At 40.3% G+C, this 143,485-nt stretch overlaps 7 protein-coding genes across 9 annotated transcripts; 3 read left to right on the forward strand and 4 right to left on the reverse strand.

Annotated features, from left to right (window-relative positions):
• The first annotated feature begins 24,793 nt into the window (after positions 1-24,793).
• On the forward strand, positions 24,794-33,621 carry LOC134618363 (amphoterin-induced protein 3-like). 2 transcript variants are annotated; one of them, XM_063463728.1, is made up of 2 exons: positions 24,794-25,264; positions 26,974-33,621. In XM_063463728.1, exon 2 carries the CDS (start codon positions 27,016-27,018, stop codon positions 28,375-28,377), a length of 1,362 nt encoding a protein of 453 aa, XP_063319798.1. In that variant the 5' UTR covers positions 24,794-25,264; positions 26,974-27,015; the 3' UTR covers positions 28,378-33,621. The 2 variants fall into 2 exon arrangements, with proteins under 2 accessions (XP_063319798.1, XP_063319799.1); XM_063463729.2 differs by having other exon boundaries at positions 27,072-33,621.
• A 4,052-nt stretch (positions 33,622-37,673) lies between these two features.
• On the reverse strand, positions 37,674-51,560 carry tasorb (transcription activation suppressor b). 2 transcript variants are annotated; one of them, XM_063463650.1, is made up of 23 exons: positions 51,158-51,560; positions 49,598-49,743; positions 49,383-49,475; positions 49,201-49,273; positions 48,807-48,898; positions 48,579-48,713; positions 48,228-48,352; positions 48,059-48,090; positions 47,588-47,693; positions 47,262-47,365; positions 46,912-47,021; positions 46,429-46,501; positions 46,235-46,309; positions 45,153-46,031; positions 44,470-44,780; positions 44,251-44,353; positions 43,200-44,152; positions 41,684-41,806; positions 40,647-40,806; positions 40,435-40,543; positions 40,148-40,326; positions 39,895-40,029; positions 37,674-39,631 (listed from the first exon to the last, which is right to left on the reverse strand). In XM_063463650.1, exons 1-23 carry the CDS (start codon positions 51,459-51,461, stop codon positions 38,394-38,396), a joined length of 5,658 nt encoding a protein of 1,885 aa, XP_063319720.1. In that variant the 5' UTR covers positions 51,462-51,560; the 3' UTR covers positions 37,674-38,393. The 2 variants fall into 2 exon arrangements, with proteins under 2 accessions (XP_063319720.1, XP_063319719.1); XM_063463649.1 differs by having other exon boundaries at positions 37,681-39,634.
• A 1,706-nt stretch (positions 51,561-53,266) lies between these two features.
• On the reverse strand, positions 53,267-56,439 carry asb14b (ankyrin repeat and SOCS box containing 14b). The gene is made up of 10 exons (XM_063464877.1): positions 56,333-56,439; positions 55,656-55,780; positions 55,504-55,556; positions 55,285-55,416; positions 55,039-55,197; positions 54,686-54,931; positions 54,430-54,598; positions 53,792-54,326; positions 53,519-53,672; positions 53,267-53,442 (listed from the first exon to the last, which is right to left on the reverse strand). Exons 2-10 carry the CDS (start codon positions 55,778-55,780, stop codon positions 53,267-53,269), a joined length of 1,749 nt encoding a protein of 582 aa, XP_063320947.1. The 5' UTR covers positions 56,333-56,439.
• A 987-nt stretch (positions 56,440-57,426) lies between these two features.
• dnah12 (dynein, axonemal, heavy chain 12) lies at positions 57,427-86,779 on the reverse strand. Its single transcript, XM_063464529.1, has 73 exons — positions 86,613-86,779; positions 86,388-86,475; positions 86,262-86,288; positions 85,973-86,162; positions 84,554-84,623; positions 84,290-84,448; positions 83,998-84,193; positions 83,623-83,811; positions 83,362-83,515; positions 83,183-83,274; positions 82,908-83,086; positions 82,595-82,730; positions 82,371-82,496; positions 82,143-82,277; positions 80,974-81,167; positions 80,651-80,894; positions 80,373-80,558; positions 80,079-80,279; positions 79,747-79,941; positions 79,539-79,660; positions 79,315-79,450; positions 79,083-79,229; positions 78,490-78,609; positions 78,189-78,345; positions 77,904-78,076; positions 77,639-77,791; positions 77,314-77,553; positions 76,920-77,165; positions 76,682-76,801; positions 76,475-76,584; positions 76,152-76,335; positions 75,908-76,048; positions 75,726-75,809; positions 71,820-72,008; positions 71,606-71,725; positions 71,269-71,457; positions 71,039-71,190; positions 70,755-70,893; positions 70,085-70,251; positions 69,700-69,955; positions 69,286-69,582; positions 68,966-69,144; positions 68,604-68,796; positions 68,309-68,470; positions 68,028-68,222; positions 67,654-67,787; positions 67,408-67,570; positions 67,229-67,309; positions 66,945-67,121; positions 66,724-66,855; positions 66,458-66,547; positions 66,236-66,376; positions 65,905-66,146; positions 65,011-65,158; positions 64,743-64,888; positions 64,435-64,649; positions 64,147-64,339; positions 63,866-64,058; positions 63,589-63,761; positions 63,312-63,452; positions 63,040-63,198; positions 62,662-62,957; positions 62,294-62,547; positions 62,062-62,202; positions 61,831-61,968; positions 61,516-61,749; positions 61,209-61,397; positions 59,172-59,275; positions 58,874-59,078; positions 58,624-58,761; positions 58,427-58,518; positions 58,002-58,069; positions 57,427-57,821 (listed from the first exon to the last, which is right to left on the reverse strand). Exons 1-73 carry the CDS (start codon positions 86,777-86,779, stop codon positions 57,628-57,630), a joined length of 11,880 nt encoding a protein of 3,959 aa, XP_063320599.1. The 3' UTR covers positions 57,427-57,627.
• Positions 86,780-87,859: 1,080 nt separating this feature from the next.
• Positions 87,860-90,768, forward strand: LOC134618591 (glucose-induced degradation protein 8-B homolog). Its single transcript, XM_063464057.1, has 5 exons — positions 87,860-87,960; positions 88,320-88,449; positions 88,618-88,814; positions 89,077-89,274; positions 89,716-90,768. The coding sequence occupies exons 2-5, from the start codon at positions 88,332-88,334 to the stop codon at positions 89,887-89,889; spliced, it is 687 nt and encodes a 228-aa protein (XP_063320127.1). The 5' UTR covers positions 87,860-87,960; positions 88,320-88,331; the 3' UTR covers positions 89,890-90,768.
• A 1,728-nt stretch (positions 90,769-92,496) lies between these two features.
• slc17a9b (solute carrier family 17 member 9b) lies at positions 92,497-106,424 on the forward strand. The gene is made up of 13 exons (XM_063463975.1): positions 92,497-93,203; positions 93,765-93,962; positions 94,479-94,618; positions 95,977-96,076; positions 96,356-96,486; positions 96,606-96,702; positions 97,417-97,513; positions 99,171-99,258; positions 99,363-99,397; positions 99,569-99,684; positions 101,649-101,704; positions 101,783-101,812; positions 102,196-106,424. The coding sequence occupies exons 1-13, from the start codon at positions 93,073-93,075 to the stop codon at positions 102,372-102,374; spliced, it is 1,398 nt and encodes a 465-aa protein (XP_063320045.1). The 5' UTR covers positions 92,497-93,072; the 3' UTR covers positions 102,375-106,424.
• Positions 106,425-130,666: 24,242 nt separating this feature from the next.
• bhlhe23 (basic helix-loop-helix family, member e23) lies at positions 130,667-132,461 on the reverse strand. The gene has a single exon (XM_063465283.1). The coding sequence runs from the start codon at positions 132,062-132,064 to the stop codon at positions 131,381-131,383; it is 684 nt and encodes a 227-aa protein (XP_063321353.1). The 5' UTR covers positions 132,065-132,461; the 3' UTR covers positions 130,667-131,380.
• Between the last annotated feature and the right edge of the window lie 11,024 nt (positions 132,462-143,485).

Here is a 143,485-nt window from a genome sequence, read left to right on the forward strand (position 1 = left end):
CACACAAACTTTATATTTTAAAAACTGTTGTTGTCATTAAAACCGTGTGAGTGGATTATATGCCCGTGCTTCTTGAATTAACTGCAGTGCTGTTTGTGTTGCAAAAAACATATTTCCTTCATCTTACTCAGCTCATTACCATATGGAGCTGCTAGCAAGGACTGCGGTGGAGGGCAGGCCTACTTATTTCAGATAAGTGCCCCTGCAGTCTTTACCACAATTGGAAGCGCATACACAAAAGGTACACACACACACGCACACACATTTTCAACAAGAGTTTGCAAGAGTGCTCGCTATTGTGCTATTCATCATGCACATGAATTAATCTCGCTCACTCATTAGGTGGAAATTAACGGTGTAACAAATTACTGCACGTGGATATCACATAAGGTGGAACTATAAATCACTGCCTATATGTATAAAAGCCACGCGTTTCAGTCGACACTAATGGTTGCTGCCTCATACACTTTTTGTCGCCTCCTTTTAGTTGGAGACTGTACACAATTAAAAGAAGTTCAAGTTAAACCATTCCCCACTTTGACCATGTGCAAGCCTGAGGAGTGTGCAGCCTGACCGTAATCCCCTGGGTTTATCTGTTCAGTGAGCTCAGTGCTTCACGGTCCCCAAGTATCCCTCCTGTCTCTCAGGCTCGGTCTGTCCCCCATGGCCCAGTGGTCCCATTGGAGCACTGTGGCTGGAACTTTGGGTCACAAAAGCTGCGTTATCCCAAGGGCAGTTCCACTGTTGGCACACTGGGTGCTTTTTTTTTGTAGCCATCACAGCTGATGTCTCACATGAGAGGAAAAGTGGTGGAGAGATGCATATATTTACACAAAGCTACGCACTGGTGACAATATGGAGATAAGAAGAGTCACGGTCAAGTCAGGGTCCCTATGTGGAGGTGACTGCTGTGCTCAAACATAGAGAAAGTATCAGCAAGCACAGTGTTTACAGAGTTTGGAGGGAGGAATAATTGTGTATTGTAGCATTTAATGGGTGCCCGACAGTGTCAAGTGAAAGCGAGTCCTGTCGGCACAGGGCACAGCACAATACCGACAGAGCAGAATGGGACTTCTTATGGTTGCTCGGGGATTGAATAAAGCTCAGTTCATTTGCTGCATATCACGTTTTGTTACATGGTTTCCGACAATTCCTCATATTTCATCCGTGCAGCTGGCAAAGGGCGTTTTATATCCTTCCTATTTCCCCCACCTTTCAGCTCGTTTTAAGCTCCTACATGTCATGGTGGTGCTTTTTCTCCTTTTGGAATTTCTCCCTTCTTGCTTTCAAGCTGAAAATCAAATCTATAAATCAAAAGCAATGGGAGAAAGACATCAGGACTGAAGGGCATTTAAATCCTTTCAGAGTTCCCAAAGCTTCAGAGAGTGAAATAAACAGGAAATTAAAATGAAGCTGGAAATGGTAGAAAACCCTCTTTTTAGGAGATTGAAACCAGGTGCATTTCTCAACACTTCCTTCTGGTATATATTAAGTACTGTTGGGAATGAAGCCTCCCCTCCCTTATTAAATTCATTACAAAAAGAAATGATTAAATTCTCGGAGAAATGCCAGACGCGTCAAAAAATTATAACTGATGCTTTTTGCTGAAAAAGATTTGAGGAGGTCACGAAAAACGCGGTCGTGCTTAATGTGCAAAAAAGCTGCCAGTTTCAAAGTTCTCTTAAATTACATCATGTCAGTTATCAGGTTGAACATAGCCTATAACCATGTCGGCTCACCTGGCTGTGTGTTTTATTGAAATATTGCTGCTGAACAAAGTTGTTGGCTGACCTTCAGAGTAAACCTCATTTGCATAAAAGCTTGTGATTAGACAAGGTGCAGCCACCACTGCAGAAACAAATTTGTTCACACTTGACAAGCACTGGCTGTGTTCATGACTGAGAGAGCAGGTGACCATAATTTACCACCCGTTGGCCAAACTTGTGCCAACAGGTGTCCACAGTCAAGCCTGTCAAGATCTGTGGCACTATGCACAGCAGTGCTTTAAGTTAAATGCTAGAGTAGATAAGGATTACATGTTTACTATGTTAGCTTAGCGGGTTAGCATGCGAGCATTTGCTAATTAGCGCTACACACCACACAACCAATAATGAGATAAGAATGGAGCTGATATTTTGGCATAAACATAAGCACAGAAAATACAGCACTGTGGTGCAGTGGTTAGCACTGTCAGCAACTAGGTCCTGGGTTTGAATCTACTAGCTGGCTGAGGCTCTTCTCTAGGGACTTGACATGCTCTCCTAACAACTGTGTGAATTCTCTCCAGGTACTCCAGCTTCTTACCACAGACCACAGAGGCAGTGTGTTAGGTTAGCAGGTGACTCTAAATTGGCCGGGAGTGCGAAAAGTTGTCCGTCTCTTTGCGTTAGACCTGCGACAGACTGGCAATCTGTCCAGGCTGTACCCCACCTCCTGACCTATGGCAGCTGGAATAGACTCCAGCACCTACCCTGACCCTGAATTAGATCAGCAGAATAAAATAAATGGATGGAAAACCACTGGAAATTTCACTTAACATTAAAGGTTTCTGCCAACATTTTACAAGCCCAGTGTCCACCTGGCCTGTAGGTTAATCCCCCACTGGGCATAAGCAGATGGGATGATTTTTTTCTTATTTTCTTCACAAAGCTACATCCACTAAACAAAAATAAAATAACACATAAAAACAACTAAAAAAACTTAACATAAGGAATAAAGCACTATTTACTTATGTATGTCTGCTGATTACAGATTAAGCTAGGCTAGATCGTTCTTTCTGAACATCATATTTGAGTCCATCTAACTGATGGTGACACTTCTATAGGCACTCTAATGATCAGATAACTATGAGACAACTATTAGCACAAAAGTCGACATCATAGTGAAGCTACGGGAAAAGAAAATTGTCATATTCACTCAAGTTCAACCATTGGGGTACATAAATATTTGGGCATAACTTCATAACAATTCAGATTAAAGATGTTGCAGTATTTCAGGCCTACTGGAATGAATAATACTGAATACTGCATACTAGGATCCCTAGAGCCATATGGCCATGAATAAAGTGTGCAGTTTAAAATTGTATCCAAGGAAGCCTTAACAGACCAATTAAGAGAAATATAATTCTGCTTTTCCTCCAGAAAGGATATTAGATGGAATACACTCAGACACTTACTAGGAACTGAGAATGACACAGTCAACATGACTCTAACTCCCGCTTCTGTGGAGACGAAACGCTATCACAAGCAAACATGATGACTCATGTAATTCCTGACAGCCTCTTTGCTGAATTTTAATTAAAGCTAAGCCTAATACCTACACACACGTCACACACGCTGTGATCACCTAAGTAACACTATTGATTAACATCCTTAAAATCTTTTCAGAAAATTGGTGTTATCGAACATTCATTTCAGGCAACTTTTCTCAATCAAAGAAAGGCCAGCAGTCCAGCTCTGCTCAAATACAAACAGATTTACTGCTCGCGGTGCATAGATCAATATTTTTTCTTCATTGTCTTGAGTTGACGTGTGAATGAGAAATCCAAAACTCAAACATAATCACATCAAAATGACTGCTGAAATGAAAAACGATACCTCTAGTTCTTTCTTTCATAGACTCCCATACAATAAATTGAACACCATCAAACCAAAGTTATAAATCATGGCACTCGGAGGTAAAGGCAGGACTGAAAGGCACGCTTTCCTTTTAAGTGGAGGCTTACGATTGAACCTCGGGCACTGGAGTCCATAAATCGCAGCATCAATTATTAACCCAAATCTGTTTTAATGTGCCAAAAGAAACCCCAACGGACAAGCTAATGCAACTAGCAGGAAACGAGGAGAACAGATAAAATGACCAGTGTGGCCAGAGTAGGCCTCTTTTTACGTCAGCGCTGATCTAGAGTGCAGGAAGGCATCAAACACAAAACCATCCAGTCAGACTTCGGGGGCCATCAGGAGCCATATTAGCAGCTAAGAATTCCACTCATTTGCAAGCGGAAATATGCTGTTAGATTGAGCCTTAAGGACATAATTGATAAAGGCCTCAGAGACATGGCAGTGCACAAGGGACCGGCAGAGTTGAGCGAAGCCACAACATCTTCAGCCTTCTCCCACGATGCTTTTAGAAAGCATGTTGAAGTTTACAAAGTGATACAGGCGATTTGGAAGTGCGTAGAAAGCCAACAGCCAATAATTAGTAGACAACCTCAGCAAGTGCACAGTGCCGCTGCAGGGATGTGTGTATATCACGATCACAGACTGAGACTAAAAGCAAACAAAAAATTCATTCCCTTCAGGGTCAGTGAATTTGTGTGCGGTTCATTTTGCGGTAAATGTTTTTTTTATTAACCTCTTCAAGTTGCTCACATATTATGCAGGAAGGACATTCTTGGCATGAAGGCTGCTCCGAGAGGAATTCAGGTAAACATCATTCATCATCATTCCTTATTAAATTTTGCTTATAAAACCCAATTACGAATAGGAAGGGGGTGGGAGGGGGACGTAGATAAAAGAAAAACAGGTTAGAGAGGGATATTTCAAGTTCGAAAAGAACAAATTGTACAAACTCAATAGTGGAATTTATTTCTTTCCCCTTTCTTACTTCAGGGATACCGTATAAATCAAGTTGAGGCATTGATGCCATTTTCCTTGCTTCCACTATTTATTATTTAATTATTCATCATGTTTTGAGGGGGGAAACGGCATGCTGATATGGGAGCGAGCCCTAATTTTGAAAAGCAGTACTTGCCAGCATTCAGCAGCAACCCAATTCCCTATGCTCTGTGTACATGATGCAAAACCTGTAACTGGTTTTGATTTTCATACATTAAAATACAGCCTGGGGCCAAACTATACCACTAGCCAGTCAGTTGGATGTGGTTGTTCTTACTTATTTAAGAAATGAGCTTTATTTCCATTCAGTGATCACTGGGGAGACTCTTCAGGATGCGCTCTGATCTCCTTCTTCATCTGACAGAGGGAGGGAGGGGAGTGTGTGAGATGGACACTGAAGCTGTCTTATTAGTGCTTAACTCTCCTGCTTAGGGCTCCAGATTGACATTATAAAAAAATAGAAAAGTATTCATGAAGGCTGCACCATAAACAGTGGCAGTGATAAATATCTGCTGTCAGTTGCAACATGACTCACTTGTCTGACTCTTAGCTTTACTGCACACAAAGGAGGCACGAGCAGAGCAACCATACACTGCTGTGAAATCTTTATCAGATTACAGATAATAGATGCACTCTATGAAATAGCTTATATTACCAGAGAGTGAGCTGAAGTGGAACACGGTTCTGCACCAAATAGTGAATAATGAGCATAATTTTACAAAATCACAAACAAACATTGATACAGGTAAAAGGCCATACACGACCTCATTACTCTTCCTATGAACGTGTCGTTTTGTGTGGATTTTAGTTGCTTTCTCCTTCCCCTGTGTTCACCACAGTTCTGCCTGTGCACCAGTTAGGGTGAGGTTCATTTTGGAGTACACTGAAGTGGATGGAGGATACAAGTCTAGTCCACAGCGAGACTGTAGGTGCAATATGGGGTCTGTTTATAATATGGCTGCTTTTTCAGAACAGGAGAGATCAGAATCATAATATCATATTATTATTGTTTCTATTGTTAATCGGGCTTATTTGACTTGACATCAGATGTGGGAAAGACTGGCTTTGTTTTTTAATTGAGTGGTTTTCCTTGAATTTATTTAGAAATGAGCAAAATAAATAAACCTCCAAATATAAGCTGACCTAAACCTGCCACAGTAACTTCACATTTTTACAGAACGGGAGGGGAAGCATTAAGAGAGTGTTACTTGCAAACTAGAACAGCATAATAATCATTTTTAACTTTATTATCTTGGAGTAATAATTGTTGGAAAGGCAAAATTGTGCTAGAAATGAAAATTTGATTCATTGCACAGCCTGTCATTATATCTATACCCTTTCTGTGAGCAAATCTTCATTAACACAAATATCTAATCAGCTAATCACATCTCAGGAACTCCATGCTTTTAGTTATGTAGATATGGTCAAGATAACCTGCTGAAGTTCAAACTGAGCATCAGAATGGGGAAGAAAGGTGACTTAAGATTATTTGAACATGGTACGCTTGATGATGTCAAAAGTGTTGACCTGAGTATTTGACTAACTGCTGATCTACTGGGATTTTCCCAAATAACCAACAACTAGGATTTACAGAGAATGGTCTACAACAGAGAAAATATCCAGTTAGCCGCAGGTGTCTGTGAGAAAATGCCTCACTGAGGTCAGAGGCCAGAGAATGTCCAGACTGCTTAAATGCACAACAGGTTGAATCAGAAGCAGAAGCAGATGGGCTACAGCAGCAGAAGACCACATCAAGTGCCATTCATGTCAGCTAAGGGCAGGAAACAAAGGCTAGGCTCACACAGGCTCACCAAAACTGGACAACAGATGAGTCAAATAATGATGCCAGGTCTGAAAAGTCTTCTGGTGCAGCATTCGATGGTAGGCCCAGAATTTGGCTTAAACAACACGAAAGCTTGAATCCATTACACCACCCAGCAAGAGGCTGGGTGGTGGTTTAATGGTGTGGGGATATTTTTGTGACACACTGTGGATAGGGGTGCAACGATACACAAACTTCACGGTTCGGTTCGATACTTTGGTGTCACGGTTCGATATTTTTTCGATACAAAAAAAATGTTCATGCTTTTTTAATTTGTAATTTATTAAAATTATAAATATATATTTTAACTCAAAAGTACAGTTTTTAAATTTAATGTTGCTGAAACGACAAAGTAATAAAAAAATTAATATCTGATCGAGAAATCCCTCATCTTTGGAAAAGAGAGTTTATTACAGAGAAATGGCTCTTTCCAAAATAAAAGCTATACTATAGCTTCTTCTGGGGTATATTCTCAGCAGCATATTAAACATATCAGGTCCCCATAATGAGAATCATGTGCTAACGGCTGTCTAAATGGGTAAAGTTTGTAGCATGCCTGCTTGTTATTTTTCTCTGCTTCCACTTGTCTTTGCACTAGGATGATGTCGGAGTAAATGTGCAGTCATATTCATTGTCTTCCCACTAGTGCTGTCTACGTTAATCTGAAATGACGTTAACGCCACAACACGGCAAATCTCCGTTAACGAGCTACCGCGGATCGCCCCGTGAGTGGGGCTGGACGGCGTCAACACGTTAACGAGCTAACTGCGCTAACGCACTAGTTCCCACCAATTGAGCATTGCGTGGCACATCCCACATACTGTTTTACTTTTGTCCATGACGCGCTTACCTTCAGGGTCATACTTCACATGAAGACCAAAATAATTCCAAAGGCCAGATCTGAATGAGGGTGGGGGAGGTTCAATTTGCCATGTTGCAACAAGTTTAGCTTCTGTCTTGCTAGCTTGCGCTGCGCTCAGTGGATCTGCGCTCGACAGTGCAGCCCAGGCGGAGTAGTCGAACGCAGATCCACTGAGCGCTCAACACAGACAGCATCGTCAGAAGAAAAGTTGATAAAATAAATTAAAAATTTTGTATTGTTCGATACACATGCGTACCGAACCGAAAGCACTGTATCGAACGGTTCAATATCGATACGAGTATCGTTGCACCCCTAACTGTGGACCCCTAAGCATAAACTGAGCATTTCTAAACACCATAGCCTATCTGAGTTTGTTGCGGGCCACGCCCATTACTTTAGAATCACGGTGTACTGCTTGTAGCAGAATAATGTCCCAAGCTCTAATCAGCTCAAAGTGGTTTCTTGAACATGACAATGAGTTTCCTGTACTCAAATAGCCTCCACGGTCACCAGATCTCAATCCACTAGAGCCTCCTTGGCATGTGGTGGAATGGGAGACTGTCATTATGAATGTGCAGCCAACAAATCTGCAGCAACTGTGTGATGCTATCATATCAATATGGACGAAAATCTCTGACGAATGTTTCCAGCACCTTGTTGAATCTGTGTGATTATCTATGCCAATTAAGCCATTTCCGAAGCCAAAAGGGTGTCCGGTGAAGGTGTAACTAACGAAGTGATCACGGTGTTTAGTTAAGCAGATTTGCATTTGTAAATCAAAAAGAAAAATAATATAACTGAGAAAATGAGTGGACAAATTATAGGATAGGATAACATTTGTTAGATTAAGCCTGGATGTCAAGTTTATAATCTCAAAAAAGTGTTTTTCTAAATGACCCGACAGTCCCTTTCCTCCCACAGCCTAAAGACATGCAAATGAAATCAGGGGGATTAATGACTCTAAATTACCCATAGGTTTAAGTGTGGCTTATTAAATGAGTCAGTGATCACTCTGAAATCTGTCCAGGTTGTTTTTCTTCCTTTACTCCAATGAATGGCGTAAAAGACTCCCCAGGCCCTGACTATAGAATGACAAGTTAGAGAAATTGAATTAATTTTGTGTAGTTTCACATCACAGTGCATATATTATGATATATTTACACTTGTAATTCATACGCAGCTTAAACCACAGTATTTTAATCACTAAAAACAGCCAAGCCCCTTACAGATCTCCGCTTTGGCAATGCTTACATCTATCTTGTGACGAATTTTTCCCCTTTCACTGCTGCCAGGATGAGTTCTGTTCAATCTAGATCAGTCAATAATGCTGTCTTTTGGGACACAAAGGACAAGAAATTCTTGCTAGCTTCCTAATGTCAATCCATGGGTTGTTAATCTTCAGGGTCACTGCAGTCAGTGCTCTAAGGCAGTGGTGATAAGGCACTAATATGTTCTTTAGGTCACAATCCACTTTTGTCTGCAGTCTTATTCGTTTGCTGACTACACACGAGTTTGTGGCCATAGGTAAGTGCATCAACATGACAAATGTAACAAAAAGGTATTTTCAGTGCAAGATAAACAATCCCTGCAGTTCACAGAACCAACAAATTAAGTTGCAGCAGAGAGTCATAGGTGCAATTTGGGCTGTGCACTAGTAGGAGATTAGATAAGAGCCAGTGCTTTGTGGCTTCTTGTTGAAACATCAGACCTAAACTATCTGGAATTTGTGCTAAATGAATCTGATAAAATTAACTGAGAGGCAGCAAAGGAAAGCATTGTTTTGCCCTGCAGGTGGGACTCTCCATAAAGATGTGACATCATGTGAAAATTATGACTAGGCATAACCCTGCAGCTGTCAGCTTTACACAAAACCATTGAGTTCAAGCAAGCATACATGTTTGAAACAGACTCAGAACAAGGAGGGACTCCTACAGAAATGACTACAGTACACAGTGTGCAATGCTTTCATGCAATAGTAGTGCCATTCATATTTCACATGTATATCATCAGATAATGCTAAAGAAATAAACAAGCAAACACAAAAAAAACATAAAAATGTTTTCTTTTGAGACACATTCACGTGAAAAAGAAAGCTTTAATGGGATTCTCTGTAATCTTAGTTTACTTAGTTTACAAAGTTGCATGTGAACAAACCCAGAGTCCTTTGGATATTTGAAACCAAAGCGGAGATGTGTGCCCGTGATGCACAGCGTCACATTTGGCAGAAACCAAGCACAGCATATCAGCACAAAAACTTACATACAGCCTATAATGCACGGTGGCGGAGAGGTGATGATTTAGGCTGGTTTTAAAGCCACAGGACGTGTGCACCTTGTAGTCATGGAATTGACCATGAACTATATATAACCATATATATAGAGCATTTTAGAGTCAACTCATCTGCAACAGGACGATGATCCCTAGCACGTCAGCACATCAGGATGGCTGAAAAAGAAAAAAATCTAATTGTAGCAATGGTCCAAAGGCCAGACCTTAACCTGACTGAAATACTTTGGCAGGACCTGAAGACAGCAGTGCATAAACAAAAGCCTGCAAACCCTTTAATAAACTAAAGCAACACTGTAAAGGAAAGTGAGCTATAACTGGTCCACAATGACGTGAGAGGTTGATAATGTCATACAGAAAATGACTACTTTACACTTTTGTTGCCAAAGGTAGTTCTAAAAGCTACTGAATACTTAGCATAATTTTTTATGACTTAATAGAGCTCTATTTTTTATGACTGTGCATCCAGCCTTTGTTTTTTTGATTCAAAAGTTGATATTTAGCGTTGCAAAATCTTAACACTAAAACACTATTGGGGGTGCACTGACATAAAAAAAAAGAAAGTAATCCACTTGGACTTTGGTTACTTAAACGGTTGGAGTACATGTAGACTCTTGTCTTTGCATTGGCAACCAACAACAGAATGTTTGGCACTCTTTGCTCATGGCTGAGAAATTTTAAGAGCAGAAGCAGCTCTAGCGAGGGAATAATGGTGGATTGTAAGGCAGCTGCTCTCCATTCGAAGGCGTGCCAATAACTAGCTGCTAATCAGGCTTGATACAGATGTGTTATGTGTTGATACAGATAAAATACAGGAGAAAGCCTGGACTACAATCAAGGCATTTAAGGCAGTTTCTGGGGGAGAGAAGTGGGTGTTTTTTTTTTACCTTTTTTCCACTTTGTAAATGCATGAAATCTAAACAATATATACGCAAAAGTAAAATTAAAAACCCCACAACTAATCTGGGCACTTTAACATAGCAGCACAGCTTTGGCTTACATTTATATGAATATGAAATATTAATGATTTTTTAGATTGACTAAACTTTTGAGGGGCACATTATAACCCTAACAGAAATAAAGAAACAGTCTCTGAGTTAACAGGCTGCAAAAACACTTTCTGTTTTAAATTACCTGCAAAGTCCAAAAATTTATGACCAACCAAAAAACACTTATAATTCCAGATAGGATGACGTACACTAGAGGACATTTAGCTTCAGACACCTGATGAATTATAAAGTGAGAAACTCATGAAAATGTACAGTATTAATGACTCACTGCTTTTCAGAGAAGCCATCAAGTCTTCAGTGCTACGGCTCATGACAAAATTACGAGTGGAAATTTACCAAAGACGTGTTGAGAGGCCGCTTCTTTTTCTTGAAAACCTGGCTTCAAAGAGGATTATCTGATGCTCTTTGGCAAAATATAAAGTAGCGCTATGATCAATGTGAGTTAATTAAATCTTTGTTTACTTGGGGCCATAAACATGATTAATCTATATTTTGTTTCGGAGAACATCCAGTGAGCTTTTATCCACAGGATACAGCTAAAGTTTCCCTCTGAGTAACCTAGATTGACTACCTCTCATAAATGCCAGACACACTGGGATTGAAGTAGGATTGGCAGCCTTTTAGAATTCCTTCATTTTCATTTCCCTGCACAGCAGCAACATGCAGAGCATATATACTGCCAAGAAGCCTTTGCAACAACAACAAAATATCTTAAGAATCCTCCAACCTGGATTCAAACACTTCCTCTATTTGAATGCTTCAAGCAGCAAGCATAATAGTCTTATAGCTTTTAAAAAGCTAATGTGGGCATGCTCACCCGTATGCAATAAGCCACTTTGTTTGTTGAAAACTCGCCAAGTGGCAAAAAAGCAGCTGCTATCTCTGCAGTCTCAAGGGGCTAGTTAATTTTAGAAAGATAATCTCCTGCAATATGCTGAGGGATTAAGACGTTAAAAGTCCCAACATGGAAAGACGATAAGGCTGTATAGTCATGGACTGTGAGAGTCATCCAGTGTATTTTAGGGAATAGAAAACTATGTTATCGTGCTAATCAGCATGCAGATCAGGAAAAACAAACACCAGTTGTTCAATTACATGTCTGTGTAATTTGCGACTACCCCTCTCTGTCTGTGAGTCACAAATGATGATGATGACGATGATGGCAGTTCATCTTTGGCTATTACTATTGTCTCCCAAGGCTGAACTGCAGTACTTTCTCAAGAGATTACCTGCAGGAGAGGAATGCTACACTAAAACAGGGGATGCACTCTCTTTGGCTTAATCAATGTCATTTGCATATTTAGAATAAAAACTAATCCTCATCAAAGTGAGGTTCTCCACCTGAGGCCCTTTCTTGTCCTTTCCAAGCAATCCTTCTCTTATTAAATGATCCCTTGACGATATTCACCTTGCCAGAGAGAACAAAGCACACTCACACAGTGTGCAGAGGGAGGGGATACTACAGGGATGTTTGGACTCAGTATGAAAGCATGATGTGATGCAGAGAATAAAGACCTGGGGTATGCTGAGATGAATGCTAGAGAGTGTAGTGCAGACGTGCTACAATGCTGTTTGGGTTTGGAAGTCAACCAAACAGTAAGTTCCAGGTGAATAACAATGTCTAGATTTGCAGGAATCAGGTTCAAAGACTGTGGGACTACAGCTAGCACAGCCAGGCCACCCACTTGCGTCTTGGGATGTGGCCAAGGTTTTTTTTTTTTCTTTTCTCCTTTCTTCAGAGCACAGCCAGGGGTGACATTCAGGCTTCCCCTGCTGCTTCTCAGCTGTGCTTGTAGGAAACGCGTCACACACAGGGCACAAATATGCAAGTAAATACACCTGAAGCAAACCTACAGATAGGAGAGCCATTCCTCCATCAGAGGGATTTGTGTCACATTAGAGGGATGCTGAGATGCTGAGCAAAAAAGAACTGGGTTTCAAAAGATCCCCTAAGGCCTCGTATTGAGGAGACAACCTCTTCCCTCTCAAGGGCTCCATTCTATATAAGATAAGCAAATTTACACTGGCAGACAAACGTGACTTTTTCCTGGTGCAGGAAGCGCTTAAGAGGAGGTATCATAGGTGGGCAAAGCTGATAAGACGACAGCTGGGATTGGAGAGCCTGGAAAACCAGCATGAAAAAGAGATGCCGAGAGGTTGGATTTCTCCAGGCCTTTTCATTTCAAAACATCCTTTATGTAAAGATCCATAAACCATCTGAGGTTTTAGGAGTCATAACCTGCCAGTCCACAGACTGATGCTCCTCTTCAAGCTTATTTCTTTATGGTAATATCCACCCCAGGGTGCTGTTTGGCTGGGGGGGGGGGGGTTCCTGGCTGAGGTTCATAAGATTCTCACCCTGTTTATTGGCTGTCAAATGGATTACAGACTCATTATCAACAGGCCTCTGCGTGGCCACAGAGGCCTGTCGTTTAAATCACATTTCCACTGTGTCAGCCACAACACTGAATTCCATGGCCGGGGAGTATCAAAGGGTATGCGTTTTTTTATTTGTGTGTATTTGTGTATGTGTGTGTGTACAAAACACAGTCTAAACAAAGTGGCTACACTAAAGGCATGGCTGATCCAGTTTAACACCATGTCTCACTTCTAAAGTTGGAGCAAAGTGACTAGCCACTGAGTTTACCACCCAGACTTTAATTTCAGGACCATGGCAGGGAATGACCCGTGAATCCACTGCAGCAGTATATTCAGGTTTATTTAAAAAGAAAAGGCTTTTAGGCCACCGCTTTTTCTACTTCGTTTTTCTTTTTGCTGCTCTGGCTGTGGTGTTGCACTAAACTTAGATACTCGTGTCTGCTGCAGCGTGCTGTGGTGAGGTTTGTTGGTGTGATGTAATGTGATGTGATGCTCTTTGAAGGTCTAGGGCTCAACGATGCCATATATGAGACAATTTAACATCTCTAGCCATTATGAATTTACCTGCAAAAGGTGATGGGAAAAGAAAGTAGTGTTATTCAGCTTGGAAATGACAGCATTGGCCAGAGTCTCTCTAAATCAGATTGATGATCCATTTTTCCTGCCCCGGGGCCACAGTAATGTAAGGGCCTGGGATCCACCGAGGCTGCAAAGAGACAGATGGGACCTTGTCTGCTATGACCTTGCTGAGCTAATATTTCTCCCAGGCCTTGTCTGTTGCCTCATCATTAAAGGTGCCATGGCTATTAACATTGGGAGAATACTTCAAAGATGCTGTTTACTTGGACAAGACACAAACCAGGTGAAGAAAATATCATCCGCAGAGTAACAAGGCAAAGAAGGATTGCTTGATACATGGCAAGTGTCGTGCATTGCTGTGCAGTATACCTATTTACACATAACTCATATGCAGTACATCGCAGCTGACAGTATTCCTGAATGGAGTAGTTGAGGAAAAACTTTAAAATATATTAATTATAAATTGTGATTTTTCTGGGAAAAATGTCTCTTATGTAAGAGAATTTTCCTAATCATTTCCAAATCTTGGGGTTGGAACAGCTGGCGCATAATTACTGAAAACAACTTTTAGAGCATTTAGAAGTTTGTAGACCCCATTCCTATTTTTCTCACCCAACATATTAAAAAAGGATAATAAGCAGAGTAGGAGACACCAGTTTAGTGAGACTTAACAATGCATATAAAACATAAATATATATATAAAAAAATGTTTTTATTTGTCCATGTGGCCAGAAGCAATATCATCGGTTGCAGGATTAATTGCTGTCCTCGTCCCTGAAGATATTTCTTATGACCTGGGTTATAATGATTGCCTTGAAGAGAAAAATTGGTATAATAATAATAATAATAACGAATTACTTATTTACATATTTATCACCTTTAACAATAAACAAAAAAAAAAAATAAAGACAAAATTCAGGAAAATTAAGGGCAAAGCAGAGCAACAGGAAGAGATAAAATGATTAAAAAAAATACAGCCAACAAGTTTTAAAATAAATAAAACAAATAACAGCAATAATACTAACAATAAAATGCAATAAACAACATAACTGTAAAAAGGCAATAAAAAAGCAATGTCACATCAAAGCAAATCTATAAAAAATGCCTCCCTGATAATATTTTTTGACAAATGTGTATTCACGCATCAATAGTAATGATCTACTTTAAAGGTGACTATCACAGTACAGGTTTTTTTTAATCGTACCTGAAACAAGTTGTGTATTATCGAAATTAAATGAAACTAATTCTTCTCAAAACTCAAATATCTCTACTCTATTCAAAACCTCAAAAAGCCACAGTGGTGGGGCCATTCATAAACACTTCCTTTCATTCCCATCCACTAATGAAACCAAAGACAGGACAAAACATGGCAGTCAGTGAATCCTGAATATGAAACTGCTACCAAAGCCAACCAAAAGCTGCACCAAGAATCATATAGGTAAATATATAGGTAAGTGTACTTTTTTGTTCTGGACTACCTGTATGCACATGGTTTTTTCAGTGTTGTTTATTGTGTCGGCACATCATTTATGAAGCTGCTATGTTGTAAAACTGCAGTTTTCATGTGTCTTTGACCACTGAAATAAAATTTATGGATTGCTCCATAAAGGAAAAGGGTGGAGTGCCCACTCCGGGTCGGGGATGAGTTCCTGCCCCAAGTGGAGGAGTTCAAGTAGCTCGGGGTCTTGTTCGCGAGTGATGGGAGAAGGGAGCCGGAGATCGACAGATGGATTGCACCGTTTATTCGTGGTGAAGAGAGAACTGAGTGTAAAAGCGAAGCTCTCAATTTACCGGTCGATCTACGTCCCTACCCTCACCTAAGGCCACGAGCTGTGGGTAGTGACCGAAAGAACGAGATCGCGGATACAAGCGGTGGAAATGAGCTTCCTCCGAAGGGTGGCTGGCCTCTCCCTTAGAGATAGGGTGAGAAGTTCAGCCATCTGGGAGGGGCTCAGAGTAGAGCCGCTGCTCCTCCACATCGAAAGGAGCCAGCTGAGGTGGTTCGGGCATCTGACAAGGATGCCTCCTGGGCGCCTCCTGGGTGAGGTGTTCCGGGCATGTCCCACCGGGAGGAGGCCCCAGGGCAGACCCAGGACACGCTGGAGAGATTATATCTCTCGGCTGGCCTGGGAACGCCTTGGTGTTCCCCCAGATAAGCTAGAGGAGGTGGCTGGGGAGAGGGAGGTCTGGGCTTCTCTGCTTAGGCTGCTGCCCCCGCAACCCGGCCCCGGATAAAGCGGAAGAAGATGGATGGATGGATGGATTGCTCCCCAATTGGGGTTTTTAATTATTGCCCAAATAAATGCCCAAAGGTATTTCCTAAATGGTTCCAGAGTGATAAGATCTGTTTCTAGATGGACATAATTCCATGTTTTTTAGGCTCTCTGTGACACGGGGGAACGCTAGCTGTGTTTCAACAATAATAATCACTCACACCTGTGAAAGAGTGTTTCTATGGTAACTATTAGTGAGACCTGGAAACAATAAAATCATTAGAGATGGCAAAACTCCCCTAAGAAAGCAACAAGGATGTTGTCTGTTGTTTCTTTTGCCACATGAACATTACAAATAGGCAGAATCTCTGCAATTCACTGAAATTTTATGTTATTGGACGTTTGTTGACCTTATTCATGAATTTTCCTGGTCAAGTTTTTTGTGACTGTTATACTTTTAAATTCGAGTGTCTGGAGATAAGGAATATGATGTGATTCCTAAGTCTCCCATGTTCTTTAGCTTAAAATACTGTCCTAACTGGTCTAAGAGTTCAAGTAAACTAACTTTTCTCAAGACTGTAAAGAACAAGAAAACTTTTAAATCCACGCAGACATATATCTGAAGTCTGACTTTTCATTAGAGCTAACCCATAGTCTATTATTTGTTTTCATTTTCATTTCACTTTCACCGACCATTAATCGCCAAGTCACATTCAGCCTCCTCATGGCAGCATGTAAGCTACATGCCCAACATAAAGTTTATTTTATCATGAATTAATTACAGAAAATGCCTCAGAAAAAAAAAATCTACTGACATTAGGAATAAATTGCAATGCCACAGTCAGACCAGGAAATATGGTCTAGGAAGCAATCCAGTGGGTCACTGTTACTCACCGCCAGCCAGTAAAAGAGAGAGATAAGGAAATAATCAAAACAGAGAGGCGAGGGACTACTTCAGCCAGACTGCACTGACAGATGGGTTCCTACTTTTATTCTTTGGTTACCCTCCTCTCTTATTTTATCCAAACCAACCAATGCGTGCTTGATATCTGCTGGCTTTTGCAGAATATTTTGCCTTTTATAACCTTTCAGCTACTTTAGAGCTTAGTACACAATAAAGCAAAAGAACACCCCGCAAGCCCAAACTCCCTTATCTCCAGTTTCTTATCTCTCATTAGCTTTGGCCTGTGATGAATTTTGGGGCTTTACAGGGGAGCGATTATCTATTGAAATATGGTTTCATTTTGGAAAGACTTTATCAGCAAAGCTATTTAAATGTTTATAATGAAGAACACTGTAAATCCCCCAAGTGCCCCCGTACAGCAGAGTATACACAACACAACAGTACGCAGCAGGTGGTAATCATTGTGTAATCACTCAAACAACAGTACACACTGAGGCCCCCGAGCCTCCAGCCACTCCCCGGGCAGCCCAGCCCCTGATATTTGCCGGGCGTGTGATTTGTTCTGGGATCTAAGCAATAAGTAAAGCTTCCTCGTGGCCTTGTAGCCAGATTGAATTGCAAAAACACGTTGCACCTGGTGCAGCAAGAATGGGAAAGAGAAGCAGCAGCACTGTCTGTATTCACTATCTGATGGCTGCAACCTTATTGAAAATCTGATAATGATATTTGGTGAGCTTAATGGTTTCCCTCTGCAGGCGACAATCAGTCTCACTCAATCCTGTTTTCTTACCCACCACTCCCCATCCCCCCTTCTCTTTTTCATCTTCTGCCTCACTTTCACAGCGTGCGGCTGACAGAGAGGCATGATATATGGCTGCATCTCTCCGTTTTAGAACCCACGGCAGCACATCATTTTTCCCATGCATTTTGTTTTTCAACTTGAATTAGTGTCTGCTTTAGTGAATAGTCAATGGGAATCACTGCAGGTGATCAACGCCAGTCTGTCCTCTCGTTATGTCTATTCTGTGGCTCCACTGTGCCTCTGATTCAGCTGCTGAACAGCATAACTGAAGCAGGTAAGGGCTCTTTGTCCAGCCCAAGGTCACTTCAGCCAGAAAGGTTGGTTGTTGTAGCACCTGCTTGAAAGAAATATAGTAAATGTATGATGCCAGTACAGGTTATATACTCCCCTCCACCCAACACCACCCAACATGAAGGCGTAATGACCCATTTGCCCACCGGCAACATTAAACTTTCATCAAATGCGTTCTAATGGAGTCATACATACTTTACCGAAAGACAGCAGGCTACATCCAGAGTCATATCTATCTGCTGCCGCGGCTCACTTTCGCAGCAGACGTTTTATTAACAGTTCCTCCAGAAGCACGAAGCCTGCATCACTTCCTCTGGAATACCTGAAGGCTTTCAAGCCACATTGGCATTTTCACTGTAACACATTTGCAATAATTAACAGAGCTAACTTTCTTATTGTGATTAATAATAGAGTAGAAGATACCATTATTGAGCCACACATTAAATTGCACTCATTAAATTGACTTCCCTGAATGTACCAACTCAGACTACTAAGCAGGACCATGGAAAGGTCAATGTGATCGTTATATAATTTAGCTGGAGAACAATTATGAAATGGTCTAATAAGAGTGATTTCTAATGAGCGATGTGAGCAATGTGAGAGTGACACCCCTTCATCGGTGCAGCTAATCTATCTCATTGTCAAAATGTGAACATCCATTTCAGGATTACTCTCCCTTTAGCTGTTTGTGGTACCTACACTGAGACTGCTAAAGCAACTCAATTATAGTTTTGTTTGTTTATACTAAGCCCAAATAGAGAATTTTTAATTCCATTGAATGCCATTTTATATTGCTTATTTCTTTACAGATTAACACTTTGGATTTTAAAATATGTGAGTGCTTAAAAAATTCTTGTTTATGCTTCTAGAAATTAACCAGTGGGTTCAAAAAACTATTTGGCTTGTAAAACCGTAGAAATAAGTGCCGTCAGGTGCTTTTGTCACTGGTGTGTAGATTTCTTTACAGAAGCCTGAAACCCTGTATAAACAGTCTAATAATCATCTAACATGCATATATTATGTGGGTTTTAAGAGCCATTTTCTGCATGATAAGTGCTTTTACTTCTCCTTCTGTGAGTATTTTTTGAAAACAAACCCCTAAAACAAGACAGACTCACATAACATATTCATTGTCTTTTCGCATCGTTTAAAAAAAAAAAGCAAAAAAAAAAAGCAATTAATTTCCATGCAAAATGCACAAAGTAACTCTGAATAAAAGAACCTTTCTAAAGTTTTGACACCTCATCTGCTTTGCTACAAATTAAGTCCAAATTCAGTATTTTCCTTCCTGTGCACGGAAATACTTCTGAACCAGGGCAAAGTTGGAAATGGTTCCAGAAGACCAACTATCTATTCTGCTAGCTTCAGCACTCAATAGCTCTGTGATTAAAGCCAGTCCATTTTATCGATTGAAGTGGAAGGAGAAAAAACCCCCAGAACCTTTCAACATTTCAGTCTCCACTTCTCCATCTGTAAAAGTGGTGGAAAACCTTGACCATGTCCAGGCAATTTGGGCGGAGAGGGCCTCTCCTGTTGCACTCAGTGACTCTGGCCATGCTCTGTTACCTCATCTCATCAGCTGGGAAAGTATTTGTGCTTGTAGCTCCAGAGAAGGCGGCCACGAGTTAAATTGAGTTACCTGTTCGGAGATGGTTTCATTTTCCACGGATGGCCCCGGAGAGCCTTGATGGAACTGCTAACTGCTCATCACCCTTCATGTCCCCCAGTGTCTGTCTGAGCAGAGAGCAGCGACATGGCGACATCAGCAGCGTGGCTCAGGTGGCACGGACAGCTGGCCGCAGGATCCATCACACTGGCTCAACTGTGGAGTGCAGTCAGATAAACCTGCTCCAAATAAACATTGCTGTTTCCATCTTTCGCTGACGTGAAGCAACATTCTACTTCTCCACTTGCCATCTCTTTTCTTAATAAGTGAACACAAGCTGCGGTCTGATGAAGCCCCGGCGTTTCTCAACTTCACTCATTCATTACAGAACAGAAGTGGTCATGCATGAGAACACACGCATACATGCAATCAGACATTTTAGATAAGTGGGCAGCGGATTCCCTCAGTAATGAGATAATGATTAATTCTATGGCTGTGATTTATATGAGAGGTCTATATTATGTAGGTTAATCCTTATTGATTTGGGTATAATGGATTTTCTAAGATATGTCAATCTCTCATAAGTGATATTGAAGGGTAAAAGGCTAGAGGCCTGACTCATGTCCTGTCTGTCTGGGTTGATAACCAAGGGGCTGGAGATGAAAGGCGGAGAGGAGAGGTGTAAAGAACTGATGTATGGAGATAAAAGTTGAGAGGATAAACGAAAGGCGAGAAATAAATGATGAGAGGGGATGAGGCAAGAAGCGAAGGAATGGAGCAGAAGGAAGGTTTGCCAGAAGAGCGGGGAGGAGGGGGGGAAAGCGGAGATATGGAAACCGAGGAGAGAAACAAGAGATGACAGAAACAGGAAAAAAGAAGGGGATGAGAGGATAACAGATAAAAGAGCAGGGGATGAGCAGAGAGCCAGCCACCCCACAGTCACGTCACACAATTTACCATGTTCTGGCCCATAATGTTTTATAGCACAATCATTGATAGCACAGTAGTCAGTAGCGATCTCATTTCACAACCCATATCCTTCAGTAATGTGAACACAAAGGGAGAAGCAGAGCTATTAGCAGTGTCCAGTAGTCATCCGCTGCTACTCATGCATAATTGGCTTTCATGGAAGGAAGCAAGAAAGGGTAAACAGCAAGCAATCATATTAACTCCTGCGAATCCTAATTGAAATCCGTTAACAATCAACAGAGATAATAGAGGCTGAGGAGACATGGGCAGTTCACACCCCGAGCCCTCTGTCTGCTCTTCATATACTGATACGCATCAAGACGTGCTATTATGATAATCGATAGTTATGCTTGTGCTCGACGGTCGTGTAAACACCAAACATCTGAGCATGAAAGCAGTGAGGTGAGATTTCACCTCAGTGAGGGATAATTTTTCAAATTAAAATTTGTTCTCTTTTCTGCCCGCCTTACGCTCTGAAAGATTCAAGCGGGTTTAAAAATCGAACAATGTCCAGAACTATCAGTGTTTTTGTTTTTTTAATGCAATCAACAAAATTACACTATTAAAACAAGATCAATATTAATTTCATAACTGTCTGTTAAATACGGAGCCAAAGCAGGCACACAGTAATTTAGCTTAGCATAAAAAAAGCGCTGGAAGCACTGGGAGCCAGCATGGCTAGATTACCACCTTGTTTTATCAAGTTATCCATCATGTGTTTAATATGTGCAGCTTGGATATGAAGTAAACAATATGCTAAATGAATCAAATGAGTGAGTTTCCACAGGGCAAGGCTAGTAATTTTTCACCATTAAACTAAGCTAACTGTTGCTGATTCAGGCAACATGCAAGAAATATACACAAGACAGTCACTATCCAGAATTGAACCAATACATAAAGACTGCTTTGACTGCATCATTATTAAAGTACTGTGTGTCTTCTAGAAAGTTTTATTCAGTGTTATCATGTAAATGCTACAAATTAATGCTTTCAATCATTGTTATTTATTTTGTAGAAGTGTTAATTCTAATAAGAAAACATAATAAAAATACTGTAACTGGAATGTTAAAGTCTTAAACCACTAGATGGGGTGCTTGTCTCTTCACAGTTACAGTCACTTTATGCAAGAGACTGGATGAATGGAGAAAATTTCAAAGTGGAGATAGTCATGTTGTGCCTAAGTATGCTGTGTTTGTGATTCAGATTATGCAACGTGAAACAAAAGGGGGGAAAAACACTCACCAGGTTGTGGGAGCTTTGAGTAAGACATTCTTGAATAATGCACTGCAATCACAGTGAACACAGAACATATGGAGCATCTGAGCAGCTCCTCGTGACAAGCAAACAATCTCATACTGCCTGCAACTCCTTTTCAGCAAAGAGCTCATCCAGACTGCAAATTCGCCCAGGGAGAGAAAAGAAATAAAATGCAACGCTCCAAATCGTTACCCAGGCACTGACTCATTTATATTTGAGAACCTGGCTGCCAGCCATGCTAACAAAAAGCTGTTGAAAGACACTGAACAAGGGTACACCTATTCAGGTTCAAAGGTTCACAACTGGCACATAGAGGTAGTGGGAAACCTTCATCTGCGGGACTTGGGAGGTCATGTCGGACTTTCCTCCACAATAATGTGAGAGTCAAACCTGCTCTTGTGTCTCAACCTAACCTGTCACAATGTCAGTCATTTATTCAGTGATTGACTCTCAGTTTGGCATTACTTATTTCACCTGATTTTCCTTCACTTTAGCTTGTTTTTCAAATCACATCACCAAATGTTTTGTGATATTAACATATTTTTCATTTAGGACTCACGCTGGAGTGTTTTTCGCTCTGCAGTGTGACATATCCTTCGGAGAGATGTTTTATTTTTGTGTTGTTTGTGTAATGTTGTTTACCTGTGTTCATCTTTCTTTTTGCCTATCTTTGTCAGGTTTTTCTTGAAAGAGATGTTTAATCTCAGGGAGGTTTTTCTGAACCAAGGTATTATTTTTAAGTAAGAGGAAATATAATAACAAAAGAAGTCTGAAATAGTCTTTTCTACATCCCCGCATGTCTTTAATGTTCAACAAAAACATTCTTCTTGCATCTGAGAATTTAAACCTTTATATTATCGACTCTTAGCGAGCTTTGCAGTTTCTCAAGGGCAAGATAAGAGCAGACGTTTCCCTGTGCACCACTGCGTTTCTTTTTTTTTCCCCTTTCCCCCTTCCCTGCAGCAGATGGTAAAGAGAAAAAATCACTTTCTGCTGGGGGCAGGATGCATCAGGGTCAGGGTTTAAGCTTTGAGGTCCACTCTGAACCTGGCTGACTTGACAAGCGTATTTTGCATTGGCTGAGTCCAATCACATATATGAGAAGGAGGGAGGCAGGATTTGCGAAGCAGCTGGATACAAAGATACTGATTAGATTAGGGATTTTACAGAACAGCGGGCTGAAGCAACAGACACCAGCCTGACAACAGACGCACACCGGAACATGCAGAGACAAATAGAGACTCCCAAAAAGATCTGCAGGCAATCTCAAGTGGAAAAAAGGTGGAAGAGATGAAGAAGGTGCTAAAAGTGACATTCCAGGGGACCTCATTCTGTTAAAAGTACACAGACTATTACTGTATGATGAGAGACAATCAGCAGAAAAGGGCAAAAATAATTGTTTTGCAATTTAGGAGAATAAGCTGCATAGACGCTCAACTCTTTTTCTTTTGTTTACTTCCTCGTGCTTTGATTGAATTGATCTCGGAGGACAGTGATAAATGAGTGCACACAAAAACAATGAAGTCTTTTTACTTCTTGGGAGTCAAAACCAAAAATAATAAGGTACCACAATTGTTCAAACTACATCAAGAGCAGCAAAACAAGGGCTGCCTGAGCAAAAGAATACGTTCCCCACACAATTACACCGAAGCTAAAACCAAATGCTGCCAGTGACACCACACTGGCACAATCATGCACCTAATTTAAAGCCTCATATGCCAAAACCATGAATCATTATCAGCTTATGCACATTCTGGTTTATAGGTCATATGTGATCCACTTATAATCAGGGACTTGGGGACTAACACTACAGCAATACATTCAGCAGCCCATTCAACAAACGGTGCTAGGAGTGTTACATAACACCTTAAAACAATCAATGAAATGTGAATATTTAAAAAGCTATCGAGATTAAGGCTTTTTTTATAGTAGGACAAGGTTCAATTTGCAGGCAAATAGACAAATTACTAAGAGAGCCATTTGAGCCACATTACAAGCCCACGTAAACATAACACCTACAAGAAGGGCCTGTTTAGAATCCATTCCTAACATATCTCAAATGTACACGTGTGGGTGTATGTATTTCTTACATGTTGCAGCCAAGCTGATGACTAGCCCTGGGACAAGATTGTGTCATTGCTTTTTCATTTCAGCACAAACACAGCCAAATGTGTTTTCTTCATGCTCAACCCATTTTTAAAAACAAAAAAAACCCCAAACAAACTAAGGAGCAGGTTTTTAAATCAATCTCTTATTGAACTTAACATTCCTCCTTAGTCGTTCTCATCCACATTTCTGTGGACACCGACATCTTTCTCCATTACCCCACCGTCTGAGAAGTGAAGCCCATCCAGCGAGTTTGAATCCGTGGGGAATCAGGTTATGTGCCTCTGCAAAGTGAGTGAGTGAGTGAGTGAGTGGGAGTCAGTCAAAGCCCCGAGCACTTGCACAGAGGGAGGTGGTGGGTTGGGGCTAGCAGAGAGGAGGTGGCTGCTGGGAGGCAAAGCTAATTCACTGTGACAGAAACCAGAGCTGTCAGGACCACCATGACCAAGCACCATGGACAGCATATATCCAGTCAAACCCACAGCCAAGAGATGGGAACGGAGGGATGTTGGAGCTCAGAAAGAAAGCAGAGGATGTACTGCATAAGGCACTTAGAGGAGAGTGAATGTGTGCATATTCGGGGGCAGGAGGAAGCTAATGTCGATCAACTTAAAACCACTCAAATACAAACAACAAAGACACAGAGCACACAGGTGAGGAAAAGACCCGAAGAGCCTGAAAGCCTTCAAAATACACCAAAAGATGAAGAGGGTTTCCAAGCTCACAGAAAAAACAGGTGTATTTACAGCATTAAGAAAACCAGCACTAAGACACAGTCACACATACTCAAAGAAAAACAAAAAAACAAAAACACATCGAGCACAGCCAAGTTTTATGCCCCTGGGATTACTGGTGAAAGGTTACCGGATAACACATGTAATATTCATGTGTAAAGCTCCTGGGCTCTGCTAATATGTTAGTAAGCAAAATCATACAAATCTACTAGCACACAAACAGATCAGTGTGGGAAAACTGATATTGGTTAAAAATGGAGAAAGAGAGGCAGAGAGAACGAGGAGGGCAGCCACCAGCATGATTACTTAATGATGAGAGAGGGAGACACAAGACTGGTCTCTAAATGACACGGAGAAGGAGGGGGGATTGTGGGAGATTAACTGAGCTCTATGCTGTTTGTTATACACTGCAAAGCACCGCAGGATGTTTGTCGAGCGGCACTCTCATTTGGGAAGAGGAGAAAAAGCCTGCTAGGGGGACCTTAAAGTTAGCTGAGGAGAACGGCGAGAGCCGTGAATTATTCCTCGAGCGCCTCGGGAGGAGGATCCAAAAGGAGATAAGGATTAGACAGCTATGTTGTGGGTATTCATTGATGGGGATACAACTCTGAAAGCGGGAAAACGAAAGAAAGTTGGAGTCTCGTATTGTCGCTAAGCAGTTTATTTTGGATTTGTGGTTTGGCCGTGTGTTCCTTTCTTCATTTTATTTTTTTGGAAGGGAGAATGCGATTAACTAAGTGAACAAAATTGCTCACTTTTCTGGGAGTAGTGTGAACTTTTCTCCTTTTGAGCTTTTAATTTCATAAAGACTTAAAAACATTTTTGAAGGTAAAGTATGTCCACACTATGCTTTCACAATGTGCTGAAAAGTTTTTAATTATATAGAGCTGTGGTGATTAGTCAGTTTATGAATTTGGTGATTAAAGGGAAATTAGTTGGCATTTATTTTCAGTAAGTTTGGTATAGATGAGTTGTTAGAGTTCAGAGGTATTGAACTGAAAAAAGCTTTATGTCGCAGGCTGAAAGACACTTTTCTGCTGTGATTGCAGATAATCTCAGTTTACGTCTGCCTTTTTTAAAGTTTTGGCTTTGGCCTCTTTGTTAGCTGCTGAATGCTCAGTTAACAACACACAACAATCGACGTGCCAAGAAACAATAAAAATAATTGTCATTTAGAGCCAGTGATTACTGTGTATACAGGTCCGCATGTAGCTGGACAAGAACACAGTTTTCACAATTTAGACTGTGCACACTCAATGGATTTTAAATGAAGCAATCAAGATGTGATTGCACTGCACTTTCAGCTTTAATTCAAGGGTGTAAGCAAAAATAATGCCTTAACCATTTAGAAATTACAGCCAATTTTATACACAGTCCTCCTTTTTCAAAGAATTAGGTTTAAGCGAGCCAACTGAGCTGTTCATGGTTGGTCAGTTTACACGTTATTCATGACAAATTAAGAAACTGATTTTAAGTGTTTGGTTTGGGATAAGTATTTTTATTGTGTAGCCGTTTATCGAAAAGAGGTGAACATGGAAAATAAGAGGTCATCATTAGACTCGAAAAACAGAAACAAAACAAATTATCAAGACAATAAGAGTATATAACTGTAAGTGTATAGAGGTGTAACAGAGACTTTATAAAATAACTGAAAACTATAGTCGATTTCTGTAGTAATACAGACTGTGGTACAAGTAAAAAGTATTTTTTTAAAGAAAAAATACTTTTAGGGAAAACTCAGCATTGATTTTAAATGTTTTTTTATCTGATCTGACTGGTGATTCTATTTTGAAAGTTAAATAAATTTTAAAAATATTCCAAAATAAGTACCCAGAGGGGTTTTAAGATAACGGCTGGCGAGACTTGCTTCTAAAACGACCTTGGTTGGACTTTTTGCACAAGATCAGTGCAATGCTGCAGAATGGAACTTCACAACTGAATAATAAAATATACTGAGAAAGAAGCCCTGATCTCAACTCACCTAAACATGATTTCTATCCAAAATAAAGACCGAACAAACATGCATGGTGATGTCTGAGTGAGTTCAGGCAGTCAAAAACAGTCTTTATATTTAAAAATGTCTAATTATTCAAAGGCTTTTGTGTCTGTGCAAATAGAATGACTATGGAAAAGATTTTTATTTCATATTTGCAATATCTTTGCTAGAGCCTTTGAATTAAAGATGAAGGTCTTGTCATTTAAAATCCCCTTTTGCTGATCTACAGAGGCATAATCACTAAATAGAGGAATAAGTAGTCTGCATGAATCTGACTGTTGAAACATTTGAAAATATCCCAGCATGAGGATTTCTTATTCCAAAGCATTCCAAATATTTTATATAGAGTTAAAAGGATTCATGGTCACTAAAGTGAACTATTTAATCTTCTACTGTACCACAGATACTGAGAGCTCCAGTATGGCATTAACCTTTCAGTCATCTTAGACATCAGCTGAACAGCTCAAAGCCTGAAACACTTGAAAATAGGACAGCCTTCTCATATATCACCCTGTATCTCATTTGATTCTTATCTTTTCAGGGAGAACCAGAGGGATTAGAAACCTTGAAGGATTCAAAAACCATGACCTGCAGACTAAATCCAAGCCTTTTCTTGGCGCTGCTCTGTTTTCTCCACAGCACTGAGGAGACCTGCCCCTCCATGTGCCTCTGTATATCCGATGCAGTAAGCTGTAGCTCCAGCGGACTTACCAAGCTACCTCACTCCCTGCCCTCTTTCTCTGCAAGTCTCGACCTCAGCCACAACCATGTCTCCTGGCTGAGTCCAGGCTGCTTCAACGGGATGTCCAGGCTGGAAAACCTGCTGATGGCACACAATCAGCTCAAAGCCCTGAATCCTGGAACTTTTCAAAACGTCTCTGGTCTCAGGCACCTTGACCTGTCCTCCAATAAGTTGCGTGTGGTAGAGCAGCACTACTTTCAGGGGCTTTGGAGGCTGGAGGAGCTCCTTCTTTTCAATAATAAGATTGCACGGGTGGAGGCCGGCACACTGAGTGGCCTGAGCAGCTTAAAAAAGGTCTATTTCAGCCTCAACCAAATCACAGACTTCCCTTTCTTCTCAATCCAAGATCACACTCATCCATTCCTGAGCATGTTAGATCTCTCATCCAACCGACTGACCCATCTGCAATGGGAGGATGTGAAAGCTTTACCCAGGTTGGTGCAGCGGGGCCTGTATCTCTACAACAACTCTCTGATCTGTGACTGCTCCATGTACAGCGTGTTTTGGCACTGGGACCTGAGGGGCTATGACTCAGTGAGGGACTTTAAGGAGGAGCATATCTGCTTCATTAACGGAGACCTACGATCGTCCATCCAATTTCTACAACAGAACCGATTCTTCCTCAACTGCACTGTGGAAAAACCTGTTTTGCAGCCCGTAACAGTTCTCCTTTCCAACGTGTTGGTTTCAGAGGGAGAAAGGGTGCGTCTAGACTGCCAAACATCCCTGACGAGCACAGATCTCTCATTTATGTGGCTCTCCCCAAGCAAGGGGCACATCACCAAGGCCAGCATAGATGACAATCTAATTAACCTGCTTCCTAATGGTACTTTGGAGATCCGAGCAACCAAGGTCAATGACTCAGGACTGTATGTGTGCACAGCTGTGGATAATAAACAGGCACTGAATGCAACTCGGGAGGTGAACGTGACGGTGCTGCTGCCCACGGCAGAGTTATTCAACACTGGCTACACAACGCTGCTCGGCTGTATGGTGACTACAACGATTATCCTCATCTACCTTTATCTGACTCCATGTCGCTGCATCTACTGCAAACGGTCAAAGCAGTATGAGTCAAGCAGTCGATCTTCTACCCTCTTCCACTCTACAAGAGACCAGACCAAAAACCAAACTAATAAACACGTAGCGTTCATTGACCCGGTGATGAATGAAGAAGGAACAGATTGGTCTCTGGAAAGCTGAAGTTTTTTTTTCCAACCCCCCAGGCGGAAACTGAATTCTTAACTGAAAACTCCTCTGTATCTAGCTAGGACATGCTATTTGAGTAATAATACTATAAAGGGAAAAAAGAACTTCACGTCTCCTTTCCAACTGTCAGATGCAGTTAAGAGGCATCCATGAACAAAAAAAAGAAAGAGAAAAAAAGCAATATCTCCTGTTTCAATTCTCCCCTTTCTGCCATGTGGCCAGGTAGTCGGAATGAAAGTTTCAACTTTGCTTTATACCCACAATGTACTGACTCCACCAAATCACAGCGGAGCCATTATCAGTCCTTAAAATCAGCTAATAATTTCTCCGTGCTCAGGTACAGCACTAGGGGGAATATTTCTCATGGGATCTGAGAACGAATCTGGCTTCCCTTTCAAAGTTTTGAAGATGGATTAGTCCCCCCCCCCCCAAAAAAAAAAAAAAAAAACTGCAAGTGAATGACTGTACTGACTGCTGGAACTAAGTTCAGTTTGCACACCTTACCTGGATTGAGGTTTTATAGATAGTGTAGAGTAGATACTGCATAAACTAAAGATAACTTTAGTTTACCCTATATCCCCTAATGTGTAGCTTGAACATGTAGCACCAGCTCCTGAAAATTTCATATCCTCATTTTCCTAAACTGCTTATGTCTGATTTTGTATTATTTTAGTAATCTTTTTTTTTTCAGAAGCCATAGCTTACAGCAAACATTTAAAAATCTTATCTAGCTCAAAACAGAGGTGCATCCTGCAGTGAGCCATCATAAATATACATGTTTCATATAAACCTGTTGCATTAATCTGGCAGGAAAAAAAAAAGATCTGCATGCTGCTTATCTGGCAAAGAGCAAAGTGTAGAAATCAGGAGTGTCAAGAACCCAGACAAAAAGCAGCAACTGGCCTGCTCTTCAAAGACAGCATCTTTTTTTGATCAAACACAGCAGAGCACTTTGAACACTGCAGAATAAACACAACCACTAAATTTTGACTGAAGTGACAAATTCTTCAAGCAGCTGTGACTCAAACCCTGAAGGTGGCATTACTTTGTATAGCTTTGTTCTTACTGTTTGGTGTTTTGTTTTTTTGTGCGTGCTTTTTTTTTTTGACTGAAGTGACTGAAATAGTGTTTGTTTGTTCTTTTTTTTAATTCAGCAAAACATGCTTCAAATGACAGAATTACACACTCCAACAACAGAGATGAAAGATGCTAAAGAAAAGACTCCCATGCGCCGCACTGAAGGAACATAAAGTACGTGGGTGAGAGGGTTTTTCCTGCATAAAGACATTTTTGGCACACCCCCCGCAGAGGTTTTTAGCCAGCCCCCAAAGGAAAATCAACCAGCACCAAATGATTAAGGGACTGAGAATAAAAGTAGCAATTTAAATCCTCTCTAAAAGAGCTTAATAACACTTTATCAAACAACTACTCAACAAGCAGACGTGTCTTTTGAATTCCAGGGGTCAGGTCCCCTCTAGTCCACAGTTTTACAATCTTCTAGAACTCATTCAAACCAATTTTGTTCATTTGGATTTCATTTACTCAACCCTGCATCAGCATATTGGCTGCATTTTATCAAATGGTCTGAAAAAAGCCTGAAAATGCACATTTTTCTTATGACTTATGGCCTCTACTGTATGTAGATCAATCAGGCTTTATTGCTGCATATAGTCACCCCACAAAGGCCGTTTCGGAGCCTAGAAAAAACCCTGAGGTTGATTGCATAAAAGAGCTAAGACAGCATATAGCCGGTCGATGATGAAGGGAACCCTGCCGAGACAAACAGCAGCCTCAAAAGAAACAAATCAATTTTCTTCAAGTCTAAGCATCCATAATGTTTTGAGATTGTAGCTTAATCTTAATAAAAACACTGGGTGGGACTAGGGATTGCATCAAGATTGAAAAGGATCAGATGTAATCCTTCATATAATGTCAGGGACAAGTCATCAGTAACTGCGTGTTTTACAAAGCAGAGCTTGTCATTGGAGTTAGGGCCTTTGATTATTTCTAAATCCTTAATTAAAACATGGCTCCTTTTAAGCTAGAGGCGACTAATATTGTTGTGCAGCTTATATGTAAATTCAAGTTCAAAAGGAGGTGGGAAATCTGATATCAAATGGCCAACGGTGCATGAAAGTGGAACAGACTGGCTCTTTGACAGCGATGAGTTTCATCAGTATTAAACTCACAGGGATTAACCCAAAAAAAAATTGTGAGACTAAGGCTGCATCCATAATAACACTTTTTTTGGTTTTGTTTTAGAACAATGAAAACAACTTTGGTTTTAGAACAGCTTACAAAATAATCTCTGAATATACTAACACAGCTGTAAATGGACATAATATTGTGCATTCACAACATGGGCGTGTGTGTATCAGCGTAAACAGGAAGGAGAGGACTGGGTGTTGGGAGAAGAAAATACTGAACAGAATGCACAGCAGCGGGGAAAAGTTAGGGAAAGTTTTTTTAACTGACAGATGATGAGGTAGAAAGTAATACACGAGCATAAGGTGTTCATGGACAACGCAGTAAAAGGTTACAATAAGAGTAATCTTAAAGTTTCTGCCTGCCCAGATACCTACGAAGGATTAGGAGGGATTAGGAGAATTAGGGCCAAAATAATACAAGTATTAAATTTAAAGGACTTTTTTATCTTGTGGTTTTTTATTATAAGGATGAAGTCAAAATTTTGTAACATTTCAAGAATAAAGTATAACAAGTTAGAAAAAAGTTGTTTTTCGATTCAAACTATACCTGCTAGTACTTGGCAACATCTACAAAATAGTCTGCTTCTTTCAGCTGCTCCTCTTAGGGGTCACAATGGTGGATCATCTGCCCCCAATTCACCTTATCCTTAGCAACCAACCCTCTGCATGCCCTTCTTCACTGCATCCATGGACCTCATCTGTGGTCTTTCACTTTTCATCCTGCCTGGCAGCTCCATAATAACCATCCTTTACCCAAAATATCCATGAACTTTCCTCTGTGCATGTCCAAACCATCTCAGCCTTGCCTCTCTAACTTTGTCATGACTCCCCCTGCCAAATGCCTTGCATAAATTAAGATAAATCATACTTTAGACTTATTAACGAGGATATTATTTCACTTTTAGCACATAAAGTGTGGTAATAACTACTAGATCTATGAGAGCTGACTTTATTTTTGACATTACCACTTTATTCTCAAAGTAGCACCTGAACTTTATAAAATTATAATGTTTTTTTTCTAATTATAAAATAAAGTCAGTAGCGTTTCCTGAAGTTTTAATTTTAAGGGTCCTTTATTGATGATGCTGTGTGGACGTTAGTCAGAAACGATGAGCCGTGATAGATCACCGTGCTATAATGCACTACTCTATTCATGACACCATCACTGATCGAGTATCAAACGTTTTCAGTGTGGTAAGCATCATTTCTCAACAAAGATTACATAAGACGCTGCTGTGCGCCTGTATGATGTAACGTCTTGTATCAGAGTCTGTCATGACCGGTTGTTTTTCAGACACAGTGTACTAGAAACATTAAATGGTGCGATGAGTTGGAGCGAGATTTCAGGAGATTACCACAAGGATAAAAACCAGGTTCTTGGTGAATTGCACTGTTTTTAAATCCTTCTAATCTGCTCTCTGCCGCAGCAAACACAGCTGGGTTGGGATTTATTGTTTTTCTGATATGATTAGATTAGATTAACAGGTTAAAACAAAGAGGACATGTTGTGAGCTTTTCATGGAGGGCTTTCCATTTCACCGAGGGTCCACAGGTGATCCTGGTTATGTAAGCTCACTCCAGCTTTAGGAAATCAACCTCAGTGTAGGCAGGATGTCAGAGTCAGGATGAGCGAAGCTGGTATCCTAAAGCTATTTGGAATCCAGCATTTTATTTTAACCTTGTAAAAGCAAGTGCTTAACTGATAATGGGAGGCCTCAACACTGCATTGCAAAAATGGAATGAATGATTGTTTTTGTTCCATCGAATTGTTGTGCTTTTTCCAGTTCATTTCAGACATGAGGAGGTAGTCAAGAGGCAGATTTGGTTTGCCGAAATCAGGACCCTTCCAGCATTTCCTGTTTTGTTTATACTAACATTTAACCGCTGATGGAAAGTCCTGATAATAACACTGTAAAATAAATAGCTAATTTCCAGCATACAAAAAAAATGCAACTCTGTACGGCTCAGTCTTTTTGCTCCCTGCAAATCATCCCGAGGCATTCTGACAAATTACCCAGATGTAAAGGAAGCAACTCCTTAATGCTCGAAAAGATGTCCTTCTCCAAAGCGAAACACTCCATCAGGCCCAAATTAAAGCATGTACTTCCCCTTTCCAGATTAATTGTTTTCCCAAGTTCGACTGGGCTCCCAGGGATTCGAAATCATCTTAGTCAAGAATCTAATTACTGTGAAAGAGGAGTTTTAGTCTGAATAGCACGGGTTGAATTGCTTTCATTCGTGGAAGGCAGCCTTGACTGTCAACACAGGCTATTACTGAACTGTCAAAACAGTCATCAGGCAAGAGTGGAGGCATCCAGCTGTGTCAGATACATACTCATTTTTCAAATGCTGTGACACCCACAAACACACACTCCCTGGAGGCCCTGTGTCACCTACAATCCTTATTTTATTCTAACTGGGCACCTAACTTGGAATATGCGCTTGTGAAAAGCTACTGACTAGGCTACATTATCTTTTTTTTAGGAGGTAGGTCAGTTGCTTCCAAAAAAAGCCTAAAATAAATGCACACTGCTACACCAGACAACAGGCTGTTCATCATACCTCTGAGCTGAATGCGAATGCAAGCCACGTTCTGTGTTTTCAAAGCAGTGAAAAGCAGCGGGATTTCCAGCAGGGATCTGGTCTCAATCAGAGCACTGTGGAGTACATAGCATATGAATACTTTCTTAATCAGACCTACAGGCCCGTCACATTTCATTGCAAACAAATGAGTATATGCTCTTAAGCAGCATATTTTGGAGCAGTCTCCTGGCTCACTATGTCTCACCAAGTAGAATTTAGATGAACATTATAGGATCTGACAATCAAAATGACCCAGTGTATTTCAAGTTTTATACTGCAGCCCATGACTACTTTTTTACAACACTGTCTTGTCTATTTATTCTTCCTTGGCATTCAGTTGTATTTTTTTTCCCCACTGGCTTTATTGTACCTGTATCATGTTGTACCGGTTCTTTTGTTATAACGTGTCATACTTGTCCACTAAAAGACAACAATAAACTTTGATGAAATCTGGCTTTATTATTTCTATTAAAAAAAAGACCTTAACTGTCAGAGACACTAGCGCTACCCAATCTGCAATACATTACAGTGTCACTGGTGGCAGACACTCACCACTGTGCTTTATGATACTATTTGCTACCATACTTACACAATGGCTCTGAGGATTGCAGTGTTGGTCAGTCTAAAACTCTGAAACATCTCAGCTATTATTTAATGGATTCCCATTACTTTTTGTACAGACCTCGAAGAAGTAAATCTGAAGATATTAGATTTTTGAGTGAAAGAAACAAGTACTGAATGGATGGCCATAAAAAATGTTGCACACATCCAAGTCTGTTTAGGAATAACTCTTCTGATCCCATGATCTTTCATCAGGCACGACTGTATGTTTAATTTGGTTTCTTACCAAATTTCTAAAGAACCAATGACAGTCAAACTCAATTTTGTTAATTAGCAAATGATAGAGTGATGTTTGAACTTGAAGTGCTTAACGTCGGCGGTCTAGCATTATCTCTGTAAGCATGCACAGTCATGTGAGAAAAAGGGCTCTATCTGTGCAGACCTACAGTTGGAAGCAATTGTTTTCTATATGGCTTTATCCTAAATCCACATCATTTTATGGCGGTATTTTGTCCCACTATTCTTTACAATATTGCTTCAGTTCATTGCGATTTGCAGGTATTGGTTAATGCACAGCTCTCTTAAGGTCCCACCACAGCATTTCAGTCAGGTTAAGGTCTACTTTGACTGGGCTATTGCAACACTCTTTTCTTTTTCAGCTATTTTGCACATCCCGCAGAGCTACTACATCTACATCTACTAAATGTAGTGGCTTCTTCACAGGACCAATTTGAAAGCAGCGCAAAATATTTTCCTACCAAAACCTCTGATTTTACACAGGTGGCAACACTTGATTATCAGTTAATCAAGTGCATTTGATTGGCAGCCCCTCTCTGCTATTTACCCTCTTAGATCCTAAGGATGCAGTGAGAGTGTGTTTAGGTTTTCAGAGGACTGCGCAAAATAGTGTGAAAACTTTTGTTTTTTTCACATGAATGTAGCTAGAACTTTTTTTGTGTACAAGTGCAGCTTCATGGTGTTGCCTGCAAGGCTGTCGCTATGGTATCGCCATGTTGGCTACATTTATAATCTTAATGTAGCTATATGTGATTGACGGAGCCTCATAAAAGAGCACTGGATTACATTTTTTTCCTCTGCTGTGTTGTTTACATTGTTTTGTGCATCGCCTCAAAGGGCTTCATAAAAAAAAGCCATCTTTAAGCAACATTACTTCTCTCTGGTCAAGCTGCATTCTGATGTAATGTTTGCAATGTTGCCTTTAGGCTGCAAACTAAAGACAAGAAAAATTGCAGTGGAAGGAGGAATGGGGCTTCCATAATGTCAGGTAATGAGAGAAGGGGTACTGGTGTTACACTTGCTCATGAACAGAGGCAAGTTTCACTCTGGCCCAAATCCCTACATCCTGCAAAGGCACATCTACAAGGTAACACCTAAACCCAGAGATCTCTGCTGCTCACTGAACCCACAGGACCAATTTTAAAGCAATGGAAATACATACTTCTTTTGACCTGGTTCTTTCTTCCACAGTGTCCCATAATCTAATGAAAATTCTTTTAAAGAATCAAGTGTATTATGTTCAAAATGATCACATTTTAGTGGTGAAAGATCTATTCAGATCAGAATTTTCAACTGAAATACCAACAGAGGTGGGATGCACATTTCCTCGAGAATGTACAAATTTAAGATGACTTATTTTTCAAATTAACTACATTTCAGAGAGAAATATTACATTTTAGCATAGATTTGGTGCAGTTCCTTTATTCTTAGGTCCATCTATTGCTTATCTAGATGCAAGTGTTAAGTTTCTCTTGTGATCAAAAACACCAGAACCGCTTCACATTCAAATTAAAATATTAGGCAATATTATAAAATGCATCATTAACTCACTTTAACATCCATTTTATTTTTACTTTCTTATTTCTGTAACTTCAACAATGCAGGACTTTTAGTTGTAAAGTATTTTATTAATAATATTAAGTGTAGTACAGTACAGGCACTTTAGCTTAAATAAAAGATCTGAAATGTTCTTCCTGCGCTGGGTGATAAAATATCAGTTTAAGAAATACTAAGTAAAAGTTCTTCCATTCTGAATTGTACCTAAATCGACTTACTGAGGCGTTATCAGCAAAAAGCACCAAAAGGTAGAAAAAGCAGAAGTCCTGATTCTGCAGAAAAAAATGGTTCCTCTGACAGAAATATTATTATTTATGACTTTTAATATTGATGCATCACTGCTTTACCAAACATTTTACTCTTGAACCTGGTGCAGTGTGCTACTTTATTATACACAGCTGGGTAGTTTTATCTGATAAAGCTGAAGTGCTGAGAGATGATTAATGGGGTAGCAAAGTTCTGCTATCCAAGTTTATGTTCATTTTTTTGACTCCTCTTTCATCTTTGCCTCTCAAACAGTTATCTAAATGGAAACCAACTGACAGCTTGAGAGTGGAAATATCTTTTTTCTGGGTGGTGGAGACTTCACTCCTAGATTTTCTGAATGTGACAGGGTGTAGAAACCAGGCTTTGTTTTCGTCTGAAAAGCAATGAGAGTTGTCAAATGTAGTGGAGGGAGTGGAAGTATAAAGAAGAATAAAACGGAAGTGCTTCAGTCAAGTACCTCATGCAGGCTCTACTTTAGGGACTAAATGCACTTAGTTGCGCTCCAAAATGGCTCTTGGTGACAAACTCATGAGAAATACGACAAACAGAGTGGATGAGAGCATTTTAACACGTTTCAGCTAAAACTAACCTGTTATTTTTGTTTTTGCCAAAACCTTTTTTTTTCTGTTCAGGTTTACATTGTTCATTGTTTTGCCCACCTTTGAAAGAAAATGCACCAAGACCTACTCTACTTGCTCTCTGTGCAGATAACTTAAGAGTCAGATATTTTTTTCCTCGAGCAAACACGCTAAGGGGAACGAGGGAACGTGAGTAAAGACTTACATGAATCGGTTAGCCAGTAGGAACGAGCAGCTACTGTTAGCAACACGTTAGCTTTAGCACAGTTTAAATTTTTTTTATTACAGTTTCCAATTCTAAGAAAAGTAGCTTAAAATTATGAAAAATGTTTTAAAATAAAATATCCTAATTTAATGCTTTAAAATGTCATGTTTTTTTTTTTTTTAAAAAACTATTTCTCATATTACTTATCCGTTGTTAACGCTGTGGGGATTTCAAAATAAAAGTCTCAAGCTACTTTTTAGGCCGTGCTTTAAAACGTCCTATTTTCAAAATAAAAACCTAACTTCAAACCTTTTAATTTTTTAACCTCTATGAGTTGCTTGAAATGATCATTTTTACAAACCTCAGCTATCATCTTTGATTTTTTTTTGTTACAACTCTTAGCAGCAACTAACAAAGGCTGGCAGCTGCAGCATATTCAATTGCATTTTTTTCCATAACTTGCATAGTCTATTTTTTATTTTGTGTAATGTGTATGTCCCTTTAAAAATCAGTAGAAGTCAGTCTGTTGTTTGTGCTTCATGCTCCAGAACCAAGCATACCTCTATGAGGCATACAAGCCTCAGAACTCCGCTCAATATTGCATTTATAGTGGTTATTTTAAGTATAAATAACCGTGTGCAGAAGGTTGCTAAAAAAAATAAAATAAAAATACGTCTTGCTCAGCATTTGTGTGACGGGTCTTAGCCATAATTGATTTAGCAGGAAGAACTTATTTTCACATTTCCCTAAGCTTCCATGGCACAACTGGAATGAGGTTCTGGAGAAAAAGGTGCTGGTAACCCATTTCTTACATTAAAAGCAAACAGCGCCCCCTGGCGTTCCCCTCTATCAGATAGCTGATGAGACAACTCACTCGTTGACCTTCTTAATGAGTCTTTCAGTTGCGCTCCATATGGAGCCTCAAAGGATTTAAGTGCTGCTCCACACTGCTGGAGAATATAGATTTATTTGATTTTATGCTGTCAATGTCAGGAAATGTTTCCTCGCTGCATTTAAAAACAAACAAACAAAAACTCTAAATCCACTAGCACAAGCAATAACATTTGATGTCAGTATTTTAATTCCATTACTGTACTCTACACACTAATGTTGTCAATATTACACTTTAACTCCATCATCCACCTCCATGCTGAAAATTGGATTATTTGGTTGGTGAGAGGTTCCAAGGCAAATAAATAAATAAATAAATAAATAAAATAGTAAGACAACTGGGATTTATCTTTTTAATGGTTTGTTTGACACTGTCATCAAACCCATCACACACACAAGATTTGAAATGTTTTATTTTTCATAGAATTCTGAACAACCAAGTGTGTAAATAAAAATAAAAAAAAGAAAAAACCAACAGCAAAAGTGAAATTTCATTCATTCTTTTTTTTTTTCTTTAAAAAAATATCAGCCTTTCCCCTTGTTCACAAACCGTTTCCAAACTGGGACAAACAGAACATGATTAATTCGGAGAAGCTGGAAGGCCATTAACATTTGTTGGCAAATATAAATATAGTGGTTTGAACAGGGTCTCAAATAGCTCACATGGAAAGAGTGTACAGACAGTTTACACGACAGTAGGACACTCAACCCTGCCTGTATCAATTTTTATTAATGTAGAAAACCAGGATCCTTATTTTCTGCTTTAAATCAATGCATTTATGACAAGGAAATATATACATTCAGCCAGCACTTATAGTCTCTGGTGTATGGTGTTTGTGTTGCCTCTTGAATCATGTTGATTGTCTATTCAGGGGCATAATTGTGAGAATATGAATAGTCTGTGTAATAATTTGGTGGCCCACCCCTGCCTGCTGGGTAACCCCAAGAGCAGGGTCCACCTCCAGTCCCACCGCCTCGTTCGTGCCCTCGCCCAGGCCGAGGCCATAGTCCTACAGGTGGGACTCCTCTCCCTCGATAACTTCCTAAAGAACCCGGGCCCATAGCACCCATCATTGGCCTGTGATCCATATGTGGAGGCATGCAACCTATACTGCCATAGCCCACACCAGACATTGGATGTGGAGGCAGCTTAGGTCTGAGTACAGAGCCCCCCCTTGTGGGTACTGTGGGAATACCCACAGATGCACCAAGGCCATCAGCGCAATTCACCTGAGTCCTGACCCCCTGACTACAAGGGGTGCTGCCTATAGCGGCTTCTCCAGTCTTAGCGAGCCCACTGGGATCCACCGGGGCAGGTGGGACCACGCCCGGGTTGCTTGCATTGTCACAAGCTGTGGTCCCTGCAGTCCCCCATACCCCGTCCCCAGGTCCACTGAGTGTCCTGTCCGGTTGATTGGGGGTCCCACTAGCATTCTTAGGAGTCCCAGCCATGAAACCTGGCTGAGTTGCGTCATTATGGTCTGTGAAGGGGGGGATTGTGGTGGTGAGGGGAGAGGTCCCAGCAGCTCCCGCTCCTCCAGCGTCCGAGCTATATCCATGACCCAGCATCATGAGGTGAGGGGGAGGGGGAGGCTTGACCTCCAAGGGGAGGGAGGCCAGGTTGGCTAGAGGTCCTGCTGGGGGCATGACAGGCGGGGTTGGGGCTCCGGAAGAAACTGTGGTTGGAGGTTCCTGTGTGCCGCTGCAGGGGGAGGCGGGATAGGCTGGGGAGGCCGTGTAGCTAGAGGAACCCGTATATGATGACCACGAGGCTGAAGGGCACAGGAAGCTCTGGTGGGGATTCACAGGGAAACCTCCCGGTGACAAGCTGCCAATGTCTGAAGAGCCCATGCCTATCTGGTTCGTGGCTTTGAACTGAGAGATGGCGGTTTTGAAAGCACTGTAGTTAGACAGTGTAGGCGTCGTCTCAGGGGTGGTCTGCTGGTCTGGGAGCGGAGGACGAAACTCGTTCTCTGGCGGGGGTGGCTGCGGAGGCTTCTTTGCAACTTGCTGCTTTTGCTCTGGAGGATCTAATATGGTTGGTGGCTCGCCATCATCAGAGTCTAATGACATGTCCTCCTCTTCCACACACTCATCATTCACTACTGGGAGACCAGGAGAGGGCAGAGAGAGAGGGAGAGAGAGAGAAAGTGGAAGAGTAATGGAAAAGTGGAAAGGAAGATATAATCAACAAATGTGTTATGGCTGCATTAACAACAGTGCTTTGAAAAACTGTCTGGCAGAACATAAATCTTTAACTGGTGAGATGGCTGAAGAAAAAGGCAATTTAGCAAAACAATGAGATTATACAGAAAACATGAACTCAGATGTTTCTGTGTTCTGCGCCCTTTTTGATGCTACCCACCAGTAGAAGGAGGTGTAGGAAGCTCGTTCTGATTAATGGATCCAATGAGACTGTGGAAACCGCTCATAACATCGTCGATGCTCGCTATCACAATTCCATTTCTGGAGTACTGCAGGAACATCTCGAACGGTCTCTCTGTAAAAATGAGCGTTTTCAGTGAGTAAAAGACATTTGCTAACACAACAGTAATACAATCTTAACGAGGCATGTGGTAACGGTGATTTTTTTTTTGGGGGGGGTGAAGTGAGATTACCTGTGAGGAAGATGAGGTGTCGCTGTTGTGTGTGCTGAGCTTGGAGTTTGATGAGGCAGTCCAGATCTGGAGCCTGCCGCGACTGCGTGTCACACTCGTGATACGGGAGGAACTCCACTAAATGCTTTTTCTGATAGGCTGTCAGAAGATTCAGCAGCCCCATGGCATTAGTGTTTAACCTTTAAGAAACAACAGCAAAAGCATACAGAGGTCAGTTAAAACCAGTATGGGCAAAAGTTTTGATGTGGATACAACTATTATGGCTAATCTCTTACTGAGATACTGACCTCCCAAGCTCTTTAAGTTTCTTCTGGGACTTACAGTGAACCTTCCACTGCCAGGGGTGTTCAGGGGTGCTCTGTTCCTCCAGGAACTTCAGCAGCCCCTGCAAACGATCTGGACAAAACACACAATACAAGTTCAACATGCAATACAAGCTTTAGTCGAATAATATTTGTTTGGACCTTGTACAGTCCACACAAAGAAAAACAAGACTTACCCTGCGTGATAAGATCAGGGTTGAGGACAAACTCATCAGACACCATGAAGCCACCGGACACAAAGAGCTCATTGTAAGTGTGGTTCTTGACATCGTCCAGACTGTCCACTCCAGCAAAGCTCACTGAAGGCAACTTTTTCAAAGACACCAGAGCCGGGATCTACATAATAAAGGAAAGAGTGATTTTTTTTTTAACTCCCTAAACATGAAGTTGTTTTTATAGTTTTCAGATTAAACATATTTTAATTTGAAATATAAGGTCCAGCATTTAAATCGTTTAGCATCAGGGAAGTGTCTGACTAATCCCAAACTGATTCTTCAGAATCACTGAGACCCAAAACAACAGACAGCCAGCGTTATTAAGAACTATTTACAGCATTAAGAAGAACAAGATGGTATAAAGTGTAGGCGATTTTAAATGTTTTCCAGCCAGCCATCTCCAACTCAACAGATCAACTGGCAGCAATATTTTTTGATCTGTTAGTAACTGGCCTGAGATTTTCTCAAGGAGGGACACTACTAAATAAACAAGCTAAAACCAAAAAAAAAACACCCAAAACTTAAAAGCTGAGTGAGTTAAGCAACAGAAGCACCTGAGAGCCTAAAGAAAATACATATATATATCTGAAATGCTTAAAAAAAAAAAAAAAAAATCGGCCAAGTACTTTTATAGATATGTATATGTAGGAGAGCTGGTGCTGTTTTAAAGGAAAAGGGTGCTCATTGCGAATACTGATCCTCAGTTATTTGGTAGTTTTGTTTACTGCACTGTGTGAAGTAAATTAAATAGAAATAATTCATGATAATATTTTAAAAGCATCCTCACTTTGCTATTGGCGCTAAAACCTTTCCGCAGCACTATAACTAAATGGAACGTGTAAATAACAGGCAACAAGACGAAAAACAGCACTCTGCGGGAGATGTAAAACTACCCATTATTTATGTTTTATCGCTACCTGCCTCAGCGGGTGCTGATTCATCCGAACTACAATCTGGATGTGAGCGACTGGAGGGAGGATAACGGACGGCGATTGTACCTTATGCACATGTGCTGCGATGTCCTCGTTCCGAATGATGATGAGGAGCTTATCCAAACTGCTGCTGTTTTCCAAAAATGTCTGCGGGCTGCACTCGCTGTTGCCAAGACTTTTCAAGTACTCCTTTGTGACAGACAGGAGAGGATGAGATTGTTAGAGACAGACAGATGAATGTGTCTTCTTCTTTTACACATACGAGTACTGACTGACTGACAGATACAGAAAGAGCTGAGCACTAAGACATGAACCCACAGTGACAAAGAGAAGCTAGTGCAGCCTTGCACATTCCCACAGTGACCTGTATTTGCACTCATGGTATGCATCCCCTCTGAAGAATAAACACGAGCTCTCTGGTTCCAGTAAAAGAAAAAAAAAAATAGTAATGAAGAAAGTGAAAGAAAACATGTAAAATGGGCAGTAACAACACCATTACTGCTGCAACCAATTACGATTTTCATTGCCGAATTCTGACAATTTTCTCCAAAATATTAGTTTTAGCCGTAAAAATCTGAAAAAGTACTTTTTCATCTTTTTTAATGAGCCCACACTGTGTGCAGTTTGCTTGTTATATGTCTGATTCACACTCCAGCAGCTAATGATATCTGAAGACTATTACACACGACAATGAAAACAGCAAATGCCTTTTTCTGAAAACATTTGGCATTTTTGAGTAAAAAAACTAAACTTTTTGTTCATTATCAAATCATCAAGTAACCGCTGGAGCTCTGTGTAACATTGTTAAGTAGTTCTTCCTAAATGGTAACACTTTAGATGTCAACTAGGGGTGTTAAGGATTGAGGACAGTGTGCACTCATTAGTTAATGACTACTCACAAGTCGTTAGCCAATGAGCAAACCCTGGATATCCTCCTTCCTGACCCTAATAATGACCATAATTTATAAAATGAACTTCACAGTTTATTAGACATGACCTGGAAATCATGCCTGAACAGATAAACCCATCTGAGGTCACAGAGCAATGTAGCCAAGGGCTATTTTCCCATTGACTTCTATACAGCATGTAATCTTTTAGCAGTCAGAGGAATTGCCCTCTGCTGGTCATTAGAGAAAATGCATGTTTAAAGCACTGATGTTTGCTGACCTGGAAATGACATCCATCTTTTTATACTATGACTGATGATGATGACTGTGACATTTAAGCAGTGAAATATTGGAAATCCTAGACTTGTATAGAAAATAACTATGCCACTGTTTCTTTTTTTTTTTTTTAACCTTTGCAGATTTACAGACTCTTTCCACCTCTTATTTATATTTTGAGATGCCAACAAAACAGATGCAAAAAAAACAAAAAACAAACAAAAAAAAACAGAAGTTAAATAAGATTATTTCTGCTTTTATCTTTCAACTCAATTTCCTCAGCGTCATTTTTATTACTGTCTGGCTTTTCACTGACTGACTGTATTGTAGCTGCAATAGGTTCAGCTGCAATGAATTATTTATAGAATCCTGTGGTTAATCAATAATCTTTACAAACATAATGACATAATGCATTGTACCTTGATCTCCTTGCAGACAGCGCTCTCCTCCCCCTCGTCTCCAGAATAGATGTAAAATTTAACTGTATTCTTGGTAACGTCCTTAAAAATCTCCACCAGGCTGCTGAAAACTTCGGGTTTCAATTGACCAATCAGGCTGCCGGCTAGCAGGCCAGGCCCACTGCCAGAAGCGGCGCCTGGGTTTTGCGAGTTCTGCTCCGGAGACTCCGCTGTGACTTGAGAAGGAGAGTAGACCTCTCCCCCCATCTCTGTTGACGGGGCTTCCGATTTAATCTTAGTGGATGTCATCTCTTTGATGGCGCTTGTTTTACTGCTCTGTGTGGAGGCGGTGCTCTTTGACAGGGAGGGCTCTGCTTTCATTTTGGTGGTCGGGATGGGGGCAGGGGGTGGGGTAGTAAGATTAGATGTTGTCAATGGGGGAGGTGGAGAAGTGACCTTGGAGGGAGCAGGTGGGGCTGGGATCAACTTGTCCATCTTCTCACACAGCGCTTTGACGTGCCCCTGAATGGGGACAGGGGAGACATAGGGCACAACAAAGTGTGAGAAGCAGCTGCTGGGCACCCAGCAGTGGCGAGGAGGCAACCGCGGGGGCAGCTGCGAGGTATAGCTGATGTGTTGAGTGTGCATGATATTTTTAATGTCAGAAGAGAGGCTATGAATTTCCTGATTTAGTATTGTGTCCAAGCTGATGGAGGGCCTGAATGGAACTTCCTCTACAGCAGGTAGCGTGGGTATAGGCATCTTTTTTACTTCCACAACGGCAGGCGTTTTCGGCTCTGGGTCCATGTCTGCCGCTGGAGCTGCCACTGGCACAGGCTTTGGCTCAGGCTTCAGCTCGGACTTCAGTTCGGGTTTCAATTCAGGCTTTGGCTCAGGCTTCATCTCAGGCTTCGGCTCTGACTTCAGCTCGAGTTTTGGCTCGGGCTTCTGCTCATTAAATGGCTGCGCTTTGTCTGAGGAAGCCAGATATGAAATTAGTCACGCTGATGCCTTGTTAGCACAAATATGCCTCAAAGATTGATGACTGTGTGAACTCATTGCTTTCGGGTACCTTCGTTGGCGGGGATATCCCAGGTTGTGTTTTCTGATGTGCGTCTTTGCTCTGGTGGGGAGCCCGGGCTGAATGGACTACCTGGGCTACAGTCCATGTCCTCCTGCACAGAGAGAACACACCAGTAGATATTTTTAAGTACAATAAAATACTTATTCATCTTTGGATAGGAAAAAAAAAAATCCAAAATAACAACCCTATCAGCTGTTTACATCTCACCTCGGCGTAGTTCGTTTGTGACGGAGGCTCGTTTTGTTTCCTATGGTCCGGGTCGTGGTAAACGGGTTCCCCCCTTCCTGAACCTGTTGATGGTTCACCGTGGTTCGAGTCTGCAGACACTGAACCCTGAGCCACAGCTTTATTGAGTGTGGCCAGGAGGATCTTGAGAAGGCGTTGGGTCTCGCTGACGGCTGAGGTATTGGTGTTGCCACGGGCCCTTAGGTCGGTGTCATAGATCCCCATGCTCTCCATCACTGCAGTCAGATTTTCGTTCTGCCCACCCTCATCCACAAGGTCGTCCCCTTGTGCACCTAGTGGGACACAGGTAATGCAGATAAGTTAGCAGTAGTGCACGTTTTGAAAGTGCAATACAGATGTACCAAAATAAACTTGAGGTTATTCGGAAACCCTCTCATCATTTCATCACATAGGTTATTTTTCAGCTTTAGGATGTTCTTCTCAGTATGCACAGAAATTCAAACAGCCCCCTGGGTTAGCGACAAAAAGACATGCATCTTGAAATTAACCTGTTTAAAAATGTATTTAAGTTATTCAATTACTGAGAACTAATCAGACTGTGTTGTGAAACGAATAAAATATTCATTCATTCATTCATTCAATTGGCTGTGACTTAAATTCTACGACTGAAATCCTGCTCCACAGGTGATTGCAGCGCGCCTCACCTCTGCTGGGTTCCCCGTTGCTCAGCTGATCTGTGCGTTGATGTTTGTTCGCGCCTCCTCTCTCGTCCCCTTCAAATTTCCTTTTCAGACTGTTGGCATCCCAGGCGCCGTCCTCCCCCCGGTCCTTCCCGGGATCCTTCACGAGTGCCTTTTTATGAAGCTGAATCAGCTTAAGCAGCTGTTTCATTTTGTCTTTATCGTACTCGTTCTGGGACAGCCGCAACCTCTGTGGCTGAGGCTGGGACTCATCGTGGGGCTTGTGTTGCATCTGGGCTCCGTTTGAATGGGCCACCCCTGGCCTCCGTCTACTACTGCTACTACTACTGACACTACTGCCGCCGCTGCTGCTGTCAGTCGGCGGCTTTTCCTGGGCTGGCCTTTCTGAAGGCGCCCTCTCCTGGGACAGCCTTTCTGAGGGTCTCTCTGCTCTGTCCGAGCCCCTGTCCGAACCGCCCCAGTCAGAAACGGGGCTGTATTCCACTGGGGCTGGAGCGGGTGTGGGTACGGGTGCAGGGTTCCGTATTCGTTCAATGATGTCCTTTGCCTTGTTCAGAGGTAAAATATAGTTTGCGGGGTTGTGAATGTACGATCGCAGCACAGCATCCATGTTACATTTGGGTCTGGGTGCTGTGACGGGGTTCGTCCTTTCATTTACATTATATTTGTAGTCGGGTAGAATGAATGGACGCACAGTGCCCGAATCCATACGAGTTAGGTAATCGGTGGCCTGACGCTCCACCCCAGAGCTCAGGTCCTTGCCTGGGTTTGGCCGCAACTTGAACAGGCCGTAGTGCACTGCAGGGATGAAAGACTCCATGGATGACAAGAAAGCCGGCTGAGGCTCCACCGTCAGCGGCTCTGGCTCGAACAGCCTTGATGCTAAGAATGAGGGGGGGGAAAAAACGCATCAGAATCGTGTAAAAGTTGTCCATATGGAGACGTGCCAGAGGAGCGTCCAGTAAAACCGGCATGACATAGATAACAGTGATAAACAAAAATGAAATATTCTTTAGCGTTGCACGGAGATGCTGGCACTCGGGATCAGTCAGAAAATGCATGTAGAGACAATGAATATGACTTACAGTACTTGACGATCATCCTTGGCTCCTGAAAGATGAATAACGCTTGCAGGTTCTTCTCTACCCGCCCCCGTCGCTCTAGAAAACAAACAGAGAACCTTTTTAAAACCAAACTCTCACCGGAGGCAACAAGTAGGTGTTCAACTCACACAACAGAGAATTACAAGAGGAGAGTGGCAGATAAAGCTTTCTGGCACCTTTGGACTCAACCATCTGAGCCGAGGACAACAGGAAGAGAAAGCCTCTGTCAAATAAGGACTTCACCAGCACCTGAATAAGAAAAGCAAAAGCTGCAGTCAGAACACCAGGGAATAGATCATTATCGCATAATGGGAGCAATCATATTACCAGTCTGTTTCTGGACAGGATTTCATTTGCTCAGTGTGTAAATGAGTGCTAAACTGACAGGTTTATGCTATTTGTTTAAAATTACTGAACAAAATAGAACAGGATTAGCACAACAGCTTGACAGATGACATCCCTACACTGTTTTCTAAGCAATGAGAAAATGGAACTGTTTATGAAACGAGATCCTTCTTAATTATATCAAACAAATGCACAGAAATGCAAAGTTGTCAAAACAGAAAGGAGCATTTTATTTACCTGAATATTGTACAACCTGAGAATGTTGTGTTTATTTTGCTGAGTGAACCTGGCTAAACTGCAGGTATGTGACTCACCATCCGGTCTCTCTCCAGTTTGTTGACCAGAGCGGCCAAGCTGCCGCTGGTTGGTTTGCCTTTCCCGTCCACCACCTCAAACAGGCTGCAGGACATCCCACACTTCATAACTGCAGACAGAAATAAGCAGGTGGGAATGCGTAACTCGGAACTCAACATGTAATCATTTATGATACACACACACACAAAAGCTACTTTACTGAGACAGCCGGGCTTCATGATGCATGAATGCTTTTAGAAAAGCTTTACAGAATTTCAAGTAATGCACAACCGCCCACATGCCAGGGGCCATTATGATCATTATGAGAGGAAAAAAAAAAGGGAGAAACAAATGTGTGTTCTGGACTAACCTTCCCGTGAGACGCTGTAGGTGTCCCAGGAAAAGAGCACTGAGGGAATCTTTCGCTTCACCTGCTCTAGCTGCATGCCCCGATTCACCTCTAACTTCTCAGGCCTGCACCGGGGCACATGTTACATTATTAAAAAACATAAAACAAGAACAAAACAGGACATTGTAGCTTTTTCTCCTCTCCTACAAAATATGCAAAGAGTTAAAGTTCAGCACATAAAAAACCTTGTGTAGCAAAGAGTGTCCTTAATGATTAACAAAGAAAAGTCCAGTATCACTGTGGACCTTTTGTTAAGACTTGCATGAGAGGGGAAAAAGTTTACTCACAGTTTAAAAGGAAGGTAAGGACGCAGGGAGGATCGTAAACAGATAGGGAACAACTCCTGGCCCTTGTTTACTAGTGGACCACTCCACACAGTGTAGCAGCTCTTCCCTGCAACAGGCAGAGGTCAAACATCAGACATTCTTCCTGAGACTAGCGTGAGCTGGATGACTGAGAACCTACACAGACATCAGACATGATACTTCATAACTTTTTGTAACTGCTGCTTCATTTCAAGACACATTTGGTGTCTTAAAAGCTAGCAGCAAGACACATGAACCATATATCTTATAGCCACACTTCAGTATTTGTTTATTTAGCCTAAGTCATGTGATAGCACATAATAGAATTTTTCTCTTATTGCACAGACCCACTTCATATATCATCAAGTTTACACTCACGTGGCACTATTTTAACACAACACAAAAGAAGCCAATTTCTTTGATTACATTTAAGAAAAGCTTAAATACCATTACCTTTACTTCCTTCAGAGGAAATAGTGTTAAACCTGTTAAAGAGCAAAACATAGAGCCTGTTTATAAACTCAGCAGAGATGTTATTTATTTATTTATTTATTTTTAAAAAACCTCCTCAACGGCCTAGAAATGCTTTCTGGGTTTTACCATTTCCTGCGGGATTACGTACCTGTGTGCAGTCATAGGAGTTGCTGCAGCTTCCTTGCCTTTGTACTGAAAGGAAACCACAGCGTAGGGGCACACGTGCCTGGGCCGCGCTTTGATCTCATCAAATGCAAACTCAAAAAAATATTGCTGCAACACACAAATGAAGATGGATTAAAACACAGCACTAGATCCCAACAACAATTGTGCAAGATTACACAGGAAGAACCCAGCTACCCGCTACGAGCAAGCACTTGGTGAGAGTGGGGAGGAAGAACTTTCTTTTAACAGGAAGGGACCTTTTAGAGAACCTGGCTAATGCACGATGGAACACCAGATTAAATAAACGGGGTAATAAAGAGGAACCAGCACTTACCTGCGTGAGCTCAAAAGCCCTGTAAGACAGCAAAGATGTAACCCTGTTGGCACTTTTGGACAAGTGACAGTCAAACTTGGGTGAAGATTCGATTGCATTCTTCGGCGTGTTCTCATGGATGTGCTTTATCCGTCCCTGAGAGACAAAACGCAACTACTGACTCAAAGTCCCAATGGAAGCAGAGGCCTGTCAAAGCTCTAATGCAAAAAATAGATAAGGTATTCATACCCTCATAACTTTAAAAATGATCATGTCTCCAAACGCGCCCACTTCAAAAGGATTGATTTGTAACAAATCGGAATATTTGGAGAGGTAAACACCTACAAGGATTACAAAAAACAAAAAAACAAATTAAGGGAAAACATTTCTAATAGGCTACGTTTATGTCAATTACTTGCTGATGCTTGTTAATATTACTGAGAAACAATGTATCCGAAAACAAAGTATGCAATAAACTTTGGACTAATATATTATTGCATATGTAAGAGCCATTACCTTAGACTTCAGAGGCAATTGTAAAATGCTTGTGAAACATCCAGATAAGTAAAATAAAAAGGAATTCGACTAATTATTCTGCAAAGCCCATTTTCATATAACAGCAACATGGGAGCACCCAGCTTACCCACTGATGGATTTCCTAGTGTATTAATCTTACAGTGTCCAACTGATAAACCCTTCTCACAGATCCACTGGAGCTGGAAAACAGAACAGGCAAAGCTCAGAAGCAAGTCAAAAACCTCCGCGCCTTTCCAATTTGTCAATATCCTTCTGCATATATGAGTGAGGTTTTGCTAGCAGGCCAACCTTGGATTTGTCTGGGAAAAGGAAGCAGTACGACTCAGCGAGTTCTTGTTCGGTCCGGCCCTCTTGCTTCATCTCTCTCCGCTTTTCTATGAACTGACGAAGAAAAGACAAGCAGACAGTAAATGAGACATGGGGGCAACCTCACAATATTTAACATTTCTTCGGCACAGTTATTTAAATTGCCTGCCATTTTATCCAGAAAATTGACGACTGACCTCCTTCTCCAGCAGCTCATTGTGAATTAGCCTGGCTTTGCAGTAGGTGAAGGTTCCTCGCGATGATGCGTCCAGGTAAAACGAGGAGATGATCTTCACGAGGTCCTCAAACTCCCGGCTCTCGGGGGGGAGAAACTGGTACAAGCCTGCACATAGAGAAGCGAATCAGCGGATTAGCGGTTCCCATCTGCACTTTGCAGGACTGAGCGAATGAGCAGAGGACGATCCCTTTGGAAAGTCACATTTTAAACTGAAATTTAACCTGCAGGAGACAGCCACATCAAACTGATAACCAACCATTTCCCTCATTTAATAGACAACCTCGCAGTAAGACTTTAAGTCTAAAGCATACGGTTCCTTCTTAGGCTTTAGGCTTGAGCTGAATATGTATGTCACATGTTATCATTTGAAATATTAAACATACAAAATAACCATGGGCATTCAATGCTGCACGTAACACCACTGACCAGTGCTTTTTTTTTTTTTTTTTTTACAATCCTGGCAGCTACACTGACACAGTGGATGAAGTCTAGTACCTGCGTTTATTTACATAAGGCTTATCAAGTGAATCCAAACTCAAGCAAAGAAGTGAAACCATGACTAGCAGACAACAGACAACCTGAATGAAATGTCAACAGCCTCAAGCCTGTGTGATAACAGATAGTAAACCTCTCCACTGTAAGCCAAAATGACAAAAAAGCTGGAGACGGGGTACTGGGGCAGCCCAGTGTACCTCAGTGCTGTTAGGAAACTAACACACTTTATAAATTACTTATGCAACCCATAGTGCTAGAATAGTGCAGGCATGGCAGCTTGGAACAGGCTGATTTATAATTCCACTTCATCAGGACTTTGCATATATCCAAATAACAGATGCTCCACAGCATAGTTGTGGAAAATGTAACCAACAGTGCCCATCCACCTTTCTGCAAGAAGGAAGGGGAAGGGCGGGTGTAACATAGGTAGGTGGATGCACAGAGTAATGCTCTCAGGGGTACTCGGGTGAAGTGCAAAACTGATGCTCTGAAATGCCAGCGACATCAAGCTGGGTTAAGGGGTGGGCAGCCCCACCAAATGAACCATGGTGCTATGAAAACACTGAGGGATGGACGTGTGGGGTGGATAAATCCGTGCCCTTCACTGAGGTCAAAGAGACACCCACATATTGTCAGGTGATGACTGCAAACCACTCATGACCCCTGCTGTATTATTCAACAGCACTACGGTGCCGGGTAGGGATGAGGAAACGGAACAGGGTGTGCTTTCAGATGGCCAGTCTTTCAAAGTGGCGCCTTCGCTGCACCGTTGCTGCCCGCTGTTTAACTTGGTCTACCACAGCTAGCGGCATGCCTGCAAACAAACGCTACACCAACCGACACTATTCGCCTGCTCAAACTGCAGCATGGTAATCTAGCCCGAAGCCGAAATGTTCGCAAACCTTTAGCTAAACCAATAAAACTGGCGAAAGCAGGTAGCTAGCTAGCAGGCTAGCAACATGCAGCAGCAGAATTATGAAAGACAGGACAGGCTCTGTTCAAAATAGCTGCGATATGGCACCACCTTTCCGTTCGCGTATCTTCCTCGGGATTTGGAAATTTCTCCGTGGCAGCTCATCGGTCGATCTCTGGGCAGGCAGAGGAGAACTGCTGAAGCTCCGAGCGTCCGCTAGCATGCTCCTCCGCCGCTCAGGGGCTTCTTGTTCGGGCATTACACTGTCTCCACATCCAGGCTGATCGCCATTTTGGTTGGCTGTGGCCGAGGTGGCGGCTGAATTCTTCTGGGGTTCGCCACCGTCCGGGTGGAGATCCGTCGTCTCGGTACACTCTGAGTCCCGTTTTCCCACCGCGCTGGGGTTCAGGGCCATTTTCGGGCACCGTGCACGTATTAAAGACAATGTAGCTCTGACGATTACGGCGCCGCTGTACACACACACTCTCCTCCTCACCCAGCCTCCGCCATTGTGAAAATGACGTACACGTTCTTCTCCACCACTGCAAAACGCTGCCGTCACTGTTTACATACGAGGGAATCCGCGCCACCCAGCGACCGATAGGCGTACTGCAACACATGACGCGGTGACCGTCCGTCTGATTGGCTGTGTGTGGAGGGAACAGGGTGGCAAAAGTGAAACTATTTCTCACATTAAATAACATTCGGTGAGAAAAAGAAAGAGGATGTGAAACACCGCTTTGGAGCTGTGAAAGCCCTGACAGTGTGACTTATGCAAACCGATTCTCTTGCCCATTTCTTTTCTTTTCTTTTTTTTTAAGCCTATTTGTTTTTTGCATTTTTGCTACACAAACTGAAGTATCTGGTAATATATAAGTACTGGCTCTGCTATGTATTAAAATCTTGTGTAAAAGTATATACAGAGCAATCACGCTTGTAATACCCCATTCTACCACTAGATGGTAGCAGAGAGGCTGTGATTTTTATATGTGTATCGGCAATACACTTGCCTTCATACATGACTCAATAAACGTAAACCTCTACAGTAAGTAAAATTGATATATAAAGGGTATTATTATTATTATTTTGCTGCTCCTTTTTGGAGTCGCCATAGTGGATCACACCAACCCTCTGCTTGTCCTCCTTTACTGCATCCATGACCCTTCTCTGCAGTCTTCCTCTTTGACTTCTGGCTGGATGCTAACATATTCAGATTCCTTTGTCCAGTGTATCCACTATCCTTCCTATGGACATCTGAAAAACCGCTCGACCTGAGCTGTCCCTCTGATATACTAATTCCTAATCTTGTACTAATCCTGGTCATTCCCATCACAAATTTTAGACTCTGCCACCTCCATTTCGCCTCCTGTGTTTTTGTCACTGTCTCCACCATTTATCTTGCACTCTTGCTGCTATCCTTCTGTCACAAATCAGCCCTGACACTCATCTCCACCCTACCTACACTCTCTTCTTCACCTCTTTTGTACTCTGTCTGTTGCTTTGGATGGTTGACCTCAGGTGTTTAAACTCATCTAACCTTCACTACCTCTACTTCTGGCATCTTCACCATTTCACCTATCTCCCTCTCATTTAGACGCATGGTAAATGGTAAATGGCCTGTATTTATATAGTGCCTTTACTAGTCCCTAATATCCAGTCATTCACCCATTCACGCACACATTCACACACTGGTGATGGCAAGCTACATTGTAGCCACACCTGCGCTGGGGCGCACTGACAGAGGCGAGGCTGCCGGACACTGGCGCCACCAGGCCCTCTGACCACCACCAGTAGGCAATGGGTGAAGTGTCTTGCCCAAGGACACAACGACTGAGACCGTCCGAGCCGGGGCTCGAACCGGCAACCTTCCGATTACAAGGCGAACTCCCAACTCTTGAGCCACAATTGCCCCACTCTGTCTTGCTTCTACTGACTTTCATTCATCCTCTGTCCAGCGCATATTCCACCTCTGCAGGTTCTCTTCCACCAGCTCCCTCCTCTCACTACAGATCGCCATGTCATCTGCAAACAAACTGTTACCCACCAATGTCCCGCTGCTCTCATATATACGTCTCTGATAGATATTTAAAAGGTGAATACAATTTATGTTCACATTTTTTGACTGTATAAGTAATGTAATTTTAATCACACATAATAATAATAAAGCAGGAAGCTTTCTATAAAACAGTGACATCTTTGATATCTATAAATATGTTTTCATCAGGGGATAATCATACTGCCCCTGCTGTAAATGTCAAACTCCTTGTAACGCAGATAATCTTTCAGCCTGGGAGGAAGAGGAAGGAAGTTGATAAAAGCTGGTGCTCTCAAACGCAGGCATCTAAGGTGCTCCCTTATCCGCAGGCGACACAGGTGCTTCAGGCTCCGCACATTTCCTGTCAGACAAAAAATGTTAGCAACTACAGATGAAGCGCACATTTTTGCTGACAACAGGTAGTGAGCAGTTCATACTTTGAATGTGGCAGATTTCTGGCCACTGTTTCTGCTCCTGCAGTGTGTCCTTTAGTTTGGTGCAGAAGGAGACGTGGTCAGTGTAGTCAAGCATAATGCGTACCACCTGGGCAGATAAGTACTTCAGCCAGGATACTGTTATCACCTCACAGAACTAGAAAAGGGATTGAGAGATGTGACAGTCAATCTGAAACTTTGTAGAAAAGCATTACTCTATTGTACTTCACATGTTCCACTCTTTATAACTTTTTTTTAGCATAAACATGGCCTCACCACCATGTCTTTAATGACTGATGTCGTCCAAGCAGTGTAATCATGGGAACTGTCACCATATGGACAGTCAAAGCAGCGCTTCACGTCATAACCATGGTTCAGGATCATTCTCAGCATAACCTCATCTTTTAAGGCATACTGCAGCGCTGAGGGGAAATGAGTGGTGTTGACACGGGAGTAGTAGTTGACATTTGCCCCGTACTTCAGCAAGATGTTGATCAGTTCATAATTGCCCTGTCTCAGAGCCACCTGTAGACAGTTGATGGGATCCTGGTTCACGAGAGCCCCGGCCTCTAACAGTAAGCGGGTGCACTGGAGGTCATTGTTGGACACAGCAAAAAAGAGGGCAGACTTGCGGTCATCATCATAGTTGCGGCGGATCCTTGGGTGCAGCATGAAGTTTGGATCGTAGCCAGCTTTGAGCAGTATCTCCACACACTGGGCGTGTCCCCCAGCAGCTGCAGAATGGAGAGGACTCATCCCACTTTCCTTTACAGCATGCAGCTTCGTCACTGGGATGAGGTGTTCCAGTGCTCTGTAAAAAAAAAAACAACCCAAAAAAAATCTTTATGTAAGAACATGATATTGGTTGAAACCCTATTTAAAAATTCAGGAAAATAAGTATAGATAATGCTCACAGTCTGTGTCCATGGTATGCCACTCGATGAATTGGCAGGTGCCCACTATAAAGGGGTACGTTTGGATCTGCACCGTGTTCCAGCAGCAAGGAGATTATGTCAGGATTTCCTGATGCCGCTGCATCAAACAAAATCGTACCTGACTCCGATTCACACCACACCTGTGCACCTAAAAAATGAATTAAAGCACTATGAGAACACGCATTTACTTATATACATAAGTAAAAGCAAAAGGAGGTTAAATCACTACATTTACCTTTCTGTAACAGAACCTCCACCACATTTAGATGTCCATTCTGTGCAGCCAGAGCCAGTGGAGTTTTCTTTTTAACGTCACATGCATTTGGATTAGCACCAGACTCTAAGAGCAGATACACAAAATTCTCCAAGCCTAAAAACGCAGACTCATGTAGAGCTGTCCTGTTCAGTGGTCCGGTTTGGTCTATTTTGGCATTGTAACGAAGCAACAGCGTGGCCAAATCATACTGATCATTTAGAAGAGCTGTGAGCAAAAGGAGCAGGAGAGAAAAGGATGAGAAAGTGTCACACATGTTGAGGTATCTCTAAAATAAAATGTGTTTGAAGTTAGATGAACATAGCGCGAGATACCTGCCACTAATGGAGAATCCTGCTCGTCATTCTGGAGATCTGGGTTGCTACCATTCTGTAACAGGAATGTAGCATTCTCTCTGAGCCCGTGGACCACAGCTAAAAACAGTGGCGTCTCACCCTTCAGAGTGCGACACTGGGCTGCACCCGGGGGTGATGCTGGAACCCAAACACCCAGGAACCGATTAACACCTCAGGGTTGAAATGAACAAGCCTGTGCAAGTCAAAAGTTACAGCTACATTTACCTGAAAGGATAATCTCTAGCACCTTCTTATTCTGCTGTGCCGCAGCCTCATGCAGCGGGATCCATCCTCGTGTATCAACTCTGGACAGAGTCTCCGGTTGGGCTGCAAGTCTGTTCAGGGCATTCTCATCACCTAAATATGAAGACGGGACGTATCAGATCTTTGAAAAAGATTCATAATTGTCTGAATCAGCGCTGAGGTTAAAAGTCATCAGCTTACCCTCCTTAATCGCTTTAAAAATCTCATCAGGGTCTTCACAAGGTTTCAGATCACTATTTAAAGTTATTGCACAGAATAAGGATTCACTTAAACAAACAAGACATTCATAATATAGATACTTATATTTGAATGCTGGGTGAGTAGATAGAAACCTTGGATTTAATCCTTTTAGCTTTCTATACTGAATTAGACTTTGTTCAATAATATATTGTGTTGCCTCATCTTCATCCAAGTCTTCCTCTGATTGATAAAAGTCATCTTCTGTTTCCATGCTCATCTGACAAGTGTAAAAAGAGCCAGTGCAGAAGGGGTTACTCTGAGGAGGCACAGCTATAAGGTAAACAAGAGCATTAAATCACACACCACTCACAGTCCTGAATAACAACTGCAACACAGTGCAGCTAAGCAGGAAATGTGGCAGTCAGTCTCATTGTTTTTACTTTACTGACACCATAATACATGCAGGATATTGGATCTAATGACTTTAATTGGACTTATTGTCCCAATTTTCAGTCTAATAACTCTCAATATCAAAAGCAAATCTCCAGTTGAGAAGCTGCAGGGTTTTTTCTTTCTTTCAGCATTGCCAAAACAAACAAATGGAGATTCACAAATGACTCCAGTGGACATTTCTTAAAAAGAATATATAAAGCAGCAGAGGAAATGCTGTTACGAGAGCAGAGACTGCAACACGACACAAAGTTATAGCATGGAAATTCAAATGCCACATGTATTGCAACAGTTTGTATAATATGACAGTGTGTCATTCAAGCTCCACACTAATCAAGTTTTTAACCAAATAAAATGTTTTTCATCGTGTGGTGTTTACCTTCAGTCAAAAAGCTGCTCTCGGTGTAGTTTTAACACCAGTATAGCCAGGGGGGTCCTTAGCAGCCACACATACTGGGGCTATTTATATCCTGCCCTCTCTCTCTCTCTCTCTCTCTCTCTCACACACACACACACACACACACACACTATAAATATCAGATCACAAGGTCTTCACAGCCAGTTTCTAGTTTGACCCACTAAGCAACTGCAACAACTGCCATCATTAAACTCATAAGCAATCGTATTCATAATGCAAAATCTAATATTCAAACACAAACCAACAGTTGGTTCACTTTAGAAGTTAACCCCCTCCATAAAATATGTAGAATACAATTTTTCAGATTTTACAAGATTGTTTTCTTTGTGCATAACACACTGCTAAATTCAATTATATTTAATCTCTTATGATTCACCCTAAAAGACTTTTATTTTCTACTTGTTATTGCTGCTGCACATTAATAGCTTATAGTCTATAGATGGTATCAGCTCACACTGAGGGAAAAGGAGGCAAGCAGGTTACTAAGGAGGCAAATGAGCAGCGAGAAAAAGGACAAAAGGTTTATAATGAGGTATCAGTCTAGACAGCAAAACTAGTTTGGAAGCTGAGGCTCTCCGTCAGTAGGTTTTCTAAGTATAATCCATGTTTTTATCTTTAGAGTGATCATTTTATTGGGCTTGTGTCCACCTTAGTATTACAGCACATGAAAAAAGTCACTCCAAGGAGACACATGGCTAAATGCCCACTGTAAAAACTGTAAAGGTATAACTGCAATGATATACCGTATAGGTGTAACTATCCTTTAAGCGTTCGAATAATGTTTGCGATGTTCTTGGCTTATTCTTGTGTACTGCAGTCAAACGTTGTATTAAGTAAAATAAGAACCTACATGAAATATATTTTTAAAATGTGAGCCAAATATTTTGAAACCAGTGTGTTGCAATTAATATTTGACAGGTTTTTCCATCAGGACTCACACAGCACCAGCTGAGCACTGAGGCGTACCTGTTTCCATGTCTTTCTGTTAAAAAAAAGAAAACAGCACATCTGATGCGCTTAATCTTTCACTGTAACATTTCTGGTGAAAGCACAGCGACTTTTTTATTTTGTAAGTAGTTAATGGACAAAGTTGTGAACTGAAAATACCAACATTATATTACATTATAATCTCCACATCAGACATAGACATTGTGTTTATTATTGTATTAAGGAACACGGAGTATAAACTAATCCAAGCAGGATTGAGAAAAGCTGCAGTAAAGCATTTGATTCTTAAAGCAATGTGCTGACTGATCTCAGTCATCAAGCTGGCAGAGCATGGCAACACCACGCTTGATCCAGTGCTGTGGGCGCTTGTTGGTGGGCAGCGTCATGGAAATGACAAAATTGGTGGAGTGGCCTGTGGTGGACAGCGTGCCTTTCCTTTCGCTGGTCTTGTATAGAGGACAAATGTACATTTTCTGAGGCTGACTGACGCTGTTCTTTTGAGCTGTTTGGCAGAAATGAAAGCAAAGGAACACAGAAAATGGGAGACAGAGGGTCATAAAATAATACAAGGAAACAAGCAATTATGTACTTGAAAGAGATATCTGAAAACATTAATTGCATCCAGATTGTTGCAGATCTGAAACACCAGCTCTAGAAGTGTACAAAGTCAGGCAATACTTACTAGGTTTTACCCAGATGATTGGCATTGAGTCAAAGAGGACTTTGGGGTACTGCTCAGCCAGAACTCCACTGATAATAGAGAGAGACAAACAAACCCATCCTTATCAGGTCTCCCTATATTTCACTAGTGATGAACGAAGTAAAAAAAATCCTATATAAATCTTATATATATATAAAAAAAAAAACTCCATTACAAGTAAAGGGCCGATATTAAAAAATATAAATTTAGCCCAATAAAAAGTATTATAAATATTTAATTTTGAAATGTAATATAAAGCAACATAAAGTAGAATATTTTCATTAAATGCTCAAATGTGTGCTTAAGTACAGTGAATGACTTTTTTCCTGCAGAGTAATAGCTTATAAGCTATACTGCTGTAAGCATACAGTCAATATTGTAAACCTAACGCTGCTGTGAGCATGTACCTTTCTTTGTCCCACCGAGCTCCATCAAGAAACAGTCCATTAATGTAAACACCATCTTCAGGCGCTGTTTGTATCTCGTCAAAAGGAAGGACCTGTAAGATAAAATCATAAAAGACAAACCACTAATCAGTAATGTCTAAGGGCTATGACAAGATCTTTACATGTGAAGAGAGATCCAAAAGTGTGAGTCTCCAGACCTCAAATTCGAAGCTCAGCAGGTCAATGGGGATGTGGTATTTCCTGGCATAGTTCTGCATGGCCCCAGTTAGAAAGGCCTGGGTGAAGAAGAAGCCAGACAGCCAGAACACATTGGGCTTGCTGGTGTTAAACCAAACCTACAGGCACACAAAATAAAGTGAAAATATAATGAGACTGAAAAGGTGCACAAAGCTTTGATATGCCGAGTTGAAACTGCTCATTCAAATCACTTTTGCTCACTAGTCTTACCTGCAAAAACTTGAGCCTTGACAGAAAGTCATTAATGTAACTGCCCAAGGGTTTGAGGCTGGGGTAAGAGCGCTTGGCCCATTTCTCCGGCACTTTTCCAACTACCAAACTGCCTGCAACTGCCTCCAGCTCTGCATCCATCACCACCAATCCCTTAATAGCCTTCAGCAAATTCTGCAGGCTGATACGAATCAAACTACACAACCTGAGAGAGCAAAGACAGCAGTTAAGTCATGAAAGAAAAATGGTTGCTATGGCTATATAGCTTAAAACAGGGTGGAGAGCTGTCTGTTCATACGTGTTGTAGCGCTCCATCTCTTGGACGAGGACTGTGTTCATGCTTTCTTCATAGAGCACAGGAAACTTCAAGAGAGCTGCTTCTGTGTCAAAGTTAGCTGGGAGCTTAGGGAAATAAGCAAATGTGGCAGTTATAAGCACACAGTGAAGTGGACACAGAGCACAGACAGGAAACAGGAAAATTTGTACAAACGTTGAGAGTTATAGATATACAGATATATAGCACGTAGTATTTAGGAATGGTTCTCCAGGCTTCTTAAAGAACATTTCAGAGCTCCATTTTGGATGTTGGCTGCTTTGTGTTCTGTTACCAATGTTGACCTCTGAGTTCAGGTAGAGGCAATCCATGACTGATTGTGTTTTACTGTATGTTTTTCTATCCAAGTATGATTTTAATGCACTGGCAAGGTGTGTTTGGGATCATTGTCATGCTGAAAAATGAGGCTGTTGCCAATCAGACATTTTCCATTAGTACTGCATGGTTGATCAAAATCTGACAGTACTTTTCTGCATTCATAATGCCATGAAATTTGACAAGATCCCCAACACTACTGACTGAAATGCAACCCCAATCCATGACAGAGCCTCCACTGTGTTTCTCAGATGGTTGCAGATGCTTACTCCTGTCTACTCATTTCCTCCATACATACTGGCCATACATATTGGTTTGAACCAATATGTATGGAGCCAGATGTATCTCTCAGGTGTGTGGTAGGGCTTTTCTTTAGGTCTGACACTTCTTTTTTGACTTCCGCTTGTCCCGTTTCCTCACATGTTTTAAGGACACACTGCACACTATGCCAAGTTGTGAAACAATTTGGCTAATCCCATATGGAAAAGATATATATAAATCTTATAAAGTTTGTATCTGTCTTGTGTGAAACTTGTATGAAAAGCATACAAGAGTGAAAACAGATATAAGATCCCTAGAAAAATTATATAAATGAAACTTGTATGTTTTGGATACTTACTAAAACAATATATGAAAGTGTCCACTTTCATGAGTAAATCATATAAGCCTTATATGATTCACTATATAAAGTAGGCCACATCTGATGCACATCTGAAGTTTTTTCTATTTCTTTTCCATATGGGATAGCTCACTGGGAATCACCTTGTTGGTGCAAAATACAATTTTATGGCACTCAAACTCTGTTGACTTTGGCATTTTTTATAGATTCCACTAAAGTAATGGGAAATAAATCTGTGTTTTTGTGAAAGGGCCAAAGGACTCTTTGCTAAGTTGTCTGCTTTGTGTAGACACAACACTGGTCCATTCCTTGAGTTGGGTGTCTTTTTATGCTTGAATGAGTCATAGGTCAGTGTTAAGTGGCTTAAAAAACAAAGAACATTCTTCTGAAAATGGTCAGGCTTAAGAACTGAACGAAAGATAACCGAAAAAGCAGTCAACTTTCAAAGAAAAACTGACTTACTTTCCAAAAACCTGAAAAACTATTGCTGAAGACCAATTTTCAAAACATTGTGGCTCCTTGGGAGCAATTATAAAGAAACTAGGGGTGCTTCAAGACTTTTACACAGTATATAAACTAGTCATTAACCAAACTATTGGACTAAAGAGAATAAAAATAATTCTCTATCAAAAGGGAGGTTATCAACCTAAATCAATTCATCCAGGAGAAGCAGGACTATGTCCACCTGCACTGCAGTTACTGAAATCCACTGAACAGATGTTGAGAAATTTGGCTTCAGTCAAAACAGAGGAGACAAAGTAAGACCAAAGTCGGTAAAATTGAAAGTAGTGTCTGGGAACTGAAAAATGTTATTTAAAAAAAACCCCCAAATATGTCAATTAACTTAGCCGATGCTGAGATGCTGTATTTCACAGGATGAGTGAAATCTCGATGTGTGATGGTGCTTAAGGGAACATTAAGTAATTGCCAAAGGTTAATAGGATGATTCTGCATAAAAACTTATGGAAATCCAACTGTTGGTATTTGAAATGTTTTTGTTTGGACCAACCATGCCATTGACATGGCTAAAAACTCTTAAATGAAAAGGAAGTTTGATTAAGTTGTACCTTGGTGAGGATGTCATTCGCTATGTCGTACAGCATGTTGTCGCTCTCAGAGTGGGTTCCGCCCTCGGAGCCTCCACCCTGGGTGAGTATCAGTGAATCAAACAGTAGTTTTGTCTGCTGCAAATCTTTGGAAATGTCTACATTTTCGTGCATCCCAAACACTTCTGGATGCTGGCTGAATGGAAGTTCCTAGAGCACAACAAAGACACTGCTGTCAGTAATATACTATATAATTGAAAAAAATTAAAGATTATATGCAGTTATTTTATATAAATTATATATACTACTGCTTCTGGAGTGTCTGCACCTTGATAAACAGAATGTAATCCTGATAGCTAGATTTAGGTGGGGCACAGTAATCGCCACTAGGTGAGAAAGGATAGCGAAAAGTCTCAATGATGTCCTTGTTGTAGAAGTCAGCCAAGATAGTCATCAGGAGCCGCCTGTCCCAATCATCTGTCACACGGCCACCGTAATTGCACTCTCCAGTCAGATATGTTATGGCCTCCAAGGGCACCTTGTCATATTCATTTACAAACAGCTAAAGAGGAAAAGAAATTAAATGAGTTTTTGATTTTTTTTCAGGGTAGAAACACAACAACTGAGATTTTTGAGTAAATACCTGTAGCTGTCTGATGCTTATGCGCAGGTCAGACTCATTGAAGCCATACGGAATATTCCAGCCCAAAGGACCAAACTTTTTCCTCTCCTGAACGAGAGCATGGAAGAAGCACAGTCCATACAGGAGCTTCTCCCAGATCTAGTGAGGAAATCCATTGATTGTGTTACACACCTATTGAATTAATACATAATTATGCATAAAAAAATCTAAATAGGTTTCCTCCTGACTCACCAGCTCTTTATTGGGACAGTTGCTGAAGAAGTTTGGATCAGAAATAGGATCTGACAAATAAGACTGGAGCAGGTTGAGACGGAGTCCTGTTGGGGGCTCATTTGTCATTTTCACTCCATTCTGCAGGATGGTCACTGGAAACTGATTTAATTTTTTTTTACTATACTGAAGGCTCTTTCAGATGACAGTTATATCTATTTAGTCCTTAAAGTTGTTCATTTATGGGTTTTACCTTGGCTGAAGGGTAGCTTGTGAGCCAGAGGCGGAAGTCTTGGTGGCATGTCGCAAGACTAAAGTCCTCACAGATTTTCTCTAGCGTGGGCATCCAGGAAACGGCCAAGTGGCAATTTTGTAAACACACCCATGTCCCATCCTGCATGGCTGTGGATATCATTTTAGAAGCAATGGGCCCCTGTCCCTGACCCAGAGAGATAGACTGGAACTTGGCACCACCCATGTTCTTGTCACTGGCAAACTTCAGCAAGCCTGTGGAAGGATAGTTTTAGTTTTTCTAAAAGAGTTAGTTTTCCTAGTTTCAGGATTTGACACTAACTTTATGTGGCCCTTTGAAAATCAGTAAAACAGATCTATAGAACTTACTAGCCATGGGATCAGCACCTGTAGACAGCACAAACACGAGTGGGATGGCAGAGTTGGAGTCCAGGTAGCTCTTACTCAGGTCAAAGGGAGGTGGTTGGACAAATTTCTTCCCTAGGTTGCGAGTCACATATTTAGTCACAGCTGGCAGTATCTTATCAGGCCTGAGACAGCGAATGATGATCATCTTTTGCAGATCATTGAGCTGTTCACACCACGGAGCAGGCAAACCAATAGTGCATGGATCTTTGCTGTCATAAATGGACTTGAAGTCATCTGGATTTTTAATGAAAGCTTCTCTGCAAAATAAATAACAATCCACATTGGGTAAACAGTGATGATGATGAGGCCATTTTTATTTTAGTGATTAAAGCTTGTTACTTCAATCCTCGTAAACCAGGGAGTTCACTGGCTCTGCAGATTTCATCCCAGCTCTTGTCCTGTAGCCAGGTGGGGTCAGGATTAGCAGTGGTGTTCTGGAGGCCCACTCCCCCAGTCAGCAGGAACATAAAGTCAGTGTGTTTAATCTCCCCTTTTGCTCTTAGAAGAAAACATTGATAAAAAAAATAGCATCAAATATAAAAGTAAACATCCACATAGATTTGCACTAAGCATGAGAGTAAGAGTCAAAATTGCTTGTAACTTTAACTTACAGTAGTAATTTGCAGCAGAGAAGGAAGGAGAAGAGGAGTTTGTCTTTCTCAAACAGAGAACGACATATGTTGCAGTACAAGTTATAGGTGAAGTGATCAATAAGAAACTGAAGCCTCCTTTCCAGAATCTTGGACTTGTTACTGATGAACAAAAGGCAAAATACACAAATTTTCCAAATAACACAGACAAACTAAAAGCTATTAGTTCTGGCAGATGTGTCATAGTTCATTACTTCACCATACCACTAACCAGGTTTACTCCTCCTGGATCGCTTACCTGTCTTGTATGGAGTTAATGTACAGATTGACAAACCAGCTGAGAGAGTACTGGTACATCGGGTCAATGTTGGTCAGATCAGTAATACTGAAGAACAGGATGGACGAGTGTTTTGCAATAGCTCTGTAACCCTCTCTGGACTCTGCTATCTTGATCTCTGTCTTCTCTGCAATCTTGGAAAGATGTAAACATTAGGAAGTTAGACTATGAGACGATCAAATTAACTTAAAAGACATCAAATTCACAATTCGGCTTTGATTTTATGTGTAATTCACACCTGCTGTTTCTTGGTAATTGTGTTGGACATGATCTTTGCTGAGTCTAGAATCTGAATGGCACTCTCATCTTCCAGGATATTTCCCTCAGAGGACTGCAGTGTCTCTAGGATCTTGTCTTCAGTTTCCTTTAGCTGCCTCTTATTTTCAGCTGACTGCAGGATTAATGCATTTCTCTCCTCTTCCAGTTCTGGCCTGTGGAAATACAAGTAGATGACATGAGTAAAAGAGCTATAAAAAACGTTTCAGTCAATAAAATAAGTAACAATTTTACAGGTATTACCTCTCCTTGGCAACAACAATCCCGAGCAGCTGGTCCTCCAAGCCCTCAGGGGTTATCATGAAATTGAGCAGGGACACTTTGGTGGCCAGCTCTGGTAGATAATGGGGGTTTCTGAGCTTTGTTGTGATGTAGAAACGGAAATCATTGGAGTACTCAATCACACTCTCCCCGAGCCTGATGCAATCAACACCACCTAAGAGAAACAAAAAAAAAAAATTGGGAGCTGAGAACTGTCACTCTTTCTAAATTCAAAATTATTCTTTGGCATCCATTTTATACTTCTAGCACCTTGTTTGAAGGTTTGTTTGAGCAGCAATGGTTCCAGAGAAGGGTCCAGTTCTTCTCCTACATTTTCCAGCAGCAGTGGCGTCCCAAACTGAATACAGTTTTCTAAAGTTCTCATATAGTCCCCATCTGTTAGCTTTATTACACTCAGGCTGTTATCTTTCTCTGAATTCTTGACCCACTTGTTGGCTTGACCCTGAGGGTCAATCATTAAGGGCCTACAAGAACATTAACATTAGGTAATAAATGAAAAGCATTTTTTCACAAATATTTCAACATACGTTTCACAAATTTCAGAAATACAAACTCACCATCTGCGTGAATTACTGACAATGACGCCGTTGTCAATAGAGAAAGTGTCACTGGGAAGCCCTGCAATGTTCCACGCCCTGATCTTAATGGGATCCCCCAGAGTTTTACTGAGTGAGAAGTCATCTGATGATGGAATGTTCTTAGACTAGCGATAGAGGGAGGTGCAAAGACAGATATTTATTTACTAAGGTAAGTGATATAGACATAGAAATACATATGTATGACAAAGATTCATAAAAATTAGAGGAGAGAAGGAAGAACTTGTACTTTGCAGAGTTTGGTCCACAACTTGGTGCATTCTTGTCTGAAGCCAGCTGTGAAAGCCCCCAGATAAGCGATGACACCGGCAGAGATAAGAACATCTCCGGTCAAATTGTCATACGTGTTCTGCAGGTCGTCTGCTGCTTTAGACCATCTGAGTAAATAGTCACATTCAGTCACTGGTATGCAGTAATTCTTCAAATTGCAGGAAACAAGCAACAGAACAAGGCACAAGGCAATAAGGAGGCCAAGCAGTTCAGCTGGGCACAGTTGTCATAGCAACTTCATGTAACTATGATAAAAGCATAGCTATAAGATGTAAAAACACATTTTCATTTTGAAGCTACCCGAGTGACGCAGATAAACTTTTAAGTGGTTATAATTACAGGAAATTACTTGCCGTCTGGTGGTTTAACTGCTAATTTTTATTGGTTCTAACAGTTTTGAAAATGTAAATGCCAACTGCTTGCTTTTATGATACTTGGTCTTTCAAGCTTGGTATTTAACTTTCATCTGCGCCAATTTTGGTGAAGGCTGGAAAAAGCTTCAGAAAGTTAAGTATAGCTTAAATTCTTGAAATATAGCTTGAACTCTGAATGATTCAAGGAATCCATTGCTACATCCTTAAAATAATCAGGCTAATGGTTAAAAATCTGCATGCATGGACATACCTCCAACTTCCACCCATTGGTGGTGCTATAGTACTTCAGACGTGAGTCTTAATAAGAGAAATTGGCAAACTGCTCCCAGTCAGTGAACAAAATTTTCAAATGTTTTACTCTACAGTCCAATGAATAATAATAAAACGAAGAGGAAGAAGAAGACCTATAAGTAAACGTATAAACAAGTCTCCTCAGCTTCACTGCTTGGCCCTGAAATATTTATAAGTGTCTTCATGACCTGGTCTTCTCTCCACCCAGACCGCCAATGAGTTTTTCTGCCCTCTCCAGCTTCCTGGCGCACAAATCCACCTGAAATTCCAGCTGGGCTTTCTCCTCTGTCTTCTCTTGAAATGTTTTCTGAAGAGCTGCTAAGCGATCTTCAACTTCTTTCAACTCAGCCCTCTTCTGGTCCAGAAGGGCCATGGTAGCTGCCAGGGACTCCTGTGCCACTGCAAGATTGGCCTTCTTAGGAGCCACAACCTGAAACCAAAGACGAAATCAAGAAATGTGTATAAAAGTAAGTGTGCAGGTACGATTACAAGTGGTTTGAATATCCAAAGACACTGCACCTTTGCCACCCTGTCATACACTTCCATTGCTTGGATCCATTTGCACAGGCCTTCCGCTGCAGAGGACGCCTTTGCCACTATACTGGGGTTAAAGTCGGGATTAGTCATGTACTCACTTCGGATTTTTTGCATCACATGGACCTGCAACCCAAAAACAGACGAGTAAGTTAGGGGTAAGTGCAAGTTGAATGTTTTTAACTGTGACATAATTTTGACACTCACAGGAATGTTGTCCTTGTCATATACTTTAAGATCTCGTAAAAAATTCATATCACCCAGTAACTTCTTGCTTGGACCCCAGTAGTCAAAAACCTAGATAATAAAGAAAACATGTCACTCACTATGTTTATGCCCTATTTTCTAACAGAATGAAAAACTATATCATTCAAATGAGGTTTAGCTGTGTTTTAAAAGACTAAAAATAAGTACCAGACTTTTATCATTTCACGTGATTTAAGTTTTTTTTTAATTTTTGTACTCAGTCTAACCTTTTTTCCAGTCCCAGCTGGATCAGCTATCTTATCTGGCTTTATCTCCTTCATCACACACACAGCTGCCATCACCAGCTTCACCCCTGAAGGTGGATTTTTCATAGACTTCACAATTGTGACATCAGAGGGCTGAAAAGAAATGGACAGCTTGACTTGCTCAGTTATCTAACTGCAATGATATGTAATGAAAAAAAGATATTTTGCTGAAGGGCGCTCACCTTCAAAGTGTCCAAGGCAGATAGAGCAGCCTCCAGGGCAGGGATAGCTTCAGCTAAGTCACTCTCACACTCATCCTTCAAAGCCTGGGCCTCATTGGCTTTTATGGTTGCTGCCTCCTCATCAACCCGCACAACTTTGCTCTTGGCTTCCACCTCCACAGACTCCACCTCGATAACCTGAAAATTAATACATGTTTACATTTAGTACGGATGTATGTATGTTCTGATACATATGTACTCTGGGGAGGATACTGATGTTGATCGATTGTGTGAAATGTATTCACCTTCATCATTTTGGTGTTCTCTATCTTTGCCTGTTCCAGTTTAGGCTGTAGGTCTACAAGTTCCTTCTTCATCTCACCCACCTATGGAAATATATTGCTCAAATAAACTACTGCATAGGAATAATACAAGAAATAGAGAATAGACAAAACAGCTCCAGTGAAAATAGTATTTCATATACCTGAGATTCAGCAAAGGCTAGCTTATCCAGGCCGTTGGTGTACCTCTGTTTTGCCTTCATGACAGTGTCTCTTTTCTGAGTGAGCAGTTGACGAAAAGCTGCAATTAGTTCCAGGTAGGATGTGGGTGTCACATAATTATGGCGACCAAGCTCAGAAAGGAATCTGCAAGTGAAAAAAAGCATAATTAAAGGATTAGAAATGTACTTTACCTTTCATTGTGAAAATTATGAATAAAGCTCTCATACCTCTGTGAAAGCTCTTTGGCAGAGGTGTGGAATGTCTTGCAGATAGGTATGACCTCCTGCCTCTCATTTTCATTCATTTGTAGTGACTCCAGGAAGGAGTTGGCTACTCGCTCAAGAGCCTCTTCTGGCCATGGCTGTCAAAGTACAGAGAGGAAAGCGATACTAAGGGCAGGATCAAAGACGGCATACAAAGACAAGAGTGAAGACACAGAACAGGGTCTGCTAATGAAATTACATGTCCTATTTTCTTTCTTTGGTTTTATTTCCAGATCCAAGAGCACAGCTGACTCTTAACAGATACCTATATAGTTTTCAGTGATTCAGACATTTTTATATGTAGTATATTACAATGCACGCATGTTATAGTGCCCTACCTGATACCAGTCAATGGTACAGCAGTTAATAAGAGATGGAAACTGGCGCAGGCGATTTCGAAAGGCATCTCCAATAGGACTGAATGCCACAACAACGTGCAGGTTCTCTTTACAGCGTGCCACAAAGAAGGCAAACAGAGTCAAAGGGCTCAGCTCCAAGTTTTTATTACCAGCTTGGGCAATGGGACGTACTGCCTGGGGAAAAACAGATGAAATGAGAATTTTATTGCATACAATTTCATAAGGTATGTATATAAGATTATAGGCTTATGATATCCTACCTCTATGATTTCTTGTTTCTCATCTATGGCAAAAAGATTGGGAACCTCTCCTGTATTCAAGACACTGTCCACATCTTCTAGAAAAGCTTCATCTTTGATCTGAGCATCAGTTATCAAGAACACTGTCTTCTGTCCTTTCACCCCAGCATTTTTTAGCAACATCTTTATTTGAAAGGAAAGCAGTGAGACAGAGTACAGCAGCTAGGACTGTTAAAAAGCCACAGAATCTAATGAGAATTATACGACCAAAACACACTTGTATTAAACAGAAGTAACAGAAGCCTTTACAGCTTACCTTGAGGTCATCTCTCCACTCAGTCATACCGTAGCTCTTGGAGATCTCTGGCTGAAACATGGTCATATGGGCCATGAATGTGGCCAGACGGGTGATGGATTGGCGTCCACTTCCTCCCACTCCCACAAGGAGGGCATTTCCTCCTGGCTGCTTTAACACACGACTGACGCGGGACAAGTGCTCCAGGACATAGCTAGATAAGATTTTATTTTCAGTTAATTAAGTTTAAACACAAATTACAAGTTACAGATAAAAACATATCTCATTCATTTACTGCACAAAGGTCAAGTCAACTTGTAAAGTTATTCCTAAAGAAAGAAATAAAATCTATAAAAACTATATCCTCTTTGAAAGCTGTTTACCGGAAGATGACAAGGTTCATCCGATTCTTATGCATCTGGTTGTATTCTTCAAGACAGGACTTTACCACCACGGCAAAGTTTTCAACTGAGGGCACCTCAGCATACAAACGCTCATCATCCTCCAGGTCAGGGTTCATGTAGTCACCAAACAGAAGATTTCGCATGTCTTCTTCAACCAGCTAGAAATTCACAAATTTAAATGCCACAGATTCAGGCACATCAAGATCTAATTCTGCAAGCATATCTTCTTTGCTGTATTGTTTAATTTAAAAAGTAGTAAAGCCCATGAAAATAGTAAGGATAAGGGATTGTCAGCTCACTTTGCTGCCTTGTTTCAGGTGATCAAAGACCTGGTGAAAGGACTCCTTAAAGTGATCTTTCACAATGCTGCTCATCAGCGTGTAGAGCCACACTCGATCGTCATCGTCTACCAAACGGTCATAATAGACACGGAAGACCTCATGGACAAAAAGCCGTATCATAGTGCGTTTGCTCTCCAGAGATCCCTTCTTAATCAGCAGGCAACCTTGGATAACACGTGAAAAGTCCCGCAGGTTGAAGGTATAGTGAGACTTGGCTGGAGTTGGAAGCAGGTTCTCCATGGCTTTCTTATAGACCTATGGAAAATAAAAAACATAAATGTAAAGGTGATTTAGATTTTTATACAACTGCAAAATGAATTTATCCAGCTTTCTGGTTTTTGTGTTCCCAATGTCTATTTTTACAGCACTCACTTCCATTGTAGCTGTCACTATTTGGTTGCCAACAGTGAAATATTCAGGTGGGAACTGATTGTTTTTAAGATAGAAGGACACAATGTTGGAGAAAATGTGAACCATGGTGTCATCGCTGAAGGGATTAATGCTAAAAATGTTGAAATGCCGCAAGAAGCGTGAAGTCACAGCATTCCTTCCACCGCCAGGAGGGCCCATAGCCGAGATGATCTGGAGGTCAACAAGAGTGATCTTGGAGGTATCCTTCAGGTCATACCTGCAAGAGTAGATGAGGTCTGTTTGTTTGAAGAACAGTGCTCTAATCTAGTGAATTCAGTCCTGTTCATATATTTATATTTCTCTCGTTTGAATATGAATTTGTCCTGTAATAGTAGGTGGTTCATACCAGTTTCCGTGGTCTATGTACTGTCGAAGAAGCTCTACAGGAGGCTGCGCTCCAAACTGTTCCAGTGCAGGCATGTTCATGTCATCTACAAAGATGATACACTTTTTTCCCATGGGGGGTCCAAACACACCCTTCCTTCTCTTATCTAACCTGGACATGATGATATTCTACATGATGAAATAAACAGAATAAATACAATTTAAATCACTATAACCTCTTATTTGTTTAGAAACAAACAAACACCTCACATAATATATGATCACTAAAGCTGTTTCTCTACAGGGACATTATTTCACATACAGTGCTTAACAAATTTATTAGACCACCAATGGTTAATTTAGCAGTATGTGCAACTTCTTTGATCAAAATCAGATTTTTAAGGCTAACATTAATAATTACTGACGCACATTATTATTTTGGAATTAAGATGGCAAATTACAGTTATTTACTTGCATTCCTGAACAGAAAAAAAAATATTTTTATTGGTTGAAAGTTATGCTCTTGACCAGTGCATCAGCTCAAATTTGGGTATAAAATGTTCCTTGTTCCTTTTATGTAAGTTTTAGGCAGATTTTTAAAAAATATTTGTTAATATTTATTTTCTCGTTTGTATGACAGGTGGTCTAATACATTTGTTAAGAACTGTATGTCTCATGTCTCTCACACTGACCTGAGTTTGGTTTGAACTTGTGCGGGCTGAAAAGTTGATGAAGAAGGGTAGGTACTGGTCTTTGTCCAGATTATTCATGAGTTTTTCCTTCACATACACAGATTTTCCAGTTCCAGTAGGACCCACAAACAGGGAAGGACTTAAAGGCAAAACAAAACATATATTTTTAAATGTATTATGTTTGATTAAATGTATATAAATTCAGGCTATGCACTATTATCATAGTACTAAAGATGCAAAGAACAACAAAAACAGTTTTGACCAATCCCTCAGAGAATACTGACACTTCGTAGTTGATGCAAAGATCCATCAAGTAGTTGTAGCGAACTGTGTCTATGGTGGGTACAATGATCTCTTGCACTTTGGTGTTTTTGTCGCCCAGGTTAATGTTTTTAATGGCCTCATTCCAGTGAAACCATTTGCCTTTCCCTTTAAACTGGAAATGAAAGAATATATTATGATTTTCTGGTATAACACAAGCAAAAGTCTTCTGAGTGACATAATTACACAATACCTCATAGAAATAGTCATACACTAGCCCCTTCTCCTCGAATGGACACTCCCATTTTCCCACTGTTTCAGGGATAGGATGTTCTTTTTTTTGTCCTGCAACAATCAACCTGAAGAAGCTACTAAACTTCTCTCTACTGTCTGCATCACAGCTCCCACCCACAGACCACACGAGGGAGAACGCAAACGCTGCCTGCGGGCAAAAAGAAAAAGTAGCGGTGCAAAGTGCATATACAAAAAACATATTTGCAAAACATTTGCAAGGTGCAGATCCTAACAAGTATTTTGAATAAATAAGTTCAAATATTATATCAAATTCTAAAAGATATAAGCCCTTTTACCATTATCCAGCAGCGGATATTTTTATCACTTTGACCCGTCTTCACAGGTTTAGTGAGAAGCATCTCAAACAGTCGACACAAAGACACCGCAATGTTGCTGTTGCTCGTGGAAACGACTTCCTGTAAACCAAACCAAAATTTAGCATGTCAAATGATTATTGTACTGATATAATGTGAATAACACATAAACTCCCTGGATTCTGAGGCCACTTACTCTGCAATGTTTTCGAAGCATTGTGAGAGCAGGTGGCAGGAGCCAGTGGAAAAGCTCCAGTAACAAGGAACGGTTGTCTGGAGTCTGAAGATCATCAAGAAGAGTGTTCATCCAGGAGAGCACCAAGGGTTTCCAGCCCAGCTGAGATGGTTCCATGTAGATCATACCACATCGACTGACTGTGGCTGGCTTCATTTGGAGAAAATACAGAAAAAAGCATCCTACCAATTCAAGCTACAGTAATGCTACAGTAACAGTCTTATCAAGCACCTTTTAGAAAGACAGTTTTCTTCATAAAAGAAAGGTTATCATTTAGCAAATTAACTAGAAACTAGAAAAATTTGCATTTCCTGCGAAAATGCAGTGTGGATGCTGGAACGCTGAAGCTGTCTGCTGAAACTAGCTGAAAAGTTGCAGAAATTGTAAAAACTTTGCAGAAGCAAAGGAACTTTGCTAAAATGTAGTAACTTAGCAGAACTCTAATATCTTAGAGGAAACATAATACTTGGCAGAAATAAAATAGCATAGCAGAACTTAGCAGAAATATGAAAAATAAGAGAAATACTATAATTAAGCAGAAATATTATATTAAGTAGAAATGCTATAAAAAAGCGGAAATATTATGATTTAGCAGAAATGCTGTATTTTGCACAAATACTGAAAAGCAGCAGAAATCCTATGACTTAGCACAATAATAATAAGTTAAATACAAAAATTGGAAAAGCAAAATGGACGGCTGAACAAATGCTGAACATGCTAAGGGTCCCTCAAATGTAATTGTGAAATGAAAAATAATCAGCAAAAAAAGTATAACAGTCACACAATCACAAATATGTACACATATGGAAACACACATGCACAGAGAGACACACAGGATCAAATTCAGTCAACAAGTCTAAATATATTAAATTAAAATCATACAATAAGATGCTTCAATAGAAATTCTCTCTCGCCCTCTCTATCTCTCTCTCTTTGTCACACACACACACACACACACAGGGAGAGAACAGCAAGTTTGTAGGTCATTCAAGCAGCCTGGGAGCTGCTAAATTTGAATCCACCAATCAGAGAGGCTGTTTACTTTTTCCCGCCAAAACAGGTGCAACTGCTTACACATACGCAGCATAGAGAGAGCCAAACACACAGGGTCTATGTCAGTCAACCAGTCTGAATATATTAAATTTCTATCCACCAATGAGATGCTGCCCTAAAAAAGGTCTTTGTGTGTGTCTTTCTTTCTCTCTCTCTCTCTCTCTGTCTCTCTCTCTCTCTCTCCCTCCCTGTCTCTCTCTCTCTCTCTCTCTCTCTCTCACACACACACACACGCACACACACACACACACACACACACACACACACACACACACACACACACACACACACACACAGGCACACACGCAGCACAAAGAGAGACCGGCTTTTTGCAGTTTATTTCTCATAGTGACGATTCCCCTCAAACAAATGGCCATAATTTCCTAACCATGAGGCTAGAACTGTCATTCTTACACCGTTTTGTTCAAAAGAGATGGGGGAATCTTCAACTGTTGACAATTTATCATGAAAATGTGAATTACCGAAGATATTTGACTTGTAATGCACCATAACTGAGTAGAGGTGAGGCATGAACTACTTTGACTTGCCCTCAGCTGGCTGGGAAGCCACGGAAGCCTCAATATACAAATTTGTATGTCTCAGCCCTCAGATATGATTGGCTGGTTGGGAAGCCGTGCATGCCCTGATATGTAAATTTGAATATTACAGTCCTCACAGAGGATTGACTTGCTGGGGACCTGGCAGAAATATATAGAAACACAATGATTACCCAGAAATACTGCATTTAGTAGAAATACTATGTTTTATCATAAATACTATAAAATGGCAGAAATACTATAATTAAGCAGAAATACTATACTAAGTACAAATCCTATAAAATAGCAGAAATAGTATGATTTAGCACAAATGCTGTATTTAGCACAAATGCTGAAAAGCAGCAGAAATGCTATGACTTAGCACAATAGTAATAACTTAAATAGAAAAATTGGAAAAGCAAAATGAACAGCTGAAAAAATGCTGAACATGCTAAGGGTCCCTCAAATGTAATTGTTAAATGAAAAAAACAAGTCAGCAAAAAAAAAAAGTATAACAGTCACACAATCACAAATATGGACACATATGGCAGCACACAAGCACAGAGACACACACAGGATCAAATTCAATCAACCAGTCTGAATATATTGAATTTAAATCATACAATAAGATGCTCCCATAAAAACTCTCTCTCGCCCTCTCTTTCTCTCCCTCTCTGTCACACACACACACACACACACACACACACACACACACAGACACACACAAACAGGGAGAGAAAATCAAGTTTCTAGGTCAGTCAAGCAGCCTGGGAGCTGCTAAATTTCAATCCACCAATCAGAGAGGCTGTGTACTTTTTCCCGCCAAAACTGGTGCACCTGTTTTTACACACACGCAGCACAGAGAAAGGATTTGTGCTGTCTACTTTTCATAGTGAGGACTCCCCTCAAACAAATGGCTATAATTTCCTAACCGTAGGGGCTAGAACAGTCATTCTTACACCGTTTTGTTCAGAAGAGATGGGGGAATCTTACAGTGTTGACAATTTATCATTAAAATATGAATTATTAAAGATATTTGACTTCTAATGCACCATAACTGAGTAGAGGCGAAGCGAATACTGCCTTGACTTGCCCTCAAACAACGCTTTCTAACTCTAAATCTATTTGGAGTATAGATATCATTCTTTCACCGTAAGAGACAGCAGGCTTTGGTGAACAGTCATGGAAATTTTCAGGTCTCTGTGGAAATCTATCAAAAAGATATGACGAGAGAAAAAAGTGCCTCATTTCCAGAGTTTGAAATCTGAAGAAATCTGAGCGAGGGACAAATTTCCTACCCTCAAACAAACCCAATTCATGGCCAAATGGTAATAGATGAGAAAACAATTCTTGAATTGTGAGCGTCAGGAGTGTCTGAAGATATATTGGCACAAGCCTCATGTCTTAACTTCGCTTCGTTGGGGAGATATGACGATTCGAAAATGCCTCTCATTACAGAAATCATGCGGTGATTTTAAACGAACTCTCCATTGACTTTCTATGGGGATTTTTGAGACTTTGTGTTGGTCTGAGGAGATTTGCCAAAATTCTATAAATCCCACAACAATGATAGTGACATTTTCTGAAAGCCAGCAAAAATACCTACGTTTTGATGTATAATTTGTGTGGGTTGAGTGAAAATTGAGCGAGTAGCAAGAAGTTGTTCGGACATGAAGAGAAAATTGCCAAAGGTACAGTGGCTCACTTAGTACCAAATGCATAGCAACCATAACAACGCATGTATTTTGTGAAAAATCACAAAAATGAAACTCAAAACTTGAAGAGGGATAAGATGAAAATGGTAACAGATATGAAAAAGCTGAATCATTCTAGAATAGCCCAATAATTTGTGAACATTTGAAAATTTGAATGGTTGTTCTAGGCGAAAATATGACAAAGTAGTTAAGTTTCAAAAACAAGCAAGTTTTAGCAGAATTGCGGAAGTTTCCCATTCATTTCAATGGGACAAAATAAAGGAAAAAAGCTTAATATTTTAAAAAGTATAATAGCAGAAAATACCAAAAGTCATTGCCGGAAAGAGCAAAAATAGCAGAATAGTTTAAAATTTGAATGGTGAAAATAGCACAAAAATTGTGGAAGTAGTTCTACGGCGAAAAACGTACGGAAGCAACTTGAAGAATAATAATAAAGTAGAATAATAAAGAATAAAGAGAAACAGGAACTCAATAGTGTGGATGCTTAAAGCATCCACACAATTATTTTACATTTTAAAATAGGATTAGCAAATAACTTTATTAACTGCAAACATCCAACTCACAGAGGCCTGTGATAGATCCATAGCTTCAAAAATCAAACTCATCTGATTTGACATCTGGATGATCTCACCGCTCATCAGGCACAACTGTCAAGGAAGCAAAAAATAAAAAGGTATGAAAAACAGAAAAGTATATATAATTAAAATATTATACACGAAACATTATTTTACTGTGTAACATGTACCTTTTTGTTGTCATCCAGCACTGTGTTCATGCTCTCAATCCATAGTGTATCTATTGGACCATCAAACACCACCCATTTACGGTCAGGAGTGTCAGCCGATGCAAACTCCCGAAATGTGTTAGCCACAATCCCATCTGTCCACTGAGAATGAGGATAAAAAATTAAAGCCACCTCTATGTTAATACTGTAAACACACTTAGCTTTTATTTATCTGTAAAACAAAAGATTGATGGCATGGGTTTACCTCATGAGAAGCTAGGTCAAACTGTCCAAACAGCTGTCCCATAGTAATTGACTTTGGGTTTAACGTCCTGAAGATGACTTTCTCCTCCTGGCCGTGTCCTCTCTCATTCATGAGAGTCAGAGTGTCAGCTAAAACATGTAGCACTTTGGTCTTTCCAGCAAAAGGCTCTCCCACCAGCATGAATCTTAAAAACAGTATTTATAACAATATTTATAAATCCATATTGAATTTTAGATAAATTCCTCCAAGCCATTTTCCAATCATGTGAATATCAAGCAGGAAATCATAATACAGTACACCAGCATGGAAACTGAAACACATACCCGTGCCTAACAATCATCATCTCATAGGTCTGGATCATCTTCTGTATGAAAACTTCTGTTGGCTGTACATTGTGATTTTTGCAGCATTCTTTAGCAGCCTCTAGAAAAAGCTGACAAACAAAAACAGATTCTAACACACATAACCACACAAATAAAGGGTTTTGTTGGATTTTGGGCAAAACAATATGGAACCAAATCAACACTGACCTGGTAATCAGCCTCGGGAAGGCAAATGCCTGGGAACAAATCACTGGTGATTCCATTGAACAGCGGAATATCATGGGAGAGAAACTTGGGCTCATTAACATCCTTTATGGATCTCAGGAGCTGAATGTTACAACATGAATAAGAAATTGAAAGGATCAAAAACTGGCCCTAAAGTTCACAATCAGGACACAAAGTATAGATTGTAAATACCAGAATGTCCTCATAGTTTAGTAAATACCAGAATGTCCTCATTCTCCTTGGGATACTTGAGCTTGAGGTTTCCTGCAGCCACAAGGACAGCTTTGACAGCCCTCATGCCATAATCATAATGGAACTGAGAGGAGAGCTGCTCTGAGCAAAGCCTGTAGGTCATCACAATCTTCACCGAGAGAGGTTTGGCATTTAAGAAGCCATATGAATACAGAGATATCTCTGCTATAAGTGCATAGTTGGGCACCATCATGGCAACTGTTCGGAACAACACCTGCACAGAGAAAATATAAAAAATGTTGAACAGTAACATACATTTTTCAGATTATACTTAAGGATGTGTAGAGCACCAGCATGTGTGATTTGAAACAGAACAGCAATGTGTATGCTATGTGTGATAAAATATTTTACTGGTAAAAGACCTTGAGGTTGTCTGGGAGTTCTGATCGTCCTGCGTAGCCAGGGTTCATTGTTATGGACACAAAGCAGTTGGGATTGAGTTTGAGCATGGTCCCTTCAAAGTCAAAGTACTCCAGCTTCTGCTCGATGGCCCTTTGGATACAGAGAACCTGCTGGGCCACTACAGACAGCACTTCCAGCTCAATACGGTTGAATTCGTCGAAGCAGGCCCACGCACCAGATGAAGCAAGACCTTTAAAAAACTATAGGAAATTACAAGTTAGTAAACCATGTTTTGAATGTCTGAAAAAGCATTAGAAAGGAAAATTTTCAACTTGTGGATGTTACTTTTCCCATAGCCAGATAATCCAGTCCATCTGAACAGTTAAAGACGACACACTGCACAGCAAGTGCTTTAGCCAGATCCTTAGTCGTCTCTGTCTTTCCTGTTCCAGCTGGACCCTCTGGTGCACCACCCAAATTCATGTAGAAAGCTCCAATCTCAAAAAGAATAGTTTAAATATGATGTCAGTTATCACTCCTACAGCAGAAGCAAAAGTATGCAAGTTCTAAATCATAATTAATTAACTATTTTTAAGAAATTTTTTCTTACCAGGGTTCGATAGCATCTGTCAGTCAGAGGAGTGATGACCAGGCGTGGCGAGTTCCCCAGATACTCATAGGCATACTTAACATCACAGTTGATTATGCGAACGCGAACATTATCACTACTCCAGTAATAACGAAGCTGGGCCAGCCACTGAAAGTCAGCTTCTTGTGATACACCTATTAAAAATCCAGAAAACATTTTAATCGCTGTGCATTTTCTCTTTATTGTTCAAAAGTATTTTATAAAATAATGCATAATACTAATAAACCTGTTTTGTTCTTGCAGTACCTTTCTCAATAAGCTCCATGACTACATCCCTGGCATGGACATCAATTGTGACCAGAGCTCCCAAAGTAATCCGTGTTTGCTTGGCCAGTTTTCCTCTCACCAGCTCTACGATGTCATTCAGCTGACTCTGAAGTTTCTGATAGTAGTTCTTTAAACCCTGCAGAGAACAGCCGGCTACTATTTTAGTTTCTTCCCAAGGTGATATTTTTAAGGTGTCTAGTTCATTGTCAAAGATACTCAGGTCACTTGATCAAGAGTGAGAAACATCACTTCTTTGTTAGAAACATGTAAAATGACCCACGTTAGGGTGTGCTCTGATAGCCTCATGAACCTCCAATGTCCAGAAAATCTGTGAGGTGCAAAGTACCACCTGCCCAGGCCACTCCGTGACCCACTGGCTCCGTGGAGTCTCAGCGTATGCCTGCCAAAGACACCCATTTGTCACTGACTCACATGCATATATATATATATATATTGATGCACAGGATCATACACAGTATAACAGCATTATAAGTAATAAACCTTAATACTTTTTCAAATTAAGATAAGATAAGATAAGATAAGATAACCTTTATTAGTCCCACACGTGGGAAATTTGTTTTGTCACAGCAGGAAGTGGACAGTGCAAAAGTTATGAAGGACAATTAGAATAAAATAAAATAAGAATAAATACAGTACACAACTGTACAGAATAGAATAAAAATAGAATACTATATACAGTAGAATAAAATAGAATAAAATATACAATAGGATAAAAATAGAATACAAATGCTATATACAACAGAGTGAAAAATACAACGGTGCCAGACAGATTATTGCACATTTGTGTTATTGCACATTAGGTACAAAGGTGCAAATTAGGTGCAAATTAGGTACGAAGAACAGTGATCTCACCACCCTGGACCGGGCTATTACATCTCTGACACTCCGAAGCATCACGTCTTCCACCTGAATCAGCCACTTCTCCACAGCTCCTTTGGCTTCGGACGTGGAGATGTGCTGGATGAGCTGAACGCGCTCCCCTTCGCTGCTATACATGGCCTGAACAAGAACATTGTGCAGTTTAATCAAAGGTTTAATCATCCACACCATCATGTAATGAAAACAACATGTGTGACTGCCTTGCCTGGATATCCAAATTGGGCAGAAAGTCTAGTTTGGAAATACCCTCAAAGCACTTCTTCAGATGTGGCTGCACTCGCTGTGGATCCTTGGTCTCAGACAGAATCTCCAGCATTTCATCGTTGGACAAGAAGAAGAACCTAGCACCAGGGTTAGCGTTAAATATTAAAATCTGTGATAATACGAAAGATCTGGACAGAAATAAAATCTGCAAAAAAATCTTTTTACCGAGGAAAAAACAGACGTTTCTTCTCCAGATATGCATTCAAGCCCTTCATAATGCTATCAAGAAGGGTGTTGGAATCTTGCAGTTTCTCTAGCAAACCAGGTAGCGAAGTTGCTGGGAGAATCTATGTTAACAAATTATCCAGTTAATCAACCACAAAATTTTTGTTTTAGATTTACTTCCTGTAAATGTAAATGCATTTTTTCTTACCTTAGGGTTCTTAACACAATGCCTCATGACCTCTTTATAGTTCCTGTCAACAGTTTGAAAAAGTCGCCCCTCTTCTGGAATCTGCTGCATGATGTCCTTGGATGAAAAGATGGGCTCCAGGTAAAGCCACTGGGCTTGTACTTTCAGCCACTCATCTATGGTTTCCTGGATACGAAGCAGACGCTCCTCCCATTCCTAACATCACAGAACAAATGGTTAAAGCTCTCTCTATATATAGGAGGTTAAAAAAATACTCCCAGGTGCCAAATTATAGAAATTTAATAGGCAAATTCAGCATTTATTTGTTATGCAAATATAAAACTTATATTAACCTTGATTTCATTTTCAAAGGGCTTTATGAAAGGTGAGCCCCTCATAGTCTGAGTCTTCACAATCTGGTCATCTAACATTGTCTGAATGTCATCTAAGGCGGTCAAGATGGAAACGCCAGTCTCCCTGTAAGGTTGATGGTGAAAGGAGACACTATCCCAAATGCCCACCATGGTTTTCATAGCCTTCTCAAGGGAAAACTCCTGTAGTGAGTAATAGAGTGGACATATATCATTTAACACAAAGAATAAAGTGCAACCTGTATAAACACACACAGACTTTCAAAATCTTCTCACTTTGCTGGCAGCAGCACTGATGGACTCAAAGTCTTCCAGGTATGGAGCCAGATTTTGCTTGAGAACTTTCCGTAGCGTTGTACCACCATTGGGGGTGATTTCATATCTAACTATCTGTGACATCTGGGTCCAGTGGCGAGATCTGAGGCCAGGGTTGCACAAGATGGACACCAGGGGGATATGTTTCTATTGACACAAACACATTCCTTTTAATGCCATTCCATAAAAAGCAACACTATGTTAATGAACTCTTTTTAAATATCAGTTGTGTAGAATACCTTAAAGTTTTTAATCTGCTCCATTACAGCCGAACACAAACTGATAGTTGGGCTTTCTTCCTTTGTCACATCATCCTCAGTAGGGTGTCGCCTCCTCTTCTCAGAGATCCTCTCCATCTCTTGCGCAGCCTTAATCTTTTTCTGTTGGAAAAACTTGAGCATCTTGAAGATTTCCCTATAGAATTCATCCACTTTTACCTCCATCGTCTCACCATTAAGGTCCTGGAAGGAGCCATCCATCCACCTAGGCACAAAAGAGACAAAAGGTTAGCAGGATTTAAAAACAAAAAAAAAGAACAGCATGCATCAAATAGGAATCTGACCTGCTCTCTGTGCGCTGCCAGTTCAGGACAAATCCAAACAGCTTCTGATATGGTTCGATATTCTCTTTGATGATCTCAACTTCTGGGAAACATGTCAGGTCCCACTTGTAGAAGGCCTCTTCCTTGTTAATGAGTGTAATAGCCTCCTCAGCCTCGTGGAGAAGTTTCTGAACTATTCGGACATCTGCAACATACTGGTTTAAAAAAAGAGATACCAGTTATAGCAATGCTGCTGACATGTTTTGCTATTGATTAGCATCTAAGCTGGAAATAACAAAACAAATAATACGGTCTTATTATTGCTGTGTAATAAATATGTTAAAAATAACATGCAATTTAGGCCAGGAGTATAAAGTTGTATCACTTTTTGCTAAATTTTACAGTTCTTTCAGAATTGAAGTTTTTAGCATTAGGCTGGAGCAACAGATAATCTACTCTGTTCAGAAGTAAATCACTATTATGCAAAAACCGAACCCGGCCAGGCATAGGTCCTGAAGCTTGGCGAAGGCATATATTAGACAGACTGTCTCTTAAGCTAAGCTACATCCCTAGCAGGGCATAGTGTGATTTTTGATCCTGTGGGTGTGTCTTGCTCTCTGTCAAGCTTTAGGTGCTATCCTTCTATGCAGCTAACTCTACTCAGCAATAGGCCAGAGTACTTAAGGTGATAGTAATGGTGACAGTGTTTTGACTGTCTTCTTCAGTTTAATCAATTAAAATACTTTAATTGCCAAGTTTGCTTTCTTGTCTCTTTTTTCAACCTAGACCAGGGGTCTCAAACTCCAGGCCTCGATGGCTGGTGTTCTGCAGGTTTTAGATGTGTCCTTGATCCAAGATGGCTGATTTAAATGGCTAAATTACCTCTTCAACATGTCTTGAAGTTCTTCAGAGGCCTGGTAATGAACTAATCATTTGATTCAGGTGTGTGATATCTAAAAGGTGATATCTAAAACCTGCAGGACACCAGCCCTCGAGGCCTGGAGTTTGAGACCCCTGACCTAGACCCTCCTTTGTTGCTTCCCCATATCAACTGGACTTTCAAAGAATGTAACAAACATATTTACTGTACAGATGGGACAGGCAAGAATACAAATACAGAATTTCCTAAAAAAGAAAGGAAGAAAAAACTATTTCATTAAAGGTATTCTGAAACATAAACCATGCTTTACCTGCTGCATCATTTCCAGCTCAGAGAGAAATGAAAACTCCTCAGTCCTGCGTCCCAACTTTTCAAGCTGCACCATTAATTTTTCTCTTTTACCAACCAACTCATCCTCTCCTTTCTTCTTGGCCTTCTCCATTAACTGGAAAACAATAGAGCCGTCCAGAATCAAGATTATTCATAACAAAACAAAACACTCATGTTATATTGAACTAAGCACACGCTACCGCATTACCTCATCACTGAGTTCGAAAGTATGAAGGATGTTTTGTGGCCAGAGAAAAACAGTTGAATTAAGCTCCATATCCTCGGCTTCAATGACGTGGACTTCCAAGAGGTAGATAAGTCTGCAGCATGCTTCCTGTCAAAGCAAGACAGCAAACCAGGTTAGAATTGATGCAAGACATCAAAAGTTAGTATGCTTTTATAACAGGTGGAAGCAATTACTGGTTTATTTACCTTAATTTTTTCATTAAGCTCTGCAAGACCTTTACTCTTAGCTTCATGTATAAAGTCAAGCATCTGAGCCATTTCCTCTGTATTCTCTGGAACTTTCAAAGCTCTCATTCTGATGTTTTCAAACTCAGAGCAAATCCTTTTACAGACACACACACACACACACACACACACACACACACACACACACACACACACACACACACACACACACACACACACACACACACACACACACACACACAAGAATTAAAATGTGACCAATTTAAGCATAGAAGGACAGATTTGTTTAGTAGTATTATAAGAACTGACTTACTCTAGATTTTGTTCATGGTGCCTGGAGACTAATTTCTTCAGAAGTACTTCGGCATAGGCTTTGGCTTTGTTGGCAAGCCCTTGTTTCAGCTCCTCACAGTCCAGATGGACCATTGTGAAGCGGGCTTTTGATGGGAGGCTCATAATCTCCTTTGACAGAGCACGAAACTCCTCCACTTGCTTTAATAAGCAGTGAGATTACACAATGACAGTCACCAGAAAACAAGATAAAACAAGATAAGGCAAGAATCTGAATTCAACTTTATGATTTGCTACCTTAGTGTACTCGTCAAAAGAGTGTTCCTCTTCCATAAACGTCTCTACTTTAGCCTGTGCAGTTCCATTAACCAGCCAGTCGTAACTGTCAACTAAAAAATAAACCACAAAATTCACCAATAAACTGAAGTAATATTACTGGAGTGCTGATTACAAATGACCATATTATGGCACATTACCATAGTTCTGGAAATATTTCTCAGGCTCCTCTAGATTTCTGCGCACAGCACTCTTCACGGTGGCCTGAGCCCAAGCATGGATCTGATCAGTCACCTTGGCATCCACAAATAAAGATGTGTTTTGTGCCAGCCACGACTGGACAGTTTGTACTTTCTGTAGAACAATGTCATAGATATCATTACCAGCTCAGAATGCATTTTTGGCAAATTTAGCATAAATTTGGCAAATTTGACACATTTGGCATAAAGTGATAATTTTACCTGAAAAGTGTTTGTTATGGCACTTAGAATCTCAAGAACAGCAGCTTCCAGATCTTTTAAGGTGGGATAAATTTCCATCTTTTCATCGTCAAAGGTTAAAGCCATCCGAAAGATGGGCAAGCAGTGGTGATTGCTTGGATCAAATACACCAACAAAGTCCTCCACACTTCCATGAAGAAGAGATTTCAGCTAAGAATTTACAGAAAAACATATGCATGAGACTAATTGTGCAATTAAGAAACACATTTTACATATATTTAAGCTTTTTATTAAATGAAACACTGTGAAATACTGATTTTACTAGCTGTCAACCGCCAATTATGAAATGGTCTTTATGACATTTTTCAGGTTAAAGTATAGTGAGCATCATCTTACCTGATTGGAAATTAGGGTGGAGGCACAATTGTAAAAGGAATCAAGTTTCTCCTCTTTAACTCCCTTGAGAGTTTCTTGATTTGTTAAAAGGTGGATGACTTTGGGAAACCATGTGTTCATGATGCGATCTTCTGTCCTCTTACACTCCACAGCCATTTTGTTCTGTAGGCTCTTAGAGTCCACGGGTCCTGAAGCTCTATATCAACAGAAGCCAAAGTAAAATCAAACAGAAGTCTATATTTGCTGAGACAGGTCAAATTTGCCTGTTTGCCTTTATGTCCACATCCCTCACCTGTATGATGAAAGCTCAATTAGGACCAGTGAAGAGAATGTTGTGTTTCCAAGATCCAACAGAGTCTGCATTACAGGATTAAGAATATGCAAGTTTGCCTTTATCATCTTGCGGCTTCTGATAAAACTATCATGCCATGGATGGGAGAAACTAAGAATTCTGCAAATGATCAAAAATACAGTTTAAAAATGGGAACATAAAAAGATTGATTAATATTAGTCATTATATCTAAATCACAGATCTAAATGCACACTAAGCACTCACTTTGGTTGTGTAGCGCTCTGTTTTTCCGAGTTCAATCCATCTGCCTGTGGATTCTTTAACACTGTGCCCACTATAGGAGATCAACATACCAGTGATACATATCTGGTTAGTTTAAGACAATCTAGATGTTTAGACTCTAATCTATATGATCAGCAGATATTGTCATTGTGCAACATAACAATAGCCATAAAACACTTAAAGTGAGTTGAAAAAACCTGCAACAAAAAGTCCTGCAAAATCCTGCTACCCCAGAGCCCCAGTTTTAACAAGAAATCACTTTGGGGAAGTATAAAGCCACAGAAAAACTATGGTATGGTGTCTAAGCTGCTTGGAAGACCATGCAAATGTTTACATTTACATGGATTTGAAAAAGAAAACTTTCACTGAATTGCACACCCCTTCTGCTTCCATAGTAATTAATAAGTGATTGATCTGATTTGCAGTCAAATCAACTGACTGTGTGACCACCTCTATCAAAGGAAAACATCTTGTCAGTTTGCTAGTCTGGAGGATTCAGGTGTGTTTTAATGCAATGCCACATTGTTCCCACGGAGTAGACATACCAGCAAATCCATGCCAAGGTCTGACTGTGCAATGCTCAGAGACGCTCCAAATTAAAAGTAAGAGGTACAGCTCAGACTATAACATGTTAACCATTTAAAGCCAGAACCATGAAAACTAAACAAGTGTGGCTTGTTATGAAGGATTTCCAGGAGAAAAGCATCTTCTCTTTAAAAAGAACATGGCAGCACAGCTTAGGTTTGCAAAGTTGCATCTGATCAAACCCCAAGACTTCTGGAGTAATTTCCTTTGGACAAACAAGACCAAAGTGGAGATGTTTGGCCATGGCACACAGTGTCTTGTTGGATGAAACCCAAACACAGCACATCAGAAACACCTCACATCAGCTGTGAAGTACAGCACTGAATAATCTGACACTGTTTTGGAGCCACTGAGTCCACCATTGTATACCAAAGTATTCAAGACACAAATGTGAGGCCATCTGTCCAACAGCTAACGCTTGGTCAAAAAAAAAACAATTAAAATTTTCCAGAGACCCAGTCAATGTCCAGACCTCAACTGGAGTGAAATGCTGTGGTGGGACCTTATGAGAGCTGTGCATTAACAAATGCACACAAACCACAATCAACTGAATCAACGTTGTAAAAAAGAGTGGGCCAAGATTCCTACACAGCAATGTGGGAGACTGATGAAATCATATAGAAAACTATTACTTCAAGTTACTGCTGCCAAAGGAATAAAACTTTCTTCTTTACTGTTGGAAAACTGTTTTTTTTTTTTACTACATTTAAAAATTGGTAAGTAAAACATATTTTTGAAAGCTTTCTGTTTTAAATTTCAGTACCTACACTCTTGCACTGCACTGTACATTCATACGACATAAATAACTGGAAATACCTGTGTACTTTACAATTACACTATTGAAGTTGTCGCTGACTTCCTTGCAGAGTTCCTGCAGCAGTTTTTTTGACTGGGGGCTCCCTCTTAGTTTTGCTGGGACTCGATCTACAATCGAGTCTAACCACTGCTGCTGAATAACTGGAAATTCGCGTCTCTCCACACACTGCTTAAGGAAGTTGTAATTCATCTGTAAAAGTGGAAATACATTAAATAGTAAAGGATTAATATAGATGTTAATGGGGTTGTCTGTTCACATATCAAATTTAATACTAAAAAGTACACATACCATTTGTTTCCGTTGCTCACTAAGCATCTGTAAAGTAAGGATTGAAATATACCATTATTTTGGGGAATATTTTTAGATTTAGCTAGTACTTGTATGTATGTGTGCATAAATAAGTAGATGCCATACAGAAGGTGGAAACTGTGGCTCTGGGGACAAGCTGCGGACAGCTCCCCTCTCTCTGCTCTGTCTTAAATCCTCCGCTGCTTTAGAGACCCTAAAAAATGCAAGCAACAAACTGCCACACTTCAGGAAACCGAAACCAATATGCTAAATACCTGCATATGTCAGACATATGGACTATTTTAACACAGAAGAAAATTTAAATAAATCATAGCTGAAGAAAGGACATACAGTATCTTTTGGCGTTGCTTTACTTCCATTTTGCTCCTTTTGTGTCTCAGTAGCTTCTTGGAGACCGCGACCTTCTCCGCTATTTCCTCCTTCTTGGCTATGATTTGCTCAATTTCACCGAGCTGTTGTGCCCCTTCAATAGGGGGCAGGACTGGAAAGTTGGACATCATTTTCTTCGGTGTATTTTTGAACACTCCCGGAGAGGTGGCCGTCTCTGACAGCAAGAAACTGAAGAGAACCAGAAGAAAAAACAGCTGAAAGATTCCAAGCTATTTGGCTAACTAACTGATTAACTTTAGTGTTCTGCTAACATTTCACCGTGAACAGGCAAACGTTACGTTGCAATATTTATTACAGTGTTTACCTGCGCTGAAAATCTGTCGATTCACCTGTTTGTTCATCCAATACATTTACGCTTTGCTTAGTTTACTCATAAATAATCACAATTTAGTCTCTGAACCGACTTGTGAAGCTTTAACGGCGTCGTTACCATAGAAACAGTTAACAGGCTACAGGAAGAGGCGGAGTTTATTGTTCCCATCCTTGAAAAAAATTGCAGATCGCTAGTAACAAAGTGCATAAAGATACTTACATCTTTAATTATTTTTTTTGTCCAAGTTATTTGGTATGTGTAAACACAGCACTGGTTCATCCCTCGAACTAAGTGCTTTTCATGCTTGAACGATAAATTGGTAACTGTTAAGTGGCTTAAGAGACTATATATATATATATATATATATATATATATTTCTCTGAAAATGGCTATGAACTTGACTAAAAATGTTTGTTTGTTTTTTTGTAAAAAAAAAAAAAAAAAAGCATCCAAGAACAGTTTAACAAAATTACAAGAAAATCTGGTTCCCTGGAAGCAATATTTCAAGAAATACGGGTGGCTCATGCAATTATAATATATTTTCTTCACCGGTGAAATGATCGTTTAAATAGCTGTAATACAATACAAAGGGAAGTCTGGTCAGTTGATAATTTGAACTGATTTCAGAGTAAAGTATCAGGTTTAGGATTTATCAGGATATTCACACTAACTTAATTTCTCGGTAATTACTGAGGAAAGCTCTTTTTTGAAGAAGAGACATGAATACAGACATTTTTAGATTGTTCTAACTCCTATTCTACATCTGTTGTCCTCTTCAAACCGCACTGAAAACGGCATGTTTTTATGCGCAATGGACAGACTATGCATTTGCTGTGCGTCGGATTTATTCTAGGGGGCAGCATTTTCTCTGCGGCACATTCTGCTACCGGAAATAAGGAAGACGAAGGAAGAAGAAGAGGCTTACCCTCCGTTAGCTACCTAGCTACTGCTTGAAAGTAGCGACAAAATATTCAGGTATTGTGATAAAAGTACCCATTATGTGGGCATTATGTAGTATATAAATACTAATAGAATATAATTAAATATATTAAGGCTCGTCTTTGATGCATTTATCCGAAGTATATGCTTTTAAAGGTGCAGGTTATCTTTGTTTTGATTCGTGTTGACGAAAGTCAGGCTTCAGTGTTGTGTTTTTCAAAGAAGGCCCAAACTATTGTTACGTAGAATTTCATGTGTCATGTTGTCATGTTGCAGTCACGCTGAAGGGATTACAGTTAGTTACATAAACCGTTAATACTAAATAAGCCAATATTCTCGGTGTCTAAAATTATATCTTTTAAAATTGTAAACATAACCCCGATGCACTCCTGCAGGATCTTATCATAATGAGTTATGCAGAGAAGCCGGAGGATATAACAAGGGAGGAGTGGATGGAAAAACTCAACAATGTCCACATCCAGAGGGCTGATATGAACAGACTCATTATGAACTACCTGGTGACAGGTGAGGTATCTTTTTGTGGTTTTTGTTACAGAAAGTTGGGTTTCAGATGTCTGTTCTTACAGACATCTGAAGCCAAGTACAGATGTGAGTGTGGATTTTGGGAGCTGATTTTTTCTTATGTATATATATATATATACATATAATTTTATTTTTTTCCCTGTCTAACAGAGGGTTTTAAGGAGGCAGCAGAGAAGTTCAGGATGGAGTCTGGGATAGAGCCTAGTGTGGACTTGGACTCCTTAGATGAAAGAATTAAGATCAGAGAAATGATCTTGAAAGGACAGATCCAGGATGCTATCGCCCTAATCAACAGTCTGCACCCAGAACTGCTGGACACAAATCGTTACCTCTACTTTCATCTCCAGGTGAGACATCTCAGCTTTGTACTTTAATAACTTCTTTTTCAGCTATTTATTAATAAGTGACTTTTATGTATATATTGTGCTATTCTTAGTTAGTGTATTGTCTGTCTTTGTTAATGTTTGTTTACAATGGAGCACTGTAACGAAAACTAATTTCCCCTAGGGATCAATAAAGTATTCTGATTCTGATTAATAACTGCTTCTTGTTATGTATGCCTTGCTATTTTAACACCTGATTGCATCCATGGCTTTCTGGTTTTTGCAGCAGCAGCATCTTATTGAGCTGATTCGTTTGAGGGAGACTGAAGCTGCCCTTGAATTTGCTCAGTCTCAGCTAGCAGAACAGGGGGAAGAAAGCCGAGAATGTCTGACGGAGATGGAGAGGACGCTGGCCTTGCTGGCATTTGACAACCCAGAAGAGTCACCTTTCGGAGACCTCCTTAACATGATGCAGAGGCAAAAGGTAGAATCAGCACACATTATAATTTTAAACTGATTTACTGTATAGGCAAAGTGTCCTTTAACTGATTGAAGGGAACATTCTAGCAGTTTTACATAAGAAGCCGATTTAAATTATAGTACTACTCTCACCCAGTGAGCGTTTGTAAAGTGCAGTTCAATTCAGCTTTTTTTATGTTGTGCGAATTTACAACAGTCAATTTTATATTATTAGGTTTAAAACCCAACAGTATTACAAAGATAACTCCAACAATCAGACAGTCCCTTGTGAGCAGCAGCTGGTGATGTTGTGAGATAAAAACTCCCATCAACAGGAAGTGACCTTCATCCTGTGACGTCTGCCGTAGTTCTGAAGACGGATTTTTATAATCTGAGAACATCAAATGAAGTGATCTCATTTTCATACACAAGACATTATTCTATATGTTGCTTTCTGTTTTTTTAGGTGTGGAGTGAAGTAAATCAGTGTGTACTAGACTATGAAAACAGAGAGTCAACCCCGAAGCTGGCCAAGCTCCTGAAGCTGCTGCTGTGGGCTCAAAATGAACTTGACCAAAAGAAAGTGAAGTATCCTAAAATGACTGACCTCAGCAAGGGAACCATTGAAGACCCAAAATAAGGATCAAAGTGAAAAAGTACCACAGCATCACAAGATGGACACATTTCCTTTATCTATTCATACCCCGCAACAAACTGACTCATATAGAGTACAACCTTTTCTTTTTGTAAGGGTTGCTTTTTGATACTTTATTAACTCAGAATGTGCAGGAAACTGGATGGCATTTTAAAATGACCTCTCACACTAAAGTGACGTGCAAGTATTTCACTTGGTATTCTAATTTACATATTTGTTTATATAAAATTAGTATACTTAAGTTACACTAGTTTTTCTGTCTTTTGGCAGGGAAAGTTGTTGGCATTGGAATGTGTGAATAAAGCCTAAATTAGGCTATCACTTTCTGTGTGTAACCACTTAGAGGAGGAAAAGTTTGATCAGGATAAATGGTTGGCTTAGTGTGCACTGCTTCAAATAAACATATATTCCATCCCTAGAAAAAAAGTCTGCTCAGCTAAGCTGTTGGTCTTTCAGCTACTACTTTTGTGTGATGACAGTAGCCACAACTTGATACTTGGGGTGTTTGAAGCTACTGTGACCTTTTAAAGTTAAAATCTGCTTCAGATTTTATGCTGTATTGTTGCTTGAGGCATTATCAAAAAGATGCCCACAAAGACTTTCAGACTAAATGTAATATTAGCAATAGAGGGAAAATCTAGGATTACCGGAATGCCATCAAGTGTAAAGGCAGCCTCAGTTTCAGTGTTTTGAATACTGTTGATAATGTTTAAAGATGTGAATGGATAATGTGTCCGCAGACATGGAGGCACTTTTACAGATGGATTTATTTACATTTATGAAACCAGTCGCTGTTTTGCAAAATTTAATGTGCTTTTCTTTTTTTGCTGGGATATTATTTTGCAATAAAAGTGGGATTTTTAAACTGGGCAAGTGTTGAAAGACTTGGTGTGTTTCAATTCTAGAAATTTCAAACTGTAGAGGTAAAAAGCAATCAAGTATATTTAATTCCATTAAAATTCTAGTATATGACAGCTTACCAATTACATTGAACATTAGCATGTTATTCTGACTGTTACCAAACAAACAATATCATACTTTCACTTGTAGGAATTCACTGAAAGAGACACAATGATGAATGACATGCTGTGAAACAAGTGTTCACTTTATTAATTCTAGAAAGTGTCCTTGCTGGGAATCATACTTATTACTGATGCATTCATGTATAGGTGATTTCTAATGAAAGTAGGGAGAGATGGAAGAGAGCCTGGAGTGGTGGAGGTATGTTCTGGAGTATAAGAAGCCAGATGGAGTACATGCGAATGAATAGGAAAAAGATAAGTGGAAAGGTGAACATGCAAGGAGGAGATCTAGTGAGATGACATGAGTTTGAATACCTGGGGTCTGTCATCCACAGCAACTAACAGTGCACAAGAAAGATGAAGAAGAGAGTGCAGGCAGGGTAGACTGGGTGAAAATGATTGTTGGGGAATTTGTGACAGAAGGATAGCAGAAAGAGTGAAAGGGAAGGTTTATAAGATGGCAGTGAGGCCTCTGCGTGTTTGTATGGATCCATGGTTTGGAGACGGTGGCACTGACAAAAAGACAGGAGGCAGAGCTGAAGCTATTAAGATTTGTATTGGGAGTGACAAGAATGGACAGGATTAGAAATTAGTATATCAAAGGGACAGCTTAGGTTAAGTGCTTTGGAAACAAAGATAAAGAGGCAAGGTTGTAATGGTTTAGACATGTGCAGAGGAGGGAAAATGGATATGCCAGACAAAGATGTTGAATATGGAGATGCCAGACAGGAAAAAAAGAGGAAGAACACAGAGAAAATTCACTGATGTATTCAAAGGATTCAAATTCAAAGGATTGGTGTAACAGAAGAGTAAGCTAGTGATTGGATGAGAGAGAGGCAGACAACACAGTGGCGATATCTAAACGGTGCAGCCAAAAAGAAAAGGAATGAGCATTAATGTGTAACTGTTTTACTGATGACTAAATATGCAACTAAAAAATCTTAAATTCCCAACTTGCCCCTGCGGGCAGTCTTTATCCTTCAAGCTTGGGTCTTTGCTGTTCCTGGAACTGCACTGTTCTGAACAGACATCTACCAGTCTATCCACTCTACCAGTCTGGGGGTCACTGTTGCCCTCACCCTTCACATCTGTTTGAGCACCTCTCTCAGCCCTTGGTATTTCTCAAGCTTCTCACATTCCTTCTTCCTGTTGTTACTATCACTCATAGCTACATCTAACACTACAGCCATCTTCATCTTCCTCCTTGGACAAACTGGTCAAACCCATTTTGACCTCTCGCCACACACACACACACACACACACACACACACACACACACACACACACACATAAATTTGTGTGTGTGTGTAAATATATATATATATATATATATATATATATATATATATATATATATATAGCGTGAGCGTGTGTGTAGGTGAAGTCTGCTGTTAATTTGTCCTCTTATTTTACTATTAAAAAGTTTGTTACTTTATACTGTTGCCGTACATTAATTCCCACCGGCAACCAGCATACATGCTGTGACGTGTTATGTAACAATTTCCTGCTAACTCAGATAGGATAGCCGGGGGAGCATTTCAGCAACCTTCTAGGTACTGCGCATTTTGGTGCCCCATCCCGACAGCTGCATCTCAGCACGGGGAGAATCACATCTTCATCCGGCAAAGACAGCTCACCGACAGAGCCCATCCTGGTTCTCCGCGGAGGCTCTGTTTCTACTTGCAGCAATGCACCGTCATCATCGCCGAGGGCCCGGAGTCACAGGCGTCTCTCTGACGTTTCAGATGATAAGGTAACGGATGAAACAGCCGGGCTAAACCACTTCCTGATTAACCCTAGCGACGAGAAGAAGAACTGCTGTGTGGCTGCTGGCTGGAGGAGGAGGCAGGGGAGAAAAACTGACACGTGGATTACTCCTCCTAGGGCATCAGGAAAAACAGACTGCCCCCTCTTCTAGCTCTGTTTCGAATACGGCGATCACCTCCTCTCTCTCTGTTAGTCCAGTTTTACAGGTTATGGAATTCACCGTCAGGATCCTATGATGTGATTTCGCGCATACTTTTACGAGAAGATTTCCCCTTTTCACCCGAACGCTTACTTTCCTCACTGATCGACCGGAAAGAGAAGAAAGTGCAGTATACCCGGAGCGGTTGAGAAGAGGCTGCCGTCCGTCACCTCGCGTTGAATGGCAGTTATTCAAAAACATGGAAAGACCTATAGTCCAGATTTGGTCTGTCACAAGGACAACCACCCGCCCGCCAAGATCGTCCCTGGGTGTCATAAGAAGTGGCCTGAACACAACACCAGCTGGTCAAGGTAACCGTTGGTAACACCAACTCATCGGGGCTCGTCTTAACCATGTTTTAACAACTCTACTAAATCAAACCCACCCCCTAAAAGGCTCACAGAGGCCACATGGAGGGGGGAAGAGTTTTTAACTTTTAAATCGTTAATAACGCTTAATGCCTGCCACACCGGTCCTCACTCTTAAGGTCATGCATTCAGGTTTCTGAAGTGCTGTATCTGCTGGTGACACGTATCTTTTCTGGCCTTTCATGGCTCAGTGCTTTTATGCAGTGCTGTTTTGGCTAAAAAGAAGGAAATAACAGTGCTGCCTTTATGAAAAAACTGTCATGAACTGTTATAAAGTTATAATGTACATTTTGAATACTAGTATCTTATGTATAAATCTAACCAAACCATGTTAGAACCCATCACCACTAACCCCTGTTGAATGCCCTACAGGTTGGACTTGCTTCTGCCACATACTGTAGATAAGACAGCCCCTACAAACTGGTCTAACAAGTCCAAAGTTTGTCCCCAGCTGTTGGGGGATGTGCAGCCAAATTCAAATCGCTCTGCTCTCCTCCGGTGCAGGCCTGTGGCAAGGATATGGACAGTGGTGCTGCTGTTGGGGACGTGCCTCCTGTACTGCGCCCGTGTGGCGATGCCCATCTGTGCCGTCAGCATGGCAGAGCAGTTCGGCTGGAGCAAGAGGGAGTCCGGCATGGTACTGGGCAGCTTCTTCTGGGGCTACTGCTTCACTCAGGTGTTCGGAGGCTACGTGAGTGACCGGTAAGAAAGCGTATGCTCTATAAGTTGGTAGGCTCTGGGTTTATGATTGAGAATTATCTTGAGTCTACAGGACTCTGAAGTGGGTCTTCAGTTGGCATCTGTTCTAGTTTTAGAGTTGTAATTAAAATCAAGTCGCTTTATGTTGAACCATGCTGGCACTGACGTAAGCAGCCCAGTGGTGTTTGCTCAGTCTACAGAGATAATGTGATGTACTGAGCAAGATGTTTTCCCTGTAATGTCATGTTAAGTCACAGTGTCATTAACAGATAAGCTGCATGGGTGTCTGCACAGTATTTTTTTCCCCCTCTAGAAACTGGTAACAGTCCAAAATAGTGAATCTAAATGCTCACCTTATTTAGATCAAATATTCTCTATGATTATATTTTCAGCCAAAGTTATCCAAAAGATTAAAACCTCTCAATGTGTTCTTCCAAGCTGATATCTTAGAAGTCAAAAGTTGATGTCTTAGTAGGCAAAAGTTAAAGCTAATGCAACCCATCTGTGCTCTGTTCACAGGGTGGGAGGTGAGAAGGTCCTCCTGCTGTCTGCAGCAGCCTGGGGTTCAATGACAGCTTTCACCCCAATCCTGGCCCACTTCTGCTCCCAGCCGATCCTCTCTATGACACTAGCTCGCTTCCTCATGGGCCTACTGCAAGGTGAGATTAGCGGTGTGCAAGATGAATCATCACTTGAGATTACATTAGTGAGGTGTAAGATCCAGGCAATGAAAAAGGTCTAGGACAGTACTCCCATGGGTCGCAGTTTCGGGTTCCCGATAACTGCCAGACTTATTTACATCTGGAACTGCTGTTTTTCAGTCGTATGTCCCTGCCAAAAAGTCATGCTTCCGTTTAAATGGACTCACATTGTGAAGACTTCTGAAATACAGTGTTGAGTGAGGGCCAGAAGTTTTTTGATTATTTTTCAGACCTTTAAGATATCACAATGATGCAAATCTTTGACCTTTTGAATATAAAATGTCACCACTCTTTTTTTCCCCTTTTTAACGTTTTTGTAATTTCTATTCTATCTATGGCCTTATGTGACTTTGAAATATTTTTGAGCCCAAGAAGACATTCGTGCCAAACCTGAAGGCACAAAATTTCCTTTACGGTTACTTGAGATATTATGTTCACAACAATTGAAGAGACAACAAAGCGATGTGAGGTCAGAGTGACTTTCTTTGAGTCCAAGTGAATGTTTGCCCCAGATATGGTGAGATTTTCTCAGTGTGCTCTAAAGATATTGTGCACGAGAACAGTAGGGATGGGCAATCAGACATTATTCATCTGACCACAACTGCTGCTGGCTTTAATGCCTCAAGAGCATTTGCCAGTGAATGGTCTTTCATTTATTTTCTGTGGCATTTCTTACAAAATTCTGTTTGCAATGCATCCGCTTACTGTCTGCATCAGGGAAGTCGAAATAATCTATCTGACCCACATGAACTCGTGCAGACACATGTTAAAGTCCTTGTTGGTTCATGTTTGCGGACGTTTGTCTTGTGTTTAATGATTAAATTTATCAGTCACACTTACAAGGAATGTGACTTGAACGTGTCCACTGCAGAGACAGCAAAGAAATGCTAAAAACACTCTTGCACTAGCTAGTCTTTTAATGTTAAAAATGTGGGATCCCAGGAATCCAAGATCTTTGAGTACCCTCATCATGGCTACTTTATATATAGAAAACAAATAATAATTCTCATATTTGTTGAGCAATCAAGACATATTTACCTCTGCTGGTGGGATGTTCGATTTGTCACACAGACATCTGTACTTTGCTTTGTTTGGCTTTAGAAGAGCGATTAGGTTTAGTCATTTAAAAGTGTCCTTAAATTGATTTGACTGTATTGTTTTATTTCAAATAACCCGGCACAGTATCATATCTTCTACTCTGTTTCTATTTTCTGTCACATTTTTATGTTTGTCTTATTAGACAATAATGTGAAACGTTCTTCTGCTGAACCTTAAGTCCTTCTAAAATTTGGCTACGCTTTGTGTTTTCATGTCAGGAGTTCATTACCCCTCTCTTGCAAGTCTGTGCTCACAAAAGGTGGTGGAAAGCGAAAGAGGCTTCCTCATGAGCACCGTGGGTAGTGGCTCCTATCTGGGGTGAGTCAAGTGTTATGCAATAACTGGGTAGTAGTGAGAAAAGGCTGAGTGTTCCTTCTTAGTTCATTATTGGGTGTTTTTTATTGCAAACGAGAAGGTTTTTTGTGCTTTTATTGATTTTAATAGCAGTTACTATTAAATATGGTGATTTTATTGTTTCTGTAAAAATGTATAAGGAAATTTCACAATAAAATTCTGTCATACTAATCACATGCTGAAATGTCTTTTTACAGGGTTGTGTTTTAACTTGTCATGTCTTGTTGTGGTTTTATTTCCCAGCACTCTGGTAATTGGGGGGGCAGGCTCCCTCATGTTGGACCTTTACGGCTGGCAGAGTGTTTTCTATGTTTCTGGACTCCTTTCAGTCCTGTGGGCCTACTGCATGTGGAAATATCTACTCAAAGGAGAAGGCAAGTGATGCTTCAGCTGTGTCAGTAGTTTCTGTGCTGTCTCTTATCTTGTACCTGCTCAGCTGGAGTCAGCATCTTCTTCTGTGCTCATGTTCTTGTATTTTATCTGTGTTTTGTAGGGCCTATAATCACCCTGGAGTCCCTGGGCAGCAGTGGAGCCCAGTCCAAACTGACCAAAAGACATTGGTTACGGCTCTTAAAACAACCTGCTGTCTGGTGAGATAAAGCCAGCTTTTATTTGTGAGGGTGTGATTTTATGTGCAATTACACCTGTAATTTTTGCACACATATTTTATGCTCTGTGCACATGTGCAGAACTGCATGCTTGTTTTCATATTCAGATGGATAAGCAACGATAATCTTGCCTGTGTGCCTTCAGGTTCTGATGTAATGCTTCGGCTGATTTACTGCAACCTCAAAATTTCAGAATACCAATTGTAACCATTGCATGTGTGTTGAGCTAGAAGAAAAAAAATAGGAGGAGGAATGTGGAAATATGTAAAATATCTTATTATCAGATTTATGTTGGTGTTCCTCAACTGTCTGAATCATGTCTCTGAGGTCTTTTCCTTCCAGTCCCTCCCTATGGCCTAGATATTTATGCACTGTAATACACCTAATGTGCTCCATTTTCAGTGACACAGACTACATGTGTGGTCTTAATTGATCTGATCCCTGTTGACACCTCCACATATTACATGATAGTTTAGGCTTATAAGTATTACTATGCTGTTGACTCACTTTAACATAATGCATCATACCTTCATAGAGGTATCGGTTAATAACAAATAGCACAGATACAAACCTTTTATCTAATAGGAAAAACAGTATCTAAGTCAATGTGTCATTGTGTGCTAAAAAACGCAGAACGAGTAGTTGTGTAATTATAATGGGCTCACTGAGACTTGTTTTTCTTCATTCAATAACCAGTGCCGTAATAGTGACGCACCTCTGCACGGCGAGCACCTTCTTTACTCTTTTGTCATGGCTGCCAACATTCTTTAAAGACACATTCCCCGATGCCAAGGTAACTATTTTCTCATGACTCTTTTGATTATTAGAGAAACCAATCAATAAAAAAAGGGCTTAAGGGATAAAAATTTGAAAGACCGCACCTTTATTTACTAGACTTAGAGTCTACAGCCATGTGAGTGGCTTTGTGAAACTAGAATTAGATATAAAGGCGCTTTGAATTATGTTCTAAGTTTTGCAGTTATATACATCAAAACTCTGAATAGGTTAAAATTTTGACCAAATGGTGGCGCTTGAGGAAAAATGCACTCTTTTGTAAACTCCTGTTTTGAAGCTTTGATTTTAGAATTTTGGCCATCACCATCCTGGTTTCTTGGAACCAGAAGTGACCACTTAAATGACACGGTGGAGGATTCATAGACTGCATTGCTGCATTGCACAGACACAGATATCTGCTGAATAACATACGAATAAAATACTACAGTTTGACTCTTTAGAATTCACATATAGGCTGTAGGAAAAAATAACCAGCAAAAATGGTGCCAGCAATATTATATGTCAGGTAGTTGCATTAAACATGCTCCAAAAGGCACAAATAACACAAGTGCAATTGAGTCATCTGGTTCAGTGACTCAAATTAGCTGAGGTGAACTAGCTTCGGGCATCTTATTCTGCATCTTTTAAGACTTAATGAAATTTAAGAAGGAGATTACGAGAAAGGGTGAAACTAAAAAATAAATCAACCTTAGGTGTTTTTTTTGGCCAAAACCTCCTTTTTTGTACTAGGCTGCAAACATGTTTACTTATGGTATAATGTTGAGCATTTTAACTTGAAAATCTGTCTGACCAAGCAGCTGGAAAAATTACAATAACTATAGTTCCTGAAGGGGCCACTTGAGCCTGGCTGCAAAACAGAGGCAATCTCCATAGATTTGCATGTTAAAATGTCCAAATTAACAAACACCACTGCAAAGAATGTTTACAACCTAGCACAAAAATGGCCCAAATTCATAACAGCTCTACAAGTGGTGGGTTTTCTTGTTGTTTTAACTCACGTGTTTTGGCTTTTCTGAGATTTTAATTTTTAGCTGTGGCCGCTTTGATTGCCAGATTTGGTGATGTAGACAGCTGTAGATGTCTGCTGGTCCTTACCTGTGCTCATTTGAGTCACTGAGTTGGATTTGTCTCCTGATGTTGGTGACTTTCGCATCACATGACAAATAATGTGGCTTGTGTACGTATGGACCAACAAGAAGTTTGTGTTTAATTTTTTATAAGTGGAACTCTAGTTTTGATTGACACCAGCAGTGATGCGTGTCTGTGCAACGTATGAGGAATGTTACAAATGCAGCTGGTTCGTCAGTTATATTTAAATTTAGCATACTTTATATTTAGCATATTTAGCGCCCTGCCCTATTTCCTAAACATGGGTTCCTCTGGTTCCTTAAAAGCATGACAGTGACTAAAATGCTATTGCTTAGGCTTTAAAATGCAGTCAAGGAACCACTGGGTTTCTACATCCATCTTCTAAAAAGAATTTTTAAGACTCGTTGACTTTTTAAAGCAACATTAAGTCACAGTTATTTGTCATTAATTGTTAGGATCATCATCACTGAGACAGGTCACTAAAACAACACATGTCCTTGATACACTACACAAAGCTGGCTGCTGTATGTGGTCAAATAAACCCAAAAAATATTTTATCTTTCCAGGGCTGGGTGTTCAATGTCATTCCTTGGTTAGTGGCCATACCGTCATCCCTCTTTAGTGGCTGTCTCTCTGACCACCTCATCAGTCAAGGTAGACAATAGGAGAAATAAACTGTACATCAGTATTATTTTAAATGTTTAGTGCACTGATATTGTTATGTTGGACTTCCCTAATCTCTCTGCTGAATCCCTCAGGCTTCGATACAGCATCAGTGAGGAAGTTGATGCAGGTACAATATTTCTCAGTTGTTCAGTTATTCTGTTGTATGTTGCGTGTTTAGTGTGATTCTTCTTCCCAGTACAAAGTGCATGACTGTCCTGTTTACACTGCGTATGCAATGAATTATGTACAATTGTGTTTGATGTGGGGGTTTTTTCATGTGTCCATCCCTCTGTGTTAGTTTTTCTCCATGGGTGTGTCCAGTGTGTTTACCCTTCTTCTGTGTGGCACAACTACCTTCCCCTGGGCTGTAGCATTTGTGTCTGCCACCATGGGCCTCACCACCTTCAGTCACAGGTACTGGCACCCACTGTTTCCTCACACTCTGTAGCTGTATTCACACTTATGCTGCAGCTTTTCTAAACATTACCCGACAGAGGTACTTATGAGAACACATTGATCCCACGTGACTGGATCAAATATTAAATGGTCTTTAACCTGCTTGTTCCTTAGTAAGAAATGTTTTTGTGATGCCCCATTGTGTGTATTTGTGCAGATGTGAGGTTAGTGAGGTTAGCTTTAGCTTTACATGTGAATGTGGTGTTTCCTGAGAGATTGTTTTGTGTTTTGTTCACTCAAACTTGATGATACAATTTCAGAATATTACCCTTATTTGCATAGCTTCTTAGAAATTAAATGTTAAATATTTCACCACTCCGCCCCCCCAGTGTACAACTTTTGTTTTTGAAAAAGTCTTAAATCATGCTGCTTGGCTCAGGCGTAACCAAGGAAGACTTGGCAGGTCTCAGCTTTTATTAGGCATGCAGTTTGTCTAGTTGTCATTGTATCGGATCAGTGTCTGTAAGCATTTATGTTTTAACCACTTTACCTAGTAGTGCCTTATTACATTTGGTTTGTCTTGGAATTCCTCATCCCAGCTACTAACAGGGCATAAATGTTGACTTTAATTGTAATAAGTTAAAATAATTTCCAAAGTAAATACTGCATTTTTTTAAAGAATGCATCAATGCATGTTTGTTGTGCTAATAAGTATGCAAGCCAACTTGGGTTTATGGTAATGAAGGTACAGCCGCTACAATGGTATGATTCATTGATGTGTATTTAATAACTTGTGAACAACACTGGAGCTCTTTGGCACAGAGGAACTGGATACATTTTAAAAAAGAGTGACTAAAGAAAAGGATAAAAAAGAATAAGAAAACAATGATCAGTTCTTTGGTGGTTTGGGGCTTTTAAGGGATTTGTTCAAAGCAATAAGATATCAAAAATATATCTAAAAATAATCAGATATCCTTTAAATTAAATTGTGAGTGCACTTATTTTAGTGTATTCAGTTGCATATTGAAAGGGGAAGCTTGAGGAACAATGAGGCATTATGACCACAGCAGGAATTTTATGTAGAAGGTGTAGCCACGTCTAATTATATATATATATATATATATATATATATATATATATATATATATATATATATATATATATATATATATATATACATATATGTATATGTATATATATATATATATATATATATATACATATATGTATATGTATATATATATATATATATATATATATATACATATATGTATATGTATATATATATATACATATATGTATATGTATATATATATATGTATATGTATATATATATATGTATATGTATATATATATATGTATATGTATATATGTATATGTATATATATGTATATGTATATATATATATGTGTATATATATATGTGTGTATATGTATATATATATATATGTGTATATACATATATATATATATATATGTATCTCCACATTTTGACTTTTTCCTTGAAATTCCAACTTTATTCTCAAAACAATCAATAATATAGATTTTTTCTTAATGTGGCCCTAATACTACATTTTATACATATTTAAATGGTGTAAATAAAAAGTATAAGTTATTTACCTATATTACCTTGTAGTAATAATCAGTAAATATAATGATTATGATTTGGACAAAAAATGTATTTCATTTTGGTTTTTTGTGGCTCCATTAAAGATATTTCGAACTCACTAAAGAAAATCTATTCTTCACTCTGGTTCCAGCCATGACGACTAAAAGAGAGTAGAATTGATATAGATATGTTTGCAATAAACCAGTAAATATGCATTCAGCAGTAGCACAGTACAGACACAGATTTTCTCTCCATCTGTTTTTTTATGGGAAAGAATGCCATTCAGAGTTAGGCTTATACTCTGTTGTGGTTTGGGATGTATTTAGAGTCATTTCTGAAGTTCAAATTGACAATGACATGTTTTTCTTTTGCAGTGGTGTTTCTGTAAATGTTCAAGATCTTGCTCCGTCCTGTGCTGGCGCTTTATTTGGTAAGTTCTAAAAATGTGTTTTAGAACAATGGAAAAATGTCACACCTTACGAGTACTTACTGTACATTTCTTTTCCAGGCGTTATGAATACATGCGGTGCTTTCTCAGGTGAGTTTGTATTAATTAAAAAATATCTACTTGTCATTAATCTTTTACCAGCAGTTGCTTTCATGCTTTTAAGTGAAATCATTGATTCACTTCTCTAAATTCAAACTTTGAGGTGATGTGCTGAATGTCAGTCCCGCTTGTCTCTTTGTCCCATGCATATTTCATCAAGGGACCATGATGAAGTTTGTGTCAGATGAATAATACAGGAATGAGGGGATGACAGTTAGTGGTCCTGTGAGGGACACAGAAAAGACTGACATTTTCTCTGTAGAAATTTAGATGTGGGACAAATTGAATAGTTTTGCCACTTAAAAGACACTGCACATGTTGTTACCCTCTTTGTGCTGCTTTGCTATTTATAGCTACTCTGTGTTCCTGTGCAGGGGTCTTAATGGTGTACTTCTCGGGGTATCTCATTGAGGCGACAGGCTCATGGGCTTCTGTGTTTGCCCTCATCACCACGGTCAACCTGCTTGGCCTCTGTACCTTCCTGGCATTCGCTGAGGCACGCCGGGTTGACATTGACTCTACTAAGGTCCGCCACCACAACATACACATCTAAATCGTCAGTTATTGGAGGGACCTGAATGTGACCTCGGGCAACCAGCAGCTGCGATATTATCCAGCGCATAGATGAAACTGCACACAACAATTCTGAAAAGTTTGATTGGCTCTGTGGTTGTTTGACTGCAACAGCAGCACACAGCAGAGCCTGCACAATGTTACTGAAAAGTCTTGTCGGGCTTTAACCTTGGATCCTGGAAAGAAGACAACTGTGTTAAAGGGTGCTGTGCTAGTTAAGGAAGAACGTGGAAGTAGGAAAGACTACATTACCTCCAGGCTCCATGGAAAATAGTTTACACTTAACATGTGTACAGACTGTGTTACTTAGGAAGAAGAAAATCAAAAAGATTGTTAACTGAAAGCCATAGCCCGCTGCTCTGCTGTGTTTGTGCCGAAGGAGCTGTGAGAGTGATGGACGTGTCACTCTCCGGAGTGAGAGCTGTGACAGACCGAGGTGGTTTGTTTTTGCCCTGCAGGGATGGGTTAGGCGGCGTGGATGACACAGGGAGAGTCCAGCCTCTCATACCTGAAGTCTTTTATTAGTACGCCTCACTCAGCCGTCATTCAGAGATCTGAGTGACACCTCATTACCCAGCCACTAATTACTTTAAAGGCGGTTTAATGTCCTATACAATTTACCTTCTGTGGTTCGAATCACCGAGAGCTTTATGGCAGCAAGGCTTTGCCTAAGTGTGCTCTCGCTGATCGTTGTCTCCAAGGGTTTAAGTTGAAAGACCAAAGGTTATTAATTAATTTAATTAATTGTATTTTCATTATTTGTAATTGCATGTAATAGAAATACCTCACCTAACTGCTTTGAGTAATTTTATATTTATATGGATAGAGTTTGAAAAACTTTTTTTTTAATTGTGTTAAATAGATAGGTTAGATGACAAACAACAAATATATCTAAATAATCACCAGTGTGATATCATAATGATGTAAAAACAACACATGCAGACAACACGATTCTTCAAGAAGAAACTTTTTTAGGTTGCATTATTATCGCACTTAATACCTTTGTTACTTAAGCACTAGACAGGAAGTGATATCAGTATTTGGGAGGGCATCCATTAACTTTTCATGATAGATAGTGCTAGCTCTCACTAAGGCAGTTTGAAATAGTCTCCAAGTTACACAGTGACGTTATGAATGTTAGGGGACAGGCGAGATAACGATAAATATCGGATTCAGTACAATCGAACTGGAAACCTATGTAGCAACGTAAAACTAGCTGCATAACTCTGTCTGAAGGTTTAGGTAAATGTAATGTTTATCTTTGGCGTTCACAGTTTTACAAGTTCTGTTTTCATGTTAGGTCCAGATGCTTATTTGATACCTTAAATCTATGCATTTATTGTTTCGTGCCTCAGTTGAGCAACAAGAAAACTGCAAGACATGCACCTTTGTGGTAACAAAGTGTCAATTGCTGATTGCTGTACATTGCTGATAGTTGCCTTATTTGTTGGATTTTTGTTGCCTTTTTCTTTTGTTACTGTTATTTGCATACAACTCCACATTGGCTTATATTTTCTAGGATTTTATTCCATATATATTTGGAGGTGAGACTTTAGGTAGAACATGAAGTGCATTTCTGATGTTGGCATTGTCACTTGTTACAAAAAAGGATGAAGTCATTGGATTTATTTAAAGCTTAGCTCTCTGTCTTTCAGAGTAAAAAAATGAACTTTTCTTCACCTATTTATTTTTGTGTTTGATAGAAAAACATAATCCTAAGTAGCTATAAATTATGATTACCGTTTTAAAAACTCTTATCTAAAATCGAGTATCTTTCCCCAAATCTCTTAAAATTCTGTTCCAACACTATGTTTTTAGTGTGGCCGTACACAGTGTGTTTTGCTTGGGTGTATCAGATATCCACGTATTGGTATTGTTTCAGGATCATCATAATTAATGTTCGTTAGGGTGTGATTTTGGGCTAGGGTTAGTGTTACTGGGCTACTGTTATGGTTATGAGCTTGTGATGACATCACAACATAGGTTTTGATGATCCAGCAACAACACAAATGCAGGGACATCAGATCATGCTTGTGTTTGTGTCTTACATAAGACTACTGTACAAAATAATCACTCTTCAATAGGTTTTTTTTTTTTTTTTTTTTTGTGCTGGATCTCACAGTTGCTTGCACTGCACTATTTACAAATGCCCGCATGCCTTTTTTTTGTTATGTTCACATCTTGAAAATGTAAACCTTTTACATTATAAATAGTTTTCGCCAACATATCTTACTACAGGTTGCTGAAAGCCTTCTGACAAATAGTTTTTGATAACCTGTAATGTACACGTTAGATAGAATAATAAAAGAAAATGCAGTATTCTAATGTGTTTCAGATATACTGTATTTAAAAGCTCCTGAGTTTGAATAAAAAAATATATATTTTTGTCAACTATTTTGAGTTTCTTCAATATGTTGCACAGAGAAAATACTGCATGTATTTTCTCTGCATCTCCACAGAGAGGCAGTGCAGCATCAGTAATGAGGCGAGCACACGGCGTGCCTCCCAATCTCCAGATACTCCACAGTTCCTGTTATGTATAAAGGGGTCCTCCTGTTTAACAGCATACCCATGAAGTTTTCATGAATGTCGATTTGCAGCAAATATCACCAGCTTCTGCACGAAAGAGCCTTTTCATACACAAAGCTTTCAAGCTTTTCAGGAACTATAAAGGTTTGTCCTGGGAACCTTTTATTTGGACTCCATTATTTAGACCAGTCCAAAGGAGGTTCCACCGCAGGTTCGTCGTGTTCACACTACCGGCCACACTACAGCCCCGGATCCCGAGTCCAGGCCAGCAGTACTTATGTGGTGGCACCATATGGCAGGATGCTGTGTGCCATGTTGGCTAGCTGGCACTACCCACGTGCGAATGGCCAGACGCTAGTCACTCCCCCTCATGGGACCGAATGGCTCGGGTTGCTATGGAGACGGATGGCTTGTGGCTGCCGCGTGGCGATGAAAAGAAAAAAAAAAGGAGGGGTCACAAGTGAGTGAAAGTAACAAGTCAGATAAAAGTCAGAGGAGCGGAGCGGGTTGGCAGTGAATTTAGCTTTTTGATGTACAGTTCATATAAAAAAAAAAGAAAACACGTCGGTGTTAAAGAGGTGGCCAGTCACTTATTGGAGTGCTCTCACTGACACAAAATGGTGTTGTAAAAGCAGACATAATCATGATGAGTGGCCCACTATTTAATTAGCAGAGATGAAACACTGAGGGGAGAGTAGAGGAGAGAGGGGGAGATAAACCCTCCCCACCTCCTCTCTACTTGTTGGCTGGTAGGAGTAACCCAGTAAATGCAGGGCCCATCAGAGAGCCAGAGATACATGTAAATGAAATAGCCCCATTAATTAGTAATTAACATCAAGTTAATGACATTTCACTGTGTCGCCATCTCATCCTATGTCCTTCCTCTGTGGTGGAGGGGTTGTCTCTCGGGTCCCTGATCTGAATGCTAATTAGTGAAAAGCTAAAATGCTATATAGGACTACCTAATAATATAGAGGCCCAGTTTAAGATTGGTCATTGTTAGGGAGGATTAATCACTTTGTGGCAATAGATCAGGAGGCTTTACAAGTCTCCCACTCCTTAGAGGGCTGTGATACTGAAGGCCATTGACAGGCTTTATGTGCTAATTGCATTGCGCCTGTTAGCCTAACGTTTTGTTATCCCTCAGGACTTCGAACTACTTTCAACCATTCTCCTATTTTTCAACAATCATCCAAGAAATATTTCCATTTAAGTGAGCGTAAAATGGTTTTGTATGTTACGTCTTGTTATTTCAGTCTCTTGTTATAGCAGCGATTGAGTTTGAACACAACAGCAGACACAGTCTTTAGTTTCGGGTCCCCTCCTGAGCCTAAATCAGCTCTGTGACAGAGGTAATTTTACATGATTTGACTGCAGCCTGGCGCATTATCTCTGTGAAGCTGGATGAAACATGAAGTTAGTGCTCTGTACACCCAGTGTGTTCCTGGGATGGACAATGAATGTCAGCTCCAAAATGAAGGAAATGTAATCACTCACTGATGTGCATGATTATGTCCTACAATGCTAAACGAGACCTGCAGCGTTTCTCCATCCCTTTCTTTCTTTCTTTCTTTCTTTCTTTCTTTCTTTCTTTCTTTCTTTCTTTGTTCTGATAGATAATTGACCCTTTAAAGGGATCCCCTGATGCCCAAGCTCATCCACCATTAGCACACCATCTCACACACACATGCGCACAACCAAATATGTTGATTTCTGTCAATTAAAACCCCATCAGCTGTTTGCCTCCTGCTAGACATATGGCCCGTGTTAAATCTAAAGAGCAAATGGAGCCTCCATTGAGAGGGGCATCATTTTAATGGAACCCTGAGGGACAAGACCCACACCTGCGCGATAATAACATTAAACCATGCTCAGCCCACTGGCCAGATGAGGACAGTGTTGGTTTGTGTGTGCTGTGTGTGTGTGTGTGGATACATGCACATGGCTCTACTGTATCTCATTTCAGCCTCAACTGCAATTGTTTGGTCTGTTTCTAGAACCCACAGGTATGTTTGGTTTGAATCCTTCGCAGCGATATGTTTTCTGTTTTCAGAGCCACAACAGCAGAAAAGAGGCTCAGGCTGTTTTCAGCCTTTAATATTTATTATATAACCCTGAGAAGCAAAGACACAAATGCACTCCATCACTGCAAACCAGCTCTCCCCTGCAGTCAGAGTGAGAGTACAGATTTTTCTTCTTTTGCCAAATGAATGGTTATGGAGTTCACAGGTCCTTAGTCAGAAACAGAGACAAATATCTGAACAAATGTTTAGAAATATAATTTTAGAAAACAATATGGTGCTACGCCTTTGGCACGGAGTGTCAGATGCTTGGTTTTAAGGCAAGAACAGAACAGATAAAACACTGATGGGGTAAATATAGCACGCCTTTTCAGTTCACCCATAACAAATGAAAGTATATTTATTAAACATGAATGTCTGTGCGTTGCTGTTAATGAGAATGACTTTACTTCTCCTAATATTTTTAATATTAAGAGGAGTAAAAGTATTTCTGTTAGCTCCCAGTGTTCTCATTATTTTTTCATAAATCATTTGCCAGTAAAATCTGTTTTGTACATTTTGTTCAAACAGTTCAAAACACAAAGAAAATCTGTTTACTAATGCAAGACATAGAAAAATCATTAACCAAAAATGGGAGGCTCTTATTGCAAAATGTTTTCTGCTATTGCTCATAAAATCATCAATTAATCAGAAATATCAGACAGTTGTAGATGAATTATCTTACTGTCTCATCTCACCTGAAACAAGCAAATTTGAATTAAAACATCCAGTGCATCTCTTGCTATATGATCTTGAAAAAAATGAATACTTGAATATTGGGGTGAATAAATTAGGTGACTGGAGCAGTAAATTCAGTCTTTTATTATTACTGACTCATGGTCCAGAGGTTTTACAAATAAACACAGCCCCTTTGCTATGTGTAGCAGGTATTTAGATCTAGGGTTGCGGTTTATTTGTGTTATTAATTAATCTCAAATTTATTATCCCGATTAAGTCCAGAAGTGGAGCCCAGGGGAAGGTGGATTTGGATTTAGCTTTCTGGGGGTGGCTGTGGCTCAGAAGGGAAGAGCGGGTTGTGCACTGATTGGGGGTTCAGGGATTTGATCCCCAGCTCCTCCACTGTGCATTCTGAAGCGGTTACTACTGAACCTAGAGTTGGCCCGAGTGGGATTGATTGGATGGTGTGTGTGGGATTGTTGGTCAAGCCGATGTATGTGATTGGGTGAGTGAGGTTTTTAGATCCTTTACTGAAGTAAGAATAACAGCACACACTAAGACTACTCCAGTACAAGTTAAAAACCTGCATTCAAAAGTATTTAACAAATTTTAGCAGAATGTAATTAAAGTACAAAAAGTAAAGGTAATTATTCCACAATAAAATAGTCCCTCACAGATACAGTATGTGGCATTTTGGATTAATATTCTTGTTGCATTTTTTTTTTTTTGCAGTAGATGTTTAAGGCTGAGCTGATTTTAATACAGTTTAATCTACAGTAGTGTATGATATTCTACAATGTCGCATATGCGTATTCCATTCCTGTAATTGCCTTTGTGTTTTTAAAATCAAAGTTTTCATGAGCCCGCAAAAGCAGCCATGTATTCAGATTAGTGACATTGCTTACCTTTTTTCTTAAAAATTAACAAACTTCCAGTTTCTACTTAATCTAATCAGAAAAAATGTTGCATTTAAGATAATCATATTCAGAGATACATGGCTTTAGATCAGGGGTGGGCAATCTCAGTCCACGAGGGCCGGTGTCCCTGCAGGTTTTAGATGTGTCCTCGAACCAACACAGCTGATTTAAATGGCTAAATTAGCTCCTCAACATGTCCTGAAGTTCTCCAGAGGCCTGGTAACGAACTAATCATGTGATTCAGGTGTGTTGACCCAAGGTGAGATCTAAAACCTGCAGGGACACCGGCCCTCGTGGACTGAGATTGCCCACCCCTGCTTTAGATGGACAGGAATGGTATAAAAATTATAATGCTAAAATATAAGGTTAAACTAAAGCTCCAATATCACTGTAGTAGGTTCAAAATGAGCAAGAATTTCCACGTTTTTTATGTAAAGTATGAGGCTTGAATAAACATACTTTCATTTCATCAGTGACAGAGTCCAGGTCAGCATCGTCAGATTGACTGTTATGTCTGAGCAATAGTCCAAAACCTAAAGATATCTGATTTGCATTGATACATATCAGAGAAAAGCAGCAACTCCTCAGACTGTTTCATGAAATTGTTTAAAACTGTCACTTTTCAAACTAGTTGCTGATTAACCATCAATTAAGTGGTTAATCCAATTGCTTATTTTTCAGAAAAGAAATGCCAGTATAGTGATTCTTTTTTCATATACTGCTGTGTCTGTGTGGACAACATGGTTAGAGAACAAAAAGTCTGAAATCATAAAATATTGTGAAATAGTTCTGTTTTGCTTGTTATGTTCTCAATAATTTGCTGCATTCTGTTTGTGCATGCACACCAGGAGGTTAAATAAATCACCCCCGCCGCCCTCTCGCCCACCCCCACCCCCCCCCCTCAGTACCCCTCCACTCATCTGTTCCAGCTCTCCCCAGCTTCACACCGCTCACATCTCCAACACCACCAGATCTCCCCTTTTTTTCCTGCTTGCTCTTTACTAAAGTTTGGCTGTCAATCAGCAGTGGCCTCAGGCAACAGGCACTGATGAAAAGACCCCTGAGACAAGGAGACCCAAATTAGATTTCAATAAGGATGTTGAATATTCATATCAGGGAAACATCTAAAGGTAAACGCTTTTTGATCTCCTCGCACAAATATCACTTGTGTGCATTCCCAGGTCCTGGCGCTCTGGTTCTACAGTGTTTTCTCTCCCAGCCTGGTCCGGCCCCGGCCCCGGCCTCGGCTCTGTCTCACTCCTCAGGGGATGTGGTGGAATAATGATGATGGAGCTACAAAGGAGAAAAAGCACTATAATGAATGTTTATACTAAAGGGACCCAATAGAAAGGGCATCCGTACTAAGTATTCAGTAATTAGTATTTAGCAGAAGTTGATCGCCGAGTGCACACATTCAAACAGAGAGAGACGCGCACACACACATATCCAGGGCAAAATCAGTGAAGCATAATCATTTACTATGTAAACTTTAGACAGGGGAACCTCCCTCGACAGGAGCAGTCAAAACACAGTTTCGTTTCTCCTGTCAACATGTTTACTTTATTTTTATAATTGACTCACTTTGGGTTCTTTCTCTGCAAAATGTCAACAGAATTCACAGTGGGGCTGTTTATTTTCCTGAACATACCTGCGTTCTGTTGCTCATCTGCTTTGCACAGAATTATAATTATCACCTTAACTCATGTAACACATTTCTTACCTTGATGATCATTTTTCTTCTAAACTGTACTTGGTATGAGAACTAAAAAAATTAAAAAAGGGCCAGCATCCTCCTAATACCCTAAAGAAATTGCCATCACTTCTATCTACCAGGAGATGGTAATGTGTGATGGTGGATGATGTGGGGAGGGTGTGGGGGAGACTGCCTTAGGCTCTTTCATCCGCAGAGTCCACTCCGCTCGGGAACGCACTTATAAAACAAGTCCTGAAATGAGACCAAAGGATGGAAGCGCCATCTCTTTTTGACGTAGGAAGCGACAACCCAGCTAATAGTCCACGCCAACTTCTATCATCAATAAGGCGTCAAGAGTGAGCGTGATAGTTGCAAACGAGCAACTGGGGCTCATAATGCGGGGAGACAAGCGACTCCGTCTTTCGGTAAAGCTACTAAAGACACATCCATTCTCATCTTACGTTATACTTTTCTCTTGTTATTTCTCTCACTCTGTGTTCCTCTCAACCTCCCCCGCCCCTTCCTTACAACATGATGGTCAGTCCATTGCCAGGCAATCTGGTCTGTGATGTTGTTCACACCTTCGACGAGCCAAAAAGGAAAAAAAAAAAATCTTTGACAAGATATGATGACTTGCCCAGGTGGTGTGTTTCACTGGTCTCTTGGTCTTATGGGTGAGGGCAGCCAACCAAGGTATGTGTATGTGTGTATGTGTTTGCCTCTACAGTATATGATGGTGTGTTTACCCCAGGCCCTGTGCTGTGGTGCTGTGATGCTGAGTGTCACCCTGCTCCGGCCTGAGCCCTGCAGCCAGAGAAACCAGCTGTGAAACTGACAGGTTTGTCTCCTGCACTCACCTACACTCTTTCTTCCCCCTGAACACACACATACTGATCCATACACATGCAACCGCATACACATAATGAAACGCGCGCACGCACACACGCACAGACACGCACACACTTTCATGGCCTGAGGTTTAAGTACACATGCACACATAAGCCCCCCCACATCCACACATATCCACAGACCATCACACAAGCTGCAGGCAGTCTCTCTCATGCCAGCTACAAACACGGCGCAAAAGGAATATGCTTACAGAGCTCCAATTTATAGTGGCTGCTCACTGAACACATTTTTACAATTTGATAAAAATCTGCAAACAGAGACGTTAAAATCCAAGAGATGTATCCATTAAACTCTGACTTTCAATCAGTATTTCTAATCATGGCTCTATACTTTGATCCATATAGTTTTATTGTGCAGGGATTTTATGTCGTCAGTAGCAATGTTAGCCTCATTCCATTAAATGGAATATTTTATCCCGCACATTTTATAATTAAAAAAACACAGAATTTTTCGATTGCATTCCTTAAGTGAAAATGTATATCTGATGCAAATAAATCAGAAAACATTTTAAACACACAATGCTTCATTATTTCACACTGAAGTGTATTTTTCCAACCTTTCCAAGCCAAACACTAAACTGTCATTCAGTGAAAGTTTAGCTAAATTTTATTAGAAATTGTGCTCAATGAATTGTGCTAACCTAGTTATTGACAGTATGAGTAAATATGGCTTCCTCCTCCTACATGAATCTTGCAGTATGCACACTGTACATATGCAGTACATACGTGTTCATGTGTATCATGTAGGTCAGTGAGGACATGCAGCACTGCTCTAAGCGTCTGAACTTGTGGTCCATCCAGGAAAAGCTCATGAGTTACCCTCAGGAGATGCTGCCTTCTATGGAACCTTCCCCCCACACCTAATGCACACCTAGCTAGCACACAAACCCTCACGCACACACACGTGGACTTTGACACACAGTAGTGAAGGATGCCATGTGTATCCAGGTGTCTGGCTGTGCTGTAGCGCCCTTCAGATGTCACAACGACAGAAATCAGTGTTCTGACCAGAAAGTCTGCAGGCAGCATGCGTGTGTTACCTTGCCACATTTGTGTACATGAGCACCAGCGTGCGTGCATGTGTGTTGGTGCATCTGCGCACGCATTTGCATGTGTGTACTTCTGGTTGCCTGTTCCTAGAGGGTGGGGGTGAGAAAAACAAGTGAGAAAAACAGCAAAACAAGTTAAGAGACAATGAAGAAAGCAACACTGGCACCTGTTTCCCCTGGTGTTGAGGGCGAAGAATCCACCACAGAAACTACAATGACTGGTCCTTTGATGTACTCTGACTCTAATAACACCACTGATGATTTTATTTCTGGGTATTTTACTTCAATACCATGCACTATGTCACCTTTTCCTCCACTTCTAAACCAGCATAAACATGTTCTCTTCCTAACACACATGCACACTTTTGTTGGGTTCAGTTATGTGGCCAGATGTCCAAGTTGACACAGCGCTTAAGGCGTTTGACTGGATGAAACAGTGCATTGGCTGCGGGTAAAGAGGGATTAAAACAAGGCCTGAGGCACTTGTGTTATATTGAAAACATCCTGGGCTGCTTTGTATGGAGATTTGCATACATTGGGGTCTGTGCAGCGATGGCCCATCTGCTGAAGTGCATTGTCCCCAAACAACAAAGTGTGTTTAAATATTTCACATCTCCATCTACTGGGACAGAGGTACACCGAAATGAGTGGAGAGTAAGTGAGAGAAATAGAGGGAGACTGAGGGGGTGAAAAAAAAAGACAAAAAAAGGAATGAGTAGATTGGCACAGCTTTGAATTTGAACTGCTCCCAAATGTGCCTCAGTCAGAGCCACAGTAAATAACACTATTGCCGGCCAGAATCCGGGGAAATGAGGAGAATCTAAATATAATATTTTGTGAATCTGATGTCTACTGGAAAATTCTTCTGAATACAGAAATTAAGATGTGGAATGTATGCTTTGGCAATCATATCACACTATGGTTGTTCTCTGAATATTCAGTTAAAGATAAAACAGATTTCCACACATGCAATTTAACATTTAACCTGATATTAATAAACGAATTGTCTAATGTATGCAGTGTGTTTAACTATGAAAGACACTGCCGATGTTGGTAGAATGAAACTGGCAAAAATCCACAGCAGACACTTTGGAGCAGTAGTAAGTTATCATCCCTCTGGCCCAAAACCTCTTTATTGTATTAATGTCATAACTCTGGATTTCTGTGACATTTAATGGCACTGTAAAATTAGATAATTACTGTAATATATCTGTGTACTCATGCCCGTTTCTGAGGTCAGAAACATAAAAATTAATGAGGAACAAGTGGGAGAAAGGGGATAGAGAAGAGAGATTAAATGAGAGAGCGAGTGTGCGAGAGTTTAAAAGATGGCAAAAGTTAGTTTTATTAATGCAAGGAGAAGACAGTCTTTAGTCACTTTGACATCCAATGTTTATGCATCTTGTCTTGATACCCCTGCATTTTTATTTTCTCTTCTCTCCCCGTGTGTCTTTCATTTCGACCAAAACATACATCAAATGAAAAACATGCTCAGGGCAGTGGATGGTGGATGGAACAGTAAGGTGATTTAACGACGGGACGGTTTGTGTGTAGGCTGGACAGCCTGGTGCAGCCTCCGTCTTCACAACCAGCACACACAAACCAGTGCACACATTTACACATTTACACACACACACACACACGGATAGACACACACACTGACACCAAATATCTGAAAAAAAAGGAAAAAAAAAAACAGCCAAGATGGACGTGAGGAACATGTTGCTTGCACGGGGGAGGATTTTGGAAAGAGGAGCGTGGTCAATCTGTTTGTTTCTCTGCCACATCCAAGAAGAGTGATAATTTCATTTTCTTTCATTATTTTCTCTCTTTTATTTTACTCCTAATGTCAGATTTTGAAAGCTGCTGAGGTTTATGTTCAAGGAAGGAGCATATCAGACAATGGTTTTTATTTATTTTTTGAAATGGAATAGTGGACATCATGGCAGAAAAACAGACATAGCCTGTGGTATTACCTGATCCTTGTACCTCTTCCTTGTCTGCCTGTGTCTCCGTCTATCTAATTATATCTCATAAGCCAGTTCATTTATGCAAACTATTTAGCTGTAGAAGGTCACGGTTGGGGGATCTGTGAAAAAGTTTAACAGGCACACATTAACCCTCATTTAATCAGGATTACAGAGAACAACCAAGCATTATTTAACACACATCACAGACCATGGCAGCAGTAGGAAAATATGGGACACACACACACACACACACACACACACACACACACACACACACACACACACACACACACACACACACACACACACACACACACACAAATCCAGCACAATCAATCTAATGGTGTGCATTAGTTAACTGCCAAATGTTGGGCTTTTTATGGCAGGATCACCCATCCCTTGAAAAGATAAATACGGTGCACAGATCCCAGTAATTACAGCAATCCCCTTACAGCACACAGAGACTGTCCTCACTCACCAGCCTCTCTGGAGTACTATCGCCCTGTAGATTAAGTCATTTAGGACAGTTTTAGGGCAGCCGACTGACTGACAGAAAAGGAGCTGGACGGAGAGGAGACAAAAGGAGGGAGAGGAGTGTTGTCAACGTGTTTTGCGGTGTGTTTTTTGGGGGGATGGGTCCTATTTGCAAGGAATATGGACAGAGCAGACAAAATAAATTGCACCGGACAATCAAATGTATTTTGACACACCTGCGTTACGCAGGTGGACACCTGCACTGCTTTACTCAGGTTAACCACCAACATAGAAAAAATCCAACTGAAGAATGAAAAGGAATCACAGTTAAAGCGTGCAATATAAAGGACTCGTGGCCTTTGTGACATACATCAAATTAATGTCCGATAAAGCAATCAGAACAAAAAGGCAAATATTTAAGTTTTCCACTGCATTTCATGTTGCAAACTGGAGTATTTTTTACACAAATATAGTAAGCTTAAGTGCAATTTATACAATTTAACACAACTACCGTACAAGTAATATCATAAACTGTCACCGTGAACTCTGTTTTGCTCCTTTAAAGTCATGTGATTTTGTTGATTAATGAAAGTACACAGAATATGTGTAAAGTTTTAGAACAATGCTAAAGTGATTTCTACTGTGTGTATCATCAAGCACTAAAAGGATGCTTAAAAGATGCTAAATGTAAATCTTCCTAATAAAATCCTGTTTTTTTAGGGGTTTTTTTTTTGTCTTTTTTAATTCCCATTTCATAGGTGCAGTGCACTCTTTATGTGTCACTGTCAAATATCAGCAGGATAGCTGAAATGACAAGCAGTAGTTTGCGTCATTCAAATGCTGGCCTGTATGCACTGTATAAGCAACAACAGGGATCCCCTCCATATAACAGTACACCATGGCAATCTTGGTAGTCAAAATCTCCACAGGGCACCTTTAAACTTTGTGTTGTTGTACCAACTGCTTGTGTGGAATCAGAGCTCAGAGCTGAGTCATCTGTCTTTATACCTGCTTTTCCAGAGGAGCTCGCTGTGATGATGCACCCCTTTCTGGCATAGACCACAAAAGAGTTAGACTACTCAAGAAAAATACCTCGACTCTGTCCGTGTGGGCAGGTCTGTGTGGCTGTGTCCAAAGGGCAGCGATGGGTGTGGTTTAGCAAAGGGAACTGAGTAAAGCCTTCAAGCCTTCAGGCCTTTCAGGGCGATTGATGTCCAACGGGTGGCTGAGGAACACTAACTCACTCTGCTCTCTGGGTGCAGCTACAACTCTCATTAGTTTAAGTGTGTGAGAGTGAGAGTTCTCTGCCTCTGCAGCCTTTTGACTGCACAAAGCAGCAAAGGGCCAAAATCTCCGCAGATGGCTTTCTCTACAGGGGGAGGGATGCACAGAAGTAAATGTGCATGTCTTTAAGCTAAACTGTGTATGCAAATAATAGCACTCCTACCTATTTCTTCCTTTTTTTTCTTTCTTTTGCAGCCATGCGTGTACTGTACATAACCGTGAGCATGCAGATTAACAGCGGAACCTAATCACGTCTGAAATATAAGCGGTAAACATTTGTATGGACAGATGTGGATTAATGTTCATCTTTTCTTCAAGCCACAGATTAAACCTGATTTACTGCCTAACAGGTTTTAGTTTCGTTCTATTTAATTTCAGAGAGATAGAAAAGAAGAGAGGATGTAAATGAGGCAGAAAGAGAAACAAAGGAAGGAAGCAGAGTGACTGTGTGATTGTGTCTCCTACTTGTGGGGAACTTGCCAGAAGAAGCCAGACAGTGAAAGTGGAAAGAACAAAGAAAAAAAAAATAGATGGATTGGATGGAAAGGGAGGCAGAGGGAATCGTCAGATGCTCCTCATTCCTGTTGTGGGTTGCTGAAGTGAAGGAGAAGAAATTTGAGTCACAGAGACGGAATCAGAAATGTCAACAGATTGAGTCAGAGCAGAACTGGGACCGTCTGGAAGGAGAGAGTATCAACACTGACGGAGGGGCATGCAAGATTTTGGGACCATCACTGAGCTAATGGCAAAATTATTGGACATTATGTGTGTGCGTGTGTGGATGTGTGTGTACGTGTTGCATGGGGGCGGATGTGGGATTGGCTTAGTCTGCTGTCTATAATGAATGGTTAATGTTAGTCGGGGAAAAAATGAATACGGTCACCATCTGCTCGATCTAAGTCTGCGTTCTGTGCATGTGTGTGTGCACATTTGTGTGTATGACAATCATGCAGACACACACACACACACACACACACAATGTGCTCTTGGAGAGGGATTTGGAAATATGGGATGGAGGAAAAAGGAGGGAGGAAGAAAGAGAGGATGAAAGCTAGCAGAGGAGATACGAACAACAAAAACCTGTGCTAACATGAAGAAAGAGACAATGAAAGTGATTGTCTGAAAAAATGTTCATGTAGGTAACATCATATGTGTTGAGATACAGCAGAGACACAAATACAGGTGAGCACAAATAGGGTGCAAATTACAAATTTTGTCAGGTTTCCTGAGTGCATCTAGCCTGTGGTTGCAAGCAAACATGCAAAAAAAGCACACTTGCAAAAAATAGAAAACTGTAAAGGAAAAAAAATACTTTTTTTGTTGTTTTATTACTAACACTGTCCGAGCTGAAAACAACGTATACATGCATGTATATACAGGTGTAAAATAGGTTTACAAAACATTTGCTGGAGTAACAACAAGATCCATAAAAAGTGCATAAAATTATATGTAAACAACAGCAGTGACATTGACTGCTAGTTTTAAAGTAAATAAAATATTTGTGCAGAATTGCACTTGTTATATAATCTTTCCAAAAAATGTTGAAAATGCAGCTGGCTGATGAACCAAATCTGAAAGTGTTTTCTACGCTTATGGGCTGTCTGAATCAGAGCTATCGCTTAACATTTTAGGCTTCTGAACAGATTTAATGTTTTGTCTATTTGAATCTGGATAGCCATCTGCTGTATAATGTTTAATTCTGAAATGCAAGCAGCACATAATAACAATACTCAAACAACAAAAAGATAACCAAAAAGGTTATTTGTATGTTTCCACTAGTCCAGATACACCAGGCAGACTTCTGAATGACTCGAAGGACTGTGGATTTAATATGTATTGTTCACAATATCTTTGCGTTATGTGATGACTTCATACGAATAAAGTAACTGAAATATTTAATTTTAGTTTTAAATGGTAGGCAGATAAGAGAAAATATTACACAATACAGGTAAATATCATGGCTAAATTTAGGACCTTTGTGCAGCTATCTATTACCAGACTACAATTTGAATACAGTATTTAAAGCTTTAGGGAGATTACAAGTGTTGAGGACACCGGAACAGAATCATCCCCGGCTGTGCTCAAGCACACACACACTCTCTCGCCCACTCACACACCAACACAGAACAAATACAAGACTTAGCTTTTTCTCTTTGGTCCATGAAAGCACTATATTTGTGTCCGAAGTTTAAATCATAGAAGCCTTGCACTTTTCATGCATCATAACCATGCTCATGGGGAGCCTTAACAGGAGAAAAAAAATGCAGCACAGATAAAACATTTGTGATACATCTTTAAACACTGGGTTGATAAGTAAATACAGCCTACATCAATAATCCTCATGTCACTGCGCACTCTGTATTATGCAGAGTTGCACACGCACACACACACAAACACACAGAGACACTGCCAGGTTGTGATTAAATTCTCTGTGGCCTATGATCCGCCTCTAAATCTTTGCAATTTTCATTTTATGCAGCTTTAATATGGATCATAGTTGCTCTCAGAGTGCCCCATCTCCTAATCTGGAGCAATCTGAGTTGAGCCTGGCTGGGCCAACAGCTGACGCTAAGCCAGCCAGTCACACTCAACCAGCCAGCAAGTCAGCCACAAAGCCTCTGTGCAAGTATAGGCCTAAAAATGATGTGAGACAGGAGACGGTGGAGACATTTTAGAGGAAGCTTAAAATATTTTTGCACAAATGCAGAATATAACAAAAAAAAGTGCCAGATTAGGGAAAAAAAACCCAAAAACACAATTAAAGCATGTACTCAGAATAAAGATTTTATAAAGGAAATCAGGATAATATCAAAGTTTCAAGATGCTTTAATAAATAGTGTGCATGTGCACCTACATATTGTAAATCCTGATTAGGTTATAATGAGATGGGCCTGTCTGAGTGTTTGTGAGGGGGGTGGCAGGAGGTGAAGGGAGGGGCTGAATGGTAATGTTTGTTGAGGTCATGGTGTCGCAGTGTTTTTGGGTGTGGCAATTTCTTTGCATTAGGTCATATCATTTTCTCATACACATGCTCTATATTTTCACACGACCTTGTTTATCAGAGAATTGGAGAAGCCATAAGAGGATCAAGTAATTAAGTGCACACTGTTAAAAAATGTATATTAATATTGTAATGCTTATATCCAGGAAATCCAAACGCACTGGATGATCTCTCCTGCAATAATTTTGTTTGAAAAAAGATACATCTATGTCATTCATAGTAAAGTAAAAATATATGAATTTGCATGCTGTGTCGTGTTTCTCTCAATCTAGATTAAACTGTCATGTCAAATATCAACAGACTAACCAAGTAAAATGTTGGATCAGGAGCAGGCACCCTGCTGGGACTCATGTAAATAATACTGCTGCTGATGGAGGAAACCCCACTAACTGAGCAAAGCTAATGCTCGGCTTATCTATCTCTCTGCCCCTCTGTCTCCCACACACATGCAGTACAGTAGCAGACAGCCTTGTACTTTAAGTCTTTACATTTGTAATACTGCAGAGACATTAGTTAGTGTAGTTCAATCTGCCTTTTGGTAAAAAAAAAAATATCCTCAGGTGATTATTTTAGCAGATATTAATGAAGAGCACAGGGTGAAAATGTAAGAGGGAGAGTGAACATCAGGAGGAGAAGATCACCCCCCATTTTAGCCTTTTTAATCCTCCCAGTGGCAGACGGGAACACCATTTAGATATCAGGGGACCCCTATGGATATATTAAGAGCACTGATTTTATATGAACACATTGATATTGATGTACACTTGAAATTTATGTGAATCTGACAGGTATGACTAGAAACTAAAACATGTTTATTTTATATATAAATTACCCTGGATTTGAATTTAGCTTGCACAAAAAGCAGTGTAATAAGAAAATATGTAGGAATGTATGAGTCCAGTTACCTCAAAAATCCTTTGACACACTAATTCTTTGCATTTCTTTTAATCTTTTGCACATTGTTCGTGACATAGTTTATCCTCATAGCATTTCCTTAACCATAATCTGTCTATTATGTGTCTAGGGATTGCTAAGTAATCCATCTTTGCTGTGTCAAATGTTAAAGATGCCCCCACCCCCAAAAACACAAAACATAAGCCAAACAGACCTTCAGTCTTCTAAATTCCTACACTTACATTTTCAACTTTTTTTTTCTTTTGGCAAAACTTTAAAGCATAACTCAAGTGATTTTTTTTTTTTAAATTCCTTAGTGTCAACACAATAAGTACTGATTTGACAAGTATTGTCATAAACCTGCATTATTATCAAAAACAATTAAGAGTGAACTGCATAACCACACTGGGTGATGATGAAAGAGAGTATGGTAGATTATATTTACAGCAGTAGGACATGCACTTGGTGTGTAAATGTTCAGTTAAACATCACATACACAGCTGAAGATAATTTCACACAAAGGTACCATTTACTTCTGTTTAATTAACATTTCCTAAAAATAGAGTTTCCAGGTATTTCAGGAAATTTATTTGCTTATTTATTTAGATCTTTGTGTGTAATGAACAGGCTTGTTGTGTCAGACAGGGTTGGGGCATCAAATATGTTTTATTTTGTCTCTTCTCTGAAAATGATAGAATATTGCTAACCTACAATTTTAAATACTTTTGACAACCTATATCAATATCAATCCCTTTTGTTTTATTTCTGTCACCTACCTCTAAACCTACACAATCAGGAACGCTGTCCTAAAGTAATGTACAACCATATGAAAAATGGCTGAAAGATCCTATCATAAACTATGCACTGCTGCACGCTGTAGCATAGCGGCAGAATGTTGATAATACCAACAAACTTGTCCCTGTCTGTGCTGAAATATTAAGACCACTTTCTGCCTGTCAGGAAGTAGATAAGTGCAGGTTCACCTCAGTGAACATGATTAAATCACACAATAACCTCCTTCCCCTTATCAAATCCTCTTAAGCAGGCTGCATTACATATCTGCCAAACAAAGAAAACTCAATCAGAACAATCAACCAAGCCAGGCCAAGCCCGTCCCACTAGCTTGTCTGATCCCATTGTCGTGATTAAAATGAAAATGGAGCTGGGACATTACCAGAAATCCCATGTTCACCTTATGAGGAAGATCAGAAATGTGTGTGTGTGTGTGTGTGTGTGTTCGTACTCGTATTACTGACTCTGTGAGGACGTACATGTTTATTAAGTCAATGTGAGGACCTCGTTACCCTGTGTAGGTTAAGTCTTCTAGGAATTTACTGATTATGGTGATGACAAGTGAATGAATTAAATCAATGCACTGTCCTCTGAAGTGAAGGAAACAGGACTTTTTATCTCGCCCTCTCTCTCTGTCTCGCTCTTTGTGTGTGTGTGTGTGTGTGTGTATGTGTGTGTGTGTGTGTGTGTGCATAAAAGAGGAAGATAAGATAAATGTATCCCGTGTTATTTCCTGTTTTGTTTTTTTTATAAAAAAAAAATAGGGTTTTACTGTCTGCAGTACTAACAGAAGATACATTCTAACTGATAGCATTGGATTGGTGATATTTATTGTTTTCATTCTTAGTAGTAATAAATTAATTTATTCATGTGCAGTTTGTTTGAAGCAAAAATATGTTTTTAATGTGATTCAACACAGAGTCACCTGTATGGACATATTCCAAATGTGCTGCGGGATTTTGGATTATGACTCTTATGAAATGGCAAAATATGAAATAAACCACTGGGTACAAAGATTTGGCTCAATTAATCTGCTTATTTATTTATCTCTTTATTTATTCATACGTTAAATGAATTATACTGTAGGATATTCTCAGTTCCGTGAGTATTTGGAAAATTATGCAGTTTTCAAATTTTTGCCACCAGCACAAAGGATTTGTGTTGCAATAAATACTTGAATTGCAGACATCAAGCTTTAATTCAAGGTCTTTAACAAATGTATCGTATAAATAATTTAGATAAATAAAGACCCCATTTTCGTGGCTCAAACATATTTAGACTGTTGATTGGTAAGCAACTTCATGTACAGTTGTCAACATGAAGTCCAGGGTGATGTTAGTGAAAGACATTTTCTTCACTAACATAAAAAACACAGGAAGTTCAGTAATTGGTGAAAGGAATTTACTGTTAAGTAAACAACACCAAATCAAGTATGAAGCACCGGACTAACTATAGTGGATGATGGCATAATTCTGTTCCTTGGTGAAAAGACAACATCTAACTCAAGTTCATGCTAATTTTGCAGAAAATAAAATCTTGATATCTTTATTATCCTGTACTTTTTGAAGTCCATGCTGTATTATAGAGTGGCTTAATCTTGTCTTTATTTGTATATTTTATATGTAGATTGTTTTGTATGTATTAGATTTAAAAATATTGATCTCCAGTAATACTGTGTATACATGATTTGCGGGTAACAGTCTAAATCATGTAATGCCTCCTAACATGGAACATTCAAATCACCATTATGGGTTGCAGATGAACTATGTAATTTTTGTGTGTTTGTGAGAGGGGAAGGGCTGTCCTAACCAGAAAATGTGTGTGCGTGTGAGTGTGTGTGTGTGTCAGCAACTCCTGGGCGAGCTTACAGTAAGAGGCACACTTCACATTATTGTTGCTCCAGTTCACTTCCTGGGATAATCCTTAACACAACAGAGTGAACGGCAGGTGACCTGGACCAACGGTGATACAGTATGGGGCTCCATTACCAAACACACACACACACACATACTCACACACACAGAGTCATCCATTCATAAATAATATCAATATGACCCACTCCTCACTCCTTCCTTCTGCTTTATCGCCACTCCTCTAACACATTTCTCCGTCTTTACCTCCCCTCCTCTACTCTTAGCGAAACATATTGTAGCCCTGCAGCCTGAGATGAGGGAGTGTCATTCATCCACGGCCCCAAAGTCATCTCCTCCATTAACAGCACTGTCTAATTAAACCTGTAAATGACAAACACATAGACACAAACACAGGCTGTGCTCTAATGACCTGCTGTAGCAGGAGACTGATGGGCAGCTGTCTCTTGTCCATCCTCTGTGCAGATCAACCTTGAGACAGGAGACCTGAGGGATGACAATTGGACCTCCGAGATAACACCGGAAGGTTACCAGAGCATTGATAATGAATGATTTATATACAGGAGCTTGGCAGTTAGATAAGTTGATTGATTCATTAGCTGAGAACAATATTGTCTTTTAACAAGATGATGTTTTCAGTGCTGTGCTTAGTAGGTCTCACATATGATTTCATCTCTTTCCAGATATTCACCATAGCAAAACAAAAACAACAAGGGATACTGGAGAAACAAACAAGAGGTGTTTTTCTGCCGTTTGACTCAGGATCAAAAACAATAGCAGTCTCCAGGGATCATATCTGGCATTATTATCCTCTTATTTGTATTGTATGAAAAGGGAATAACAATAGAGTGGAGCCATGGCTTATCTAGAGCTCCTGTATTAACCACTGTGGGATTAGCATTAGCAGCCAGAAGCTAACTTGGTTATGTAGCTCAAAATGCTACATCAAGAGGGTGGCAAAAATCAAAAGCCTTGAAAACCCCTGTTTCTTACTGAGAGAGAAAGAGAGAGGCTTTATTGCATAACAGTGATGCTAAAACCCAACCTCTCTGAGAATAAAGCATCTGTCTGTTTGTTTGTTCCTCTCGCTGTCAATCACTAAAATCACCCTGCTTGTCCACTACACTGTCCCAGAGAAACCTAAGCATGGAAAAAATAAACCCAAATACTCTTCAATCCATTTTCATATTAGTAATAAAATGTTCGAAAATTTCAGAGGAATTATCCCTTCCACAAAACAGAATAAAAGCCCTCTTATTCCCGCTAATCCCTCAAAGACTGTGATATTACCTGATAGGATGTTGTACAGTGTGAATACTATCAACAAGGCATGGCGAAAAATAATGTAAGCAGTTTCCCATTCTGGAGATTAAACCGAGCATGTCTCTTTTCCAATTTTTGTCTTCCCCAGAATGTAAAGCTTGTTTTTTTCGCTGAAGTTCTCTCTCCTTGCCCCAGAATGAGTCATAAACAGTTTCTTTTTCTTTGTCATGCAGCTTAAAGAAACAGAAGTTATTTACTATATCTCCAATAAAAGGGTTAATTAGGGAAACAGAATTTTGGGTTCACTTTTTCAGTTAGCTTTGAGGATTTTACACATTTGTGATTTTCAGCTGTGATGAGTGAAGTATTTCTAACTGTGTCAGTTAGGCCACGACTTTGGTCTATTTCAACAGCTTGTGATTGCTATGAAATTTTGAACATTTGATGTTGGTGTTGTCACTTCTTTGATGCTGGCAAGTTTATCTTCCTCCTGAAATCACAAACTACATGATTCTCAAACTGTGGGATGGCCACACTGGCAGGACACGGAGCCACTGCATGAAGGGCATGGATGATCGGCGGAAAAATATGAATGAATTACCTTTTTAAACAAAAAAAGTTTGCTAATGCGATCAGATTGAGATTTATGCAACTAGAAGCTAGCTTGGATCTTTTGTTATTGTTAATCATTGACAAAAATTGTGGGTTGTGAGAAGTGAACTGAGAAGTGAGGGGGGCATGCAAGAAAATCACTGAGAACCACTGCGCTAAGTCATTCAGGGTATTTTGTCTAAGCACATTTTCACACATTGCCCACACCAAAACAAATTTTACACATCAAATGAAACAAAATGAACACCATCAGCTGCTGGAATCTAGAATGACTGATGTACACTTGTCTCAGTTTAACAGCCTACTGTAACAGAGCAGGGTCCTCCGACTGATTGTTTGTGGTTATTGGTCCTAGAGTGAAGAAAATCCCAGAGGCTGAGCTGTATGACACTCAAAGCCCCTCAAGTCCAGCTCTTTTCTGCTCTATACATATTGAACAGTGAAGTCAGGGGGCTAAGAAGATTAACACAATGGGATAAAGAGGCTGTAAGAGCTTTTGTGTAGCCTCTGTATTGTGGGTGGGTTAGAAATGCACAATGAAAGTTGTGACAGCACTCACAAGCCCTTAAACTGCTTGACCTTAATGTTTATGAGCTTTCAAAGAAAAAGCTGTGGGAAGAGGAGAAAATGAAAAAAACAAAACAAAACACGTAACATGGTAAAATGCAGTGTTGCTAATTCTGTTTGGCAGCACTGCACAAAGAAAGAATAGAAAAACACTGTCAGGTTGAGAATGGGTGTCATCAAGATCACCTGAAGCAAAACTGTCATTGTCTTTCTTTTCACTTAAAATGTAAAAATTGTTGCTGCGCCTTCCTTGTTCGGCAAAGGATTATTGTGTGTGTGTGAGTGTGTGTGTATGTGTGTGTATGTGCACAGTAAGAGTGACTGGAGCACTGAAATGACATGAAGAGTTATTTGGGCTGTAATGAAGCTGCTTAATGAAATCAGTGCCCTTGAAAGTTCTTCATCAATTCCAGCTCCCTTGCTCACTTGCTTGCACTCCACCATTCCAGCCTGTCAGCTAATCCACGTGCGCGACACAATATTAATTAAACACAGCGTTTCCTGAAGTACTTAAGTGAAGCGCTATCATTGATAATGAGCAGGTTTAAAGGAGTCACATCCCTCCAAAATTACTTTTTAAACCGGCCTTATTAAGCAGAAAATGAGGCCCAAATCAGCCTACAAGCTCCTCATTAAAAGCCACTGATCCTTGGCTACGCGCATGTTCCAGTGGTTTTAATTAGGCTAGTGCAAGATCGTCAGCGACAGGAAGTGCCATTAATCTTGTCTTTTCATCCTGAGTGGGGGGGTTACAGCATGTTGCAGTGTGGTGCTCCAGCCTGGGCCCAGTGGAGCCTTAAACAGTACAATAAGATGAGAATTAAAAACCAAGTGACACACTTTGAAATGTTCTTCATTTGTGTAAAATTACACCGAAACTGTGGAAACACACAGGGTCACGCTTCCCTCTTCTTGCAACCTTTGGTATCACTTTGCATGTCTTTCAGTTAATGTGCATCAGAAGCCACACATAAATACTGACGCACAAAAGCAGGATGAAATGTGTCTTCATTTACCCTCGGTGTGTGTGTTTATGAGTAGCACTCGCTGTAGAGGATGGTCCCGGCCCTGCCTGTCACACCGTCTCCGCATGGAGGATTATGGATGGCCAATTACATCGCTTTTGTCATTAATTAATGAGGATAACGAGCTCCCCCTGCTCCCCACAAAACCATGGTGCTCCTCAGCTGGTACTGAGCAGCGAGAGGGGTGCTGGGGCCTGTGTGTGAAAGTGTGTGTGTGTGTGTGCGTGTAGATGGGTGTATACTTTACTTCTGCGTTACGTGCCTTGTCGATAATTCTTAAAATTCAATGGCTGAGATGTGGTTTAAAGTTGGAGTACTGGTTAGTGCTAGGCAAGAAGTGTTTAAAGTTAGGGTAAGTCTTTGGGACGAGAAGGAGATACAGTATGATGGAGGGTTTGCTGATTGCTGACTCCAGGGCATTCATGTACATTTGTCTAGTAAGTTGAGGTGTGTTTGCGTGTCTATGTGTCTGTGTATGTCTAGTGTTTGCCCACCACCAGTTATGTATGTGTGGGGCCATTACAGAGATTAGGCCATGCTACAATAACGGATGCCCCCATTTGTCAGCTCATATCCTCTGTCAAGACAACAAGCTAAAGGAGAAAGAGTGTGATGAGCACAGGGATAGAAAAAGGGGGAGGGACTGCAGGAAGAGGAGAAACAGAGGCAAGTTAGCAGGAGGATGTAGGGGCGAGAAAAGCTTTAGCAAAGTGCAAAAGAGGTCTTGAAAGAAAATTGAGCCTTTGAGAATCAAAATGTCCTGGGATCTACAAAAAACGAGGGTAACTGCGGCCTAGGATATCATTTTCAACAATGGCTGAGACTGTTGTCATCAAGTGCTGCCTATCCCAGCTCCTCTCCCCCCTACCAGGCCCAATTTGGCCCCAGCCACACTGTCTGGGTCTACCATGCGTCGTGTCAGGTGCCTTGTGGCGATAGGCAAAACGCTTTGCATGGCTGCCATGTTTCAAGGGTTTTCAGCCATATGAGCACAAAACACGGGCATCCGCACACACACATTCACACGATGCACAAAAACACAGACACATACAAACAGACATCCCCTCTCCAACCCCCCTTTAGACATCTGATTAACGAATGAAGGGCCCTGGCCCGTCCTCGCTGCACTTGTAGGAACGTCGCCCCAAATCACATGGCTCCTCGGAACCAACTGACTCACCCGCTTATCGCTTCCGACAAGGCGGGGCTGGGAGGGACGACAAAGTGTGATGTCATAGTGAAGCAGAGAAGTTGGAGGTCCACGGGTGGCTGGGTGGGTGAATCTGGGGCATCCTTACAGTGCAACCTCTGGCATTCTCATCTCCTCAGCACCTCATCTCTTCCTCCACGTGCTGTGCCCTCTTTTTTACTCCACACACTGATGAACCCCCCGCGCACACATCCACTTGCCTAGGTCTATTCTCTATCTCACATCCTCGCCCCTTCCCCCTCTCAGGAACCTGCATAAAAACAAGCCTTCAATGCCACTTCGCATACAAAGCCTCAACTGTGCTTCTGTGAACACATTTTAATGAAGACAAAAAATCTCTAATGTTTAATAAACCCTTTGGTCCCCCCGTAGTAAGCTTAATCAGAGTCGAAGGGTGTTCATTTTCCTTCAAGGCCCCTGTTGTAAGTACAGTTTGTGTGTTGGGCTATGTGTGTGTGAAACGGAGTGCTACAATGTGCATCAGACACATGAGCTTGCACATGGAGAGAACTTAATTAGAGAAAACAGCGCTGTCAGATGCATTAGGCAGAGGTACGCACTTAAGGGCATATGGTTTTAGTACTATACCATCGGGTTGGAGAAAAGCACACAAACATACCTCAAAGCTCTGAGCCATGGTAATGAAATCACTCCCTTTCTATCCCACCGAGAGCAAACACAAATGTTTACAGACATCACACAGTCTGTCCGTACTCCTGCACCACACTGGGCTGTGAGAGTAATAAAGCACTGAGGATTTCTCCGAATAAATACACTGTCAACAAGAGAAAATAGGTGAGAAAAGGCAGCAATAATAGTTTGCAATCTTAATATATGCTATACATCACTACAATGCATTTATAGTAAAATATTTTCTTTCAACACTTTGAAATACCTGGATTATATCATTATTATCATATCATATTTAGAGATGAATCTACGTTCAACTGCAGTACTCCCACTACCTGTTTGAAAATGTGTTTTTGTGAGGAGAGGACAGTGATGACGCAGGTTAATATGACTATTTTTAAATTCTGTGTGTGAGGTGACTCCACAATCTGTCATGGTAGAACAGATCAGACAGGTCCAGATGAGGAATATAAGTACACATAACTGTCTTTCACTGTACTTCATTCATAGTTTTAAATGATGACTTTAAATCTTGTTTTTATAATTGTAGCCTTCAGAAACATGTGGCAGATTTTGTTTTTAACCTTGCCCGGAGCATATCCAGAAATGTATCTATTTTCTGTGTTGCATCCAAAATCAATGGGTTTGTATAACTGTAGTTGTATGGATAAAAATTCTTTATGTGTGTTTGTTTTATTCTTTCTTCTTTTCTTTTCTTTTTTTTTACAGTATGTTATGAAAAAGATGTGTACATTTCTCTCAATTTTAATATTTTTAAACACCAAATTGTACTTTTTGATATTGCATTAGACACTTACTTTAAGTCACATGAATTATCCATGTAATTATAAATTTATTGCATGGATAGTTAAGAACAGTTATTTAATTTGAGTCCCTTTATCAGCAAATTAAATGAGCAGTCAACATGTTACACAACAAGAAAAAGGAATGTTTGCCACTTCCCACATCTTCAGAGTCTGATTTACATTTACAAAAATTGTAAAACACACAAAATTGCCCTCGTTATACAGAAAAATGAAGATAAATGATTATTTAAAACACACTTCATTCACTGCTGACTGGCTAAAGCATCAGGGAACACCACCATGTGACCAGCAAGACCACAAATCTGTCTTAATGTATAGCCAACATGTCAAATAACACACTACCACTATGCACGCTGATGGCCATTAAGATAATAAGGTGCCAAAATATAACATATATTTCTTTAGCTCGACATCTGAGGCCTATAGGGAGGAAGAGTGACCACCCAACCATCGGTACACAAAAAACAACAGTCTCATTTATGGCTATTAGGCTGCACAGGGACTGATGAAGCGCAGGGCCAGAGTCCTCACATCATTGGCAGCATTTGTCACATTTCATCTCCACTGTCCTAACTGTCTCACGGGGCCTCAGACAAGGCATGTGTCATCAAAGGTCCCATTTAAGATGCCATGGGTGGCCTGTTGTTGTGACATGTATCTAAATTGTAAGAGAGACACACTGTGGTGGATCACTTAGTCTCTGACTAGATTTACCAGACTGCTCAAGAACAAATGTCTGGTTTAATGTATTCATCGGAGCAAGTAGAAAGAACACAAATGAGTGTGAATATGTCAGTGTAGGAAAAGCACCTGTGAGATTAAAGGCAACATTTATTCTGGTGTTACTCATTTTTTCTAAGTTCTTTCTTACAAATCAAAGTACTTTTCAGGCTGGTGGTGATTGAAAAAGAGCACATTTACCTAACGGTTTACAATTGTAATCAGTCTAATGGAAGCGTTGTTTAATCCACTACTACTATGTGGATCTTCGTTCAGTGTTAATTTCCAGATCAATAGGTTAAATATGTAATATATTTTGTGATGTTAGATGTTTTTATTTACACCCCAAAACCACAAATGGAAATCTGACTATTTACATTAACATATGTACACTAATATAACTAAAAAGAGAAATAATAGAGCACTGATATGTACACTTAGCGATAACATGGGCTTGTTATTAGTGTGCCAAACAGAGATACTATCAGACAGTTAGAGATGATCAAAAACAAAGACAAATGCTTGTTTTCAGGAATGTGAATATCACTTCTCTCTGACCAGTACAAATACCAAGGATATTTTCTTTTTAAATATGTATATACTTTGCTCTAAATTCATCCAGTGCCCAACCTGCAAAGGGGAGCTGGCCCTGTAACGTTCAGTGAATTGTCTACCAAAGAGACAGGAGCAGAAATCGTGTTAATAGCCGTCCAGGCTTTAAGAGCCCGCCAAGGAAGCATACAATCACCCAAATAACCAGAGACAGGTCCTGGGTGCCCCGGGCGGCTCTTGCGTACTTCCCTTCAGCGCCACCGACCCCACTGCGTGCCAAACAGGCCCCACCAGCCCCACTGAGCTCGTTTAGACCCATCTCTTCATGTCAAAGGCTTGAAATGCAAGAACAGAAAAATGCCAACTCATTTTTTGCGGGGTGAGTGGGGGGTTCAACTCAGAGGGTAAGAAGTAGAGATAATTTTAGCAGCGTGATAGGTTTTTTTTTTCTTTTTCACATATAAAATTTGTCTGTGGCTACAATGCACCGTTATTCTCCCATTTGTTTGCCTTGAAAAATAGATGCGTTAAAAGTGTGTCAGTTTTTTCAAGGTTTCCTAAAAAACGCGGCATTGTGTCCGGAACGTAAATATAAACAGAATGCATTTGAAAATGAAATTTTAAATTAAGTAAAGTGTGTATTTTTACACTGCCTGAAGTTTTAATATCATGTCAGCGGTGTGTCTCGTGTAAAACTGTTTTAAAGCTGTGGCGTTGTTGTTGAAATAAAGCAAACCGAGTCCGAGCATAGATATGTGTTTTAATTATAAAGACATATAAACAATATATGAAATCCATGTTGCAACACAACCAAAACGCTTCTTCAGTTGATAGGCTGTAGTCATATAACCATTAAGATAACCGGGCTTGAAGCAAGTGATTTTTTTAAGTTGTACAATACAATCATGAGAGATGTGCAGTAACGTAAAATAAAAACAAACCTGTCAACACATGGTATCAGAAAATATCAGTCAGAATCACATAAGGTTGTGTTTTTTTCCTCCCACATAGCATCATATAGCCAGTCAGGGGAAGCCTTAATTGCGGTTTCAAATCTAAATGTTGTAGCATTGGGTCCCGTTTCCTCGTTTCGTGTTGTTGTTACTGAATGTTGCATAGATTACAAATGAGCTGATAACAAAAGTTTTCTCAAATTTACCCAAATTTGGACATGGCCTGTAAGTGTTTGTAAAGTACAAGCGACAAAGTAACAGGGACGTCATCCTATAAGAAGGCCTAAGCAGTTCAGTTTCTATGTAGCGTCAGTTAAATCTGGATGAAACATTGCAATATGCTCACTTAACCATATCTTAAGATTATGCATTAGACTAAAATCGTTTCTTTTTTTTTTCTTCTTTTTTTTCTCCACAGAATGGTTTTAAAATAACTAGGGTGGGTGAGAGACCGACACGGGTGCAGTATAGGTAGGCTAAAAGTTCAGGAAAGAGAGTTAAAGCAAATCAAGGCTTGTCGTTACAGTGTTTGAAGAGACTCGACGGTGCCCCAGAGTAAGTAGTGCACTTCTCGGCACAGGTGGCGAGTGCGGAACCCGAGAAGGGGTATACGGCAGCCTGTCCAAAGGGTGCCAGGGCGGTGGGGATCGGTGAAGTTATGGTCTGTCCTTGGTTCAGATACGCCACCAGCCGCCTCATCTCCTCCAGAGCCTGCGCCTGCATGAGGATGTAGTTCTTGGCCAGGAGGAGAGTGGCTATTTTGGAGAGTTTTCTCACCGAGGGGCTGTGGGCGTAGGGAATAACGGCGCGCAGGCCGTCCAGCGCGTCGTTCAGGTCGTGCATCCTCCTTCTCTCGCGGGCGTTGATGCTGAGCCGCAGGGACCGTTGCTCCTTGGTCTTCTTGGCGAGGGCCCCTCCGGGCTTGTCGTCCCCAAATGACGAGCCCCTTTTCCGGGACTCCAGCGAGTCAAAGCCATCCTCATCGTCGCTCGTGTGTTCCCCGCCGCTCTCGTTGGACTTCGCGGTCTGCCCGGAGAGGAAATCAGTGGCAGGTGTAAGCGGGTACCGGCCGGGGCTTCCAGCACCATGGCCAGCGCCAAACCCGAAGGCTGACTGCCCGTAGCGCTGCGTCAGGTCGAGGAGCGCGTCGTTGCTGATGGACTTGAGCAGATTCTCTTCGTTGACATTCATTTTCTCTTCCAGAGCAGGTTTTGACCAGGAAAAGTCTACCGCGCTTCCTTTATCCTTATCCTTTATCCTAGCTTTTGTTTTGGAAACTGTAGCGTGTTCTCGCGTAGTTCTCTCCAAGAGTTGCTGTTTCCAAGGAGTTCCTCTCCTTCTTCACTCCTTTCCTCTGTCAGTGCAGTGACTCTTCAAGAAGGAGGCTGTGAATCTGAAGCTTCTACATGCATTCACCTCCTCTGTACACTGCGCTCCCCCCTTGTTGCGCGCATAGCCCACGTTCAACAACACTTCTCTAACTGTGCTCGTTGAGACCGGAGCGCTCGTGTCCCTTTCGTACGGTCGGTTTCCTCTCGCGCGTCTTTCTTGCCCTCCCTCGCCTTGGGCAGATTGTGACTGGCGCTCTGCCCTGCTTGCAAGTTAGTAGGAGCACGAGGCCCGTCGGGATTATCTGCCCGTCCAATCAGGGGGGCGTTTTAATTAACTCAGGAAGAGCGCAGGTCTGCTCCCAATTTCAATCACAAAGCGATAAATGCAACACAAACTGACACAGCCGCGTGTATGCCGGCACTCTCCACGAATAAATACACATTTAACAAAACTGTTCTTTCCGATACTTTAAATAAACTTGAAGTTGGAGATATTTGTAGGATTTTTTTGTTTTTTGTTTAGGCATTTAAAATGCATAAATGAAGAAGAGCTCAAGCCTTAACAAACGACTAGGTCGTTGGAGAAAAAGGACTCATCTATCTGAAGAAGTCTAGATCAGAAACATAGTGAGGGATCAGGTGAAGGACATTTTGTGAGGTTTGGGAATGTGACCTCCAGGTTCGAGCGTTTTGCTTTTTGAAGTGAATGTGATAGATAGACAAACTGACAGTGCAGTGACAGTTTTGGGCATCAGTTTCAATTGTGCAGCCTTCTCTGATTGATAGCCCTAACAATGAACCCACTGTCCTCCTGACCGCCGTTCACCTGCACTCTGCTATCAGCACCAACAAAAGCTCGTGGGCAGATACACTCAGACATCAGGTGTTATAGCCCCTTACACTATCCAGTCAGTGATTAGTGAAAGAATCAGTAACCAAATGTCATGAAAATCGTCACGATTTGCGATAATATTCAAGGCCAATACTCTTCTTTGCAAGAAGAGACAATAGGATGCTTTGATAGAATTTAAAGAAAATAGCTCAGCGTCAACTTGAGATCTCTAAATATCTGTTAAATCTGCTAAATAAAGATTTGTAATACAATTATATGCCAAACGATAATCAGAATTAAAACGTCATTATATCTGTAGGTGTTAGAATGCAAGTCAGACACTTCCTGAGGATGAGGAACAGGTGTCCTGACTGTCACTAAGTTGATAGCTGAGATAACGGTGCCACTCTGAGTTCACTGTAGAGCATTACACCACGGCGAAGCCTCCCGTAACTCACCAAAGCCTTACACTGTACATTCAGCTCCCCCTATGTTAGTGTATATTTTTGTTTAGGTGATGGTGCCACCTTGTGGAGATGCCTTAAAAATGCTCTAGCGCGACAGCTTGATGAGGTTCATATAGAGAAAGTGTGACATTCTGATCATGTGCAAATGCAATTATTAGCATGTGTTTGATATATTGTATTATTATAATGGCTTAGATAAACTTCCCTCAAACCCCGTGAACATTGTTTTTGTTGCTAAGTTTAAGAGAACTGTGTTTATTGCATCTGCTGTGGTGTTTTTAGTTTTGTTACTGCAGATGTTTTTAGTTTTGTTACTGCACAGTTGTTGTGGAAAATAGATGATGCACCATGAGTGGAGTTATGTGTGTGGTTAATGGCCCCTTGGAAGCACAGCATTAGAAGTTGTCTAGGTCTCTCAGTAAAACTGTAATGCTTCGGTGCTATTCAGGGGCTTAAAAGATGGGACATTTGAGTCTGTCCACGGGACTACTTGTCTTAGTCATTCTTGGTACACTATCTCATGGTGCTTTTTTTGTATTTCCACTCCTTTGGATTAGGAATTACTGTTGAATCGAATTTGACACAATTACTACTAGTTGATGTATAATGACTTAGTTGTGTGGTAGTTGTGTGGCAACCTATTGCTCTTACATCCTGAAGCAACTGATTTCACTGAATTTTGAAACATTTAACTGAATTATTGTTGGTGTGATTTGACAAGTGGCAGATGCGGTCTAGAATAAGACAGCCTAACATAATACAAAAAAGTTTCTTAAAAAGTTGGGGTAAAAGAATGCAGGGTACCCCCTGGACAGGTCATCAGTCAATTGCAGAAACAGACAACCACTTAAACCCGCAGTCAGTTTATAGATTAACCTATAAAGCATGTTGGACTGTTGGAGAATGCTGGGGAACCTGTGAAGACACGAAGACACATAGAGAAAATGCAAACTTTATACAGAAAAGCTTTGAGGCAGCAGTGCTAACCACTGTGCCAACCATGATAGCACACAATGATTTCAAATGACTTAAAAACAAGATTATTTGATTGAAATTATTTCATATCCAACAGAATAAGGAGACTATATAGACTGTTGAAACTAACACATTTTATTGTTTTGCTCCAACTTTCTTTCACCCTTTAAAAAAACATTGATGCCAGCAGCATGTATCAGAAAGGTTGAGGGGCCACAAATCAACAAAAACGACTGAAATCATTGTGTACACCTGATGAATACTGATAACTAAATAGGCAAATGATTGGACCTGAAAGTACATACCAGTTGGGTTCAGTCTCTCAAAAGTAAAGAAATTGGAAAAGGTGTTCACATATAAAAGATTGCATAGGTATGCATTTTCGATTCCAAAGAATTCAGGAATTTGAAATCACATCACATCACAATGGCAAGCAGTTGACACTGAAAGAACAGGAAATGTCTTCAGGCTCTCAGGTAACATTAGAAATAGACACAGCTCTGACACAATTTTGTATTCAAACCTGCAACTAGTCTCCTCAGTTCTCATTTGCTTACAGAGTGCATTTAAAGAGGAGGTAGCACAAAACACTGGTAAATATCACATCCTTCGTTTTCAATCAAATTGAAAGTAAGCATACACCAAAATAATAATAACACATTTCTGTCTACCAACATCTGATATGTTGTCTTTGCTCCTAGTTGTAATCATTTCCAAATTAATTTATTGTGTTTTTATTTACATTTTTACAGTCTTACAGCTTTTTGGAAACTGTAATGACAAAAAGTAAGTCATGACAGTGTTACAGTAAGCCACCATGCACAATGCCATGACCCTGAAAATGCAGCAGCTTTGTGGAATAATCTGTTATTAATTTTGTTATCAGTGCTTAGCGAGGCACATAAAAATATCTCAGGTAAAAAGATAACATAAAGCACAACAGGGTATAAAAATTTTCCATATACAAAAGATTGAAGGCTGTAGCAAACATGTAGCTTCATGATAACAAACAAATTCTACAATATCCTTCCCATAGAAATATTAATGTGCTTTCTAGTTATATATTCTTAATATCACACAGAGAATAGCGAGGTGGTTGATCACAAACCTCTCAGTGTGGGTTTGATTTTATTTTTATTGTTGCTATTTACATATTTTTTGTAGGTGAAAACCTCATTGTATATTAAAATTTATTCATGTGTGTGACTTCAAACACTACATAGTCCAGTTTGTTAAATCTAATTTGTCATAGTTTGTTAAATCTAATTCTCAAACTTAATGTGCAATTCACCTTTTCAGTATTAGTTTCTGCCAGCAGATGGCAGAGACGTCCATTAATTGAAAAAAAAAAAATACCTTAAACACATTAAAACAGAAAAGAAACGGTCTGTCTGTAAAGAAAGTTTTGGTCATTTCTTGAGTTATTTTGTGTGATTTGATTCTGCTATTTCTACCGCACAAATGTTCATGTCAATCTAACTACTGAAGCTTATTTTAAAGGGTTTTTGCAAACAAAATCTAAACAAAAGCAAAGCTCTAAGGTGTACACAGAGTATTAATAACATCACTAACTTTAAGACTAAGGATCTAGAGTGTTAGTGAAACGTAGCCTTGTACTGTAAGTAGATACAGCAATGGCAGTACTGCACTTCTCTGCTCATAGAGATCAGATCCCCAAGTGTTCGGCTAACAGCACTACACAGAATCCTCACCTTTTCCAAGCAGGACTGGGCACTAAAAGCTCCCGCTTCACAGAGAATGGAAGAAGCACAAAAAGTGTCAACACACCAACTAATAATACATGATGCTTTTAAAGCCTCTGCTGCAGCTCCGTGTCGCCATGGCAACTGCAGGCTCAGCTGCCAAGCGATGGTGGCGTACCACAATCTGCTGTGACAGTGTCTGCTGCGAGGAAGGGAGAAGGGCTTACGTTGCAGTGAGAGGGGAGGACCACCATGGGGCAGGAAAGTACTTTCCATTGCACCGAAATTGGCGGCGGTCACATTTGACAGGAACAATGCACGCGGCAAAGCACGTAGGCAAATGCGTTTATGAATATGTGCATGCATGCAGACGTGTGGACGCGAGCATCCATGTTATACACACGGCTGTGTTGGCTTCACGCTGTCATCATGATGTGCGTTAATTTTGCTGTTTGTAGACTCCCGTGCATGCAGTGAGCGGGAGCATTTTTTTCTTCTCTTTTTAGTCTTAACAGGTGCTGATATTCAAAGTTAGACCAGGTCTTGATTGTATCTCAAACCCCAGCAGGATGAGAGTTTTCTTTTCAGGCTGTCTTTCAACCCTGCTCCCTCTCTGTCTGTCTGACTCCCTCCCCATCTCTCTCTCTCTCTCTCTCTCTCTCTCTCACACACACACACACACACACACACACACACACACACACACACACACATGCACACATCAAAGTGCTGCTCTGAGTAAAGATGGAACAGGCTCCTTTGATCTCTCCCTGCCGACTCTGATTAATGTGTGGATTTACAGTGCAGACCTGCAGGGACCTGGCAGCCATGACACCCCTCTGCTGCACTGGAATCTAGTTTCTTCTTCTTCTTCTTCTTCTTTTGCACAAATAATTAGAGCTCTTTATTTTATTCATTGCTCCGGTCGTGATGCTTTCAGCCGAGGCACTCATGAACCAAAACCCAAAAGCCTTAGACTCACTCAACCTTAAGCACGCAATCCAGAGTCTCCAAAAATCCCCACGCTGTCACAAATCACCGGACACACTTTGTACCTGCCCTATCAGAGAGATTTCGCAAAACTTTCCGCTTTGCAAAGCCTTTCCCCAATTCAAACCCCTCTACTTTCATCTTAGAATTGACAGGAAGTTAGTTAGCACGAGATAGCTGTGGTCGGTGTGGTAAATGTTTAATTCAGCCAGTCTTAGGAGTCAGCTGAAATGGCGGGTACAATGTTAGTGTTTAGTCTTTTCTGATGATGACAGAGGAAAAGTTGGCAAAATTTAGCATTGAAAGTGAAAGGAAATCTTTGTCAAGTGCAGCTTGCACATTGTACGTTGCGTATCGCCCATTGCACCCACGTTTCATCACAAGCCGAGCCAAAAGAACTAAACAAAGTACTCGCTCCTGACTCTGTGTTTGGTCTCTTTATCCCGAAATTCCATCCTCCACGGTTCCCCTCGCGCCATATCTCTTTTTCCCTCCATTTTGTCTCCCCTCACTGCAGTGCAATGCAGATTTTTCACAGGGTGGAGGTATGGTAGAGATAGGCGGGGTCCCATGAATAATTGTTGAAGATATTTTTACTCTGACCCACTTTAGAGTCCCTTTCGCCCCCCTTAAAGGTGCCGCAGCCGTACTCTGTAATAAGTCAACACAAAATGTTTAAATGAGTGCTGCAAAAGGAACAGAACCAATTCACAAGTGAGTTGTGTGGTCTCAGCTGTCAAACGCATGTCTACAGCTATTTAAGAACATGCATCACGATCGAGTCCAAAAAAACAGTATTTCCGCAGTGCTCACTCGCCAGCTTTTCTAGAAGATGCTTTTAAGTTGAATGCAATGGTTTCTGAAAAACAAAAGTAGCCCTCCAGTCTCTTCTCCATATGCACCAAGGTGTTCACTAACATATGAATGCATCTTTCACACTGAGTCCTCAAAGTGCAGTGACCATACTAAATTAGAGCTGGAATAAAATGTTTAATGTTGTCCTATTACATAAAACTGATTTAAAAAAAAAAAAAAGTACAATGCATTTTACTTACTGTGATAATTGTGTTGATGCCACAAGGAGGAAGGAAAAAACTTGTGATCATAGCAGTAGCAGAAACAATGACCAAAGGCAGCTACAGTGATGCACATGTTCATACTGACTGTGGCAGCAGTTTCAAAAAAAGAGGTAAACCTATGTAAAAGTAATACCCGTGTGCACAAAACTCAGGCGTCAGACTTCTGCTAGGCTTTTAAATGTTTTTCTGCTGTGGCCATGCCATCTCATCATGGATGGCATCTTTGTACAATCCTCTCGATGCCCAGAATGTAGAAGCAGGACACCTCACAAGAACTGGTCACTGCCCCTCTGCAGGCTTCCGTAACTTGGCCAAAAGGAAAAAACTGGGCTTAAAGAGAGAAAAGAGCTAAAATGAACTGATGGGGTACATAAACTGCTAGTACATATGTGAATCATGCAGATCTACTCCAGAGTCATTAGAATGAAAATATAGAGAGGAAAATGAGCATAATATGTCCTCTCTTATCAGTATGAGTCCTTAACAGCTGCTAGTCTCAAAAACAGGAGCAGCAAGTTTCCCTACAGTTTGCAGACACTCAGAAGTAGTATATTCAGGAACTAAATCCACTATGTGATAGATGAACGTGCCAAAGGTTCCTTGTGGCCTGTTCAGTAATCTGTGGCATTTGGCCGGTAGATTGGCATGTTGGAAAGTAACAAAGGTTAGAGCAAGAAGCAGCTGAGTGTGTAAACAGGTTTAAAGAGCTGAATGATTTAATCAGCATGTGCACAGAACTATGGTAAACACTGTTGTGAAAATTTGATTTTGGCAGCAAAACTTTGTCATACAGCAATCTTGTGAGTTTATAATGCTGTTTCAGGTTGTCATGCTTCAGGTTTGATAATGATGTTTGCATTATAACATGCAGAGTGCATGAATATGGCTATTTCTATGTGGCTCTACCAACTAGGGCAAACACAATACCATTCAGAATTAAAATAGAATCAGTGCAAAATATTTTCTTGCTGCAGTTTGGTTCGTAGTTTTAAAAAAAATCCAGTAGCTGTTAGGGTTATTAATTTTTTTCGTATTGATTTAGATACATTTAGCGTTTCCAGTGCATGTCTTTCTTTTGCTCCTGACATGGATATGCATAAATATGAGATGATAGATTTGGTTGAACTCCTAAAAACAGAAGTTAGAATCAAAATAATAATGACAAGCTTTGTGCAGCTTACATGCTAATATTTCAGAAGGACAGTGATGCATGCACATTGCTCAAAATCCACTCAAACATGGGCCTTTAACACATGTAATGTCCAATATATCAAAAGATACACAATTACTCAGGAAACACAACACGCAAACTTTCAGGCACTAAAAGTTTGAACCAACAGAAGAGTGAAATAATCAGTTAAGTTAAGGCGGTCAGGTCCAGTGCAGGCTGTTGCAGCAGTATGAGAAGAAATACAGTTGCTAATTAATGTATATTCTCGAGTGCATTTGAAATGTGATAAAAGAAATGAACCAAGAATGTAATCAGTGACTTTAAATCATTCATTCAGTATGAATCAGCAAAGTGAGCGGTAATTTCTGTACCTGATCTGAAGGTACCAATTAGCCGTGATATAATGTACCGCCTGGTTATACGCTTCAAGAAAGAACAAAAGGAAAAAAAACACAAATATGATGTGATACAGTAGGTATAAAAGAAAGCTATTTACTGTTCTAAATTATGCTTTTGTAATATGCTGAAAGTAACAGTTTGAATCACCGACAGATTTAGATTAAACCAACCATGAATGACGCTTTAACATCAAGGGTTTGATTATATTTATTAGTGATTAGACACTGGCGATACTAAAACTGTATTATATAAGCTGTGTTGGTGATGCATAACATGCGGAGTGTCACCTACATTTTTTGTAAATAGCAAATAGCACTAAGGCACCTTCATGTTTTCCATAGAAGCAAAACTGAGATTTACAGCCACCAGCAAGTATGTAACCTTATACTGTAAATAAAAGATGGTTGTAGCTACTGTGATATCATATATGTCCATGGGCTGTATGCGTAACCACCTTTATTTTTACTATCAGCCTAGAAGAAATGGCATGTGTGACTTGACAACTTTAAGCCTTAATATAGCTTGAATTGGTGATTTTTATTTAAAAAAAAGAGAAGAAAAAAGAAGCATAAGCTTTTTATGTGTTAGACTTTAAAGTTGAGCGTCAGTGTCTTTGGAGAGTGACTGAGTTTTATAACCATCCACAAGTAGCCATTTGGCATGTTTGTGGACTTCATCGTTCTGAGCTGGATGTTACCACATTGTAGCCACACACAGCTGGAACAGCATAAATCCAACCGTTCCCTTATGACATACATATGTATATCCCAGATTTGGAGTCAAATCATCAAAGAATTTGTGCTGAAAGAAAATGCATTGTCTCTGTTTTCACTGCCAGCTGATCACTACTGACTGTGTAGATCATAAAGATGTTATCTAAAAGTGTGCTTTTTTTGTTTTGATGATGATTTGTTCTGTTAGCCTGATCACTGTGGAGGTCAAAGCAGTCAGCAGTTGTATTTTTAAGTGAAAAAAAAAAGATTAGTAAGTAGTAAAAAATAATTTTCTATGACCAGCCAACCCATCTGTTTGTTAACTGGATGGACTTTGCTAGAATACTGCCCTAAGCCCCACTGCATTAATGTCTCTTTTCTTTTCAACATACGGCGTTTGTTTGAAATATTCCAGCTAATCCATGACTAAGATATTTTCCGTGGAGATTAAGCTCAGCAACAAATAATGCAAACCACGCAATAACATACAAATTACTATCTCGTGTTGTGTATGCTGTCATCTCAGACACTCTTGGATGCAACTTTACCAGCTTTCTATATCTTCTTGACATGCGACCAATTCCCAAATCAACTTGTTCTTATTTGTACTTCAGTGCTGTTTTATGAGATGCCCTGAATCTCTGTGTTACACATAAGGTCTCCTTTGCCACTGGGGCCTTGACAAACCAGCAATGGGTTTATGGGACACCCTGAGAATATGGATCCATAATAGAGGCCTACAACAGCCTCTGATTTGTCAGCTCGAAGACTGCGGTTCATGCACTTCTGAGACCTTGGCACTTGCTGATTTTTAAAATGTAATGTTACTTTTAGTTTTTGGTTATGTTTGGGAAAAGATCATGAATTAAGTTAAAATATATAAATACATAATACAAAACATAGGGCACTTGAGTGGCACCCAGTGTGGTCTTCTGCTGCTGTAGTATTCAGAGATGCTCTTCTACATTCCTTGGTTGTAACAAGTCCTTACTTGAGTTATTGTTGCCGTCCTTTATTCTTGAAGCCATCAGGCCATTTTCCTCTGATCTCTGACATCAACAAAATATCACCAAGATATCAAATTATCACCAACATATGATCAAGAAGAGAACTGATGCTCACTGGATATTTTATCTTTTTCCAACCATTCTCTGTAAATCCTAGAAATTGTTTAGCAGAAAAGTCCAAGTAGATCGGCACTTTATGAAATACTGAAGTGACTGGGGAGTGTATATGAATTAGTATTCCTTTAGTAACCCTCCCTAACCTTGCTAGTGTTTAGATGTTCATTTTTGCTATGTCCAGAATTAAAACAGTGCTGTATTGCTTTAACATCTTTAGATGTCAGTTGGCTAATTCCCCTTAACCTCGTGATTCCTCTTTTTACAAATAGTCTGTTATTTTCTACTTGAAAAGTGTATGAAATGACAAACCTGCAGCTGCTGAAATAAGACCACAACACAGGAGGAGTTTCATTCAGAGTTAAAATGTCCTTTCCTACATGAATAATGCTGGCGAGTTAGATTCATCTTGGAGGCCAAACATTACAGACTGAATGGCATATTAACCCTTGTGTGGTGTATTCAGCTAGTGCTTGCAGGTCTGATGGATTCAGTGCATTTTTTAGTTTTCAAATCAATAAGGCCATAAAAATGTATGTAAAGAAATACTTAACAGATGTTTACTTTATCCCACTTTAAAGCAACATAGACCACATATACAGTTAATATTTGGTATTTACCTCTGTTAGAGCCAATTTATGAATAAAATACCATTAATCTTCAAGTCATACAACAAAATATAATAAGAAAAAGCATAACATCTCTACCTTGAACAAATATAAAGGAAACAAAGTTTGCCATCATGTTTGATATTTACTTGAATTAGAAAATGAAGAGATTCATGTTAGTCTATTTTTCAGTCCCTGATGGAATATCTTATTCATGCCAGCTTATGCAACACATGAGGGGCAGAGCTTTCCTGTGTGTTGCATATGTATTTCTTACACTTGATGCACGTATACTGTGTTTTCCTGTCTATCCTGGGCACACACAGTGCAGCTCATCTTTTACTACTGAATCTAGAACAGAATTTAGATCAGGAAATAATCTCCCAATAAGGATTATTTAGTAGATGGCATCTAGGATGAAAGGTTTAAACTAATATTTGATGTCGTGCAGAAGAATAGCCCCCATTACTGCTAGCTCTGGTTGAACAACATCTGCACACTTCACAATGGGAAGTCATAAAAAATGTGTTATTTCATAGGTCACAGAAAATGAGAAAAATCTGAGGTTGAATGGTGATAAAATGTTTTGGTTTTTTTTGTTGAAATTTTGAAAACAAGCCCAGTGGACCCAAACACCACACAAGGGTTAACCAGTAAAGTGATCTCTGCAATGAGAAACTTTACAGGTCAGATTATGTTCATTTTAAGCAGGTCTGTACAGATGCATTGTTGTATTTATGGTGTATATGCCTGATCTTTATCACCTTTCCCAACGGATATCCCAATCTGAAGTGTTACTTAAGGCACCACTTTGCATTATTTATAGTAGAGGTATGTGTCTGTAAAGCTTGGTATGAAAAACTGAATGTCAGTAATCATATTTCGCATGATTTTTTAAATTAGATCCTTGAATGTGCCTCAAATTTCAAAATGTATTTTGAAGTTTAAGTTATAAACTCGCAAAAGATCGAATGAATGTGCTTTTGATAAACACCATCGCCGTCTGTTTTCTAGTGTGGACCATTTTCTAGACTGCAGATGTGACACCGATGCAAGCTAAAAGATTTAACATTTGACCTGAACTCCTCTTTTTATGACATATTAAATATGTCTGGGTGAAAAGTGCTCAGAGGTGGTACAGTCCCTTTTAACAGCAGCCTGTTTCAACATTAATACACCATTGAGCTGAATTTGGTGCTTAAGTTTCACCAAAGTGGCTTCAA

Source organism: Pelmatolapia mariae, linkage group LG20 (genome assembly GCF_036321145.2).
Source record: "Pelmatolapia mariae isolate MD_Pm_ZW linkage group LG20, Pm_UMD_F_2, whole genome shotgun sequence".
NCBI lineage: Eukaryota > Metazoa > Chordata > Actinopteri > Cichliformes > Cichlidae > Pelmatolapia > Pelmatolapia mariae.

What these genes read in the sequence shown, in the direction of transcription:
- LOC134618363 (XM_063463728.1), top strand. Translation starts at nt 27,016, where the DNA reads ATGACCTGCAGACTAAATCCAAGCCTTTTCTTGGCGCTGCTCTGTTTT.
- tasorb (XM_063463649.1), bottom strand. Translation starts at nt 51,461, where the DNA reads ATGGCCCTGAACCCCAGCGCGGTGGGAAAACGGGACTCAGAGTGTACC. An exon ending in CTGTCTGCAAGGAGATCAAG is followed by an intron (nt 41,807 to 43,199) that starts GTACAATGCATT and finishes TCTGTCACAAAG; the next exon opens with GAGTACTTGAAAAGTCTTGG. An exon ending in AAACTTAAAGAGCTTGGGAG is followed by an intron (nt 40,327 to 40,434) that starts GTCAGTATCTCA and finishes TGTTTCTTAAAG; the next exon opens with GTTAAACACTAATGCCATGG.
- asb14b (XM_063464877.1), bottom strand. Translation starts at nt 55,780, where the DNA reads ATGAGCATGGAAACAGAAGATGACTTTTATCAATCAGAGGAAGACTTG. An exon ending in GCTAGAGATTATCCTTTCAG is followed by an intron (nt 55,198 to 55,284) that starts GTAAATGTAGCT and finishes TTTGGGTTCCAG; the next exon opens with CATCACCCCCGGGTGCAGCC. An exon ending in GGATTCTCCATTAGTGGCAG is followed by an intron (nt 54,932 to 55,038) that starts GTATCTCGCGCT and finishes TTTTGCTCACAG; the next exon opens with CTCTTCTAAATGATCAGTAT.
- dnah12 (XM_063464529.1), bottom strand. Translation starts at nt 86,779, where the DNA reads ATGTCCAACTTTCCAGTCCTGCCCCCTATTGAAGGGGCACAACAGCTC. An exon ending in TGTAATTGTAAAGTACACAG is followed by an intron (nt 84,624 to 85,972) that starts GTATTTCCAGTT and finishes GATCTCCTATAG; the next exon opens with TGGGCACAGTGTTAAAGAAT. An exon ending in CTGGGTGGAGAGAAGACCAG is followed by an intron (nt 65,159 to 65,904) that starts GTCATGAAGACA and finishes CTATTTACTCAG; the next exon opens with ATGGTCTAAAGCAGCAGACG.
- LOC134618591 (XM_063464057.1), top strand. Translation starts at nt 88,332, where the DNA reads ATGAGTTATGCAGAGAAGCCGGAGGATATAACAAGGGAGGAGTGGATG. An exon ending in ACCTCTACTTTCATCTCCAG is followed by an intron (nt 88,815 to 89,076) that starts GTGAGACATCTC and finishes TGGTTTTTGCAG; the next exon opens with CAGCAGCATCTTATTGAGCT. An exon ending in ACATGATGCAGAGGCAAAAG is followed by an intron (nt 89,275 to 89,715) that starts GTAGAATCAGCA and finishes CTGTTTTTTTAG; the next exon opens with GTGTGGAGTGAAGTAAATCA.
- slc17a9b (XM_063463975.1), top strand. Translation starts at nt 93,073, where the DNA reads ATGGCAGTTATTCAAAAACATGGAAAGACCTATAGTCCAGATTTGGTC. An exon ending in CTCACCACCTTCAGTCACAG is followed by an intron (nt 99,685 to 101,648) that starts GTACTGGCACCC and finishes TTTCTTTTGCAG; the next exon opens with TGGTGTTTCTGTAAATGTTC. An exon ending in CTGTGCTGGCGCTTTATTTG is followed by an intron (nt 101,705 to 101,782) that starts GTAAGTTCTAAA and finishes TTTCTTTTCCAG; the next exon opens with GCGTTATGAATACATGCGGT.
- bhlhe23 (XM_063465283.1), bottom strand. Translation starts at nt 132,064, where the DNA reads ATGAATGTCAACGAAGAGAATCTGCTCAAGTCCATCAGCAACGACGCG.